The sequence below is a fragment of the Dermacentor variabilis genome, chromosome 10, assembly GCF_050947875.1.
Source record: "Dermacentor variabilis isolate Ectoservices chromosome 10, ASM5094787v1, whole genome shotgun sequence".
Taxonomy (NCBI): Eukaryota; Metazoa; Arthropoda; class Arachnida; order Ixodida; family Ixodidae; genus Dermacentor; species Dermacentor variabilis.
The window spans coordinates 54,217,555-54,361,733 of NC_134577.1; the positions used below are offsets into that span (position 1 = coordinate 54,217,555).

The 144,179-nt window shown below is 45.7% G+C and overlaps 1 protein-coding gene across 1 annotated transcript; it reads left to right on the forward strand.

The window, feature by feature from the left end:
• The first annotated feature begins 67,503 nt into the window (after positions 1 to 67,503).
• On the forward strand, positions 67,504 to 117,297 carry LOC142559249 (uncharacterized). The gene is made up of 4 exons (XM_075670877.1): positions 67,504 to 67,566; positions 103,286 to 103,409; positions 112,991 to 113,086; positions 117,078 to 117,297. Exons 1-4 carry the CDS (start codon positions 67,504 to 67,506, stop codon positions 117,266 to 117,268), a joined length of 474 nt encoding a protein of 157 aa, XP_075526992.1. The 3' UTR covers positions 117,269 to 117,297.
• Positions 117,298 to 144,179: the final 26,882 nt, after the last annotated feature.

A 144,179-nucleotide genomic window follows, 5' to 3' on the forward strand; every position in this document is an offset into this window, starting at 1 on the left:
TCTCAATTGGCAACAACAGCCTTCTATCGCGACAACGATTTTGACGTCGCAACAGCAACATTCTATCGGGATGACTAAGAGTGCGGAAGTCGCAACACAAACGTTCTGTCGTGACAATTGAAATTCAGAATTCGCAACAAACGCCTTCTATCTCGACAGCTATTCGGACGGCGCAACAGCAACATTCTATCGGGATGACCAAGGGTGCGGAAGTCGCAACAGAAAGTGCTGTCGCGACAAGAGTTCTCAATTGGCAATAACAGCTTTCTATCGCGACAAAGATGCTGACGTCACAACAGCAACATTCTATCGGGATGACCAAGAGGACTGAAGTCGCAAAAGAAACGTTCTGTCGCGACAACAAGAGTTCTGAATTGGCAACAACAGCTTTATATCGCGACAATGGTTCTGACGTCGCAACAGCAACATTCTATCGGGACGACCAAGAATGCGGAAGTCGCAACAGAAACGTTCTGTCGCGACAACAGGAATTCTGAATTCGCAACAAACGCCTTCTATCTCGATCTATTCGGACGTCGCAACAGCAAAATTCTATCGGGATGACCAAGAGTGCGGAACTCGCAACAGAAAGTGCTGTCGCGGCAAGAGTTCTCAATTGGCAATAACAGCTTTCTATCGCAACAAAGATGCTGACGTCGCAACAAACGCCATCTATCTCGATAGCTATTCGGAGGGCGCATCAGAAACATTCTATCGGGATGACGAAGATAGCTATTCGGATGTCGCAACAGGAACTCTTCATCGCGACGACAGACACTTTCTTTCGAGGCGTTAAAAATGTCGCGACAGAAGCGTTTCCCGTTGCGACGCTTTAAAATTGTATGTCAATTTCCCATCGGGGGTGTAAACTGTACTTTTCTCTTATGCGGTATTCAACGGTGCGTCCTTGGAATCTGGTAATGCTGATAGCATAGACACCGGTATTAAATGTCGACGAAGCCCATTGTCGTAATTTTGTTGTGACGACGAGGCATCCGATGTCCCCCTATTGGCTTCCTCAAAATCGGCCGCTGATCGAAATCATTGCATCTGCGGCAACGGTTGCGTATCCATTTTGTTTTATTTTTCTAAGATGGGACACAGAGGCTTGTGGACTTGCACGTACTGTTACACTGACACATTAATTAATTTCCCAGAAATATTAAATAAGCTTTTGCCAAGAGGAAAAGAAATTTTGCGTTGTTGCATGACGGATTTGACGTGAGGAGATTGGAATAAAACATATTAGAATAGCTTTGCGTTATACGGCCCAAGGCTTGAGGCCGCTGACATGCACTGTCTCGCGACCTCGACAACGAAAGTCCAACGACGGTATGACGGGCTCAACGATATAGTTCACAGGGGAGGGGGTGCCGATGATCCGGTACGGATTGTGGTACCGTGCAAGTAGTTTAGAAGAAAGGCCAGGCATGTGAGACGGTATCCATAGCCAAACAAGGGAACCGGCAGGGAAGGTGGACGTTACCTGATAACTGTCGCGTCTCGTCTTCTGACGCCCCTGACCCTCGGTGGTCAACGAACGAGCCAGCTGGCGGCAATCTTCAGCGTATCGGGCGACTTCTGAAAAAGTTGTGCAGTCGGAAACGTCAGGTCTGTAGGACAGGATGATATCCAGAGGACACGAAGGCCCACGCCCATAAAAGAGAAAAGAAAGTGAAAAACCAGTGGTCGCTTCTGTCGCGGCGTTATAAGCGAAAGTAAAGAACGCGAGTACGGTAGTACCAATCGGTGTGGTCGGACGAGACGTACATCCTCAACATGTCGCCCAGTGCTCGGTTGAAGTGCTCCGTGAGACCGTTCGTTTAGGGGTGATACGCGGTCGACTTCCGGTGAATGATCCAGCACTCGCCAAGGAGGAATTGTATCGCTTCTGAAAAGAACACACGACCCCTATCGCTGACTAGTTCTCGAGTAGCACCGTAGCGAAGGACGAAGTTGCGAAGAATGAACATCGCAACGTCGCGCGCGATCTCGGCGTAGCGCGTCAGGTGATCGAGGCCAGCAATATTCCAGTGGTTTCCACATCCACTGTATAGGAGCGGGCCATATAGGTCGATGCCTACGCGGTCGAACGGTCGAGCAGGGCAAGACAGCGGCTGTAGTGGGCCAGTAGGGCGCAATGGGGGAGTTTTCCTTTGTCGGCAGGGGGTGCATGATCGAACGTACTGCTGCACAAACCGATACATTCCACGCTAGTAATATCGTTGACGCAGCCTTGTGAAAGTTTTCAGGACCCCGACGTGGGCGCTTTAAGGCTCAGAATGGGAACACGCGCACATGTCGCAGCTCATGTGACGAGGGATAGCCAGAAGTCATTTGCGACCGTCGGCAGATAGTTGCGGTGGTAGAGGGTGTTGTCTCGCATGGCGAAATGAGCTACTTGACGGCGTGGCGTCAGCGTTGAAGGAATGACCGATGGAGCGGCAAGGTAGTCGAGCAGCAAGGCAAGCGATGGGTCCTTGCGTTGCTCGGCGGGCTTGTCAACAGCGGCTAGTGGTGACGGGTCTGATGTCGGAGAAGAAACGGAAAGCGAAGCCACATCCGGTATCATCGGCGAGGGGATAGCGCGTCAGCGTCGGAATGCTTTCGACCAGAGCTGTATACGACACGTATGTCATATTCCTGCAGGCGAAGCGACCAACAAAGGGTGTGATGATAAGTGATGATGCTGAAAGGACGGCCATGGACATAAGGACTAAACTTGCCCACTGCCCAAATGATGGCTAAGCATCCTCCTCTGTAACGGCGTAATTCATCTCATCTTTTTAAGGGTAAGACCGGCATAACACGACGTATTCTTGATTCGTAGCTTTCCGTTTGGCCAAGACCGCACCCAGCCCAACACCACTGGTGTCGGTGTGAATCTCCGCTAGCGCAGTTGGGTCGTAATGCCGAAGAATCGGTGGTAAAGTCAGTAACTCGCGTACGTTGTCAAAGGATTCATCACATGCTGATGACCACGCGGAAATGCCTTTGCTTGCGGTAAGCAGCTTCGTCAAAGGTGCTATAATAAAGGGGAAGTTCTGGACGAAGCATCGAAAATAAGAACACAGGCCTATGAAACTTCGAAAGGCCATGAAAGATGTTGGCTTCGGAAACTCGGCGGCTGCGCGAAGCTTGTCGGGATCGGGAAGGATGCCGTCTTTCGAGACACCGTGACCCAATACAGTCAAATTTCGGGCAGCGAAACGGCACTTCTTGAGACTGAGCTCTAGGCCAGCGGAAATAAGACAGGTCAGGACGTCATGCAGACGCGCAAGATGTGCCGGAAAATTCTGTGAGAAAACAACTATGTGATCCGGGTAACATAAACAAGTCTTCCACTTGTGTCCGCGAAGGATTGCATCAATCATGCGCTCTAAGGCAGCGGGAGCATTGCAGAGCACGAAAGGCGTAACGTTAAACTCGTACAGGACATCGGGAGTGATGAAAGCTGTCTTGACCGGTCAGTCGCAGCCATGGGAACCTGCCAATAGCCCGAGCGGATATCTAACGACGAGAAGTATTCGGCACCTTGCAGACAGTCAAAAGCATCGTCGATGCAAGGCAGGGGGTAGACTTCTTTTCTTGTAATCCTGTTTAGGTAGCGATAATCGATGCAAACCCGAATGGTGCCATCTTTTTTCGCACTAGAATGACAGGTGACGACAAAGGGCTTTGAGAACGCTGAATGACGCCGCGCTGCAGCATGTCGTCCACTTGTTCCGTGATAACTCGGCGCTCTTCTGCGCAAACACGATACGCACGCTGTCGCAAGGGGGCATGGGAATCGGTGCCGATAGTATGAGAGACACTTGCAATCAAACGAAGAAATTAACTGGTTCAGTAGAGTAAGAAGTTGAGCGCGATGAGACGGCGAAAGCACTGCGGCGATGGCGTTGTCGAAAACTGCTGAAGGCGGTGTTGATGAGACGAAAGTTATGGCATCCAAATGTAAACGGGTGGCGCAATCGTGAATGTCAAGGTCTTCAATACACGTGACAGCCTGCACAAATCCTAAGGTTTCACCGCGCAGCATGGTTGCTGGATACCGGTGCGGAATACAGATAGGAATCAAAGCAGATTCAGACTTAACAGTGAAAATGACGAACGGGAGAACTAAGTCCTTGCGGTGAGCAAGCATGTCAGATGGCGTAAACGCCACAGTTGAGTCTGGCACGGCCGTACACGACAAGGCCACAAGCACCAACGTCGCTGGAGCAAGATCAGTCTCATCGTCAGCGTAGAGTTTGTAGACACTGAGGTCGGCGCCGACCGATGGCGAGTCACATAGCGGCGAAAGGGCCACTTGCGCGAGAGAACAATCGATCATTGCTCTATGACGTGACCGGAACTCCCAAATGTAATGATGTTTATTAAAGGTGAGGAGCAGCAGAAAAACAGCAGCCTAGCAGCAGCGAACAGCCCGAGCTCTCTTGCAAATCAGAGCAAGGGTCGTCGTCGTCGTCCCCGAGCTGTTATCGAAAAGACGAGGCGCGTCTGCTTTATTACAGTTTGACATTTATCAAATCTTGCTCTTTCTGGCCTTCCAGCCTCACTCCGCTGTAGCCTTCGCAGTAATCTAAAAAGGAACGGGAGCACAGCGGATACCGTGTTTGACTGCCAATACCTCCGCTTCTGCGGAACGCACTGAAGAACATTTTGCGGCAAAGTGTTTCTGAAATAGACTATTTTCTCTTCAAATGCCTTTCTCCACTTCGATAAAAAGTGGTTGATGGCCCCTTTATACAATGTTTTGAGGTTGTTATAACATCCGTGATTTGGCATTGTCATGGCGGCTTGACACTGGTTTCGCATTCCGGCTCGTCTCACAAGTACTGATCGTTCACTTGGCCTTGTTTTTTCCCAAAAGCTCCCAGTAGAACGTCAAAACGTTGAAATGTCTGCAATGCTATCGTGCACTTGTGTAGTTAACGACCTGGCGTCTGACACTGCCACTTTAGGAGTTTTAGGGGGCGTAAACCTATCATTCTTTAGTTTTTTTAAACACAAGTTCCCCTAGAGGTGCTGCGCTCTCACCAAAGTTCTAAAAAGCATTCGGACACTGGCTTCCCTTCTCTGGGCGCAACGGATCTGAATTTTCCTTTGTACTTCTCGGTTGGAGGAGTGCACCGCACACCTACTGCAGCATCGAAGCAGCAGCCCTCCAGAGCTCCGTGCGCCGAGATGTGCTGGTTGGACTCACAGCAGGCATAAGGCAGCCGGCGTGCATAAGCTATCAGCTGTAATTTATTCATGACAGGAGCGCTCCTTGACGTCTTCGTAGTTGTCCCATGCCTCGGCGGCAAAGGAAAGTCGTTTTGCTGTAACCAGCCAAACCTTCTGGTATCGCCAAGGATGACGATAACCTAAGGCCTTAATATCGCTAAACCAAAGCAAGTCGTCGTCTTGAATGCCGCGAAACGCCTGTATTTTCACGAAATCCGGCTGCTGTTATTCCCAGCGCCTGATCACTGTCAGGCTGTCCATCCAGCTTCCCCAGGAACCATGAGCGGTGTGTACGGACAATACACTCGTTATGGTATCCACAGCAGCCAGTTCTACTGCGAAGGAAGCATGGATGTTATCCTTTGTCGCGCTGGACCTCGAAGTAGCGCCTGGGAGGATATCCTCGCCAAGGAAAGTGAAGATTGCGTTCCTAGGCAAGATGGGTCCAAGACAGAGGTGCCGAAGCTCTGCCTCATGTGTTGTCGAAGTGCGGCGCAACCGCTGACGCATGCGAAGGTGCCAGTCATAACCTGAAGCTGTTGTGTCAGCTTAGCGATGGCTCGTAAGCGATCACCGGTACTGCCCTGTCCTAGAGCCGCCGAGGACGCTTTGACATTGTCTGGGGACGGTGTGGTAGGCAGTGAGGACGGTGGTAGGGTAGCAGACTGCATAACCGACGAACTCTGTAATGCGTTGAAAATGCATTTTACTGTTTCATGTCTAAAAAAACATCTCGGTTTGTGTATTCAAATAGGTCAAAGAGGTTGCTAGGAGATTAACATTTCAATGAGTAACATAGCTGAGCAAGGGAAGGCTCAACCTGGAGCCAATGTTACAATAAGGAAACATATTTGTGAGGGCCACGATGAAGATAAGCTCCGACGCTGAGAATTCTCTTGCTCGTCCACTGTTGACTGGCTGAATATTAACGCGAACTTATTATGCGAGTATATTAAAGAAGCTTTTCGGAACACGCTGCTCAGGTTTGTCATCTGCTGTTTTTAATAGAATTATGAAGTTGTTTTTTGTGATTTGTCAGGGTAGAGAAGTGTGGAGTACGCCGGCTGTGCGCATTTCCCTTTTATAGGGAAATATTACTATTACGGTGCAGGGCTAGGCTAGTCATTGATTTCGTGGAAACTGTGCATTCGGCTTTTGTAATAATAATAATATTTGGGGTTTTACGTGCCAAAACCACTTTCTGATTATGAGGCACGCCGTAGTGGAGGACTCCGGAAATTTTGACCACCTGGGGTTCTTTAACGTGCACCTAAATCTAAGCACACGGGTGTTTTCGCACTTCGCCCCCATCGAAATGCGGCCGCCGTGGCCGGGATCCGAACCCGCGACCTCGTGCTCAGCAGCCCAACACCATAGCCACTGAGCAACCACGGCGGGTTCGGCTTTTGTAGTTAGCGCATGCAAAATAATGCGCGTATCCAGATCCAATTCTAATCCTAGCACTTACCCTCTTAACGACGTTCTCTTAGATCTCATCATGTCATATAGATATAGTGGTGTACGCATTACAGATAACTTAAATTGGACCATTATAATGAAGGACGTCATTAACAACGCTAATCACATGCTGTGGTAATTACGGTGCAACTTTTCCAAAGCACCGTCTACTTTAAAACAACAGCTTTACAAGAATTTATTACGCTCGAATGATGAATATATATGTACAATATGCGATCCCAGTAGCCTTAATCTTATTACATCACTTGAACTAGTACAAAAGAAGTCTACTCGTTTCATTCTTTCTCATTGTAACCGTACCCCGACTATAACCACAACGAAAAGTAATGTAGCACTTATTCCACTAGCTAACCGCCGCAATGTCGCCGGTGCTTTCGGTATTTCATAAAAGTTTCCATCAATCTACACTTCACCATGACTTCATACTGCGGCCTCAGTACGCTTCAAGCCACGTCGATAATCGCTGTAATGTTGGAATTGATTCATGCTGCACGAAGACCCCGTGAGTGTTTCTTTCCCAAAGACTAAGATAATTATCATTGGCAGCAGCAGCGTTGCTCTGCTATCTGATTCTCTCTGTTTCTATGGTGCAATTTACAATGAATTAGACTGCCTGATAACGACCAAAGATGCGTGCCAAAGGCCGCTGACGCGCCGAGAAAGAGGACGATCATTCGTTCGCGGTTTCGAGAAGCTAAACTCGTATCTCGCGACGTCTACTTTTGAGATCGCTGTAATCCAAAAGGAATTACCACATTTTTAATTGACAGTTAAAAGATACATGTTGCTTGTTTGTTTTCTCGGAAACCAAACCCCTTATGGCCATGGTTCTAGCGAATGGAATTATCGATTTCTGCATGACAACCTCCACAGTATCTTTATTGATGCCTTATAGAAAAAGCACGGTAACTAAATATTAGCGGAATAAATCTAATCAGATACCTACTTGTACAGTATCGTTCAAATGCACATTACAACAACTATCGTGTCCAGTATTTGCTGTTAGTGTAAAACAAACTCCTCCTTTTTATTTCTTGCAGACATTTCTGTGTGACCGCCGTTATACGTCCTCAAACGTTTCACAAGTTGGCACTGAAGGAGAAAAAACCCGCAGTAGATCGGCGAGAAAGGTCTTCGCCCTAGTGTTTGAGCTTATTTGCCATTAAGGCAACGGAATTATAAATCCCTGAGCTTTCGAGACAGAATATTTTAAGCAATTTGCTAGCGTCATTTGCGACCTATCACCCTAGAATTCCGTACTAATCTGTGTTGAGTGTGTATAATTTTTTTCTTCTACCTTTTACTTATTTCAAATGTCCTCCTCCACACAGCTCTACGTCTTTGCAAACGTATTCTCCTTACACTTTCCGCGCGACGGGCTCAAATGCCAACACGCCGGTTCAACTCATGCACGGGTGAAAGAGAGGATGTGAAATACACGCCGTCAGTTCGCACAGTCTTCAAACACGCGGAGAGTGAATTCGCTCGATTAGTTTTTTTTCTTTAAATTAAACGTCTCCAAAATGATCGGGACAGGGTTGCTTGACTTGAGCGCATCTAATAAATAAATTGCATAGGATTATCGCTACAATATATTCAACCGTACTACCCACGCACCTTGTTTTGATATCGAGTCCTGAAGGATTATCGCTACAATATATTCAACCGTACTACCCACGCACCTTGTTTTGATATCGAGTCCTGGAACAATTGCTCGAATATGCGTGAGTTGCGCGCACACGTGGTTTCTTTGTCGCTCCACGAATGCCGCAATAGAAGCTAAGTTACTAAGCATGCAGACAGGTGTACCTTCGCAGTACATTCGTCAATCCAAGCGGGAGCGGCCGCTTTTGCTAGCGCCCACGCAACCACGGTAGATCAGGACTATTAATCCTGAAGCTGTTGTTATCAGGCGTTATCAAGCCTTCAAATTTGCAAAGCGTTCGACATGCACAATCCTGAAGTGGCAAGAAGAGACTCGTCCAACACAGAGGGAGACCAATTCGCGCCGAAAATATTTGACCGTAGCTGGTCCATTACAAATATGAAAGCGATCCCAATTCAAAATATCGCCGTAAGTGGTTCCCTAGCTTTCTATAGTGTGCTTTCTAATGCGGGAATTGATGTCATGCTCTTTATGCTGGTGCTGTTGCGTGGAGAAGAGAAACAAATAAGCGATCATGCAAGTGTGACACGCGCAGTTGGCACTGCCGTCATACGACTCAATTGGAGCTAAATTTACCCTCATACGCGGCCTTCAGAGAGGCGTAGCTCGGCAGTTTCTTTCTCCATCTGAGTAGCAATGTTAGCGTTTGAGACACCTTACTATGCCACGATAAGTATATTTTTTCCAACACATATAGGTGCTCATCAGGAATTATGTGGCGCAGAAGCATGCACTGTGTTGCATAAATTTCAATGTTGCGGCCCTATTACCACTCTGTGCCACGCGTATGACTTTCGATGATACCTTGCTTGTATAGGCAGAATTAGAGCACAAATTCAGCTTGCGGCACATACACAATATTCAAAAGCAACAAAATCAAAATGGCTAACCAAAAAAAAGAATTATTTAGCAACCTAACCAGTCTTTGTTTTTAAAGTCCTGTACGCTCTTATCGACGAACACAACGTAAAGTAACCTCTTAAAGGATAGACCTGCGGGTATCACTACATGACACTTACGGTATCGATGTATCGGACAGAAATGTAGTCACCAGCACGGTCTGCAGTTCTGCGTCAACGATGTCCAATGGAAGCGTCGCACTTGCTGACGGGTCGAAAACGACGTCGCATGGTGCTCAATCCACTGTGACAGATCAGCAGTCATGCCGGCCGGTACACCTGCCACGCAGCCGAACAGCTTTGACCTCCCGGATAGGAGTGCCACAAGCTGGGGCCAACAGCAGCAAGTCCATGCCCATCGTTACAAGCGAAAGCTGGTCTAAAGTCCACGGGGAGCTCTGGACCAGGAGCGCAGCTCTGGACAAGAAGACCAGACCCTCCCCGAGCCTGGTTTTCGGGCGGGACGTCCCTCCTTCAATCTGGTAATAGGGCGGAATCCAACCTCGCTCCACGGCCGTCGTGTTCGCCAAAAACTTTGTATCGTGGCCACCTCGTTCCCTTCTGCCCATCTTCCAAGATGAGTTTTCCTCCGCGTTTTTTTTTATTCATATGATATAAGGAGATGTTGGCGCGCAATTTAAGGCGCCGGCTACTCCTTATCTCTTGGGTGGTTCCGTCATACATCATTCAGGGTGCACGGTTACATATCAAATAGTCTTTTCACACAAGCACACCTATGGCTCCACACCTACGTAGTCGAAAGTCTCAAAAGTACAAACGATACTGTCGCCTAATAACACTGTCGCCTAATAACACTTAGCACACTATGTCTCCACACCTATGTAGTCGAAAGTCTCAATAGTACAAACGATACTGTCGCCTAATAGCACATTTTCTAGTCAGCGGGTCAGCGGGTACATACAATATACATGGCAAATGTCTTCACACTTATGTAGTCGAAAGTTTCAAAAGTACAATCGATACTGTCGCCTAATAACACGTTGTCTAGTGAGCGGGTGGTATATACATCGTGTTAAAATATTAGCACATACAGTCACAACAAAGCAGTCAACATAACATAATTCCCAAACAGATGGATATATGGAGTGACATTCAAATGAACAGAACAATGAAAGCACTAATAACGTCCAACGATGCCACTGTCTTTAAAAAAAGTCTTTAGTGCTTTTAAAGCGCTCTTCTGCAAGGCCGTTGTTGGCCAAGGGCCCAAAAGTTTCCTTAAACTGAAAGGTCTGCGGTCTAATTTACTTAGCGCTGATTTAAGTCGGCATCTTGGTGTGTCGTGATGTGGGCAATCTAGAAGGAGGTGATATATATCTTCATCTACAAATCCACAATCACATTCGGGGGTTTCCGCTCGGCCAATTCTGTGTAAGAAATGCTTTGTGTAGGCAGTGCCAAGCCGTAATCGATGAATAAGCGTTTCCATAGTTCTATCTAATGACAATGAAAATTTGAATTCAATAAATGGATCAATATGATATAAGTCAGAGCTCTTAGAATTCTGGTCAAACCAAGTGTTTCTAGACATGTTGACAGACGTTGTCCTTATAATGCAGCGTAATTCATTTTTTGATATTGGGAGCGGAGCCGTATCATCTTTCAGGTGCGCTTGTCGTGCCGCTTCATCGGCTGCTGTGTTGCCAGGAATGTTGCAATGCCCTGGTATCCACTGGAGTGCTATTGCATGTTTCGCTTCGCTTGCCTTTGTGAGGTTTTTAAGTGTTTCATAAATTATACTGTCGCTGAATGCTTTCCCCTTTGTGCTGCAGAGTGATGTTAGAGCCGCCTGTGAATCGCTGAAAATTACCCATTTTTGCGCTTCTGTTACTGACAATATAAATTTTACCGCACATAGGATTGCGAACAGTTCAGCCGTTGTGGACGAAGTCGCACGAGATAACTTAAATGATTCTTGTTTGTTGAGGTGCGGTATAATGAATGATGAAGTTGAAGAGGTTGCTGTACTGGAGCCGTCTGTATAGACGTGTGTGTATCCTGAATACCGCATATATATCTGGTATAGTGCGAGTTGTTGAGCAGCTTGAATGAACATGTCTCTTTTGCTGAATATTCCTTCTACTGACAATTCGATTTTTGGAACTGTAAGCAGCCATGGAGGATATTCGATGTCTGAGTTCCAAAATTCATTTCCTGGCAATATGTGAAGATTTTTTTGAATTTCTATATGAACATAACTTCTATCTCGTTTCATTATGTCTAGAGCCAATGGGTGGTTTTTATGCTGGGTTTGAAGACGGAAATAATGCCGGCATGTTTCTGTAGTTCGCATAACTGGAAATGGTGATTGGCGAGCCTCAGCTATTACAAGAGAACTCGAAGTCGCTCGTGGAACTCCTAGACATAGGCGTAGTCCTCTAGCTAAAAGTCTTTGAAGTCTCTCTTCTGACGTGTGGGAAAGTCCGTGTAAGATGGGCGCGGAATATGCAATTTTTTGTCGTATTAATGCATTGTAAACAGTCAGCATGGACGATACTGATCCGCCCCATGATGTGCCTGCAAGTCTGCGAAGTACAGTCACTGTGGCATTGACCTCGTTTTCGAGTTTTTTTAAGTGGGGTGCCCAGGATAGCTGCCTATCAAGTATTACGCCAAGAAATCGATGCTGTGTGACAATCATTAGAGGGTGTCCTTCCAGATTAAGAGTGAAATTTTTTAACTGCCTCCCCCTTCATTGCTCTACCTGGTGATCATCCCCCTGTTTTCCTCCCTGTCTTCTTTTATCTGTTTCCTACTATTGACTCTTGCTGTTATTGAGGCGAAAGCCTTAGAGGGCTATTGGGACGAAAATTTGACTATCCGGCGTTATCGCTCCAATATTCAATGAGAGAAGAACTTGGCATCGAACCCTTGACCTTTGATCTTAATTACGACAAAGTGAGTGAAGGCACAGTTCATTAAGATTGAGTGAAATAGGGAACTCCAACCCACGACCTTTGGTGGGAGAGAAACCCATGACCTGTGATGTTAATTAAGGCACACTGAATTAAGATAGAGTTAACTAGGACACTCGTACCCACGACCTATGGTGGTACTCGAACCCTCGACCTTTGATGGAAGACAAACCCACATGGAGAAAAGGGCGAACCGGCCATATCACCAAGCTGGATTCCAATTGACAACGTGAAAGTCGAGAGTTGGACCGACTACCTTCGTGTCAATTAGGGCAAACCAAATTACGATATAGTTAATAAGCCACTCGAACATACTACCTCTCAACGGAGTTGAAGCCACGATATTTGGTGTTGATTAGGGCGAAGTTAATTAAGGTACAGTAATTAAAGAAGGATTCATTAAGGCACTCGAACCCATTTCCATGCATGGAAGTAATGGAAGTAAATGTCAAGTAATGCAATGAATGTCTCGTGAGCGCGCAGGCTTTCGCCTTCATCGTCCTTAGTGCATGCTAAAGTGACTGTCAACGTTTTCTTACACCTGTCTTCAGATAAGGCTACTTACACTGACCAGACACGTATGGTCATCAAGTATTGTTAAGGGGGTATGCCAACCCTTTGACCAAGGTGGAACGTATCCGTCTCTATGGGCGCACAAGTGCAGGATAATGACCCAATTAAGCGCAGTAGCCTCAACCATAAACGAGAGCGGTGGGCTCAAGTGACGTATAGCACTCACGTGAGCCGCTAGCAGGGGGTCATTTCTTCGACCTGTTGCTCAAGCACCCTCTGCAAAACAAAGGGAGAGCAGTAAAAATATGGAGCAAGCCGGACAGTAACATTAAGGTGTATGACACCCACCAGCTGCCACATAACTTAGACATGCTTGGAAGCTTTCTAAAGCGTGCACAAATACAATTTCCGCATATTTTAGGTCATCTCTGTACTTTAGTGTCCACACAACGACTGCAACACCCACAAGACGTTTCATGCGCTCTATCTAGAATGCCACTCTCATACAACCGGCCAAACCTTTAATGCCATTCGCATGCTTAGGATACTGCGCGCACTTTCCAGAAGCAGACTCACTGTTTATGTGTCTAAATGTTATCCCGCCAATTTTTGGCACATGTAGTGAGCAGTCGAATGTGCAGCGCATCGGGCTGCGAAACTGAGGAAACAGGGTTCGAAAGGTGCATTGTCCAAAACAATGACGCTACCAGCAGGCAACTTCTGCAGAACGTTATTAAACCATCCCTCGAAGCGATTGCCGTCCATTTCTTCGTGGTAGTCGCCCGTTTTTTGGCCTCGTAATATATTTAAGCACCCGTCGACGAAGCCATCCTCGCTGCCAATGTGTGTCACAATCAGGCGCTGGCCTTTCCCAGAAGATTGTTTCAAACCCGTCGACAGACCATTTGCTCGTGCATATAGGCGTCCGCGCTTCTGCACCACGGTGCCTGTCCACACGATCGACCGAGTGTGTCCCGCCGTCACCCATGTCTCGTCCAGGAAAAAGATATTTCGGCCTTCCGCCCGGTAGCGTTCCACGTCACGAAGGTAGCGATTCCGCCATTCAGCTATGTCATCTCGGTCGATAAGCAGCGAATTGCGGCTCCTCTTCTCGTGCTTGAATCCGATCTCGACAAGCAGACAACGCACAGTACACCACTTCAGTGATGAGAGATCCATACGCTTCGAGAACTCGTCAGTTATCGTCTCGACCATCGGTATCTCGTTGCGGCGAAAGAAATCGTGCACACATGACCTCAGCGCGCACAACGTGAAGCTGTCATACTTCGTGCTGCGTCTTCTTTTCTCCGCATTTCGTGGACGCTTTCGCGAGGGCGTCGACAGTTTGCCACCCGAAATATGCGATGCTTTGTCCTCCCTCCTCACCTTGAACACTGTGCTTTCGCTGACACCGAGCATCTCGGCGACAAACTTGGTCGTGGCCTCCACGCGGTGTTCAGGCTCCCTGTTACGCCAATACGTGTAGCAGTGGAGGATCATATTGCGTGAATCGCTGTTCAGGATGTGGCCACTCTTGTTCTTGTCGAGGATCCTTGGTGGTGTGGACATCGAGGCTACACAAGGCTTGTTTGGCAACAAAGAATCGCATTCCGATGTCACCTCGTTGGGCTCCATGTAGGAAAACTCGCACGGAATGCCTTGCGCGAACTGGCGAGATTTCAGGCTCGCAAAAAAGAAAGAAAGGAAAAATTTGTGAAACACAAAACCAAAAAATATAAATTTTATGCTATTTAACACCATGAGTGTTTATTTAATAAGATGAATGAAGCATTCTTTTACCTTTCCTGCTTCGAGTATTCACGCCCCAGGTTTGTAGTGGTTGCGATAAATGCATTGTTTTATATAAATACTTGTCCAATAGCAACTGATTCATATTAAGCTAGGAAAAAGAGTAGTAAATGTGCCGTGTACATGTAAACAAGCGCAATAGCCATGCAGAGCTGCTCTTTCTACTTTTGTCACTTGCAATGCAGCGAAAGAGCAGACGACAGGAAGCATTGTGGAAGGCACGGGGTTATTTTTTTGTCGTGATCCGGCATGTGCTGTAGCACATGAGAGCTCTACTAAACCAGTCATCAAAATACAAAAGTCGTTGTTTATACCGAGAATTGCGCGTTTCAGAAGCAAGATTTCTTTAGCGGGATTATTTTAGTCGCGGAGGCAATCGGCTGTCGCGCTTCGGTCGTCTGGGCGGGGCCAGCTTTTTTCTAAAGTTGTATCCGACTATAGTTCATGACAGCATTAGAAGTTCTTTTCACCTCGTTGCCAACTGTTATGTCGTCGACGGCGGCCAGCGGCGGCGGAGGGGCCGCCGTAGAGCAATGGGGATCGCGACTCAGGCCTTAGGCCGACGACATGGAAGGAAGGAGAGGGGAACAATCGAACAACACCCCGTACAATCCCCGATTAAACATGGTGACACCTGTATAAATAGGCATAGCACCAGGTGACGCAAACAGCGCTTGTTCACTACAACTTGGGGCGTCCCAGTTTCCGCAGCTCGACAAAGTGGACAACCTGTCGACAGGTCCAGAAGGTCAACCGCTTCGATTACTCGGATCGTCGCCCAGCTCATCTGGCAAGGGAAAACAAGTGACCAGCGACTGTGTTTGCTGCAGTGTCTTTCTACTCAACTACTAAGTCACCCAGCACTACAAGCACTCGAGGTCGTCAGATTCAATGGAGGTGTAACGACCGCTCTACCTCATCACCAAGCGGAATTGTTCAAAGGCCTCGGCATGCTGAAAGATTAAGAGGAAAATCTAGCGCGGCTGCTTCTATCTAAATAAATCTAAATACATGTAAACCCAGAATTCGTTTTTCTGCGCAACCACTACACCAAACTTGACGAGGTCTGTTGCATTTAAAAGAAAACAATTAGAATGTAGTGGCTGTTGGTTTTAAATTTATATTTATGTCGTCAATTTTTTACAAAAAATTTGCAAAAATTGGAAATCTCCAGAAAACAAATTACCAAGTTCGCAACTCCGTAACTCGGCAATGAAAAATGATATCAGAATTACGGGAATTGCATCTAAAAGTACATCTAAAGTGGACAAAGTTAATGTTACACATGAACGTCAAGAAACTTAGTAATGTGTATATACAGCTATTGTAGAAGTGCTTGTACACAACGTAACATATACACGTAATATATAAATTGACATATCGAATTTGTCCGCTTTGAATGATGTAATCGATGCCGTTCACAAAACCGCGATATCTGTTTTTGACGGAGAGCTATGAGTTTGTAGACTTCTTGCTTTTATTATTCTTGAAGTTTCGAATTTTAGAAAATTCTTTCAACAATATTCAGGCAATAACTCGAAATTCCACTTCAACTGTGACTAGAATTTAGCTGTCTCTCTCAAATGCAACAAATTTCATAAAAATCGGTCCAGGGGTTATCTCTGAAAGGCGTTTTTGCCTTTTACGTGTATTTGAATAGGCCGCGTCGGAGTTGGGCCCGTGCTAAAGCTTCCGCTTAAGCCTGGCGCCGTACCATTCTCACTCAGCACTCCTAGACCAATCCTCATCCCATTGCAAGACTATTCGACAGGAACTGCATAGGATAGAAGCTGAGGGAGTCACTTGTCGGACTGATAAACCGACTTCTCCGTGTGCGGCACTCGTAGTAGCTCCAAAGTCCTCACGTGGTTAGCGACTTTGCGTCGACTTGGCTCGTTTGGATGAAGCTCCGGAAGCACTACATATTGCTAACCGTTGAGCAAGTTCATGGTCTTCTAAGCGAATCAAATGTTTTGTCGCAGCTAAATGCTACGGCCGGCTTTCACCAGATCAAGCTCGCTACAGAGACCCAGGAGCTCACGACTTTCGCCACGCCTTTCTGCCCATACTGGTTCTATCGCCTGCCATTTTGTATCACATCATCTCCAGAATAGTTTCAAAAACAGATGGCACGGTTTCTTGATGGTCAAGAAGGTGTATGTCCGAAGCGTCTTTCTTGGGTGTGATCGTCTCCGCTGACGGCACTACACCAAATTTAGCCAAACTGGTTGCTACCAAGACTTTTGAGACTCCCAAGGACATTGCCGAACTTTGCCGACTTCTCGGTATAGTCAACCTCTAGCCAGGTTCCTTCCCAACATCTCTGAGATTACAGCTCCCCTGCAGGCGCTCCTGAGCAAGAAAACGGCCTGGTCGTGACTACCTGACCAGTAGTCATCCTTCTGCAAAATCAAATAACTGTTACTATCAGACAAGTGCCTCGCGAAGTACCGCCCTTCTTACGTCACAAGAATTTCGCTGGACGCCATTTCTTTTGGACGGAATGTTGGTTTCTCATTTGGCCTCGTCTCACAAGTACTGAGCGTTCAATTTGCCTTTTCTCCCAAAAGCCTCCAATACAACGTCATTACGTTGAAATGATTGCAATGCTGGCAAGCTTCTTTTTGTAAATGGTACGCGACTATGCAGTTTACGACATGGCTCCTGCATCAACCACTTTAGGAGCTTTTGTTCACGTGTTCCTGTTTTTGTTTTTATTTTTTTCTAAGCAGAAGTCTCCCAGGTGGTGGTGCCATTTGACGGAAGTTACAAATAGTGTTGGGATGTGGGTTTCGCTTTTAGGCACGCGCCAGATTTGAATTTTCCTTTGTACTTGGTTGGAGGCCCACAGCACACTTGCTTCCTGCCGCACCATCGAAGCATTGGCCCTCAGAAGCTCCGTGTGTCGAATTGCGTTGGTCGGGTTCAGAGCAGGCATAAGGCAGGCGGCTGGCAGAAGATATCACCTGCAATCCGTTCATGACAGGAGCGCTGCTTGACGTGTTCGTACTTGTCGCATGCCTCGTCGGCAAAGCAAGTGTGGAGAAAAGTGTGGAGGAAATGACGTAGTAGGTTCTCCTTCGTTTTGCTGTTTTTTTTTTATTTCTTTGCTGTAGTGGCCCCGCCTTTCGGGCCACAATGGCGGCTTTGTTATTGTTCCGTGCGCTCACACGTGTTGCTCCGTAGGTTTCGTACCGTGGCAAAAGCGCCGTGTGGGCAGGTTTGCGTTGGTCTTAGTGTTTTGTTGTGCTGCGTTATCTGGGCCGTGCTCTACCTGATGTTGCTGTGGCCAGGTGGGACAGGAGGAACTAAAGTTCGTGAAATGAACGCGCATGCCACGCTGTACGCAATGTACCGCGCCCCGGCAATGGCAACGGACGAAGGAATATCCGCGGAAAATTTTGCCCTCTTTGGCGGAATCATGCTAATGTGCTAACGATTGTTTAGTATTGCTGCGGAGCGCGCGGGTCCGAACAGCACAGTTGCGCGCAGCGCGGCGTGGTTTCGCCAGAAATGTAAACAAGAGAGGAGAGCTGGGCCCGATAGGCGGAGCAATGTCATGAGCAACGCCAACTTCCGGCTTCACTTTCGCTTCACAAAGAGTGACGTCAGGGCCTCTCCTGAGTTTCCTTTCTCCATGGAGCAGACGCTATTTCGACGCTAGCGCCAATGTCCCCTTCAGTTACGGCCCTAATCAATGGGCGACGCAGAAGCAAAATGGCGGTGCACACGATTGTTTACGTTGTCATGGCAACAGAAATAGCACGCGCGCGGCGCCTCCTCTCCCAAACGTGTTTCTTTTTTTGTTTTTATTATCACGATCCGCTCCGCTCCCTTTCACCCTTTCCCCCATGCCGCGTGCGCCGCTTGGTTCTTTCTTTTTTTGTTTTTACCTGTATCGCGCGTGTGCTACGGCTGGCTACGGCACACTACGCGCCAGCCCGCAAGGAATGCGCGCGCTACGCAGCGCATTGGCATTGCTTGCGAGTTGGCGCGTGGTGCGCCGTGGGCTATGCGTTGGCGGGCACGCAGTCTTGCCCATACTTATACCAGCATGTGCCGGGACATCAAAAAATTCCACTTCCAAAACAACAGATCTTTAGTCTCGCTTCACTGACTTCGTTTCCGAAAGCCAATTTTTCTTATAACGTGGTGTGATACACGCACAAAAAGTGAGCAAAAGTGAAAGGTGCATGACATATACAAGAGTACTAAACACAAAAGTTCACAGAAGGTGAAATAACAAAAGAAAACGCTAGAAAACGCAAAGGCCGTTTCATGTACGCACACATAAAAAAAACAAGATTTTTATATAACGCCCTCAAGACCGAAATGTAGACGAGCTTCTAATATATGCACTAAGATATTGCACAAAATTGGACGACATGTATGACATAGTCATGACGACTATAGAAAGGGAGAACTCACTGGTAATGGCAAAAATAATGACGCGCAAAATACCTAAAAAATAAAATAAAATGCTAACCTTGTTTGATTGGGAGCCATACAAAAAAAAGCTTTTTTATAAATCTGCACGAAAGTATATGGCATGCGTGACATGTTCATTACTGCTGAACAAATTGAAGAAGACATAGCAGAAGAAAAATAACATTGTACTAAAAACTGAAATACACATTATCACATTATTTTGCACTTGGCCACAACTTGAGTAACGGTGGCAAGGGGAACAGAAGGTAGTCGGCTTTTGCAGTAGCCCATAGAAACCATTCGCAGAAAGGCTTATTCCTCAATCAAAGACCAGGTAAAATAAGCCAACAACGTGACTTTTATTTCGACCCGAATGAAATGCTTAGCAATAAAATTAGGTCACTTAAGGCACCAAGTCGCACCTACTGGGCACTCCTTTGTATAAGCACGAACTGCAAAAATTTGCATGTGGGCCACTTGCAATGCTCATGCTTTCCAGAAGAAAAAAAAGCGTATCATGCCTACACATGAAGGTTGTTCGCGCGGTTTTCCCGTCAGCGGTTACTGAGATAGTACACAATCACGAGCAGTAATTTTTCAGCTGTTAGTACGTTTGTATAACGTGACACACAGAAAAAGCACTGAGGGCGCTATGGAAAGCTGGGCAAGTTACTGAAGTTGCAGAATGAGACTTGGCACAGAAAAACAGAAGTCATAGACCAGGTGACAATGAGGAGCTACATCTATTTGTCAGCTTTCTCTACCGGGAAGAGGCAAGTGTGGCATAATCAAGGCGCAACAACGTCCGGAGCCTCATAGAGCACACACATGGACAGGGCTGTGTTCGTGTACATGCGCCTTCTGATGTCCTTGGGTCTGAGCACTCACCTGTTGTCTTTAGGCACCCGGAACAAGCTTGTAGGGCTTGATTTCGAGGTATTTGTGCACCACTGCACGATGCACGAGTGGTACGAGTCGTGAAACGGGTGAAACATCGTGGAGCACAAGCACGCAGCTACCGAGGACAACTAAACTGACGAAACGACCCACGCCGGTCAACGCACAGCAGCGCACGCTTCGCGATAAGAGCAGATAACGAAACATGAAACGTCATGCAGCGGGCTGAGCTGGCGCCGGGCCGGCGCGGCCGCACGGCGTGCGCGCGGAGACAGCCGAAAGTGAGGGAGTTGAGAGGGTAAGGAAGGAGGGCGATTGAAGAGGTGTTGGGGGGGGGGGGGGGGGGAACGGTTCAGCCACCTGGATCGGCGCGCGTGCGCGCGACGATCTACGAGGCCATGCAAGGGAAACGGATTTTCGTTTGCCCACGGAGGAAGGAAACTCAGGAGAGGCCCCGACGTCATTTTTTGTGAAGCGAAAGTGAAGCCGGAAGTTGGCGTTGCTCATGGCATTGCTCCGCCTATCGGGCCAGCTCTCCTCTCTTGTTTACATTTCTCGCGAAACCACGCCGCGCTGCGCTCAACCGTGGTGTTAGGACCCGCGCGCTCCGCAGCAATACTAAAGAATCGTTAGCACGTTAGCATGATTCCGCCAAAGAGGGCAAAATTTCCCGCGGATATTCCTTCGTCCGTTGCCATTGCCGTGGCGCTGTACATTGCGTACAGTGTTGCATGCGCGTTCATTTCACGAACTTTAGTTCCTCCTGTCACACCTGGCCACAGAAACATCAGGTAGAGCACGGCCCAGATAAAGCAGCGCAACAAAACACGGAGACCAACGCAAACCTGCCCACACGGCGCCTTTGCCATGCTACGAAACCTACGGAGCAACACGTGTGAGCGCCCAGAACAATAAGAAAGCCGCCATAGTGGCCCGAAAGGCGTGGCCACTACAGCAAAGAAATAAAAAACAGCAAAAAAAGGAGAACCTATACGTCATTTTCTCCACACTTTTCTCCTAGCGCGCGGAGGGGGTAGGGCGTCCCCTTAGTTTCCTTCCTCCATGGGTTCGCCCAATACAGAGATGGCGCTAATTACCTCGGCCCCCGAAACCGGGGAGTTTCCCCCCACTGTTGCAGACCTTAAACTACAGTACAAGTGAAAATTCGTATCTGCCGCAAGGCAAAAAGCGATACGCGCGTCCGAACGCTACTTGTAACTTCCATCAGATGGCACTACCTATTATAAAACTTCTCCTTGCAAAAAAAAAAAAAGAAACAACAGACAGGGAGACACGAATTAAAGCTTCTAAAGTGGCTCATGTAGGAGCCAGGTCGTAAGCTGCATAGTCGCATACGATTTACACAACGGAGCTTGCCAGCATTGCAATCATTTAAACATAACGACGTTCTACTGGAAGCTTTTGGGAGAAACGGCAAATTGACCGATCAGTACTTGTGAGAAAAGCCCAAAAGCGAAAGCAACCTAGTGACTACCAAGCAATGCTAAATCGCGGAGGCTATACCAACGCCACAAAAATGTTTTCTATGACCTACGTTAGGTGGCAGCACGTGCTTGACGGCTTTTGTCTACAAGATTCGCGTAAACGCAGATTACAGCTGGTTCAGCAAATTCTCCTGATTTCTCAATATTGTGCCGGCTATTCTCGCTTATTTTGCACGATATATTGGGCTTTACATTTACTAAAACAAAAATAACTAGCGGGAACATTGGGAGTCGAGGAGCGCTTGCTGCTTGAAAGCTTAATTTAAAGCCGGTGAGAAAACGAGGCCTTCGAAGCCACCAAGCGCTTCATCCTTAGGAATGAGAAACAAGACAGCAGTTCCATTCTCTGAGTCAAAACAGCCGAGTCATGAACGAATGCTGTAATTCATGCCATGAACACAAAGAAGCGCACTTGGGCACTGGCGCTCGTAATTTGGGCGAGTGAACAGAACTAAAAAACGCGTTCGGGGGGCCACATTCTTTAATTTTCTCGCTTAATACACATGTAAAATTTGCACGACTCATTGCTAATCCCCACGAGTGTGTCTAAACACTGAGCTTTTCATCATCGGCTGGGGCGTATTGTCGGCCTCTCTCTCTGTTACATTGGCGCAACATGGTATGAATTAACCTGCCTTAATGCATTCCAGCCTTCAGTTCATCCTCGTGGTTCTTTTAGTGATGGGTCCCGCACCACGTCGTCCCGAGACGACGTTCAAGCCTCATCACCGGCTCTATGGAGAGCGGCACCGGAGATCCATTTCTTTGCCAACGCTAAGGTGGCGCAACAGTTCTAGGTTATGACTAGCGCCATGATATACATTAGCGGTTGCGACGTACGTCGACAACACACGGATGCAGAGCTTCTGCCCCTCGGTCTCGGACCCCCTAGGAAGGCCATCACCGCTTTCCTCGGAGAGGATATCCTCCCGGGCGCTACTTCGACTTCCAGGGCACCAAAAGATACCATCCATGCTTCCTACGCGGTTGAAATGGCTCCCGTGAGTGCCATAAAGAACGCGCTCTCTATGCACACCATGCCTTGTCCCTCGGGCAGCAGGATCGACAGCCTGGCAGTGACGAGGCGCTGCGAATTACAGCAGCCGGCTTTCGTGAAAATACAGGCGTTTCGCGGCTTTCAAGACGACGCTATGCTTTGGTTTCGCGAGATGAAGGCCTTAGGTTATCTTCCTCCTTGGCGATACCGCATAGGTTGTTTGGTTACAGCAAATGACCTTGCTTTGCCGCGGAGGCATGCGACAACTACGAACACGTCAAGCAGCGCTCCTGTCATTAATGGATTGCAGCTGATAGCTTCTGCAAGCCGGCTGCCTTATGCCTTCACTGAGTCCTACCAGCGCAATTCGACGCACGGAGGTGAGGAGGGCCACTGCTTCGATGCTGCGGCAGGAAGCAGGTGCGCTGCAGGCCTCCAGACGAGAACAAGTGAAGGTTCAAATCTGGCGCGTGCGAAAAGCGAAACCCGCGTCCGAACACTATTTATGACTGCCGTCAGATGGCACCACCTCCTGGGAAACTTCTGCTTTCAATATATAAAAACAGACAGGAAGACGCGAACTAATGCTCCTAAAGTGGTTGATGCGGGAGCCAAGTAGTAAACTGCATAGGCGCATACCAATTATACAACGAAGCTTGCCAGCGTTGGAATCATTTCAACGTAATGACGTTCTACTGGAAGCTTTTCAGAGAAAAGGCAAATTGAATGATCAGTACTTCGGATACGAGCTCAAAAGCGATTCGAAGTTCATGCCAACCTAGAAATGCTAAATCACGGAGGCTACACAACGTCAAAGCAAATTTTTTTTTTACATAGGTCAGGTGGCAGCACGTCCTTTACCGCTTCTTTTTTACGAAAGGCGCGTAAACTCAAACGTGCAGCTGGTTCGGCAAATTATCCGACTTTCTCAATATTGGGGGGAAGAAAAGGCCGAGGAGCGCGGGCGCGTTCATGTCGGCTCCGGCTTTGTCAAATGTTTTCGCGGGTTTTTTATGTGATTAGCTACGTATAGTTTTTACCAAACGATTCGTGAAGTCCTCCGGACTGTGTGGGTACCTCATTGTCAGGTGGGACTTTTTATATCCTGGGAACCGCAACTTTTGTCCTCCCGCCACGTCGCCGCCGCGCTAAGCCGATCGCCGGTTGTAAGGCTTCCGAGTGCGTCGGCTTCGCCTCGGCGATGTGTCGCGCCTCGGCGCGCGCCGTTTATATCTCCCACCAGTGTGTGCCCGCACCTCCGTCTTCACTATGAATATGCAGGTCGCCGGCCAGGATATTTTGCCGGAAGTAGTGACCGCCCAATCTGGCTGGCTCACTGCCCGATCCCGCCGCTGAAAACGCGGAACGTCCAATTCGATCCCGACCGATGAATCATCTTAAGCCCCAAGTAACCGGCCCTGCTCTCGGGCGAGGCAGCATGTTAAACCAAGCTTCGAAGGCGGGTCATATGCCCGCGCTTCCGACGGAGGATATCAAGATTGTCATCCACCCCAAGGGCGCCCTTCATATAGCGAAGGTCGGCAGTACCGTGTTGGCCGCAGGCATTCTCCAAGCAGCCAAACTCACAGAAGAAGAAAGCTTAGAAGACACTGTCTGCCCGAATACGCAACAAAACATCGTTGTCGTCAGCACACCTCACCCGGACCATGTAGACCGGTACGCTCGCATCCTATCTATCCAAGTGAACGGCGTCACCCAAGAGGTGATTGCCAACGAAACCGCAGCTGAGCACACGACGAAGGGGGTCATCCGTGAAATCCCACTCTCGGAGACCCCCCAGCCGATCCACAACAAAATTGTCACTGCCCGAAACCCGACAGCCTTCGCCGCCAAGCGCATCGCCTTTACTAAAATAGTGATCATCGCTTTTAACGGACTGGATGTGCCTTATCAGGTGCGCTACGGCTCCACGTTACTCCCATGTTCGCTATAGCGGAAGCAAATTGATATTTGTTACCAGTGTGGCCGCCTCGGAGACTCTATGGACGTTTATCCCTACCCAAATAACAAGATATGCCGGGGCTGCCTTTACTAAAACAGTGATCATCGCTTTTAACTGACTGGATGTGCCTTATCAGGTGCGCTACGGCTCCACGTAACTCCCATTTTCGCTATGGCGGAAGCAAATTGACATTCGTTACCACTGTGGCCGCCTCGGACACCCTATGGACGTTTGTCCCTACCCGAATAACAAGATATGCCGGGGCTCCAATGCCCGCCAACCCCCGCTCCTCGCCGACCACCACTGTAACCCTAAGTGCTCCCTCTGTGGTGGTCCCCATCTCACCACCGACAAAATCTGTGCCGCTCGTTATAAAACCCCGTACGTCATCTGCAAGCGCATCGGGGAATCACGGGAAACCAGCCAAGCCCCCTATCAACAAGGCTCAACACCAGAACCAGGCCACACTCCCGCACACCGTCAAGGGGAGCCGTTCCCGCTGTAGAACTCCATCTCGTCCAGACAACAACGCTTAAGATCCCGGTCTGCATCAGCATCACGCATCACATCTACCAACAATACGGTAAGCTTCGCAGAGGTTCTCAAGGGCACTTCGCGAGAGGTTCGTAACAACACTAACACACAAGCCACCTCCCCTCCTTTTTCGCCAGGTAACCCAGAAATAGCTCAGCTTAAGCGCGAGCACGCCATCCCACGCGATCTCCTAACTCAGACAGGAGGTTAGAGAACTCAAACAATCCCAAACACTAGTGTTGTGGTCGCACCGCTGGTGCGATTTGTTGGGAACTCGGCGCTGACGCCCGTGGTTGCACCTGGGTCGCAAGCCCCAAGGGTAGCGTTGGCCTGGCGGCCTGGGGTACAACTGGAAGCATCCGAAGGTCCCGGCAAAGCATGAGTCGACTGGTAACAACAAAACAACTTGTTTATTCTAACATCGCAAAGAGTTGGCGGTCCGGTTGACCGAAGTAGAGAGACGGGAGTCCACTTTACTCAACAGAAGAAATCGGAGCCCTCTTTTTGTGTCCGGGGGCAGCTGCTTTTATACTCTCGCAGTTGAGGGCAAGAAGGAACCCCTGAATAGACGAGCACGTGACTGTACCGCTCGGGCACAATGGGATAAGGTGACGTATACTGTCGTGTCGCCGCCGGTCGGGCACAATGGGGAGGAGCAGGTGGCTCACACTGTCGTGTCGCCTCTGGTCGGGCACAATGGGGAGGAGAAGGTGACGCATACTGTCGTGTCGCCGCCGGTCGGGCACAATGGGGAGGAGAAGGTGACTCCTACTGTCGTGTCGCCGCCGGTCAGGCACAATGGGGAGGAGAAGGTGACTCCTGTCGTGTCGCCGCCGGTCGGGCACCATATGCACATACACTCACACACGCACATGAAGACACGTGGCATCGGAACATGCCTGGACGCGCTTGGCGGGGAGGCGTAGCGGCGACGCCGAACGGGCCAAAATGTCTGCCGCTTTGTTGCAGTCGCGCCGGCTAAACCGCGCGTCGTAGGCGAAACGTAACACTAGCCACTACACCTATCGCTCAGAACGCCCCTGCCCCTAGTTAGGAGGCCCCCACGACTCCCGGGCCGAAGAAGAGAGCCCTGCAAGATGGAACCACGGGCCAGGTCCGCTCTGAAGTTAAAGACATGCTCATCTCACTTCAAACAACTATGAGGGCTTTCCAACATGCACTGGACTCCATCCAGCACGCCTTCATTGCTATTGTACAACGACTGACCGACCTGGAACATCAATTTCTCACGCCTCCCAGCCGTGCAGTCCCTGTCTGCGACCCCCTTCCGGGAGGCCTGACGGTGACATCCACCATCTCATGTTATGACTCACACTAATCAAGGCATCCTCATTTCGCGGTGGAACTGCCGAGACTTTCACCAGAAACAACCGGTACTCAATGACTACCTACGTCAAGATACCCGCCGCCCGGATGCTATCCTACTTCAATAATACTAATAATAATAATGATCTTCATTTTTTTCCATCAACGTGATGGGGGCGGTAAGAGGAAAATGTTGAAGCAGACAGCTTGGCTGGTGCCCCCCCCCAAAAAAAAAAGAAAGAAAGAAACCAATAACGCCCCCACCACGCTCCCCGGTTATCTGACCTTCCATACTACCCACTCTCTCCGCCGGGTCTCCACCCTAGTACGGCGTCGTATCCCTGTTATTCAACATGATCTCCACAGTCCTCACATCGAACATCTATTCCACGAATTAATTCCCAATTGTAAACGGAAAGGATGCGTCTTGCTTCTGAACATTTACAAGAGCCCCAAGGACAAAGCAAAGTGTCGCTTCCTCACCGTCTTTAAGAAGGCTCTTCGCGTAGCTGCAACGCACCCCCTCCTCATCGGCGGCGATTTCAATCTCGCCCATACAGGCTGGGGCTACGTTCGCACGGAAGCTGTGGCTCGCAACCTCTGGAAAGATTACCACGACTTAGGCCTCACCCTTATCACGGATCCCTCCTTTCCCACACGTCTCGGTGCTTCCACTACCAGGCACTCTACCCCCGACCTCACCTTCATCAAACATATCAACAGTGCACACTGGACCAATACCCAGCAAGACCTGGGCAGCGACCATTATATCCTTGCTCTCTCTTTACCCCAACTCGCTGCCACACCTGCCCCCACTAAAGAATTCACCATTACCGACTGGGATGTTTTTCGTAAGATACGCATAGGTACTATCTCAGCAGAAGGTATTGCCGACATTAACACCTGGATCCAAGCGCTACGCACTGATGTTCAAACGGCCACTCGGGTGGTAACTACAGATGCCTCAGTTGAACGCATGGATAGCCGCCTCGCCCATCTTCTGGAAGCTAAGGCCTCCATCCTAGCTCGATGGAAGGGGAAGCGCCTAAACCGTCGCCTCAGAAGTAAGATCTCCAAACTCAACACAGCCATCGAGGAGCATTGTAAAATCATCAGCCCTCAACAATGGACCGAGCTGTGTAACACGGTGGATGGACAACTTCATCGCCCCTACTCGTGCCAACTCCTCAAACATATGCTTGATAATACCACCACCCGCACCTCCCAACAGGATCGGCTGCAGCAGCTCCTTTATACGGAGACCCTTAAGCAAGGTCCACAACAGGTGCTTGACTACCTCTGCACCAGATATATCTCCATCGGACAAGTCAGTCCACACAGCAATTACATCGGTAATCGCAACCCTACACTAGACGCCGATTTGAGCCTATCTGAAATACATGCTGCTCTTCGCAAGCTTAACGGTCGTTCTGCTCCAGGCCCATACGGGGTCACTAACAAAACCCTTCGCAATCTCGATAACTGACAAGTCCGTGTCCCATCTGACTTACTACATCAACGATTGCTGACGCAATGGCACTCTCCCACTTGCCTGGAGGACTGCCAACGTTATCCTTACCCCAAAGCCTCAACCAACATAAGGCCCATCTCCCTTACTTGATGCGTATGGAAGATGATGGAACATGCCTTCTTAGCATGCATCAACACTCGACTCGAAGACAGCTCTATCTATCCCCACACCATCATTGGATTTCGCCCTCACCTTTCTACTCAAGACGCTATGTTGCAGCTCCAACACCAATTACTAAACTACCGTTCCCCTAACACGACAACAATTCTCGGACTCGACCTCACTCAAGCATTTGACAGCATTTCCCATGCAGCTATCCTTGACCAGGTCTCCCACCTCCACCTGGGAGAGCGAGCCTACAATTACATCCGTGACTTCCTCTGCAATCGCACAGCCACCCATTCTGCCGGGGATTTACGATCAGACCAGCTTCCCCTTGGCAGAAAAGACAAAGACACCCCGCGAGGTTCAGCTATCTCTCCCATGCTCTTTACCTTAGTAATGATTGGTCTTGCTCAGCAACTACAATGAGTCGACAATATCAACCATACCATCTACGCCGACGACATCACCATCTGGGCTTACCCAGGCAGGGATGGACAAGTGGAGTCAGCCCTCCAAACGGCAATTGACACCGTTGAAGCCCATCTCCAAGGAACCGGACTGCGCAGTTCGCCGGCTAAATCGGAGGTTCTTTTCTACAAGCCCTTTCAGCGGGGATGCCCTCCCAAATACCAATCTGATCACCGATCCTGTGACGCCATCACCCTACGCCTTCACAATGGCAGTCCTATCCCACACTTCCCTAGTATCCGGGTCCTCGGTCTCACTATTTCTACCAACGGCTCCAACGCCTTGGCTCTCAACAAGATCTGTGCCCAATCTCAAAACACCCTACGCCTTTTGAAACGTATATCCAACCGGCGAGGGAGACTCAAAGGCGAAAGCTTTTTGCGCCTCGTGCAGTCCTTTGTCATACATCGGATTACTTACGTTGCTGCGTACCTCAACTGGTACCGGGCTGAGCAATACAAGCTCAATACTCTCATACGAACGATCTACAAGCAAGCATTTGGCTTCCCGCCTTACACCAGCACTGAACTCTTCAACAAACTCGGAGTTCACAACACCCTTGCCGCACTCACTGCAGCCCAACAACGCTCTCAGCTTGAACGGCTCACCCTTACTGAAACAGGACGCTTTATTCTATCCACGCTTGGTTTCACGTACCAGCAGCAACAGGGCCCCAAACAATCGATGCTGACTGACATCCGTAACTGGATCTACACAGACCCTATCCCTAGAAACATGCACCCTGAAGATAACAGGGCCCAGAGCCATCATAAAAGCCCTTGCTAACGTACTTGGTGTCACATTTGTTGATGCAGCCCAACATTCCCATGGCACACGATTTGTGGTCATCGCCACACGCGACACCGTCCTACACGACGCCGCCAGCGTCACTACCCCCACTGCCGAGGCGACTGAAGAAGTGGCCATCGCCCTGGCCACTCTAGGCCCCACCTGTTACACCATCGTGTGTGACTCTCGCTCAGCCGTCACTAACTTCAACAAAGGCCGTATTTATCCTCATTCTCTTCGCGTCCTTTGCCAGGCTCCACACTCTAAAGACAGCATGATCTCCCTGGCATGGATACCAGCTCATGCGGACCCTGTCCACCCACACCTCCCCAACCTCAACGAGGTCACCCACTGCATTGCTCGAAGCCTAGTCAACCGCACCGGAGTCACTGGAGACGAGTTGGACAACAGGGACAATCTGACCACTTATAACGATCTCGTTAACGCCTTTTACCTCAATCGCGGAACCCTCCCCACCTCACCCGAAGTTCAGCCGGGCGCAGGCTACCACCCTTCGCCTGCTACAAACAAACACGTACCCTTCACCCGCCCGCCTCCCCCTTATGTTCCCAGGCGTTTACAATTACCTCAACTGCCGGTGCTGTGGCACTCAGCCGGCTACGCTTCTGCATATGCTGTGGGAGTGCCCAGCACAGTACACACACATTGCTACCACGACCCTCTCGTCGGGGTCGCGTGAGGCTCTGCGGAGCTCCGCCCTCGACAACCAAACCTGGGCGACTCTGCACGCCCGTGAGGAGGCGGCCAGGCAAGCCCTCGACGTCCCTCAATTTCTTTTGAGTTATTGGTCCCGCACCACACCATCTCGACATGACGTCCAAGCCTGCTCAGCGGCTCTAAGGCAAGTGTGCACCGGTGACCCCTTCTATACCATCGCTAAGCTGACACAATTCCAGCTTATGACTATAGGGCTTTGACAAGCGTCAGCGGTTGCGACGTACTTCGACAACACACACAGGCAGAGCTTCGGCCCCTCTTTCTTGGACCCTTCCTGCCTAGGAACGTCATCTCCGCTTTCCTTGACGATGGTATTCTCCCGAGCGTTACTTCGACATCCAGCGCACCAAAAGATAACGTTCATGCTTCCTTCTCGGTAGAACCGACTGCCGTAACTTCCATAATGAACGCACTGTCCATGCCCACGATTCCTTGTTCCTCGGGCAGCTGGATCGACAGCCTGGCAGTGACGAGACTCTGCGAATTGCCACAGCCGGTTTTCGTGAAAATACAGAAGTTTCACGGCTTTCAAGACGACACGATACTTCGGTTTCGCAATATCAAGGCCTTAGGTTATCGTCATCCTCGGCCATCCCACATAGGTTGGCTGGTTGCAGCAAAAGGACCTTGCTTTGCCGCCGAAGCATGCGACAACTGTACGAACACGTCAAGCAGCACTCCTGTCACGAATCGATTGCAGCTGATAGCTTCTGGAAACCGGCTGCCTTATGCCTGCACTGAGTCCGCCCAGCGCAATTCGACGCACGGAGGTTCTCAGGGCCACTGCTTAGATGCTGCGGCACGAAGCAGGTGCGCTGCAGGCGTCCAACCGGGTACAAGTGAAAATTCATAACTGGCGCGCGTCTAAAAGCGAAACCCGAATCTGAACACTATTTCTAGCTTCCGTTAGATGGCTCCACGTCCTGGGAAGCTTCTGCTTCCACAAAATAAAAGACAGACAAGAAGACGCGAATCAAAGCTCCTGTAATGGCTGATGCAGGAGCCAGGTCGACAACTGCATAGTCGCATACCATTTACGCAACGAAGCTTGCCGGCACTGCAATAATTTCAACCTAATGACGTTCTACTGAAGGCTTTGGGGAGAAAAGGCAAAGTGAACGATCACTATCCGTGAGACGAGCTCGAAAACAAAACGAACTTCATGCCCACCTAGAAATGCCAATCACGAAGGCTATAATACGGCGAGAACGCTGTTTTTTTTAAGCTACGTCAGGCGGCAGCACGTCCTTGACGGCTTCTTTTTACAGCAGTTGCGCAGAACGATCACTATCCGTGAGACGAGCTCGAAAGCGAAACCAACTTCATGCCAGCCTAGCAATGCTAATCACGGAGGCTATAATAACGTCGGAACAACGTTTTCTTTAAACTACGTCAGGCGGCAGCACGTCCTTGACAGCAGCTTTTTACAAAAGGCGCGCAAACTTAAACGTGCAGCTGTTTCAGCAAATTCTTCTTGTTTCTCAATATTGTGACGCCTATTCTCGCTTATTTTGCGCGATATATCGGGCCGTACATTTACGAACACATATAAAGAACTAGCGGCCACATCCAGACTCGACGAGCGCATGCTAGTTAACAGCATAATTTAAACCCGGTGACGAAACGAGGCCTTCGACACCACTAAGCGCAACATCTTAAGAATTAGAAACAAGACAGGAATCCTATTCTCTGAGTCAAAAAAGTCAAGTGATAAAATAATGCTGTGATTCAGACCATGAACACAAAGAAGCGCACTTGGGCACTGCCGCTCGGAATTTGGGGGCGTGAACAGAAGAACTAAAGAACGCGTTTCCCAGGGCCGGATTTTTATATTTTCTCGCTAGGCACATTTGTGTTATGTGCCCGACTCTTGGCTAATCCCCGTAAGTGGGTCTTTGCCAAAGAGGAAGATTATCATCATCGGCAGCAGCAGCGTGGGTGTATTGTCTGCTTCTCTCTGTTACAATGGCGCAATCTAGAATGAATTAAGCTGCCTTAATGCATTCCGGCATTCAGTGCGTCCTCGTTCTTCTTTGGCGTGATGAGTCCCTCACGCCAAGCAACGGATTACCCACTCCATCGCTTATGCAGTCCGCTACCGATTTACTACCGCTGCACCAAACCGTGCCGAAAGGACATCCAAGCCTTCTCGGCGGCTTTAAGGCAGGGGTGTGCCGGTGATCTCTTCCAAGCCATCACCCAGTTGATGCGATAGTTCCAGGTTATGACTAGCGCCTTCGCACGCATCATCGGTGTCGCCGTATTTCGACCTCACACAGAGGTTGAGCTTCGGCCCCCCTGCCTTGGACCCGCCCTGCGTAGGAACGCCATCTCCGCTTTCCTTGGCGAGAATATCCTCGCCGGCGCTACTTGGACCTCGAGCACACCAAACTATACCGTCCATGCTTCCTTCGCGGTAGAACCGGCTGCCGTGACTACCCTAATGAGCGCACTCTCCATGCGCACCAGTCCTGGTTCCTTGGGCAGTTGTATCGACAGCCTGACATGCAGTGATGAGGCACTGCGAACTACAGCAGCCGGCTTTCCTAATATACAGGCGTTTCGCGTCTTTAAAGATGACGTTATGCTTTGGTTGGCGATATCAGGGACTCAGGTTATCGTCATCCTTGTCCATACCGCGAAAGGTGGCTGGTTACAGCAAAAAGACTTTGCTTTGCCGCCAGAGGCATGCGACAGCTACGAAGACGTGAAGGAGCGCTGCTGTCATGAAAGTATTGCAGCTGATAGCTTCTGCGTGCCGGATGCCTTCATACCCAGGAATTAGGCAAATTTCGTTCAGTTTTCTTTCTTTTTTCACTCGCCCCCCCCCCCCCCCGCCCGTGGCATATCTACCTTAAAGATTCTGGAAATCGCGCCATGAAGTATGGCATGACGCAGAACATAGAGTTTCTCACTACATTACCTAGAGGGAAATCTGGCGCTGCTGCGCTGTGGTATGCATGGGAATGCCGGTATATTGTGGATTCGGATTGGCATCGTTCTCGTAGAGACAGGACACCTTGAAGACGCGCTTGGCAAGTACCGTTCCGTCTGTCACAATGATTCATTTTCTGCTAGAACAGCACCTGAAAAGCTGTTTTAGCTTTATTATTACGCGAAAACATGTTTTGTTTAACTATGAGAACTTCTTATTGTGTGTACTACATGTTACGCAAAAAGTATCAGCGGGCCGCTAAAGTTGGAGGACAGACGACAACGTTCGCGCTCGCTTTGAAACAGTTGGTCGTCTGTTCTTGCTTTTCTTCGCTTGGTCATGCATCGTGGGTGAGTAAAGATGTAATATGCGTGAATGGAAACATTTTATGAAGATTTTACTTTGAGAACGCGTTATTTGCGTAGCCATATACACGTTTTAGACGAAGCCTCTTACAACACCAGCCAACACGAGCCTCGCAGACACATATACCGTCATTCCCATGACGGCACGGTGCCCCCTTAAGAAACTCTCATAGACGGTGGCGCCAGATTACCCTCTAGGTGTTATAGTGAGAAACTCTATGACGCACAACTAAAGAAAACACAATAACAAAGGAGCACACCCTTAACCGCCGCTTCCCCTCTTCAGATGGAAACGAGTGCGCTTATGTATCAGCATTATCTCGAAGATGGCCGACTACTGGCTCTACTGGCAATGAATCAACGATTTTTCTAGGCACCTGACAAGACAGCTGGTCGTTATTCTGGAAAGATGTCTGGCCTAGATAACGGCTGCAGCTAAGCTTCCGTTGAACATTCTTTTTCTTTCTTGAGCGGTATTCTTTCCGTATCTGCACCACGCTGCCCAAGGGCTTGCGGATACATAAAGCTTTTGTTTCAAGGCCTTCCTATAGAACTGGCGAGACGTGTTGTTTAAGAAGCAGCTTTATTTTGGGCCTATCCCCTATGCCGCCTACTCATATACTTATAAACGGAGATAGATAGATAGATAGATAGATAGTACTTTTATTCGTATCAATTCTCATACACAAAAATCAGGCCTACCAAAGCCTCACCAAGGGCTTGAGTGGCAGCGCCTGGCAGACAGCGAAATTAGCAAAACAAAGAATAGAGATATTGCAACAAACTCGACAAGCAAACAAAAAAAGAAAATTTTAACAACTCAGAGAGACAGATATGGAGACATAACTATTACAACATCAAAAGGGATGACAACAATATGGAATTAAGATAGTAACACTCGATTAAATAATTACGGGGTAGGAAGCAACGCAGAGACGTACCGCAAAATTTTTTTCAGGGTGTATTTTGTTCTCATGCGGAATACACTAGGTGGCATAATATTGAAACAGGCAGGTACATAGTATTGACGTGTGCGCTTTCCGTACCGGGTTGAGGAGCGAGGAATGCAGTAACGGTATTTTGGTCTTAAATCACGTGCAGGAACATATGGAATGGTGAACTGACTGCACCAAAAATGTTTAAGCACAATAGTTTCTGTTAATAAAGCGTTAAAATTTGGAAACTTTAATCTTCCGAAAATATCAATGTTATTACCTATGGGCAGGTCGTAGGCAATATTTTTTAAAAGTAAACGCAGAAGCGAATTCACCCTGCGCTGCCAGCGAACAGTGCAGTGACCTTAAACAGTGATTCCGTATCTTAGTACACTATAGGCTAGAGCGTGTGTAACACATTTACGGACAGAAAAAGGCATAAAATATCTAATATTATACAGGACACAAGATACAGCACGAAGTCTTTGACAAACGAAAGAAAGGTGCGAGTTCCAAGAGAGATCACTGTCGAAGATCAGGCCAAGATATTTGACCGAATGCGCATATTTTACTGGAACACAGTTACAATGAGAACAGGAGGAAGTATGCAAATAAACAGGATGACTCAACTCAAATTTTTTAAAGGGTTATGAAAACATATAAGTTGTGTTTTAGAAGTATTAACATTGATAAGGTTAGACTTAAACCAGTCCATAGCTTTAACAGCTGCCGTCTGTAACACTGTTACAGCATCAGTGTATTTCTTTGCGCGCGCAAAAATGACAGTGTCGTCAGCATACTGGAACAATGAAACAGGCACATTGTTAGCAAGATCATTAACGTACAGATTCAATAACAAAGGACTCAATATAGAACCTTGCGGGACTCCAGAATTAATTGCCGTGAAATCGCTATGGAATCTTGAAATCGACACATATTGGCGCCTATTTTGTAAAAAGTTAGTAAGTAAATGTAAAAACGAACCTCGAAATCCCAATGTAGAAAGTTTATCAAGCAGAAGAACGTGGCAGATGCTATCAAAGGCCTTGCTTACGTCAAGAAAAAGAGAGCATACGACTTCATTCTTATCAAAAGCTGAATTTAGTATGTCAGAGAACTCTTCAAGAAGATCTGTTGTTCCTTTTCCTGGTATGAAGCCATACTGACTAGGTGATAGAACATTGTGCGTATTCAAAAAATTCGTCATGGTAAGTAGTAGATGCTTTTCAAAAATTTGGCCAATGCATGGCGAAATAGAGATAGGTCGGTAATTACTCATCATGTTTCTGGAGCCACCCTTATACAAAGGTATAACTTTAGCAGTTTTCATTGAAGTCGGTATTATACCCCTGGAAATGATACTATTAAGGATAACTAGTAGGACACCCTTAAGCGCTTCAAAATTTCTGCACAATTCAGAAACAGTGAGGCCATCATGACCAGGAGATTTGCTGCGTTTAAGACTGAAAAGTATACACCTTAAATCACTTTCGGTAATGTCAGGAAGGAAAGCAGATTCCATCACACTGGGAGGCATAGGACAGTCGTTAGGCGGGGTACCAGATGCACCAGAAACCAGAGAAAATAGTTTGTTAAAGTCATTCGCAATGCTCTGTCCATCTTTCTGGAAATGAGATATGAAATATGTATCATTATAAATAGTAGCGCTCGCTCCTTTCAGGTTATTTACCAATAACCATGTTTTCTTGCTGTTAAAACGTGCGTCTTTAAACTGAGACCTAAAGTGGTTGCGCTTGGCCAGACGGATCATGGCATTAACTCGGTTTCGTTCATGTTTAAACTGCAGTCGTAGTTGAGAACAGTTTGGAGCACGTCTCGTTCGAGCCCAGAGCAGATCTTTTTCTTTAATAGCTTCCAGTATTACGGGCGACATCCACTTATTGTCTAAATTTCGTTGCTTAACGATCACCATGCGTGAAGATTCGGCTTTGTGTGAACGAAAAACCCCGACGAAACTGTCATATAAGTCTGCAGGGGACACATTGTAAATAAAAGAATCCCAATCATACTTTGCTATTCTTTCATCGAAACGCTTATAATCAAGTACTGATACGCTTTGCTGGCTGCGCAAAGGTGCAGGGTGGCTGGAGCCATCCGTTAACAAGCAGCAGACGAAATAGTGGTCTGCAAGCTTGACTTCAACCACAGCAGACCGCACCAACCGGTTTTGAGAACGCACATTTATGTGGTCGATGCAAGAAGAGACCAGCTGCCCAGATAAGTATTCCTCACGTGTAGGGCTGTGGATTTTAGTCTCTAGTCCCCACTTTGATAAAGTGTCAAGATAATCTGCGACTGTTGGCACAGTTGGGCGTAGAATATCGATATTCATATCCCCGATAATGCACACGTGTTCTTCACTGGAAAATGATGATATTGCAGAATCAAGCTCAGCTAAAAAGATTCGACCGTTACAACACGGAGGGCGATAAATTGCGAGTAGAATCAACGACAACCAAGGTGTACTTAGGCGGAGTGCGACTACTTCTGCTTGAGTAAAAGGAATACTAATTTCAGAAACGGACCAAGAATCTTTAACAAAAACTGCGATTCCTCCTCCTGTTCGTTGTTGACGAGTATGAGAATGTAACTGGCATCCTGGCAGCGAGAAATGTGATAACACGTCTGACGAAACGTTCACTTCCGTGAGAGCAACAACGTCATAAGTTGAATAAAAAGGATTAATCAGCGCACGAAGATGGTCCCAATGCTTCCGTATACTGCGAATATTAACGTGAGTAAACTGAAATGAATTGCCTATGTGATGCTGAAAGAACTTCTGGGCTTCAGAAAAATCGGAACACTTCACGAAACCAATGTCAGACATGGTTATGTTAGTTTTTCAAGATCCGAAATCTTGTTGATACGAATGAGAGGAGCGCCTTCGGACTGTTTTGCAAGGACCTTCCCATTTTTGGTCCAGACAAACTGAAAACCCTTTTCTTTGCCACGAGACCTCGCTAGACGGAACAACTCGCGATTAGCCCGAGATAGGTTATCGTTGAAAAACAGCCGAGGAGACTCATCGTCATGCACCAAATCACGAAGGCCCTTCCGGGCCCCGAGCCATTTCTGCTTAACAGAAACTGAGCGAGTTTGCACTAGAATCGGTGGAATGTAGTCGCCTCTGGATGGCAGCCGATGCACTGCCGAGATATCTGCTTGTTCAAAATCGGTTATGTTTAGCTTGCCTGCCAAAGTACTTAAGAAAGAGTGTAAGTTTTCATCAGATTTGACAGGAAGGCCGTGAATCTCGAAGTTACATCTTCTGCTGTATTGTTCGAGGTGATTAATTTCCCCACTCATCCTGTCAATCACCTGTGTCTGGGAAACTGCTGTTGAAGCAAGCGATTGAACTTGTGATCGAAGGTCTGCAAGCTCATTGTGATTAGCGGCCACTGTAGCAAGCACCGAGTCGTACTTTGACGAAAGGAAATCGATAGCGGAGCGTATGTCATCGACTGCCGAAGCAACCTTTTCACTGGCTTCCCTGACCAACAACAGTTCCTCAATTTTCACCATCAATGTTGAAACAGTTGTAGTCAAAGAATCTAGTTTCATATTCAGAGCAGACAGTTGCTGTGAGAATGAACCTTCACCTGGGTTGGATACTTCGTCTGGTTGCTTAACCGAATCAACCTTGCATGAAGGACACTTCCACGTTTCGCGTGTTACTGTACTCATCTTTTTGTAGGCGTTATCAGAAACTGACGAGCAGTTTTTCCCCAGGTGGAATTCGCCCTCACAGGTAGAACAACTCATAAATCTACCATCTTTCGGTATGGCTTTTGAGCAAGAAGTACACAAAGAAGACATGATGCAGTCAGCGGCAGAACCCAAAAAGTGATGAATTACAACAGGTGTAATCAACACTCACCTGCCAAAATGAAGCAAACGTTCAGTCTAGGACAAAGGTTTGCCGCTGACTGCAACGATCCACGAAGTTGACGGCCTTTAAATAATCGGTGATCGACGCCAGGGGGACATTATTGGCAGGTCCAGAGCCAATCAGTCAAGGATGGCTTGCTACGTCGAAACTGCAGCTTCCCCGAGATCCGCATGCGTAGATCAGTCGCCAGGAACAGTTGCGAAGATGACAGCCGTTGAAGATACGAGCGGTTTTCCAGCTGATACTGTCCCACAGCTTGCAGAGCCTGCCAAAATGAAGCAAACGTTCAGTCTAGGACAAAGGTTTGCCGCTGACTGCCTGGTCTTATGCTGACTGCCTGGTCTATAATGGTCTTATGCGAAAATCGCCCAACCGACTTGAATGAAATTAGTTGCATCTTAGAGAGAAAAGTAAATATCAGTGACTGCAATAAAGGGAATCTTCATTCAGAAAATAAATTATTTCATAAGAATTGCAGGAAATTGGCATAGTTGAAAAAAAAACTATTGAAAGATGAAATTTACAAATTCGCAGCTCAGCCACGTGAAACGAATACGCATTTCTGTCAATTGCGTCCGTTGGAGAATGAGAAGCGAACAAATTTTACGCATGAATTTATAAGTTATATGAATTTGTTGCAGTGTTTGCATCGGTTTTGCAAATGCAACATTATGAAATTAGTGGCGCATATCAGCGCGGCGGTTGATATATAATTGCTGTCTGCTTTAGATGTATAATTAAGTGCTCTTTACTGAATTGTGATATCGCTTTTGTTTGCTGAGGTAGAGTTCTGCACGTCAAGTTTTCTTTTTTTCAAATTTCGCGCTTCTGAAGAAAATTACATTCAAGAAAGAAAACAGTATAAATAAAATATCGCACTGTGAAATCACTATATTATTCGAATCATGCCTTCGAACAGTTTAATGATGTTGATCTAGTTATTTATTATTCAGTACATAGTTAAAAATGAAGAGTTTACACAGCCGTTTGTAGCCAGAAGGACGAAGTTCAGGCAAATCCATATACATCCCATAATTGCCCATGCCGGTACAACCGCTCCCATTGCATCTCCCGTAGACACTAGCGCCAGAGCTCCCTCTAGTAACTATTGTATGAAACTCTATGCTACGGACCTCGTATTGCGCTTGAAAAAAATAAATAAACAGCATTCACTAGTGTTTGTCCTGCCGGGAGGCAGCTGCTAATTTCTTTCGCTATGCTGGTGTCATGAGCATCCACCAATTGTGTGGCTATCTATTCAGCGGCTAACATAAACATAAAACTACACATTATTTGAAGTATCTGTCGACAGTTTCTTGGTATAAGAACAATCGAACATGGCTAAAAGACGAGGAAAGGGGAAACAAGGTAAGTGCTAACCGCAAGTATAAAATCTTAAGTCTTTTGAATTTTTACGAATCCGTCTAGTTTGATTCGTTTACCCACGACTCAAGCAACTTAGACTTGAATTTTGTTAGCACGATACCATAGGGCGATAAGGTAATATTCGTCAGCGTTAGTCTGTTTACTGATCATTGATTTATCTTTAGAGAAATAAAAGAATGGGGAAGTTATCAATAGAGCCTTCCCTGGATTTGACGTCGTAACTAAGTAGTGGAAGAAATGGCTCACTAAAAAAATTCGCAGTTCCGCCGGAAAGACGAAGCAGTGTTTGCAATAGCAAATTAGTAAATAGCTGTACGAAGTAAGGATAGTAGTTTTATCTGCCGTATAAACTTGTAAACATTCGCTTACTTACTAAATCAACAATGATAGAATGCGTAGGCGTGACTCAACGAGGACGTAGAAAGGAAAAGACACACGGAGACAGCGCTATCTTTGTATGTGTGCTTCTTTCTACGTCTGACACGTTGACCAACTAGCTCGTCAAAGTGTTTTAACTAAATTAACCCACACGGTGTCACGCGCGCGCACAGGTAAACTTGAACATGCATGGGTCGATGACAGTGGAAACTGTTTGCAAAAAAGCTGGAATTAGGAATCGTGGCAGCATCCGCCAGTCAATTGACCTCCATGCATATGTCGCTTCAACGTGTAAGCAGCGATTGTCCGTGTGTGTCAGTGTTCCTTTCTTTCGTGTGTGTTTTATGGCGCTGCTGGTATGCCTCCAAAAAAGAAACGCTGAAAGCACAGCGCATAAGAAGGCACCAGCACTACGCGCCCTCTGCCAACAACGCAGATTGCTTCGAAGATGAGGCCCGCGCGGGCGCACTTATTTGTCGACGTCGCAGACCGTTTCAAGACATACGAGTGCCGGCAACGCGTCCCTACGGCATCCACCAAAGGCGTCTACTGCGGCTTCCGCGATTCGCGTGGCCAACGCCGTAGGAGACGCCGCGGTTGTGTCCACACTACACGGAGCGACGGGCGAGGAGGACATCGAGGCACAGCAGCAGCCGCCGGAGGAGAACGCCCTCCTCCCTCCCCAGAACCCCTGCGTCGCGCACTACAGGAGAGGGCTCGCATCCGGGCCGCGTTCCTGGCTCGCGCACGTAAGATTGAACCGCATTCGCCGGCACACCCTCATACGCTTTCACTCATACGGAGCCTCACGGCGACAGCTGAAATCCGCCTTGACTGTCCATATAATAGCTATCGTCATGATAAACGCTAACCAATGTAAATTTAATGTGGGTGTCTTTGATTGCTCCAACTTTATTCTTTAGTCTGAACTCATACGTTATCTGCAGCTCCATTAAGGAGTTTTTGCAGGGGGCAGTAAAGGACGTCAGGATAACCAAATGAATACTGGTAAGCGCAGTTTCAAGACGGATCCTGTGCGTCGGTTTCTCTCTTTCCCATCTTGAAACTGCGGTTACCAATATTCATTATTTACATGAATGAACTAGCCCTGCAAGAAATTTTGTTGACATGAAGCTACACCACATCCGCAGGTAGTGAACTTCAAGCTAAAATGATTTTTGGAAAACAGAATATTTAAGAACATTTTGACACAACTTCTAATGACTGTCGATAGTAATGCGATTAGCATTAGAGCACGTAGCCACGCACCATATTTCGCAAGTTTAACATATGTAGTCAACATTGTAAAACTTCCTTTGCTTTGGTTATATGTGGCCTAATCCGGCATCATTTCGTGTTGGTATGGCATTCACTTGCCTTGGTAATACTTGAACATGGCGGTATGACGACCACTTTATGATGACGTCGCACTAACGACTATGGAATCGGAGAGGGAATGACGTAGGTGGAATGACAAAGGTGGTATGACGACAACGGGGTGATACAATCATACCACCACTCTTAAATGATGGCATTAGTATAACGACGACTGCGTGATCTATCTATCTATCTATCTATCTAATCTTACGTAATGTGACCCAGCTCTCTTCTACTGCCTTGAGACATTACGCATGTCCTCGGCGCCATGGTAGTTGTATCGTCGTCATACATTCATGATGATGCCGTTTTAGTCAACTAGTTAACGGAGTCGTACCATCTTCGTAATGGAGTCGTACCATCTTCATCATTTCAGAAACGTCATCAAAGTGCCGTCATACCCTCATCGTCATACCACCTTCAAAGTTTCATCGACTCATTCCATGGTACTCACGCTGTCGTCATTCTATCGTGATTATGTCGCGGCTGTCATGGCACCGTCGTCATTGCACTTGACAGGCGGTCATCGTCATGCATTTATTGTAATACCGTAGTCATGATACCGTCGTGGTAGTTCCATCGTCGTCATTCCAGCTTCGTCATCTGATTCTCGTCATACTGTCGCCGTCCCGCCATTTTCATCGTACAGTCGTCTTCACACAGTCATCGCTGTACACTTGTCATTGCATTGTTACCAAACCAACGTCGTCGTGCTTTTGTCGCACGGTCACCATCGTTCCAGAAATGTCATACAATTGTTTTCATGCCGTCGTCGTCGTCATACCGCTTTCGTCTTTTCATCAGCACGATTTCTCCTTCATACAGTTACAATGGAGCGATCGTCAATCAATCGTAATTGTTCCACCGTTGTCATGGCAATCTAATTGCGTCGAGGTTATTTATCAGCATCACTTCAGGATCGTCTCATCGTCGTCATGCCGTCGTCCTCATAATTCCTTCGTGGTTCTATCGACGTCATTCCTTCTTCGTAATTCCATTGTCGTGACTGCATGCGCCGTCAGCGTGCGGTCCTCGTCATACCGTCGTGACATTACGTTGGCAAGCGATGGTTATAACAAAGCGGGCCAATGACGGATACAGCGTATATAGCATATAGCCGAACCACTTGCAATCTTAGGAGGATGAATACAGATTCTAAATAGAGGTATCTTAGTCAATACGGTGAGTCGCTATGGCGTCGCTACATTCCGTGAATGCTGATCGCATTAACTTCGACAACCATATTAAGGTGGGTTTTGCCGGAATTCTTTTGTCTTCACCACACCAAAAAGCTCTGGCCAACATTGTTCCCAGGTTATTAAGACCTCTAATTCCTAGAGGTGGTCATGCACTGGCGTGAGACAGACAACCCGACGTTCGATAGAGGTAGCGCTGGGAATTTTCAGCGGCCCCGCCGATTAACAAGGGCAAGCACAATGTCGGGGATGGGGGTAGCGGCGAAAGGCAAACTTCAAGAGCTGCTAGATATCACAGAGTCGGATCAAAACGTCGAACAGTTAGATATTTGCATTGCAATCGCGCTCAAAAGAGGGGAAACTATTTTATTGGTGAGGGACTCGCTGCAAGAAAATTCACTTGACTGTCTTCAGTTATGCCAGCTATCATATAGCAAACACAAGCGGAATCAATGAGAGGAGTTTCCGTACAGCTGGTTATATTCTTCAAAAGCGCAAGATGTGCCTAGAGGCAGAGTGGTCTGCAATGTTTTATTGTTGCAAAAAAAAATAATAATAACATCGGCAGCTTGTTACACTTCTGTAACACGTGAAGGTGAAAGCCTGCTGCACACTTGACAAAGTGCGGCATCGCATCGTCGAATTGCTGCTTGCACAGTTCGGCTTCTTCAGGTCCTTTCTGACGCTTAGCTGCGACTTCGCGCGCTTGTGTAGCGGGATAAGACTCGTGCCAACGACGTTTCTCTTCTACTTTTCGTTGTATCCTCTTAGCAGGGGATTGAAATTTGTGCTCCTCTGTGTGTTGTATGGGTGATGTCAATTAATGTATGCGCTGTTCGCTTCACTTTGCTGACCGCTTGTAGCCTTAGCCTCCTAGGGGTATCATCCGTTAAGAACGTCACGTGGATTTTTTCACCATTTGAGTATCCGCCGCGTTTCTTTACGTTGTATGCGTGATTCCAATGAATGTGTGCACTGTACGCTTCACTTTGATGACTGCTTGTAGCCCGTACATTACGAGAGAGATGAGCCATTAAATTTTTTGCTTGCTTGGAGGGGTATCAGCCATTGCTGATGATGATAGTTTTTGTATCATTGGAGCGGACGAAGCGCTTTTTTTTTCAAGGCTATCGGAAGTATGAGACACTTATGGCTTTCGCCTCAATATGTAGATTTTCGATATCAGTCACTGATGTGCCGCTCTGAGCTGCCTGTACGTCATCATTTTAAGGGAGAATCAAAAATCAAGAAACTTTTCAACAAGTTTTTAGGGTACCTAAATGAAGTGGTCGCAAATATATTCTGGAACGCTTATTTACAACTTTTCTTTGTGTCTTAGCCAAAGAGCAACTCACTACTGGTTTTCAAGCGAGTTGAATAATCTAGCGTAGTTTAGCGCACAATTAGTCCAAATATTTAAATATAGACTTTATAGTACCCATTGTTCTTAGATAAATACTTCAAGCCTACGCGGATGGATGGATGGGAAAACTTTATTGAGGTCCGTCGAAACGTGCACTAGCACGTAAGGGGCCGCTCCCACATTGGGAGAGAGAGAACTCGCCTCTCCGCAAAATTTCCAAACATTGGTCAGGCGATATGAAAAAGAAAACATAACTCAGAAAATTTTATTGTCTCACTCCGGGCCCGGAGGGCGATCCAAGCCAGAGGGTTCCTGGAATAAGGGACCCTCCCACCTCGACTGACAAGTCACTACTTCAAATAAAGGTTTCGTTCTCTCTCTGTCTCAGTGAATTTTCTTTTGACTGCTATTTGCACGCGTTATGTGCCTCTACTTTCGTTTTCACAGCCTTTATTTGTTTTTCTAGCACTGGGTCGCTCCCCTGCGATTTTACCAGAACAAATAAGCCGATCATATCATGCCTGTGAAGGCGCTAGTCACAACCTGGATGTGTTGTGTCAGCTTAGCGATGGCATAGAAGGGATCACTGGTGCAACCCGGCCCTAGATCCACTGAGGAGGCTCGGACGTCGTCTCGGGACGGTGTGGTGAGGAACCCATCACGCGAAAGAACCACGAGGGCGCAGTGAAGGCTGGAATGCATTAAGACAGGTTAATTCATTCTAGATTGCGCCATTGTAACAGAGAGAAGTAGACAGTACACCCACGCTGCTGCTGCCGGTGATGAAAACCTTAGTCTTTATACCCACTCGTGGGGATTAGCCTAGAGTTGGGCACATATTACGTGTGTACTAAGCGAGAAAATATAAAAATACTGCCCTCCGAACGCGTTTTTTAGTTCTGTTCACGCGCCCAAATTCCGAGCGCCAGGGTCCAACTGCGCTTCTTTGTGTTTATGGTATAAATTTCAGCATTATTTTATGACTTGTCTCTTTTGAATCACAGAATGGGATTCCTGTCTTGTTTATAATTCCTAAAGATGTAGCGCTTGGCGGTTTCGAAGGCCTCGTTTCCTCACTGGGTTTAAAGCCTGTTTCACATGATGCGATTTTCGTCGCACCGGAAGTGCGATTTCCGTCGTTTGCGAGGAAAATCGCAGTCGCAGTGCCGACCCCCCGATTTTCGGCTGCGACCAACCGGTTGGTCGCACAGTCGCACCGTCGCACCGATCGCTGCGATTTTCCGTCGAAATTGCGCGGAGAGCTGTCAACGGAGCTATTTCGCCGGTTTGTTTTGGAAAATGGCGTCTCGCACGACAAGTGCAATGCGCGGAGACGTGGATCGTCGAATTCGGTACGTACGCGAAGGGAGAATGAAAAACTTGTACCGCAGATTGCATTCTCCGATTTCTGTGCGTTTGTTGACACGCTACACAGCAAATGAAGTGCATTTTCACGTTTGCTTCGAACGCCTTTGCGAGTTGTCAGTGCTAGCAGGTGTTCGATCCCCAGCAGACGACGAGGTCGTCACAATTTTCTTTTGCTGAGTAGCATGCAGAAATCGTGCTTACAAAGCAGCTTGAATTACTTCAAACTTGGCAAGGGCAAATGACAAGACAGCAAAGTACCCGAAGTTTCAACGTTGCGCTGAACGCGGTTCCGTTCAGTTGCATTTTCTTGTCGGTTTTCAAGCATGAATTTCCCGATGCACCTTGAAAGCTTATCTGGCCTCTTATTAAATTTGACAGAGCGAAAGTGTAGGCTATCGTAATGAATTTGCTACGATAGCATTAAATCCGTGGCTTGAATAAAACATTACATGCACGTTAAGTTGCACCTCTTCTCTGGATATTTTTTTTTCTTGCACAGAAACTAATAAACATTGACTATGTTGCGGACTTCGTATCCTTACTGCATCTGTATGAACACTTGCTCTGCAAGGTACTTAACTGTACAGCTAATAGATTAAGTAAATCGCTTGCCATAATGGCACAGTGACAACGTACCCTCCTGCACAATTATGTAGAACTCGTGCAACAATGCGAAAAGCAGGCAAATGGCCTGTTCTTGTGGGGATAAAACAGTATAAAACGACACGCTGAAGAAAAGTAAATCAAAACTGTGCAGTGAAGTCAGCCAGTACAAGCAGTTCTTGCACGTTCACGGCTGATCAAGTGTGCAGAAACATTCATGCCTTACATGTTTCTAGTAAGTTTCTAATAAGTTTGTGATCACATATATTAGTGTGTAAAACCATATAACGATATCCGCTGCGATTACTATCTTTATAAATAATGAAATACCATGCTACTTGCAAGAACATATATCACCCGAGGATTTTAGAACAAATTTCCGCATTTCAACTACACACAATATGTGGTTTATTCAATAAAATAACACAAACTGGGCTTTTTTGCAACGACAAACTTATTGCAAACTTTACTTACATACAGGCAAGAAGAAAAATTATATAGACAGAAATATTGTTCTTCAATTCGTTCACCTGCCACTGTGGCTATAGCATTCTGCTGCTAACACAAGGCGAGGGGTTGTTTTGCCAGCCATGGAAGTCGCATTTCAATGGGAGTCATAGGTGAAAAAAAAAAGCTCTTGCACTTAGATTTAGTTCATCACCTTTTATTGAACCCTTACACTTCAATATACTATTGCACAGGGGGGCATGCGTATGCAAAATCTAACACCAATAGAAAGCAAAGGGCAGAATTGTAAAACAACCATGTTTCGTGATAATTCGAGTGTGTAAATATTCATTGCATCAATATGTATTGTTCAACAGCACTGCACAAATAAGCATGATCAGGTATAGCAAGTACTCTGTCAGGAAGCTGGTTCTACAGATGTATAATATCAAGGCATGAATGCTCATACCACATATACGTCGCACACATAGCACAAAGAAAACCTTTTTCAAGAGTTGTCCCTTCTGGCAGATATGAGTGGGCCATAAGCAGCAGGAACTTTATTGCAGGACATTGTGTAATACCGCTTATGAAAGAATGAAGAGAGTGAAGAGGCTTTTAACAGGAGTACCTCATGCTGCTCTAATAAGAGGAACGATGAGCAAAAACATTTTTGATAGAGCACTTAAACAGTAACTTTCTGAAAGGCAGAAAATTCCAGGTGAGAGTTGGAGGTACATTGGGCCCACACACACCAACAACGCGGGCATACTACAAGAAACACTACAGCCTATGGTGTATTACAGTCTATGGGAAAGCTATCTTATGCAGAAATCAAGAATGATGCAACAAGCCCTCAACAACACTTCAGACCTTCTTGGCCAGTCTGGCCTCTCGCTTTCTGATAAGTCAGCTCATATCAACGTCGGAAAAAAAAGAAAGACTAGAATCAAGAACTACCCCAGATTGCACATTGTGATCCACATAGCTGGACAAGTATGCCCACAAGACAACATCCACAAATCCTCAGCCAGTGTAAGCCCATGACGGCAGAGCCAGCACGTGGGTGAAACAATTATGCAATGCCTGGACGCAACTTCCACACCTGGTGAAAAGAATAATCTCGAAATAATAGGGTGGACAAGTGGATACTATAGAAAATCGCAGATGCTGTGCTTGTGTGCAAGGTATGGTACGGTATGAATTACCAGCAGCACACAAAAAAGACAACTCGTCGAATACAGGCATCGGGTAGTAATAACAGGTCTTTCCAACTTTACCATGCTTGAAGACCTCTATGAGAAAGAGCTAACGAACAAGCACCTAGACAGTAGAGTTGCAGCCTGCAGCACCAATTCTTTGTCTCAAGAGCTCAGAACCTCGTGCCAAGATACTATGCCAGCTAGCATATGAGATGCAAAGACGACTACCCCTCCCTTCAGTAACACAACCTCGGGAGTGCCTGAACTTGAAACACAACAGGCCCATACCGTGGAATATGGGGGCAAACAATTAGGCCAGGAGACTATATGCAACTGCCAAACACACAGAGGAGGTTGCTAATCATGAAGATGCAAGCAAACATAAGGCACATATGGCATGGCAATAGCAGTGTAACAGTAGTATGACACTACATAAAGCTAAACCCTATATAAGTGAGTACCATTCCAGGTCATCCTACACCTAGAAAAGCTGAACTGAAAGCAATGAAAGCAGCACTTGTAGTGCAGATTACACCCTGCACAACACCCTGCATGGATTCACTGGAAACTACTTGGGCCTGCACATCACACAAGATTGTCAGGAAAATCAGGAGATTGACACGCGACGTGCAAGCACATGGCCAGAAATTAAATTACAGGATACATAGCCGTGCAGATATTCCAGGACACAAGCAGGCTTATAAGCCCGACATAATAACTGAAAACTAAATGAGTTTGTGTGTAATCATTATTAACTAAAGTGCAACAGAGTGACAACAGACAAGAACGAAGTGCTCTGTGTGTTCACTTCGTTCCTGTCCATCGTATTTCTGTTGCAATATAGTTAATTACTATAGATTGTAACACCATAACTTGATACAAACATGCACACTATAGGATGCAGACAAATGCTCAGGACAAACTCCAGAATGTTTGCATCCTGATACTTATGAAAGTGAACGGTTTCATTCCATGGCTGTCAATGAGACGGAGAGAGAAAACTTGATTGTGTTCGTGGAACAAAAACGCATTGATAAGCTTAGACATATAGTCATTGCTTAACACTTTCGAAATGAATAATTATAGCTTGCTATCGACATTGAAGCAGCCTTTCGACAGCAAGAAAAGGAATCAGTTTTTCCAGCTCTGAACATCGAATTGCAGGAAATGCAAGCAGACACAAAATTCTGCCAATATAATCTGTTTAGGAATACCAAATTGGAATAAACATTGAGGCTTGCATTTGTACTTTCTCTGGCTGAGCAATCTAGTTTGAAATGACTCCCATAAGCATGTCGTAACAATGTTGATCTAATACAGGTTAAATGCATGACTAGCTTAAGAAATCTGGAAGATTGCTATAAATTACAGTGAAGAAACTATAATATCTAATAACATTGATAATAATATTTATTTCCACAGAACAGGCTAACCGTGAGAGGCGTGCGAGGCTGAGCAGAAAGCTGAAAAACTCTACGGCAAGTGCGCCTGCCGTGGGCCCACGATCTTGCATAATGGATAGCGCGTATTGATATGGTCTTCTTGTTAGAAGTTCCGAGTATACTACCAGCGCGAGACACGGGACAACAAAGTGGACGAGAAGTGTGTCTTTTAGAATGCTATGTTACAACGTACAGGTTTCTACAAAAGTGACGGTAACTGCTCGAAACATTTGATTCGTCGGCTTTTGCGCCTTTAGAAATATTTATAGAGGGCTCCCATATATATATTCGCAGCGCAAGCACGGCGATGGACGAACCAGGCTAGTGCTAAGGTTGAATTTCACAACACAACTTTCATTCCACGTCGTAATCACACAGATCGTTTGAGGCTTCGTTCAGGGGCACACGCGGGCGTTCGGGTTGGTGCTTCTTGATGCGTTTGGCGTAAGAATATGGCTAGGAGCAGGCACCACATATGCGCAATGACGGGCAATGTACACGCATCATTTCTCCAGAAGCTGACGCCGAGCATGGGTAGCGCGAGGATCTTGTTGGGCTGACACGACAACTTCGTGCAGCCGAATTCCGAATACTGCATATACGGTGAGGGCAGCTATATGAACTTGTCGATAGGCCATCTTGTAGATTGTTGTAGCGCAGGCAAAACGAAACGGTCATAGAAGGTAGATAAGACAACACACAGTGCTGAACCATAGAATAAAGAATCGCTGAACCACCTGCGAACAGCTGTTTACGTGCGCGATGTCGCACTGAACTACAGAAACCGCCGTCGCGCACTCCAAGACAAATCCTAACTAACGGTTTTAAATTAGTAAACGTACATATTATTTGCTTCTAATCAAGATAAGTGAATAATATTATAGTGCAAACGTTTTATTCACTACAATAAAGTAATTATGCAGCGTGTGCCGCGAAACCTGGCTGTAAGCAACCCTGGGCGTCACACCAGTCGCATTGTTGAAATCGCAATCATGTGAAATGAGCCCTCTAAAAATCGCATTGCGACGCGTGCGACAGCACCGATTTTCGTCGTTGCAGTCGCAGCATGTGAAACAGCCTTAAGTTGTGCTGTAAACGGTCAAGCGCTTCCTACTCTGCATGTTGGTGCTAGTTCTTATTATCTTTTAGGAAATGTAAACCCCAAGATAACGTGCAAGATAAACGAGCATAGCCGGCACAATATTGAGAAACTAGGAGAATTTGCCCAATCAGCTGCGCGTTTGAGTTTACGCGCCTTTTCTAAAGAGAAGTGGTCAAGGGCGTGCTGCCACCTGACAAAGCGTAAAGGAAGCATTGTTTTGACGTTGTTATAGCCTCCATCATTGGCATTGCTAGTTGGCAAGAAGTTGGTTTCGCTTTCGGGTTCAATTCACAAGTACTGATCGTTCAATTTGCCTTTTCTTCCAAAAGCTTACATCATTACTTTTAAATGATTGATACGGTGGGAAGCTTCGTGGTGCAAATGGTAAGCGGCTATGCAGTTTACGACTTGGTTCCTGCATCAGCCACTTTAGTAGCTTTAGTTCGCGTCTTCTGGTCGCTGTTTTATTTTTTGTAAGCAGAAGTTTCCCAGGAGGTGGGGCTATCTGACGGAAGTTACAAATAGTGTTCGGACGCGGGTTTCGCTTTAGGGTATGCGCCAGATTTGAATTTTCACTACAAGTGAAAATTTTCGCTACAAGGGAAATGCCTGCAGCGCGTCTGCTACTTGCCTCAGCCTCGAAGGAGTGGCCCTCAGGAGCTCCGTGCGTCGAATTGCGCTGGTCCATAGAGTTTCCAAATAAATACCCTAGAGAGTAATTTGGCGCTTGTGTCTACGGGGGCTCTCCTGAGCGTTACCTCAACCTACATTCCAATTAAAGTGTACTAGAATACGGTTGAGTGGGACGAGCGGCTGAGGCGGCGCGTGCTTTGCGGTGAGGCGCGCGACGACGAAAAATACTGTCGCGGCGCTGCGAACGAACTGGATAGGGCCGCATCAAGGTCGCGCCGTTGGATACTGCTGGCGATTCTGCTCGCCGGGGTCTTTCGTATTGCTTTGCGCGCGGCTGTTTCCGATCAGACCGCCCAAGTGGTGTTTATAATTGGATATGGCATGTATTTATGACTTAGAAATAGGCGGTTTTCTCAAAAAAAGAATGAGGGGATTTTACGTGCCAAAACCACTTTCCGATTATGAGGCACGCCGTAGTGGAGGACTCCGGAAATTTCGACCACCCGGGGTTCTTTAACGTGCACCTAAATCTAAGTACACGGGTGTTTTCGCATTTGGCCCCCATCGATATGCATCCGCCGTGGGCGAGATTTGATCCCGCGACCTCGTGCTCAGCAGCCCAACACCATAGCCACTGAGCAACCACGGCTTTTTTTTTCTTTATTGCCGGAGTAACCACGGCGGGTGTGCCTTTCTCTCTTCTTATTTCATTTTATTGATCTTTAATGCTGCTCGGTGACTGCGCCTGCATTATGGCCGCACGGTCGGATTTCATTCTACTATGTTATTGTACGGTTCCCTTTGGAGAACAAATATTTTTCTTGTTCTTCAAACAGCATGTAAACCTTGTGTGTGTTTTTTCGCGTATAGTTTTTTTCCTGAGTAGGTCTTGCGAAGCGTAGCCGTAAAAGACATATGTAAACGTCTTGCTTGTCGCTTCAAACAACTATAATATATCGGCCCCTTCCGCCGCCCTGTACTCAGGTTTACGGGAACTACTCTCACAGAAAAAGAAAAACAAACTGCAGTGCAACATACCATTCATGTTTCCGTCTTCCTCGCGTAACAGATAGCGGAGTAATTGGCACTGATTTTTTCCTTATTGCTGATGGCACTCGGGAGCCGAGAACTGTTTGAGGCAGCGATTATATATGCAAAACTTTGGCCCGTAAGCCATGTGAAATTTTATGTCCAATCCCTGCGTAACAACAACAAAACTCAGTGCCCTTCCACTCTGAAGGATGAGCAGCGAAACTGTGTACGTGGGCCCCTTAATGACGAACTGCACCTCCGCCTGGGGTCGGCCCGGTATTGTCCTATCTTCGGCATCGGCCCACGCATGGGAAGCACTTAACGCCTGCCTCACCTCCGCCGCGGGTTGGTCTGGCATTGTACTATCTTCAGGAATGTTTCTGCACGCGGACGCGATAGTGGGAAAAGTAGCCCTTAACATCTTCGCTGTCAAGTGGATATGAAATTGCGCTGCTGAACTCGAGCTCAGGGGTCATAACCAGGTCACGGAATTCTATTCGTAATTCGTAATCCTGCTTAGGTGCATGTTAAAGGACCCCAGGGGTTGAGAAGTGAACTTGGTGCCTCATAAGCATATCGCCAGACGTAAAACCCTAGAATTTGTTCAATTAAAAAAGAACAAGAAAAAAAAAGAAGGCAGCTGCGTCCTTCAACTTTTTTCTGGGGGTGTAAACGAAAGAAATTATTCTCGAGTCTGATTACTGAGAAAAACATGTTAAGCCACTTCTTATAATTCATACCTTCAATGTAATGACGTTCCTGACTGTACGTGCGCTCAACTAAGCAGCTTCTGCAATATAATGTGCTGCTTTCAGTTACCCGGCGCACTATCATAAAAGCAATGCTGAAGCATTTAAAGGAATGGCATGCCTCACATACACGCAAACATGTTTGTAGATCTGCATGTTCGTTGAAGGTAAGTGTGGTACTACACTGGGCACCCAGTTTTAATGGGTTAGAGCCTTGCAGACATGGTGCGACTCAAAAAAATGTTTTCCTTGCCAGAATCAAGTTCGCAGATTTACAGGCTGTTCCAAAACGGGGCGTTTATATTGAATGAGAGCTAGGAACTTGTTCACCAGAACCGATTAGCAGCCGTGCGTGAATTCTCTAAGGTGCTGGTGCGCCTCGGTGCAACAGCCTCGACTGTCAAGTGGCACAATCATTTGGAATAATAGTCCAGATTTGCATCGGCCCCTCACCTTCGAGGGTTAAAAGTGTTATTCCTTACATTCGAGCGCAAACGGCTATTCAATAATTTTAAAAGTAAATTCTGAAGTCGAATGCGATCCGAATAGCAAGTACCATTCTATTAGAGTATATGTTTCCACTTCATTTCGGCTGCTGGCACGTTGAAGGAGATCACCAGAGAAGCCACGGAGATTACTTTGGCAAACACTTCCCGGTCTCGCCGATTGAGTCTGAGTACATAGGCAATATCTTGTCCTTAACACTGTTGTTCATATTAACGTCCAATAATTGCCTTGATTCCTGTTATTGGAAAATATATTGGTTCACCTGGCGGCTGGTGCAGCTTTTAAAAGAAAGACGCTTATTCCGGAGGGGAGTTCTCACTTTATCAATCGGTGCATTTTGAATATTTTATAATTTTTCTCTTGCATATATGTCGTGGGGACATTTGTCTATGTACCCTTAGATTTACCTAGAAGTACATTGGTCATTGGCAGCTCTTCGCGGTGTGCATTTAACGAACCTAGTTTATCTCTGTATAATATTGCTTTCTTTGGTCATTGTCCAAGACCAATATTCCACCAAAAAGAAACGCATGTCGACACGATATCAATAGCGTTTTATTACGTAGATTCATGCTGCAGACAGGCGACCTCTGTGGCAAAAAATAAGTGTTACGTTTAGAAAACAATGCTAAATATAGCAGTTCACCTGGCTAAAACTACAATTGGCACCGGCCGACAATAGTCGCGGGCGCACAAACGCAAGTAAAACCATAAAACATTTTACTGCACACACTTTTTACAAGAGGAATTGGGCGTCCGCCAGCGTCCGCGCAACGAACGCGCGCTCGCTAGCAGACGATGCACTAGACAACGACAACAAAATTGAATACGTCGTGTTGTATAACACATGCCTGAAATATATATACATGGCAGAAATGTGTTAATGAAAATTTGAAGGGGAAATAAAGCACTATTATAAGAGCGTACGCGCGCAACCGGTCCTAGGGACCGCAGCGAAATAAGGTTGAATATGCCGGGAAGCGGGCCTCCGCGTCTATCCAATTCGCTCGCAGCGCCTTCGCAAAATTTTTCCACACGCGGCGCTTCAGCGAGAGAGCGCTGTTTGGAGCACTCATCCATAGTCTCGTACTCTCTAAGGGGCTGATAGGAAGTACATGCTTCGGAATGACTTCAATCTTTGGACTTGTGACGTTTGCTTCCAGCATAGTAAACAAAACTATATTTAATTATTATCGCGTAAAATCTAATTTTGTAACTGCACTGTTTTATATTAAGCACAACAGATTACAAAAAGTTAGCATGACTTTGAGATTGGATCACGGTTTACCAAGAGGGCAAATCAGGGTAGTGTCAGTGATTGAACAACTGGATTTATTTGCGATGGTTGCAGATTGGACTATCAGCTCTCGGCAAGCGTGTCGTCCTGCTCCGAACACTCGTCCTCACGTGACGCGTGACGTCTTCTCCCGCTTGCCGACAGGTGCCGCTAGTCCCTCAGCTAACAGTAAGCGTTCTTCTGAAATTCTGTTCCCGATTTAGCATCAGAGAATAATTATTTATTTATTTTTACAACACCAGTAAAACCCGTGCATGTAGTTATCTAAAAATACTCAACAAGTATTTGTGGAAATGAAAATTTTGTAGTAGCAGAAAGTTTTACGCCTTTGAGAGGAACGCTACAAGTGTCGTCTGCTAGACTCCTGCTCGCTGTGCACGGGAGACTTGTCTCGCAGGCGACAGGCACTTGCGAACTCTCTCGCTCTTTCCAAAGGCTGCGTCGGCTGTCATGATTGCTGAACGTCTTTACATGCTTATAAGCACATCTACTGCAGTGCTAGCTAGGACGCTTGTGGCCTCCTACGAGTGTGCTTCGTTATATATTATATTGACGTACCGCTTCCGAAGCGGGGGCCCAAGCAGCAGGTATAGCGTGGCTTTGCACTTACCCATTTTGCGACAGCAGACTACAGCCAGGAAGCAGGAAGCGTTTCCTACCACAAGTAAGTTTGTGTTCTCAAATGTCCTGAAAACACATTTCGATGTGCACATAAATGAGCATTGCGTAATGAAGCCCTCAATAAAATTTGATTATCAAACCAGTAGAAATATAACTGTCCGTCTTGTATCAGGAGGGCCTTATTTTTACTCTTTTGAAGGTTCATAAAGCACGTGACGCTAGAGCACCAACCTAACACCTAACAGACCAAGGTCAAAGCGGCTAAAACACGTTCTTTCAATGTTTACGATGCCGCCGCTTTCTTGTCAGGGCTTCGTCACCACACTGGGACACAAACAGTGGCCCAGCCGCCGGCCCAACGTGCTATCGCCACTTCGACCAACGGAACAAAGGCAGGCAGCTTTGTGTCCCACTGACCCTCTGCAGGTTGTAGCATTTGCGCTGGGAGCGGAACCAAAAACAGGCAAAAAATACCTGTAGATTAGTTCGCCAGTCAACAAAATACCAATCCGTAGCATGTAATTCCCTTCATTCCCATGATGGTTGAACGATGATGAAAACCTTAGTATTTCGACCCACTCGTGGGGATTAGCGAAGAGTCGGGCACATTTTACATACGTGCTAAGCGAGAAAATATAAAGATATGCGGCCCTCCGAACGCGTTTTTTTTTTTTGTTGTTCTTCTGTTGACGCGCTCAAATTCCGAGCTACAGTGCCCAAGTGCACGTCTTTGTGTTCATGGTATTATTTAAAGCATTATTTTATGACTTGGGTCTTTTGACCCAGAGAATGGGATTCCTGTTTTGTTCTAATTCCTACAGCTGTTTCGCTTGATGATGTCGAAGGCCTCGTTTCTTCAACGGGTTCAAATTATACTGCTAACGAGTAAGTGCGCTCCACTTCCGGATGTGGCCGCTAGTTCTTTTTATGTTTCAGTAAATGCAACCCTAATATATCGCGCAAAATAAACGAGAATAGCGGGCACAGTATTCAGAAGCTAGGAGTATTTGCCATACCAGCTGCACGTTTGAGTTTACGCGCCTTTTGTAAAAAGAAATGGTCAAGGACGTGCTGCCACCTGACGTAGTTTAAGAAAAACATTGTTTCGTTGTTGTTATAGCCTCCGTGATTAGGATTGCAAGGATGGCATGAACTTTGTTTTGCTTTTGCGTTCGTCTCACAAATACTGATCGTTCCATTTGCCTTTTCTTCCAAAAGCATCCACCAGAACGTCATTACGTTAAAATGATTGTAACGCAGGCAAGCTTCGCTGTGTAAATGGTATGCGACTATGCAAATACGACCTGATAACTGCATCAGTCACTTTAGGAGCATTCGTTCGCGTCTTCGTGTATTTGTTCCATTTTTTGTAAGAAGTTTTCTAGGAAGTGGTGCCATCTGACGGTAGCTACAAATAGTGTTAGGAAGCGGGTTTCGCTTTTAGTCCCGCGCCAGATTTGCATTTCCATTTGTACTCGGTCGGAGGCCTGCAACGCATCTCCTTCTTGCCGAAGCATCGAAGCAGTTGCCCTCAGAAGCTCCGTGCGACGAATTGCGCTGGTCGGACTCAGAGCAAGTATAAGGCAGCCGTCTTGCAGAAGCTATCAGCTGCAATCCCTCAATGGCAGGAGCGCTGCTTGACGCACGTGATCGTAATTGCCGCATGCCTCAGTGGCAAAGCAAGGTCCTTTTGCTGTAACCAGCCAACCTATGCGGTATCGCCAAGGATGACGATAACAAGAGGCCTTCATATCGCGAAACCAAATCAAGGCGTCGTCTTCAAAGCCGCGAAACGCCTGTATTTTCACGAATGCCGGCCGATGTAGTTCGCAGCTCATCACTGCCAAGCTATCGATCCAGCTGCCCAAGGAACAAGGGATGGTGTGCATGGACATTGCGTTCATTATGGTAGTCACGACAGCCGATTATGGCGCGAAGAAATCATGGATGGTATCATTTGGTGCGCTGGACGTCGATCTAGCGCCTGGGAGGATATCCTCGCCAGGGGAAGTGGAGATGGCGTTCCTACGCAGGACGCGTCCAAGACAGAGTGCCGGAAGCTTTGCCACTGTGTGTTGTAGAAGTACGGCGGAATCGCTGATGCATATGCGAACGCCCTAGTCATAATCTGGAATTGTTGCGTTAGCGATGGCGTAAAATGGATCACCGGCGCAGCCCTGCCCTAGAGACGCTGAGCAGGCTTGGAAGTCGTCTCGGGAAGGTGTGGTGATTGACCCAACACGCGAGAGAACCACGAGGGCGCACGTAAGGCTGGAATGCATTAAGACAGGTTAATTCATTCTTGATTGCTCCGTTGTAACAGAGAGATGCCGACATTACATCAACTTTGTTGCTGCCGATGACGAAAACCTTAGTCTTTAGACCCACTCGTGGGGATTAGCCAAGAGTCGGGCACATTTTACATAAGTGCTAAGCGAGAAAATAGAAAAATCCATCCTCTGAAGGCGTTTCTTATTTCTTCTGTTCACGCGGCCACGTTCCGAGCGCCAATGCCCAAGTGCGCTTCTTTGTTCGTAATATGAATTAAAGAATTATATTATGACTTGGCGCTTTTGACTCGGAGAATGGGATTCCTGTCTTGTTTCTAATTCCTAAATATGTTGCGCTCGCTGGTTTCGAAGGCATCGTTTCCTCACCGGGTTTGAATTTTGCTGTTAACGAGCAAGCGCTCTCTAACTCTGAATGTTGTCACAAGTTCTCCTTATGTTTTTGTAAATGCAAAGCACAATATATCGCGCAAAATAAGCGAGACTAGCCGTCATAATATTGAGAAACTGTGAGAATAAGCCGAGGCAGCTGCACGTTTGAATTTACGCGCCTTTCCTAAAAAGGAGTTGTCAAGGACGCGCTGCCACCTGAAGTAGCTTAAAAGAAACATTGTATTAAAGTTCTAATGGCCTCCGTGATCCGTATTGCTAAGCTGTCATAAAGCTGGTTTCGCTTTTGAGCTCGTCTCACAAGTACCTATGGTTCTATTGGCCTTTTCTACCAAAATCTTCAAGTATAACGTCATTGCATTGAAATTATTGCCATGCTGGCACGCTGCGTTGTGTTAAGAGTACGCAACTTTGCACGTTACTGTTTCTGTTCCTGTCTGTTTCGTTGCTGTCTTTGTTTTTATTTTTGTAAGCAGGAGTTCCCCAGGAGGTAGTGCCATCTGACGGAAGCTACAGATAGTGTTCGGACGTGGGTTTCGCGTTTAGCACGCGCCAGATTTGAATTTTCACTTGAACTCGGTTGGAGGCCTGCAGCGCACCTGCTTCCTACCGCAGCATTGAAGCAGTGGCCCTCAGAAGCTCCTTGCGTGGAATTGCGCAGGTCCGTGGAGTTTCTAAATATATACGCTAGAGGGGCGTCTGTGTCTACGGTTGCTCTCCTGAGCGTTACCTCAACCTACATAGGAATTAGAGTGTACTAGAATACGGTTGAGTTGAGCATGCTGTTGATGCGGCGCATAACTTTCGGTGAGACGCGCGACGACGAAAAAAACTATGGCGGTGCTGCGATCGAAGTGAAAGGGGCTCATCAAGGTCGCGCCGTTCGAAACTGCTGGCGTTTCTGCCCGGCGGGGTCGTTCCTCCTGCTTCGCGCTCTCCTTTTTGCGATCAGACCGCCCAAGGAGTGTTTATAAGTGGATATGAGATGGGTATTTATGCCTTAGGAATAGACGGCTTTCTTTCTCTACCTTATGTCATTTTATTGATCTTTAATGCTGCTCATTGATTGCGTGTGCATCGCGGCCGCAGTGTCGGCTTTCATTCTAGTATGTCATTGTACGGTTCCCTTTGGTGAACAAATATTTTTCTTGTTCTTCAAGCAGCATGCATCCCTCGTGCGTATTTTTGCGCGTATAGTTTTTTCCTGAATAGGTCTTGCGAAGCGCAGCCGGAAAAACGTTCCGACCCCCTCCCCCCCCCCCCCGTCTTTGCGGCTTCAAACAAATAAAACGCATCGGCCCCTTCTGCTGCCCTGTATTCAGATTTATGGGAAGTACTCTGAAAGAAAAAGAAAAACAAACTGCAGTGCAACATACCATTCATGTTCCCGTGTTCCTCGAGTAACAGAACGTGGAGTAATTGGCACGGATTTTTTTTTCTTATTGCGGATGGCACTCGGGAGCCGATAACAGCTTTAGGTAGCGATTATAAGTGCTCAACTTTGGCCCGCAAGCCGTGTGAAATTTTATGTCCAGTCCATGTTTAACAGCAACAACAAAACTCACTACCCTCCCACTCTTTGAAGGATGAGCAGCGAAGCTGTGCACGGGGGCCCCTTAATGGCGAACTGCACCTCCGCCGGAGGTCGGCCCGGTATCGTGATCGGTCCACGTATAGGGAGTGCTTCACGCCTCCGTCACCTCCGCCGCGGGTTGCCCTGGCATTGTATCATCTTCGGGATTTTTTCTGCACGCCGACGCGATAGTGGGAAAAGTAGCCCGTAACGCCTTCCCTGTTAATAATAAAATAATTATGGGGTTTTACGTGCCAAAACCACTTTGTGATTATGAGTCATGCCGTAGTGAAGGACTCCGGAAATTTCGACCACCTGGGGTTCTTTAACGTGCACCTAAATCTAAGTACACGGGTGTTTTCCCCCCATCGAAATGCGGCCGCCGTGGCCGGGATTCGATCCCGCGACCTCGTGCTCAGCAGCCTAACACCATAGCCACTGAGCAACCACGGCGGGTACCTTCCCTCTTAAGTGGATATGGCATTGCGCTGCTAAACTCGAGTTCACGGGCCATAACCAGGTTGCGGAATTCGATTCGTAATTCCTAAATCTGTTTAGGTGCATGTTAAAGGACCCCAGGTAGTCAGAAGTGAACCGGGTGCCTCACAAGCATATAGCCAGACGTAAAACTCTAGAATTTGTCCCATTAAAAAGAACAAGAAAAAAAAAGAAGGTAGCTGCGTCCTTCGGCTTTTTTCCAGGGGTGTAAACGAAAGAAATTATTCTTGAGTCTGATTACTGATAAAAACGTGTTACGCTTATCTTATATTTCACACTTTTAATGTAATGCCGTTCATGACTGTACGTGCGCTCATCTAAGCAGCTTCTGCAATATAATCTGCTGCTTTCAGTTACCCGGTGCACTATATATCATAAAAGCAATCCCGAATCATTTAAAGGAACGGCATGCCTCACATACACGCAAACATGTTTGTAGATCTGCCGTGTTCGTTGAAGAAGATAAGTGTTGTACTACACTGGGCACTCAGTTTTAAAGGGTTAGAGTCTTGCAGACATGGTCAGACCGAAAAAAGGATGTTTTCCTTGCCAGAATCAAGTTTGCAGATTTACAGGCTATCCCAAAATGGGGCGTTTATATTGAATGACAGCTGGGAACCTGTTCCCCAGAACCGATCAGCACTTGTGCGTTCTCTCAGGAACTGGTACGCCTCGGCGCAACAGCCACGACTGTCAAAAAGCACAAGCATTTGGAATGAGACTCCTCATTTGCATCGGCCTCTCACCTTCGAGGCTATTATTTGGATATTATTCCTTACATTCAAACGCAAAGGCTATTCAATAATTTTTAACAGTGAATTAATTATGAAGTAGAGTACGATCCGAATAGCAAATACCATTCGATTAGACTATGTGTTTCTAATTCATTTCGCCTGCTAGCACGTTGAAGAAGATCGCCATGGAAGCCACGCAGATCACTTTGATAATGACTTCCCGGTCTCCTCGAATGAGTGTGAGTACATAGGCGATATCTTGTACCTAACACTGTTGTTCATATTAACCTCCAATAATTGCCTTGATTCCTTTTCTTGGAAAATCTGTTGATTCACCTATAGGGCTGGTGCAGCTTTTAAAGGAAACACGCTTATGCCGAACGGGAATTCCCCACTTTTCAATCGGCGTATCTAGAATATTTTATAATTTTTCTCTTGCATATATGCCGTGGGGATGTATGTCTATGTGCTCTTAGATTTACCTAGAAGTACATTGGTCATTTGAATCTCTTCGCGCCGCGCAGCTAATGAACTTAGTTTAGCTCACTATAATATTGCTTTCTTTGATCATTGTCTCTGATCAATATTCCACGAACAAGAAACGCATGTCAAATGACAAGATATCATTAACGTTTTCTTACGTAGGTTCATGTTTCAGACAGGCGACCTCTGTGGCAAAAATTAAGGGTTGCATTTAGAAAATAATGTTAAAAACAACAGTTCACCTGGCTAAAGCTACAATTGGCACCGGCCGACAATATTCGTGGGCGCACGAACGCAAGTAAAACCATAAAAAATTTTACTGCACATACTTTTTACAAGAGGAATTGGGCGCCCGCTGCAGCGTCCGCGCAACGAACGCGCGCTCGCTAGCAGACAATGCACTAGACAACGATAACAAAATTGAACACGTCGTGTTGTATAACGCATACCTGAAATATATATGCGTGGAAAAAATGTGTTAATAAAAATTTCCAGTGGAAATAAAGCACTATTATAAGAGCGTACCCGCGTAACCGGTCTTAGGGACCGCAGCGAAATTACGTTGAATATGCCGCGAAGCGCGTCTCTGCCATACTACCCTGATGTCCCCTCGTGGTAAACCGTGCTTCACTCTGAAAGTCATACAAACTTTTTGTTCGCTCGGAGCGTCCTCGCAAAATTTTTCCACACGCGGCGCCTCAGCGAGAGAGCGCTGTTTCGCTCACTCATGAATAGTCTATTACTCCACTAGTACTCTCTAAGGGGAAGGGTAGGAAATACAAACTTCGGATTGGCTTTAATCTTTGTACTGGTGCCGTTTGCTAGCGGCACAGTAAAGAAAAGTATACTCAATTATTATCGCGTGAAATCTAATTTTGTTACTGCACTGTTTTATATTATGCACAACAGATTACAAAAAGTTTGTATGTCTTTCAGATTGAAGCACGGTTTACCACGAGGGGACATCAGGGTAGTGTCAGTGATTCACGCAGACGATGGCACGAGCGATGATATATATAAAAAAACAACTGGATTAATTTGCCATGGTTGCAGATTGCACGATCAGCTCTCGGCTGCGCGTCCTTCCTCTCCGAACGCTCGTCCTCACGTGACGCGTGACATCTTTTCCCGCCTCGCTCGCCAGTCGCTTGCCGTCCTTCTCCCGCTTGCCGACAGGTGCCGCTAGTCCCTCAGCTAAGAGTAGGCATTCTTCTGCAATTCTGTTCCCGATTTGGCATCAGAGAATAATTATTTATTTATTTTTACAAGAGCAATAGGTACCGTGCATGTACTCATATCAAAATACTCATCAAGTATTTATGGAAATGAAAATTGTGTAGTAGAAGAAAGTCTTACGCCTTTGAGAGGAGCGCTACAACCGTCGTCTGCTACGACTCCTGCTCGCTGTGAACGCGAGACTTCTCGCAGACGAGAGGCAGTGGCTAACTCTCTCGCTCTTTCGAAAGGCTGCGTCGGCTGCCATGATTGCTGAACGTTTTCACATCCTCCCTTTCTTTTGAGCACTACCATGATGCTTATAAGCACATCTGCTGCTGTGCTAGCTAGGACGCTTGTGGCCTCCTACGAGTGTGCTTCATTATATCTTATATTCACGTACCGCTTCTGAAGCGTGCCCAAGCAGCTGTTATGGCGTGGTTTTGCAATCGCCGATTTTGCGCCAGCAGACGGCAACCACGAAGGAGCAACCTTTCCTACCACAAGTAAGTTTGTGTTCTCAAATGTCCTGAAAACACATTTCAATGAGCACACAAATGACCAATGCGTAATGAAGCCTTCAATCAAATTTGATTATCAGACCACTAGAAATACATCTGTCCGTCTTGTATCAGGAGAGCCTTTATTTTACTCTTCTGAAGTTTGATAACGCACGCAACGCTAGAGCACCAACCTAAGACACTTAACAGAGCAAGGTCAAAGCGGCTAAAACACGTTCTTTCAATGTTTACGATGCCGTCACTTTCTCCTCAGGGCTTCGACACCACACCGCGACACAAACAGTGGCATAGCCGCTGGCCCAGCGCGCTATCGCCAATTCGAGCAACATAACAAAGACAGGAAGGAGGAGGAGTGGATTTTATTGAATAGAAAGGAGGAGAGGTCGGCCTTGAGAGCGTGTCTCTAGGCTGCTGCTCCTCACTGGGGAAAGGGGAAGTGGGAAACACAGGGAAAGGTAGGTGGCGGGTGATTATGTTATGCTACAATGAGATGATATATACACGTGCAATATGCGGATGCGCACTGAAGACGCAATACACGTAGGAGTAATCTTGTCCATATAAAAAGTAATCACGAAAAGTTATTGCGCAAACACATTTGGCACTGACTGCACGTCTCACAGCTTCTAGAGGCGATCGTCTAATCCAGTCCCACTTAAAAAGTTCAAAAGTGATTTTATGGCACGTTGGGCACAGTCAACACTCCTCCACGCGCCCAAAAGCTTTTCTTCTGAAAATGGGCGGGAGTCCAAGCAGTCAACATTAGATTTGAGTGTGCTTTGCGTCACACTGTCCCACTGTAGGTTATAGCATTTGCGCTTGGAGCGAAACCAAAAACTGCCAGAAAATGACTAGTATAGTTCGCCAGTCAACAAAATACAAATCCGCAGCCTGTACTTCCCTTCATTCACTTGATAGTTGAACAATTGCAACCCCAGATTTCCCTCAAGGTATAGTAATATGAAACTCTATGCGCTGGTCGGACTAAGAGCAGGCATAAGAAAGCCGGCTTGCAGAAGCTGTCAGCTGCAATCCATTCATGACAGCAGCGCTGCTTGACGTGTTCCTAGTTGTCGCATGCGTCAGCGGCAAAGCAAGGTCGTTTTGCTGTAACCGGCCAACCTATGCGTTATCGCCAAGGATGACGATACCCTAAATCCTTCATATCGCGAAACCAAAGCATGGCGTCGTTTTGAAAGCCGCGAAACGCCGGTATGTTCGCGAAAGCCGGCTGCTGTAAATAGCAGCGATTCGGCACTGCCAGGCTGCCGATCCAGCTTCCCAACGAATCAGGAATGCTGTGTACGGACATTGCGCTCATTATGGCAGTCATGGTCACCGGTACTACCGCGGAGGAAGTATGGACGGTATCTTTTGGTGCGCTGGACATTGAAGTAGCGCCGGAAGGATATCTAGACCAAGGAAAGCGGAGATGGCGTTTCTAGGCAGGACGGGTCAAAGACAGAGGGGCCGAAGCTCTGCCTCTGTGTGTTGTCGAAGTGCGTCGCAGCCGCTGATGCATGCCAAGATGCTAGTCATAACCTAGAACTGTTGTGTCAAATTAGCGATGTCATAAGAAGCATCACCGGCGCAACACTGCCCTACAGCCGCCGAGGAGGCTTGGACGTCGTCTCGGTATGGTGTGGTGAGGGACCCATCACGCCAAAGAACCACGAGGACGCACTCAAGGCTCGAATGCATTAAGGCAGGTTAATTAATTCTAGATTACGCCATTGTAACAGAGAGAAGCAGACAATACAACCACGCTGCTCACGCCGATCATGAAAACCTCAATATTTAGACCCACTCGTGGGTATTAGCGATGAGTCGGGCACATTTTACATATGTGATAAGCGAGAAAATATCCCTCTGAACGCGTTTTTTGGTTCTTCTGTTCACGCGCCCAAATTCTGAGCTCCAGTGCCCAAGTGCACGTCTTTGTGATCATTGTATTATTTGAAGCATTATTTTATGACTCGGCTCTTTTGACTCAGAGAAAGGGATTCCTGTTATGTTCTAATTCCTAAAGATGTTGCGCTTGGTGGTGTCGAGGGCCTCCTTTCCACACCAGGTTCAAATTATGCTGCTAACGAGTAAGCACTCTCCACCGCTGGATGTTGCCGCTAGTTCTTTTTATGTTTTAGTAAATGTAACACCAATATATCGCGCAAAATAAGCGAAAATAGCGGGCACAATGTTGAGAAACTAGGAGAATATGCCGAAACAGCCGCTCGTTTGAGTTTACGCGCCTTTTAGTAGAAAGAAGTGGTCAAGGACGTGCTGCCGCCTGACGTAGCTTTAGAAAAACGATGTTTCGTCGTTGTTACAGCCTCCGTGATTAGCATTGCTAGGTTGGCATGAACTTGGTTTTGCTTTTGCGTTCGCCTCACGAATACTGATCGTTCCATTTGCCTTTTCTCCCAAAAGTTTCCATTAGAACGTCATTACGTTAACATGATTGCAATGCAGGCAAGCTTCGTTGTATAAATGCTAATCAATTTACGACCTGGCTCCTGCATTAGTCCTGCACTTAAGGATCGTTAATTCGCGTCTTCGTGTCTCTGTCCCATTTTTTGTAAGAAGTGTTCCGGGAAGTGGTGCCATCTGATGGAAGTTACAAATAGTGTTCTGATGTGGGTATCGCTTTTAGGCACGCGCTAGATTTGAATTTTCCCTTGTACTCGGTTGGACGGATGGACGGAAAAATCTTTATTGGGGAAAGCACCTGCGAGGTCGCCAGCCCGGGCTCAGGGCACCCGGGCATTATGTGCGGTGAGGCATAGCCTTTCCACAGCTGCCCGGGCCCGCTGGATAGCCCATAATTGGTAGTGTAGTTCGGAGCTACTCAGAGCGCTTAGCCATCGCTCCCCGAGAAGGTCCGGTTCTGTCTTGTCAGCCTGCAACGCAACTCCTTCTTGCCGAAGCATCGAAGCAGTGGCCCTCAGAAGCTCCTTGCGACGAATTGCGCTGGTCGGACTCAGAGCAAGTATAAGGAAGCCTTCTTGCAGAAGCTATCAGCTGCAATCCATTCATGACAGGAGCGCTGCTTGACGCACGTGATCGTAGTTGTCGCATGCCTCGGTGGCAAAGCAAGGTGCTTTTGCTGTAACCAGCCAACCTATGCGGTATCCCGAAAGATGACGATAACCTGAGGCCTTCATATCAGGAAACCAAACCTAGGCATCGTCTTCAAAGCCGCGAAACGCCTGTATTTTTATGAATTCCGGCTGATGTAATTCGCAGCACCTCGTCACTGCCACGCTATCGATCCAGCTGCCCAAGGAACAAGGGATGGTGTGCATGGACAGTGCGTTCATTATGGTAGTCACGACAGCCGGTTGGAAGCATGGACGGTATCATTTGGTGCGCTGGACGTCGATGTAGCGCCCAGGAGGATATCCTCGCCACGGAAGGGGAAATGGCGTTCCTAGACAGGACGGGTCCTAGGCAGATGGGGCGAAGCTCTGCCTCTGTGTTGTTCGAAGTACGGCGGAACCGCTGATGCATGCGTAGGCCCTAGCCATAATTTGGAAATGTTGCGTCGGCTTAGCGACGGAATAAAGGGATCACCGGTGCAGCTCTGCCCTAGAGGCGCTGAGCAGGCTTGCACTTCGTCTCGGGAAGGTGTCGTGAGGGACCCATCACGCGAGAGAACCACGAGGGCGCACTGAAGGCTGGAATGCATTACGGCAGGTTAATTCATTCTAGATTGCCCCGTTATAACAGAGAAAAGCAGACATTACACCAACACTGCTGCTGCCGATGATGGAAACCTTAGTCTTTAGACCCACTCGTGGCGATTAGCCAAGATTCGGGCTCAATATACATGAGCGCTAAGCGAGAAAATAGAAAAATCCATCCTCCGAAGCCGTTTCTTGTTTCTTGTGTTCACGCGCCCAAGTTGCGTGCGCCAATGCCCAAGTGCACTTCTTTGTGTTCATGGTATTATTTAAAGCATTATTTTATGAATTGGCTATTTTGACTCCGAGAATGAGATTCCTGCTTTGTTTCTAATTCCTAAATATGTTGCTCTTGGTGGTTTCGAAGGCCTCGTGTCCTCACCAGGTTGATATTATGCTGTAACGACTAAGCGCTCTCGAACTCTGCTGTTAAGGACTAAGCGCTCTCCAACTATGCAAGTTGCCGCTAGTTCTTTTTATGTTTTTGTAAATGTAAACCCCAATATATCGCGCAAAATGAGCGAGAATAGCCGGCACTATATTGAGAAGTTAGGAGAACTTGCCAAATCGGCTGGACGTTTGAGTTTACACGCCTTTTGTTGAAAGAAGCTGTCAAGGGCTTCACATAGAATAAAGAACCAACATCACAGAAGTAAAACTGCACCTTCCACAGTGGTACTAAAATACGAAGCGACAGCGCATGGAACTTACCATGGGGCCCGACAGATGGCACTACTTAAACAATAAGCGGAAATTCAATATTTCTTTTGAGCAATATCCAATATGGCCACTTTTTACCGGTGGCGTACGCTGGGTACGCCGAGGATAGCGATATGGGCTTGTTGGTCGGTAATCATTTAAAGGTATCTGTATAGCGCAACAAAACAAGGACACACGAAGAAATGAAGATGAAGACAAGCGCTAACTAGCAACAACGAAAATTTTACTTCCGGGATCGGTCATACTTATCATCTTCATCATCATCAGCCTATTTTATGTCCACTGCAGGACGAAGGCCTTCCCCCGCTATCTGCAATTACCCCTGTCCTGCGCCAACGGATTCTGACTAGCAGCCGCAAATTTCCTAATTTCGTCGCACCACCTAGTCTTCTGTCGTCCTGTACTGTGCTTCCCCTTCTCTTGGTACCCGTTCTGTCACCCTAATGGTCCAACGGTTATCTACTCTACGCATTACATGACCATCCCAGCGCCATTTTTCTTATCTTAATGTCAATTAGAATATCGGCTATCCCTGTTTACTCTCTGATCTACACCGCTCTCTTTCTGTGTCCTAAAGTTATGCCTAGCATTCTTCGTTCCATGGCTCTTTGCGCAGCCCTTGTTCTCACGCTTCTTTGTCAGTCTCCTAGTCGCTGCCCCATATGTCAGCACCGGTAAAATGCATTGATTGTATACCTTCCTATTCAATGATGGCCGTAAGCTTCCGGTCAGGAGCTCGCGATGTCTGCCATATCGGATCCAACCCACTTTGATTCTTCTGTGAACTTCTTTCTCATGGTGAGGGTTAGTTGACCTAGGTAAATGTACTCCTTCACAGACTCTACAGGCTGACTGGCGATCCTGAATTCTTGTTCCCTTGCCAAGTTATTCATCATTATCTTTGTCTTCTGCATATTAATCTTCAGCCCCACTCTTACACTCTCTCTGTTGATGTCCTCAGTCTTTTGTTGTAACTCGTCTGCAGTGCTGCTGAATAGAACAAGAAGGTTGCTGAGGCAACCTTCGGTTTGCCGATAACATTGTTCATTGGATTGGCATTGGATCGCCGTCGATCCTTACTTCTAAACCTTCCCAGTTGTATAGCTTGAATATATCAGTGCTTGGAAGCATACTTATACTCCCAAACAACCACGTGCACACTATGATAGCAGCCATGAGGATGCATTTACGTACATCACGGCATCAAAAAAATCTAAAACCAATACAACAGAAAAAAACAAGGAAATGTAAATGATATATCAAAAACACGGTTCAGCATTTATGCCATGCGTAAATAATCCAACTCTCTCGCGGACAATGATACTGACGGTTTGCTGATGCATTGGTCAGCAGTTGAGAAGATCTGCTCCGTTTCTATTATTAGTCTTACACATTCGCGCTTATCCCTATCTATAACAGGGGCATCTTTTAGAAGTGGGAGACATGGCCGACATGGACACGTTTTACAATGGAAAGCAAGAAAACCGTCGCCTGGTACACTCTGACACTTATTACTGTGCTCTCTGAAGCGCTCATTAACGCATCATCCGGTTTGGCCTATGTAGCATTTACCACATGGCAGCGGAATGCAATAGACCACCCCCACCGCGCTTCCTACGAACGGATCTTTGTGATTCTTGTCACACACCAGCCTTTTCGTCCTCATTGGGTTCGTGGTTTTGTGCAAGGTACCCAGCTTATTTGGAGCTGAAAAAACAACCCGCACGTTGGCGCGACTTTCAATTTTTGTTCAGGCTATGTGACACCTGGTGTATCTACGGACTCGCAGCGGTTTTGACATGCCCACCGGGGGAATTTTCACCGGGGGAATCCCTCGAGGGTTCCTCTTTTAGCAACCACTCCGCCACCGACACCAATGTATTCTCTTCACCACCGATGTAAGCCCCAACCCTCTGAGCTGCCTGTAAAACGCGTACAGCCTTACCTGAGAAATAATTCATTGTGTGTCATACTGGCCAACAAATAGGGTGGTTCTGCAGTTTTTTTTCTAGAATTGTTTCTTAGAAAAAAGCCGGTCAAGCTATCTCTACAGTGTTCAATGAATGCAAGAATGTGTCCTCTAAGAAATTAGCAGCAAGAGTGAGTGAAATGTACAAGAAATTGAACCTTGATAGACTATGAAAAACTATACTGAAATCAGATAAGAAAGTCCTTAATGTATTTTTTAGTGCTAAGACGCACAAGGCACATGTCCCTTTTGGAGTTATAATTTCCGAAAGGGGCACCTGGAAGAAACAAGCTGCCATGTACCTGTTTTCAAAGCTGGATGCTCCCGAGATTGATGACCCGTTTCTCGTGAAAGGTTCTGACGAAATCCTTGATTTTTTTAGGTGTCACGCGGGAAAAGGCTTCAAGGCCTCCTCTGCTGACGTTAAAGAATTATATTACTCTATAATGCACAATGACCTTCTTAAAGGTGTCGAGGATTGTGTTGACAAATATGGCGCCACAAGAGTTTCATAGGGAGCAGGTGTTCCAGTAGAAGGGTTTTTAGAATTTTTACGTCTTTACCTGTCGTCCACTTTTGTACAGTTGAACAATAGGCCGCATCTGCAGAAGGAAGGCATCTGTATAGGGTCGTGTCTAGCTCCCGTCCTTAGCAATCTCTACTTAGCACATTTAGATAGGCACATGTATGTACGCCTCACAGGTCTTCCAGGATTTCATGGAGCGTTTAGATTTATCGACGATTTTTTAGTGCTCTTAGATTGCCCTCGTAAGTGTTTCGAAGAAAAATGTGCAAATGCCTTTGCAATTTTTCGAGAGTGTTTGAGACTTCTTGACGTCACTTTTCAAGTGCCTGTCGACAGCAAGCCTCAGTTTCTTGACGTTGAGTTCATCTTTACTGATGGTAAGACCTGCTGGGCTTATAGCCCACGAGCTAACAAACCTCTTCTCCAATTTCATTCAGCCCATTCGAAGTTGGTGAAGAGGGGCATAACTAACATGTGTTTCAAAAATTCCCTTAGAAACCCATGCCCACACCTAATGAAAACCTGTCTCCAGCGACAGTCTCCGCGTCTTAAAGAGGCTGGTTATCCTAACCATGTGTTGGTGTAGGTCGCGGAGAGGTTACTAAAACAGGAACGCTAGCAGGAAACTACTAAACAGGAAGCTAGCAGTCGTGGGCAGGTGTGAGTCCGCTGTGAGTCCGTACATACACCAGGTATCACATAGCCTGAAAAAATTGGAAGTCGCGTCAACGTACGGGTTGTTTTTTCAGCTCCAAGTGAGCTAGGTACCCTGTGCAAAACCACAAACCCAATGAGGACGAAAAGGCTGGTGTGTGATCGGAATTCCAAAGATCCGTTCGTAGGATGCCCGGTGGGGGTGATCTATCGCATTCCGCTGCCATGTGGTAAAATGCTACATAGGCCAAACCGGAAGATGCATTAATAAGCCCTTAAGAGAGCGCAGAAATGAGTGTCACTGTGTATCAGGTGACGGTTTTCTTGCTTTCCATTGTAAAACGTGTCCATGTCGGCCATGTCGCCCACTTCTGGAAGATACCACTGTTATAGATAGGGATAAGCGCGAATGTGTAAGACTAATAGAAACGGAGCCGATCCTCTTGACGCTGTATCACATAACGTGGGCATGTCAGAAGATAGACGTTGTACCCGTTATACCAAACCCGAGTGCGGAGCAATGGGAGGGAGTGCTCTCCAGCGATCGTCAGGTCGACCAAGAAGGTCTGATTCGGCGAGCACAACTGGCAGCAGCATCCAGCGGAGCCCTGGACTAAGGGCAACCGTCCTTTGTGCTAGAAGATGGACGAAGCCATCTGAAGACCGCAGAACACCAGCGAATCTAGAGCTAATAAAGTTTTTCACTCACTCACTCACTCACTCACTCACTCACTCACTCACTCACTCACTCACTCACTCACTCACTCACTCACTCACTCACTCACTCACTCACTCACTCACTCACTCACTCACTCACTCACTCACTCACTCACTCACTCACTCACTCACTCTCGGCCGCTGACCAAGGCATCAGCAAACCGTCACTGTCATTGTGCGGGAGAGAGTTGGATTATTTGCGCATGGCATAAAAGGTTGAATTGCATTTTCCATGCGTCATTTAGATTTTCTTGTGTTTTGCTGTTGTATCGCTTTTAGATTCTCTTGATGCCGTCATATACGTAAGTGCATCCTCATCATTGCTATCGTAGTGTGCACGTGGTTGTTTGGAGGTATAAGTATGACGGATTGCGGAAGTAAAATTTTCGTTGTTGATAGTTTGCGCTTGTCTTCGTTTCTTCTTGTGTCCTTGTTTTGTGGCGCTATACGGATGCCTTTCAATGCTGGGTAAGCACCGCTCTCGCCTTGCTGGCTTTGCGGCGTGCCTCAGCTGCCGCGTTTCTACATTGAGCTGCGGCGTATACCATTTACACAACGAAGTTTGCCAGCTCCCGCTGGCAAACTTTGCTGTCTAAATGGTACGCGGCTATACAGTTTACGACCTGGCTCCTGCATCAGCCACTTTACGAGCTTTAGTTCGCGTCGTCCAATCTTTGTTTTAATTTTTTGAAAGCAGCTTCCCAGGAGCCATCTCACGAAGTTATAGATAGTGTTTAGACGTGGGTTTCGCTTTTAGACACGCGCCTGCAACAAACCCGCTTCCGGCCGCTGGATCAAGCAGTGGCCTTCAGAAGCTCTGTTCGTCGAATTGCGCTGGTCGGGCTCAGCGCAGGCATAATGCAGCCGGCTTCCAGAAGGTATCGGCTGCAATACATAAAAAAAAAGGAGCGGTGCTTGACATGTTCGTAGTTGCCGCGTGCCTCGGCGGCAAAGCAAGGTCATTTTGCTGTAACCAGCCAACCTATGCGGCATCGCCAAAGGTGACGATAATCTGAGGCCTTCATATTGCGAAACCAAAGCAAGGCGTCGTATTGAAAGCCGCGGAACGCCTGCATTTTCACGAATGCCAGCTGATGTAGTTAGCAGAGCCTCGTCACTGCCAGGCTGTCGATCCAGCGGCCCGAGGAACAAGGAATGGTGTGCATGGACAGTGCGTTCATTACATTAGCCACGGCAGCCGCTTCTACCGCGAAGGAAGCATGGGCGGTATCTTTTGCTGCGCTGGATGTAGAAGTAGCGCACGCGATGATATCCTCGCCAAGGAAATGGAAGATGGGGTTCCTAGGCAGGACGGGTCCAAGACAGAGGGGCCGATGCTCTGCCTCTGTGTGTTGCTGAAGTACGGTAGAAGCGCTAATGCATGCGAAGGCCCTAGTCATAAGTTGTAATTGTTGTGTCAGCTTAGCCATGGCATAGAAGGAGTCACCGGTGCAGCACTGGCCTAGAGCCGCCATGGAGGCTTGCAGGTTGTCTCGGGACCGTGTGATGAGGGACCCGTCACGTGTAAGAATCACGAGGACACACTGAAGGCTGGAATGCATTAAGGCAGGTTAATTCATTCTAGATTGCGCCATTGTAACAGACAGAAGCAGACAATACACCAACGCTGCTGCTGCTGATGATGAAAACGTTTGCCTTTAGACCAACTCGCGGGGATTAGCCAAGAGTCGGGTACATTTTGAATATGTGCTGAGGTAGAACGTATAAAAATCCGGCCCTCATAACGCGTTTTTAGTTCTTCTGTTCACGCCACAAAATTCCGAGCGCCAGTGCCCACGCGCACTTCGTTGTCTTCATGGTTTGAATTACAGCATTATTTTATGACTTCGCTCTTCTGACTCAGAGAATGGAATTCCTGTCTTGTTTCTAATTTCTAAAGATGTAGCGCTTGATGGTTTCAAAGGTCTCGTTTCCATGCCGGGTTTAAATTACGCTGTTAACGAGTAAGCGCTCTCCAACTCTGGATGTTGCCGCTAGTTCTTTTTATGTTTTAACAAATGTAAACCCCATTGCATAGCGCTACATAATCGAGAATATCCGGCACAATAGTGAGAAACAAGGAGAATTTGCCCAACCAGCTGGACGTTTGAGTTTACATGCCTTTTGTAGAAAGAAGGGATCAAGGACGTACTGCCAACTGGCGTAGCTTAAGGAAAACAGTTTTTCCCTTCTCTCTTCTCTCCATTCCCTTTCTCCCTTCCCCCAACGTAGGGTAGCCAACCAGACTCTTGACTGGTTAACATCCCTGCCTTCCTATCTCTCTCTTTCTCTCTCTCTCTCCGTCTCTCTTGTTTTAACGTTGTTATATCCTGTGTGATTTAGCATTGCAAGGTCGGCACGAAGTTGGTTTCGCTTTTGGGGTTGTCTCACAAGTACTGATCGTTTAATTTTCCCTTTGTCCCAAAAGCTTCCAGTAAAACGTCATTATGTTGAAATGATTGCAACGCTGGCAAGGTACGTTGTTTAAATGGTAGACGACTATGCAGATTACGAACTGGCTCCTGCGTCAGCCACTATAGAGCCTTATTTCGCGTCTTCCTGCCTGTGTTTTTTTCTTGTAAGCAGGAGTTTCTCAGGAGGTCTTGCCAACTGACGGAACCTACAGACAGTGTTCGGAAGCGGGTTTTGCTTTTAGAGAAGCGCCACGTTTCAATTTCAACTTGTACTCGGAGGCGTGCAGCGCGTCTGCTTCCTGCAGCAGCATCGAAACAGTGCCCCCTCAAAAGCTATGTGCGTAGAATCCGCCTTTAGCGATGCATTTTAGCGGCATCGTGCGATGGCCGCCAGTAAAAATTTGGCAGGCGCCGCTGTGCGCCGCGACAGCTGCCCCACGTGAGACTCGCGACCAAACAAGCAGCAAGCAGCGTGTGAGACAAGACGGAAACAACGTGTACGCGCCGTCATATTTTGTCATCGTCATGTAGCCATCGAGCCCGCTGGTGAACGGCTTGTACCCGGAGGTTTCTTCAGCGTGAGGAACGGCTGGAAGAAGACTTTCGGCAACGCTTTACAAGCTCCTTCTTGCCCTGAAACGGCTGCATCTGTGGCGTAAAGTGAATGAGTAATAAAGAGGTATGAGTATGCACAAAAACGCATGGCTGGAATAGGGCATGAGGTTTAGTTCTTAGGGCGTATATCATGTTTCACCACTGCGTGTCTTGCTTTATGGTGGGCCATAGGGCTAGTCGTACATACACACACAGGCAGTAGGGATGCCAACAGAATGCCAAGTTGCATACGCTATGTACCAACATGTAGTGTGTGCACATCTACGAAAATGCCAAAAAAATGGTCAGAATGACCAGTGGCGTAGCAACAGGGGGGGGGGGCCGGGGGGCCGTGGGCCCCGGGTGCAAGGGGCCAGTGGGGGGGGGGTGTCATATACGTCTGAAGACACCCTTACCGCCGGCTACACCCGAGGGGAGGGGTGACAGAAGACCTACGGGCCCCGGCTGCCAGACGACCTAGCTACGCCACTGAGAATGACAAGAATCGGTGATACCCCCTGTTTGTGGAACGCCTGTCTTCCTCAACGCGCCGCAGTGCGCACATAGCGGTCGACCGCGTCCTGTTTTTGAGCTGGCGCGTGTACACAAGCAGCGTCGCTTTTGTCACGTAGTAGTGACGGCAAAGAACACAGTACCAATACTGTGAATGACGAAACTAACATTTATTGGCAAAACCTGTGGCCACAAAAGGCAGGCTACACTTAAAGCACAACGAGAGCGGCGAACACACTCGGCGATCGTCGAAATCTGATCAGCGGGTTAAGCGCGTCAGCTTTTCTACATGACCCATCGAACGTTCGAGAGTAATCGCTGGTGCCCGCTTGTCTTTCACAAAGTTCTACACCATTCGCGTCGCGCATACATGCAATCAGATTTCATAATTTCGGCGACAACAGACAGCGGATAGAACGATCGATAACATTTGAGAAACTTCCAATACATGCGGGCGCGTCGCGCACTGATCGATAACATTTGATGGTGAAATGCGGTCACCCGAAAATGATAAACAAGTACACGTCTCTGGGTGACAGCGAAGACACCCCTGAAATGTATCAGTTACACAGTAAGACGTGCCACATGACTCCAGAAGATGCCGCACAGGAAAATGAGCCTTGGTACATACCGTACTACATCCCGATTCGCTAAACGAAGAGAAAAGCCTTCTGCAAGTAAATATCATTTGGTGCAGAGAAGAACGACGAAACGACAACGAGCAACGATTCCTAGCTAGCGTTATCAGCTACTTCCACAGAGCACGCTGTTTCCCACGTCACCCCGGCAGTGCAAGTAAATTTGGCTCCGACAGATAACTACGCCGACATGACGAGCATTCGCTGAACGTTTTTTATAGCTGCAAGTGTGCACGGTGTGAAGTTGCGAAATGACGGCGTTCTAGCTACGGACGCACAGAGACGATAGAAAAAAAAAAAAAAAAGAACGCTTCGCGTTTCACTCAACCAGGTCGCGCGAGCTCAGAGATCGTTTGTTCCGCTAGCTCAAACATACATTTGCGTCTTCGTCAAGATTATTCGTATGAGTCAATAATGACAAAATAGAGAGGTAAACTGCATATGCCGATACGTACCTGTTAAAAAGTGCAGCCCTATTCAGGCTTCACGGCGCTGTCGATCGCGTTTTACCGACGGAAATCGGAAAATCCGCATTGCGCTGCTGGTAGGGTCAGGTGAGATGCAGCCGTAAACGAGATACGAGATTGGCATCGCGCCAAATTTCGATGGCAATAATATGCGAAACGCGTTCCACGCGCGCGGCAGCGAGAATGACAAGGTTGACAAGTGAGTGAAAGAACTTTATTGGAGTTCCGGCGAGGGGGCGAACTCGTCGCATACCGGGCTAGTCCTACGTCGGGACTGGCAGGTCTAGCTCACCGGCCCAGGTCACGGGCGCGCCAGACAGCCAGGATTTCCTTATCTAGAGCGGGGCCAGGCATACGCGACTCCCACTCCTCCTTGCTGAACTTGGGGTATCGTGACCCGCACTCCCGGAGGATGTGTGCTAGAGTAGAGGTCTGCCCGCTGGACTGGCAGGCGTCGTCGCGTTATACGTCGGGGTAAACCGTGTAGAACGGCAACAGACGGATGTGCGCCGGTCTGTAAGAGTCTAAAGCGAAACGGCTGGCGCCCTATTCCATTGACAAGTGCCGCACTTCCCATGGTCGTACGCCACTCACACGGAGGCGAGAGTGAGTCCGGCCGTGCGCCTGCCAAATTGCTTCGGTCATCAGCCGCTAGGGCACTGCGCATGCGCAGTTCAACGCCGTTAATGGCAGATTGCGCTAGTCGGACTCAGAGCGGGCATAAGATAGCCGGCTTCCAGAAGCGGACGCTGCAATCCAATCTTTACAGTAGCGCTGCTTGACGTGTTCGTAGTTACCGGGTTTAAATTATGCTGTTAACAAGTAAGCGCTCCCCAGCTCTGGATGTTGCCGCTAGTTCTTTTTATGCTTTAGTAAATGTAACTCCCAATACACCGTGCCAAATAAGCTAGAATATCCGCAACAATTTGAGAAACAAGGAGAATCTCCGAAGCAGCTGCACGATTGAGTTTACGCGCCTTTTGTAAAAGGAAGATGTCTAGGATGTGCTGCCGCCTGACGTACTTTAAGCGAAACATTCTATTGACGTTTTAGGATCTTTGATTGGCATTGTTAACTTGGCATGAAGCAGGTTTCGGCTTTGGTTCGTCTCAGAAGTACTGATCGTTCAACTTGCCCTTTCTCCCAGAACCTTCCATTACAGCGCCATTACGTTCAAATGGTTGCAATTCTGGCAAGCTTCGTTGTGCAAATGGTATGCGACTAGGAAATTTATGACCCGGCTCCTGCGTCAGCCACTTTAGGAGCTCATTTCGCGTCTTCCTGTCTTTGTTTTTGTTTTTAGAGCGCAGCTCTTTGGCGTCCGTTCCTGGGTTTCGCGTCGTCGTCGGCGTTGTCGTCGGCCTCGTAACCAGGTCCGCCCCCCTTTCATCCCCCCAGCGCTAGCAGCGACCGACTGATACCGCTGGATGCCGCTGACGCCGCTAGAGAGTCAAGATAACGTGACTGCATAGAACACCGTCGCCGCCATGCAGAAAGAGGAGGAAAGGGTCCCCCCCCCCTGTTCTTGTGTGGCGGATAGGGTGCTCTTCAGTTGCCGACGCGCCGGTTATTTCACGTAGGCCCCGGCACGTCGACGAATACGTGACCACCTTCCCACGGCTAGACCTGGTTCTTAGCGCTGCGGAAGCGAGGGTATCATATTGTTTGTGTCGGCATCGGCGGCGTTGTCCCTGAAACCAACTCCGCAGCTGGGGTTGACTCACTATCGGCGTCAGCGGCATCAGTCAGTCGCTGCTATCTCTTCCCTCCTCCCTTTATCGTGTTGTCCGCTTGCTGCGCGCGCTTCTGCCCCCATCGTTTGCCGCTGGGTGTACACGCCGCCCCCCTCCCCCTCTTCCTGCGAGTCTCCGGTTGTCAAAGCGCCGGCTCGAACTTAATTCCTTTCTTCGCTCCTCCTCCAATGCAACCCCTGTGCGGTGGCAATCAGAGAGCCAGATCGGTGGCGGCGGATCTGTATATGTGCACCGCCCGAGCCGAAATTGCCGCTGCCGTTCGCCCTGTGCGGTGGCAATCAGAGAGCCAGATCGGTGGCGGCGGATCTGTATATGTGCACCGCCCGAGCCGAAATTGCCGCTGCCGTTCGCCACTGCGAAATTATCTGCCAGTTCTTTCTGAGCCATGAGCGAGACGACCGATGGAAGTCCTCCGTCTGCTGCTGCTGCTGCTGCTGCTAAACGAGCTGCCAGAGCAGAGGCCCAGCGCCGTCGCCGTCAGAATCCAGAGGTGCGTGCCGCCGAAGCAGAAGCTTACCGTCGCCGCCGTCGAGATGATCCAGGAGTACAGGAAATATAAAAAAAAAATTCTGTGATAGCGCATACATGTGTTGCTCGATTTCTTTGCCTCAATCTATCGAAAAGGTGAAACAGCTTATTTGCTGCGCTCAAATTTCGCATTAGGAAGTAACGTAATCGTCGGTAATTTTTTTATTTATAAGGAGAAGCTTCTCAGGAGGTGGTGCCATCTGTCGGAACCTACAAATAGTGTGCGGAAGTGGGTTTTGCTCTTAGCACGCGCCAGATTTGAATTTCCAGTTGTCCTTGGTTGGAGGCATGCACGACGCACTTTTCCTGCCGCAGCATCGAAACAGTGCCCCTCAAAAGCTCCGTGCGTTGAATTGCGCTGGTCGGACTCAGAGCGGGCATAACGCAGCCGGCTTGAAGAAGCAGTCAGCTGCAATTCATTCATGACAGGAGGATTCATGAGGACAGGATTCATGACATTCATGACATGACGTGTTCGTAGTTGTCGCATGCTTCGGCGGCAAAGCAAGGTCTTTTCTTGTAACCAGCCAACCTATCCGGTATCGCCAAGGATGATGATAACCTAATGCCTTCATATTGCGAAACCAAAGCGAGGCGTCGTCTTGAAACTCGCGAAACGCCTGCATTTTTACGGAAGCCGGCTGCTGTAATTTGTAGCGCCTCGTCACTGCCAGGCTGTCGATCCAGCTGCCCGAGGAATAAAGGAATGGTCTGCATGGACAGTGCGTTCATCACGGTAGCCACGGCAGCCGGTTCTACCGCGAAGGAAGCATGGACGATATCTTTTTGTGCATTGGACGTCGAGGTAGCGCCGCGATGGTATCGTCCCCAAGGAAATCGGAGATGGCGGTCCTTGGCGGGACGGGTCCAAGACAGAGGGGCCGAAGCTATGCCTGTGTGTGTTGTCGAAGTACGGCGGAACCGCTGATGCATGCGAAAGCCCGATAGCCATATGCTGGAATTGTTGTGTCAGCTTAGCGATGATATTCAAGGGGTCACCGCTGCAGCACTGCCCTAGAACCGCCAAGGAGGCTTGGAGATAGTCTCGGCACGGTGGGATGAGGGACCCATCACGCGAAAGAACCACGAGGACGCACTGAAGGCTGGAATGCGTTAAGTCAGGTCTCGGGACGCTGTGGTGATTGAGCCATCACGCGAAAGAACTACGAGGGCACACTGAAGGCTGGAATGCATTAAGGCCGGTTAATTCATTCTAGATTGCGCCATTGTAACACAGAGAAGCAAAAATACACCCACGCTGCTGCTGCCGATGATGAAAACCTTAGCTTTTAGACCTACTCATGGGGATTAGTCAAGAGTCTTGTACATTTTACATACGTGCTAAGCGAGAAAATATAAAAATCCGGCCCTGCGAACGCGTTTTTTAGTTCTTCTGTTCACGCGACAAAATTCCGAGTGCCAGTGCCCAAGTCCTTTTCTTTGTGTACACGGTATCAATTACAGCATTATTTTATGACACGGCTCTTATGACTCAGTAAATGGGAGTCCCCGCTTCCTTCTAGTTCCCAAAGATGTAGCGCTTGGCTGTTTCGAAGGCCTAGTTTCCTCACCGGGTTTGTTATGCTGTTAGCGAATAAGCGCTCTCCAACAGTAGATGTTGCCGCAAGTTCTTTTTATGTTTTAGGAAATGTAAACCCCAATATATCACCCAACCCCTCCCACACGGGCACAGAAAATGACATTAACTGGCTAATGCCTTAAGCTTTAATGTCATTCGCGGGGTGACACACGGACATTATTTATGGCATTAAAGCTTAATGCCATTCGCTACGTTGTGCGTTCTCGAAACTCACTTGGCCATCAAATGCGTACTCTCGTTCCCGATGACTCCAGATTCTGAGAACTAAGGGATTCTTAGTGAATAACAATTATTATATTCTTTACTTTCTTTAAAATTATGCTCTTTCTCGCGGCGTAGTGCGTTCTTAAATTATTACAACTCACTTGGCCGTCGAATGGGTACTCTCGTTTCCAATGTCCCCGCCGTGGCCCTGGTGACCACATTCTGATGATAATAAGCTAACTTGTAAATTAAATCAACTAATATATTCTGCAATTTCTTAAAAGGAGCTCTTTATTTTCGTCGAGAGCAGCAGTCGATGTTGCCGCTAGGCACGGCTAGAGCACTAATCGTGAACGCGTTAGCCAGGAGAAGCTGTTCGATTGCACATCGGCGGCTCCATGCCTTGATGGCCTCATACTGAAGCTTTCGAATTTCTCGACGACGTTTTGCTCGAAGAAGCACATACGCCAGAACAAACTGGAGTACATGGTCAAATTCTCCAGGATCGCTGCTTGAGGGATTTAAAGCTGTGAGCGCCATTTTTTCAATTTCAATGTTTTGGCTACGCTACGGAGTGGCCGTTGAGCTAGCTTTCGCTTCAAACAGTTTAAGGCGGGGTGCAACAACGAAATTCCTGAAGTAAACTACATTCAATACCCCTATTAATGTTTCTCACGCCATTTCTTAAACATCTGCTCCATAGAGAACTATTTTTTTATTGTATTACGATCGGCAAGCAGACTTAACCGTTTCACTGCAGCTATCGCCATAGCAACGTTAAATGTCATTAAGTATGCGCATCTAGTAAGGATCGAAATATAATGACATTAAGAAATTTAAAGTCTTAAACTTATTGAGGATATTCAGAATATTGACAAATTAGGCGAATTTGCCGAACCGGCCGCACGTTTGACTTTACGCGCCTTATGTAAAAAGAAGCGGTCAAGGACGTGCTGCCGCCTGGTGTGCGCTAAAGAAAACATTGTCTTGACGTTGTTTATTGCCTCTGTGATTTAGCATTGCCAGGTTGGGATTAAGTTAGTTTCGCTTTCGGGCTCGACTGAGAAGAACTGATCGTTCAACTTGCCTTTTCTCCGAAAAGCTTCCAGTAGAACGCCGTTATGTTGAAATGATTGGCAGGTCTCAATGCCGGCAATGGCAATGCTGGCAAACTTCGTTGTGCAAATGGTACGCGGCTATGCAGATTACGACCTGGCTCCTGCGGGACTGTAGGAGCTATTTCGCGTCTTCCTGTCTTTGTTTCTTTTTTCTTGTAAGCAGAAATTTCTCATGAGGCGATGCCATCTGATGGAAGGGAGGAAGGAAGGAAAAACTTTAGTGCTCTATTTACAGTTTTCAGTGGCTAACAGAGGTCTCCATGTTTTACTGAAGTCTGCGTCGTCTTGAGTGGTCGGCACCCCTATTCCAGAGCACCGCTGAGCCTGGCCACTTTAAGAGCGTGTTGCACCAATCCTTTTTGGACTGTGAGCACGCCGCTGGTGAGAAAGCCCTCCCACTGTTCCGCACTAGGTTTTTTTTCTGAACCTAAAAAATGTGTTCAGAAGCGGGTTTTACTTTTAGGCACGCGCCAGATTTGAATTTTCAATTTTACTCGGTTATAGGCCTGCTGCGCACCTGCTTCCTGCCGGAGCATCGAAGCAGCGGTACCTCAGAAGCTCCGTGTGGCGAATTGCGATGGTTGGACTCAGAGCGGACATAAGGCAGCCGGCTTGTAGAAGCTGTGAGCTGCAATCCATTCATGACAGTAGCGCTGCTTGACGTGTTCGTCGTTGTCGCATACCTCGACGGCAAAGCAAGGTCATTTTGCTGTAACCAGCCAGCCTATGCGGTATCGCCGAGGATGACGGTAACCTAAGGTCTTCATATCGCGAAACCAATGCATGGCGTCGTTTTGGAAGCTGCGAAACGCCGGCATTTTCACGAAAGCCGGCCGCTGTAATTCGCAGCGCCTTGTCACTGCCAGGCTCTCGATTCAGCTGCCCCAGTAACAAGGCATGGTGTGCATGAACAGTGCGTTCATTATGGTAGTCACGGCAGCCGGTTCTACCGCGAAGGAAACATGGACGGTATCTTTTGGCGCGCTGGATGTCGAAGAAGCGCCCAAGGATGATATCCTCGCTAAGGAAAGCGAGGATGGCTTCCTTGGCAGGATGGTTCGAAAACAGATGGGCCGAAGCTCTGCCTCTGTGTTGTTCGAAGTACGGCGGAACCGCTGATGCATGCGAAGGCCCTAGTCATAACCTGGAATTGATTGTGTCAGCTTAGCGATGGCTTAGAAGGGATCACCGATATAGCCCTGCGCTAGGGTCGCCGAGGAGGCTTGGACGTCCTCTCGGGATGGTGTGGTGCGATGGTGGTAGGGTGGCAAACTGCATAACCGATGCAGTGCGTAATGTGTTCCTTGGTGTGAGGGACCCATCACGCCAAATAACTCCTAGGACGCACTGAAGGCTGGAATGCCTTAAGGCACTTGAATTTTTCTTTGTTGCGCCATTGTAACGATTGTAACGGAGAGAAGCCGACATTAGACCGATGCTGCTGCTACCGATGATGTTAACCTTAGTCTTTTGCAAAGACCTACTCACGAGTATTAGCCAAGAGTCGGGCACATGCTACGTATGTGCTCAGCAAGTAAATAATGATGTGCGACGCTCCAAACGCGTTTTCTTTAGTTCTTGATGCGAACAAATACCGTGCGCTGGTACCCAAGGGCGCTTCTTTTTGTTCACGGTATGAATTACAGCATTATTTTGGGACTTGGCTCTTTTGACTCACAGAATGTGGTTCCTGTCTTGTTTCTTATTCCTGAAGATGTTGGGCTTGGTGCTTTCGAAGGCCTCGTTTCCTGAGAGGTTTTAAGTTATGCTGCTAACGACGAAGCGCTCTCCAACTCTAGATGCTGCTGCTAGTTCTCTTCACGTATTGGTAAACGTGAAGCCCAATATAGCGCGCAAAATGAGCGACAATAGCCGGCATAAGATTGAGAAACATAGGCGAACCTGCCGAACCAGCTGCAAGTCGCAGTTTGCAAGCGTTTTGTAAATAAAAGCGGTCAAGGACTTGCTGCCGCCTGACCTAAGTTTAAGAAAACAATATTTTGGCTTTGTTACAGCGTCCGTTGGGGACGTGGGAGGTTGTCGCGGCGCGCTGTTGCAACGAACTTTTCCAGCGTGCGTCAACTGCTCGCTTGTTCCGTTTGTGACGGGGCTCCCCTTGTAGGGAGCCGACCGAGGAGGGATGATCGTCCGATCAAGATTTCTACCACTCGACCAACTGGATGATGCTAATCACATCCAGACAGCAGACCTTCAGGAACTGCCAGTGTAAAATGCCAGTGTAATCCTGATCGTACCAAATGCTAAGGCTACAGTAAAGATTCGTCAAATGAGGACAGTCGCGACAAATTTCGTTTCAATGTTGAGCAGCTGACCCGGCGAAAATTGCTGGCGTCGCACAATGAACCGCAAAACGCGCACGTGTAGCACGATTTAAAAAACAAACCCTTCTCACAAATATTATGAAAGAAGGTGGCGTACCTTACTCCAAATCTTGCGCCGTTCTAGTTCGTAAGGCATGCCAGGAAACCTGTGCAAATTTATTGAGGGCTTTGTGGTTGGGACAATGTCTTACGGAGCAGTATCGCCGGTTCCTCTTGTTCTTTGTCACACCACCATCAATTTCGACGATTCCCCACGAAGCGCATGCCATTGCACACTGGCACGACGTATACTTAAATGAAAGAAGGGGGGGGGGGGCTACTGATCAAAGCAAAACGGACTTCTCGCGGGCGAGCAAGTGTGTTGAGACTAAGTAGTTGAGACGCGTGACCAACGCCTTCTAGATAGCACAATACCGGCGCACTTCGATCCATGACGTTATGTTACGTTAACCATCTTCCATAAAATCTAATGGGGATGCTCCAGAGTTATCCGCGGTGATTTTGGCCGGTTTCGTCATGCCGAGGTTGCAATGAAAAATTTCAGGCCTGCTTTCAAGGAGGCGCTCGTTTAGCCCAGTAGGTAAGACGCTCGGGTTTCTGAGAGTTTCTATACATTGATTTCTTCATAGCAATTACCGAGGCGAAGTTACACTGCAGGCAACAGCTTGCGCGGACAAGGAATGCGTGGATAACGCAGGCTTCCAAGAGCGAGGGTTACGTGGCGTCGTGGCGATGCCCTGTACCCTCACTAAACACTTGACACCTCGTCCGCTCTGCTCCGTCGAGGCACGAAATTAAGTGTGCTTCGCAGCCAATGGAAATTTAGGTGGCGTTTCGGTGCTACAGTCGTCGGCTTTTTCGCTCAATGGGCAGTTTGATGTTTTCTTATCGAAACATGTCAGTGGCCCACAAGAATTTCAACATCTGTCAGCTAGATTGTCGAGAGGACACGCCTTCTATTGCCGTGCCTATTTACGGCACTAGGTCACATTGTCGCCTTACAGCGGAATTTTCGTCACGAATTAACCACTGCTATAACGACGCAGGAAAGTTACAAATAAGTGCCCCAAATAAGGGCTTGTAGAAGAGCGTATCCTCTCGACGTTGCTAACTAAACGTTGTTGAAATTCATGCCGTCTTTTGAAATATCATTCTTAAAAATGCTGCCCATTATTTGCGCTGGTGCATTTCGGCGAAATTGACAGACGGCCGCAGGGACAGTGCCCCCAAAATTACTGGGTATGAAAACAAGCACATAAAGCGTTTTATGTGCACTGTCTGTGCTCATTGTCCTAGCCCTTGCCGCCTTACGACACGGCAGCAGAAGGAAAGATGTCAAAGAGGACGACGCTCACTGTGATTACCACGAATATTGCCCTGTCAGAATTCATTAGCTCTCACCGAGTACACCAGTGCGCACGATCGGAATGTACATTATAAGTATGAAAAATGTTGCTAGCAATCTAGGAGCAACATGGGGCATAAGAAACAGCTGCCTTTGAAACGCCTGTACTTTGTTGTATATGTTTAGTTCGTGAACAAGGCTACAATACGTCTTTTTGCGCCGGCCCTTTCCGCACTTTGCCGCGGCTGATTTGATGCTATGCGACTTGAAATGGTTCTTGTTATGCAAGAGATACCAGTGTTGACTGCATAGGGGTGAAAATGACTGCTATTTTGCGCACGAATGGGCCCGAGAATAAAAATTCTGTGAGCTATTTTTTAATCGAAGCTCGGTGAACACGTTTGTGTGATATACTATATAGGCATGACATATTTACATGAGGTATAAAAGTTATAAACAAGGATAAGTTGCCTCAGAAAGGCTGGCCAACGTTTCAATAGGAGGATCTACCTTCGTCAAAGGCGGTCTCTTCATCCTCGGCATGTTAGTTTTAAAGCATTACGCGAGAACTCAGCACCCTCTCTATACATCAAAGCAGCGTAAACCGCTTTGTCAGTGATTTTTTTATTCTTAAAGACTGAGAAGGAACGAGGAAGGAAACGTAGACGAGACAAGTATAAGCAGCACTCTTTACTTATCTCGTCCTTTTTTCTTGTGTTAATGTTTTTTAATCCTTTCTATGAACTAATTCAGCCAAGAAGATGCTTCCTAACGGAGGTAGATCAAGAGTTATAAATGCCTGCTGTCATATGAATTTGAGTAAGTGCCCGTGAAACAACAGGTGAATTTAGAGTCCACCTTCATTCCTTTTTTATTATTCAGGACACAAAAAGTTCTATTACTGTCGTGCTTTCTATGTAGTTCCTGAAATGCACGAGGCAGCAAATATAATGCGTGGCATCGTGGCATCGTGGCATCGTGGCTTATCGAAGCGAACATAAAAACCATCGCAATTCCCATGGTGATGAGCAGATTGGGAAACGAATGTGGAGGCACTATGGGTGGAGGGGTTATTTTGGTCTAGCTGCACGTTCAGTTCCTTTACAGTTTACATACACTAACTGCACGTGGTCTCCAAAGGGACCAATGTACGTTAAACAACCCCATGCAGTCAAAATTAATCCGGAGTCCCTACTACGGCGTGCCTCATAATTAGATAGTGGTTTTCGCACATAAAAAAGACATTCAAATTTTTTTCAGGTAGACAAAAAAGAAGCTAGAAAATGAAGGTAACTTTGACAAAACGGCCCCTTGCTTCAGTTACAATTGCAAAAGTTACCCGTGCAAGTGCTCCTCGCATATTCGTTAAACCAGACAGTCACCACCTCTTTGCATGTGAAAGCAGTCTTTGCCCGTTGGAGACAGTGCGTTGAAATAAAACACAGCTGTTCTTGCTTGCTTTCTCGTGCCATTAGCCTTCTATTCTTTTTTGGGTCATCAATGAAATGCCGCGCGCATACGTAGCACGTGTACGTTATCACTCCGGGTGTAAAGGGTATGCCTCAAGACGTAGTTCAACTTTAGAAGCGGCAAAAAAAATGAAATATGGCAATAAGCGCCAAGTACATTTGACGGTGCCGAGCAAAGTTCTTCCCAGAAACACCAGCCAAAGAACTTAAATAGCATGCGGCCGGACGTCACAATTTTCATGGCGGAAAGTCAGGAACGTATTCGGCGCCGAGCCCACACGAGTGGAAAACATGCGAAAGCAACCGACGAAATTCAGTAACGTCATTCGACTAGCTTAGCAGTTTGCCTGTGTTTAAAGATATCTAGGCGCCTCTTGACGTATACAGCTACTACTCTTCTATGACATTATAAAAAAAGCACTAAACACTTCACAAAGAAATAATAAGAAAAAAATTTAATACGGCGAGATCACTTCTAATGGGCACCAAAAAAAGAAACCAGACTACATCAGGGCCTATGGCTCTTAGCTCATTCACTGTGACAGCAGCATTGTTCACCTCTGAAGACCGCCATCCCATTTTGGGTCGCCTGCCTCTTTCCTCAAATAATTGCACCTAAATACTGTGGACTATTGTACAAGAAGACTGGTTATAAGGCCTTTGAAAGGGGGGGGGGGGCAGTGTGGTGGCATAGTTATGTAATCATTTAAAGTAATGATGTAAAACAATGTAAAGTATACTCAGAACTTCAGAGAAAGCTATATATTACGTCGTATCACATCAAAATTTTGAGGAAGATAAAGAAGTTTCTATATCTGCTCTGCGGTTTACGCAACTTCCCCTATATGACATAATAGTGCATGTTGTGTAGTTCTAAATACGTGCATGAACAAAGTTTAGCACTCTCTGGCTCTCTTTATCTTAGTAAGCAATGTTTATATAGTTGGAACAAATAGGTCTATAGAAATTTTTTTCGGAGCTCCTTGGATGAAAGTTGATGCATTCTGTTTCTGTTTAGGGCAGTTGAAGTTTTTACAATTTCAATATAATTAATTAAGACAATGTAGCTACATGATGTTTATTTTTGCATCTTTTCTGTGTTATGATGAGGTTGCTTTGCAGTAAGTGTAACAAGTTCCGGTAACTTGATAAACGGGTCATATTCTCTATCTCAAACTTTAGGCAGGACAGTATCTGTGCACGTCTATCGCCGACGTTGTGGCGTTTGAGATTACCCCCATTTAAATATAATTTTCAGTTCCCAATATTTTAAATTGTTTCTGTAAATCGATGCTTAGGCCACAGGGATTAAGGAAGTTCTTGTGTTAAGTGCTTTGTGCTTTTCAGGCTCCAACGTTTGTTCTGAAGGCTCCGCCTGGGGATCAACCAACTATGAGGCCCCAATGTCTGCAAATTCTGTAACAAGAGAAATCATACAGTGCCACCTTCATTGTCTGAGCAATACTTTTATGGATATTTGCAGGCTTGCCTAAATAGGGCCACCTGGTCACTGTGAATTCTGTGAGCTACTGTCCGCGACGTCGTTGTTGGCAGTGACGCGTTCGCGGCTTGCTTCATTGTTGTCGCAAACTACCTGATCCTTGGCGCACACCCTATTTTGGGCGCGAGACTGACGGTTGATGATTATCATTAACATTTCCGGATCGTCTCCTTTTTCTCACCGAAGCAGGTTTTGCGAGCATCAGAAAGCAGAATTTCACATCCAATACACCACCATCTTGCCAGTAACGATTTCTATGCAACCCACACGTCAACCTTGTCCACTGCAGTATTCCTTGTTCAGCCGCTGAAATGCATGAAATGGTATCACTGCTCGGTCTGTGTGGACCATAAGACCTTGCAATAACTGCCCAGCGGTGTTTTGCAATAGCGGGGTGGTTAACGCGTCCGACTCCCGTATGCACACTGCTGCAGTAATATGGGTTGTGATCCCAGAGGTGGTGGTATCGTATGAGCTTTATTAAGCATGAACTGCTTTTAGCTCCCTTTGTCAGGGACTTTCGAGTGACCTTGAGTCAAAAGCCAGAGTTTTTATCCGGGCAGTCAAAAGTCAAACGAGAATATCCGCGAAAGTTGCAAGAAGGATACGAGATCATCAGGGCAACCAGTCAAGACCGCATTACATGCGCTAGATACTTTCCAAACAAGTTACAAAAAATATTGCTTGCGAGTTCCTCCAAATGTTTGTTCGCAATGCTGCTCAAGCTATAACATCTGTTACGCCGAAATTTTATTTGTCATTTCAAATAATGGACGTTCAAAAGGCAGATGCAGGGCATCACATTTGATTGCCATCTTTTTGCGCTGAGATAGAGTTGCCTGGGCTCTTTTCAACGCCGTGGTCCGCGGCGCGTCCGGCGGGCCAGCAGCGCCAGCATGAATTATGATGTAATGTTTCTTCTGAGGTGGGATGAGGAAACGGGTTGAAAACAGGGGTATTGAGTAGAGGTCATACACTCATTAACTCACAGAGAGGCCTCAATGTGGGCGCACAAGGTTGTGACGGGAAGTAGAAGTAAGGGGACGAAACGCTATCACTGTCTTTCGAGTCACCGCAACGGCACTGCGCCAGGTAAGGGGAGGTATAGGGCAAGATTGGAGTCGGGAGAAGGACAGCCAGGCGCAAGCACTGCCAGAGGGGACAAATTCCACTGAGGCACGCGCCCCGCAAACTGTCAAGCGAGAGACACGGCTGAGAGCTGTACAGCAGCGCGACGCGGAGACGGAGGAGCGGAGAGCCGTGGATGATGTGCGAGGCGGCAAGGTGTGCCCGCCGCCGGCACCGCGGCTGTGCCGCAACAGCGATAGAAGGGACGGTTAGGGCGGAGTGGATGGTAGCGGCGAGAGTCCCCGCAATGGCGCTGCATGGAGAAAGAGGGTGAGAGGATAGGCCAGAATAGTTGATCCTGCTTTGTGAGAGCAAGGTGAGAGCAAGGCTAGCGCCGTGCGCGAGAGATGGCGCCAGGAGCGCGCGCAGCTAGAGCAGCGCGCTGGCCCCTGCTGTGGAGCTGGTTACGGCGAGGCACACCGGCGAGGCCGAAGACGACGCGAAACACGGGAACGGGCGCCAAAGAGCTGCGCTCTAAAAATGCGTCGTCCGGTCCAACGGTACTAAAGCTGAGCAATGAGCATGAGCAATTGCTCATACTCCCCTAAGCGAGCAAACAATCCGATGGCTCATCCCACTCGTAATGCAGAGGCTACAAGCGCTCAGCAAAGTGAAGCGTGCAGTGCATACGTTCATTGGAATCACGCATACAACGTACCAAAACGCGGCTTCTGTTCGAGTGGTACAAAAAAATTGGAGGACACTTAAGCTTCGCCTTCAAGAGTGGAACGCGATAGCGTTTTTGCACCCCGTTCGCAGCGCCCACTCATTCGCTCGGCATGCTCTTGAGTCACACAATGACGAAACGTGCGCCTGAGCAAGCGGAATGAACCAAAGAACTCGGTGCCTCGGAGGGAGAAACGATCTACGCGAGCCAAACGTTGTAACGCGCCATGAAGGCGGACGTGATCATGGGACTGACCCATGGTGAAGCCATTAGGCCACAAATGCCAGCACATTTATCTGGTGCCAAGTTGAACCATAACTGCTTGGCACAAGCGAGGTATGCGTGACGTCACACAGCACGCGAGCTAATCACATGCTGCCGCGTTCGAGTTGGCGTTTTGCAACTGACTTACCTACTTATCTGGCGTGTGTCACATTCTACATCAAGGGAAGCCTTTGAGACGCTGTTAGCACCACTTTCAGGGTGGGCCCACACTCATAGTTTTCCTCATTATATGATGCGTAGATGCTGTGCGACACGGTACCGCCTCGCTAAAGGTCTAATTCGTATGTGAAAAAGTTGTAGCGTTTGTTCACTGGGGCGGAAGAATTCGGCAGAACCTATCTCACGATCACTGTTGACGTCAATTCGTTTAGCATTGAATCAACATTGCGACACAACGGATCGCCACAGTCGAAATAACTTATGTATAAGGCGTATAGTGCAGAGGGACTCCCCTTTCTCGCTTCCCTAAGAATACTCAGCGCCACCTAGCCCCTCCACCGCGAATGCTGCGCGTGACCTCCGAAATGCATGGCGCACCGGCGCGTAGAAACGCCGAGACATGCGTCATGCGGCAACCGGGCTCCTCTATCACGCTTCTCTACCTGGACACACTGCGCCATATTGTGGCGCTGCTGAGAGACCTTCGTTTGGCCTCAGATATAAAAAACGTGGCGCACCGGTACATGCTAACTCTGGCAATTCTGCAGAACCCATGAAATGGAGATTATCGACGTTAATGCAGTTAGCATTGAATCAATACAGTGACACAACGCATTACCACTGTGGAAGCGAGTTACGTATAAGGTGCGTACTGCAACGTTACCGACTCAGTCCCTACAGTGACTTATGTCTGCGCGAAAAGGGTTGATTGAAGAGTGGCACACATGTACAGATTGCCACTTACTCAGTGACCTATGTTGGTCTGACGATTGGTTTTGAACCCTGTTTCCTCAGTACAGCAGCCAATGAGCTGCCAATTCGAACATGAATTAGCCGGTGACCCAAGTAGGCGGAAAAAACTATTAGGGACAAACCAACATGCATACATATATATAGTTAGCGCTAAGAAAGTGCGTCAATCACCGTAACAATGCTAACGCATAGAAAAAAAAACTTCAGCAGTCATGTGGTGGCCATATTAATATCGTCTTCGCTGCCGTTGTCACTGACATGTTGCTTCATTTGTTGAGGCTCTGCTAGATCACGAGCAATGCTGGATAGCCAGCTACATGTATATGCACCGCATAATTTCGGCTCCCACAATGCGTGCTATATGCACAAATTTTTTGCTGCTTTGTTCACCAAGGAAGAAAATGAATATTTTAGTTGTCGGTTCTGTTTTCACATTTGCCTGGTAGCTGGCTATCTAGACTTGTTTGCAAATCTGCAGTGCTACGAGATGGTGCAGCCGGGCTGCGTGCGGCGGACTGTTGCATTACGGGAGTATTTATGTAACCTGAACGATAAGAGGACGCCTCACCGAAAATAAGCAACGACGTTAACGAATGTGATGAAACATAACGATGGCTACGACGACATAGAGATGGAGACAACTAGGAAATTTACGGCTACAATGGTATTATGACTACGATATCAAGAAGACTGGGATAGCTGTTTAACAGTGGCGAGTACACGACAGCGACGATAACGCAAGCGATGTAACCTGACGCCACCGTGACAACGTCGCCGATAACATGGCGATTACATCGGCGCGAAGAAAATGGCTGTACGGGTACGATTGCGTGAAAAAGACAATCTGCTTACGATGGCGATTACCTGATGATGACGGCATCGCGCTACTGCGATCATTTACATGCCTCTACCATGTCGCCTGCGATGGCATCACACATGGCATCGCATGACTGTTGGTTCCTAGCACGCCTGCGGCGTGCATAATTTTCATATTTTCGTATAAAAATTAGGTCGTTGACATTACTATCTCTGGGCCAACAATATTCGGCTAAATAATAACCGCACTGCCTGGTCCTGGCAACATTGCGTACTGCAGCTTGAAAAATTCCCTCTCCCCCCCTCCTACAGGCATTTCCACTCAACTACAAGTGCTGGAAAATTTCCAACGTGGTCTCGTTGTTAAAACCTCGGTAATACAGCCCTACCAATAAAATTCTTTCATGATGTTACACAATCAGATGCTTTTCTAAAGTGATGCAAAAATAAATGTTGTTCATTGCGGTTGTAAATGGAATGTAGCATTTGTATACCAGGTCAAGTAGCTGGCTTTAGATTGTACAGGTGCAAAATAAACAAACTGTTTGACTCGGTACCATTTGCTGACCCCCCGACAAAAGCTGTGTGGACTTCGAAGACGTCAACCGTCAGGCAACAGATGCAGTTGCTGAAAACAGCACCTTGAATAAAGAAAATGAAACTCTTCGGCAAAGAATCAACCTGTTTGAACAGGAACTGCTTAAATGTCAAACCAGCCTTGTAAAAGCGGAACAATACTCGCGAAACAAGTTCCTGGAAATCAAAGGGGTTCTGAAACAACCAAATTAAAGCCTTTCTGGCATACTGAGAAATATAGACGATGCTGTCGGTGGGCCCATATCACATGCTGACATTGATGTGTGCCACGGAGTACCCACAAAATACAGCGAACAAATTTATTCGTACAGCTTCAAAGATGGGATAAGCGTGAAAGAGTGACCAATGAAACTCTGGGAATGGTTTCATCGTCCCAAGAAGCGCAAGAAGGTGTGCGAGAGGACTCGCATATCTACATAAATGAGCATCTCTGTCCATTTATAGAAGAGCTGCTCAGAGCGAGCATCGCACGAAAGTGAACAAGCGCAAGAAAGTACGTGTGGACAAAACATGGGTCCATTTTCACGCACCGCACCGACACTCCTCCTGTACTGTCGATTCAGCGTGAGAGCGACATTGATAAGATTGTTAGCGCAGACACTTGAGTCAGGCTTTTTAAAGCCTAGGTATGCGAACGTCCGCCTGTAGTGGGTTATGGATAAAAACAGCTTTCCCACAGAAGAACCTGCGCATATCATAAGCATCAACAAGGCAAGAAAATTGTTGAAACTTTTCCACTTAAATGCAAAGTCTGTCTTGCGAAAACGGGACGATGTACTGATTCTCTTAGATTCCTGTGATACCCATTTTGATGTGCTGATGTTTACCGAGAGATGGTACAGTAAGGATTCTGAGCATCTTGTGCTACCGGGTTATAGCCATTTCTACATGAGAGCTACTTCTAAATACAAGGCAGTGGTTTGTTACTGCAGAGAAATCTTTCAGGTTTTCAATTATTGCACGACTTCACTTCGAGTACTTTAGACTATGAAAAGGTAAAAAAAATGTTTAGCCGTGTCTATAGACCACCAAATGGCAGTATCCCAGCGTTTCTTATTTTCCTTGGCAATTCGTTTTCGCATCTAAATGAATATAGATATAGGCTAATACCAGGTTCTCATTTCAATATTGATATCCTAAGTGACTCCGGACCTGCTTTAGACTTACTACTGATTTTACAAATGCAATGGTTTTCGGAATGAAATAGCATCTCCAACACGAATTACGACTTCATGCACACCTCTACTAGACATATTTATTGCCAACTCTCATGCCGAAAAGCTATCTCCGAAGTCCTGAGCTCCCACTTAAGCGATGATATGCCCATTGTATTAATGATGGAGAGGCAGCAGCCAAACGAGAAACAACAAGCTGCAGAAATAGAAAATCCCGCGATATTTCAACGCTGACGTTAGGAAATTTCCTAGAGAACGTCAGGCATGTTGACTGGAGCAAAGTAATGGCGATTCGAAATGCAAATGCGCCCTATAATAAGCTCCTAGATCTTTTAAACTGTGCCATCATGCCTCTATTCAAATAAATAGTTTTCATAAGAGTAAAGAATCAAGAAAACCTTGGGTTATTCGACACCTGCTTAATATTATTAGGATCACAGACAAAATGTTGCACGCATTTCTTTATTCTTGAGACCACAGTAAGTTCAAAGAAGTTAAGACATTTAGAAATCAGATTAACAAAGTACTTAGCAAGCAGAAAGAAGAATATTACAGATGCATTTTTTGTATGATTGCATGCATAACAGTGATGTTATCTGCAAGAAATTAAATACAATCTTAAACCAAACGCCTATGTGAAACTGTATTTATCGCCTTGTCCCCGATAATACCACATTTAAAGGGGGAACTTGCGAACCGCTTTAATGACTTTTTTGGACATATCGGTAACACAGGGAACACTTCTGCATTTACGGCGTGCATACCTAGATCTCTGAATTCTTTCTTCCGTCAGCCTCCTTCTATCGCAGAAGTTATACAGGTTTTCAAAGGCCTTACTAACAGCCATAGTCGAGATGCCGATGTCTTACAAATTAAGCCTGTTAGGTATGTGGTAAATCAGATCGCACCTGTCATTTCGTATATATTTATTATAGCGATTTCTACTGCCATCTTTACAAATAAGATGTAGGTAGCTAAGGTGATCGGAACCAATAAAGGTCGGGATAAAAAAACAGTTTTAAGGCAAAAGCCTTTTAAGGCGAAATACTTGCTAGGCTCATGGTGAAGTTTCTGTCAGCAGACCTGAACACCGGAGTGGCCACCGAAGCGTCATAACGCCATATGAAGACATCATCATCATCATCAGCCTAGTTACGCCCACTGCAGGGCAAAGGCCTCTCCCATACTTCTCCAACTACCCCGGTCATGTACTAATTGTGGCCATGTTGTCCCTGCAAACGTCTTAATGTCATCCGCCCACCTAACTTTCTGCCGCCCCCTGCTACGCATCCCTTCCCTTGGAATCCAGTCCGTAACCCTTAGTGACCATCGGTTATCTTCCCTCCTCATTACATGTCCGGCCCATGCCCATTTCTTTTTCTTGATTTCAACTAAGATGTCGTTTACCCGCGTTTGTTGCCTCACCCAATCTGCTCTTTTCTTATCCCTTAACGTCACACCCATCATTCTTCTTTCCATAGCTCGTTGCGTCGTCCTCAATTTCAGCAGAACCCTTTTCGTAAGTCTCCAGGTTTCTGCCCCATATGTGAGTACTGGTAACACACAGCTGTTATACACTTTCCTTTTGAGGGATAGTGGCAACCTGCTGTTCATGATTTGAGAATGCCTGCCAAACGCACCCCAGCCCATTCTTATTCTTCTGGTTATTTCAGTCTCATGATCCGGATCCGTGGTCACTACCTGCCCTAAGTAGATGTAGTCCCTTACCCCTTCCAGTGCTTCGCTACCTATCGTAAACTGCTGTTCTCTTCCGAGCCTGTTAAACATTACTTTAGTTTTCTGCAGATTAATTTTCAGACCCACCCTTCTGCTTTGCCTCTCCAGGTCAGTGAGCATGCATTGCAATTGGTCTCCTGAGTTACTAAGCAAGGCAATATCATCAGCGAATCGCAAGTTGCTAAGGTATTCTCCATCAACTTTTATCCCCAATTCTTCCCACTCCAGGCCTCTGAATACCTCCTGTAAACATGCTGTGAATAGCATTGGAGATATCGTATGTCCCTGTCTGACGCCTTTCTTTATAGGGATTTTGTTGCTTTCTTTGTGGAGGACTACGGTGGCTGTGGAGCCGCTATAGATATCTTCCAGTATCTTTACATATGGCTCATCTACACCCTGATTTCGTAATGCCTCCATGACTGCTGAGGTTTCGACTGAATCAAACGCTTTCTCGTAATCAATGAAAGCTATATATAACGGTTGGTTATATTCTGCACATTTCTCTATCACTTGATTGATAGTGTGAATATGGTCTATTGTTGAGTAGCCTTTACGGAATCCTGCCTGGTCCTTTGGTTGACAGAAGTCTAAGGTGTTCCTGATTCTATTTGCGATTACCTTAGTAAATACTTTGTAGGCAACGGACAGTAAGCTGATCGGTCTATAATTTTTCAAGTCTTTGGCGTCCCCTTTCTTATGGATTAGGATTATGTTAGCGTTCTTCCAAGATTCCGGTACGCTCGAGGTTATGAGGCATTGCGTATACAGGGTGGCCAGTTTCTCTAGAACAATCTGACCACCATCCTTCAACAAATCTGCTGTTACCTGATCCTCCCCGGCTGCCTTCCCCCTTTGCATAGCTCCTAAGGCTTTCTTTACTTCTTCTGGCGTTACCTGTGGGATTTCGAATTCCTCTAGGCTATTCTCTCTTCCACTATCGTCGTGGGTGCCACTGGTACTGTATAAATCTCTATAGAACTCCTCAGCCACTTGAACTATCTCATCCATATTAGTAACGATATTGCCGGCTTTGTCTCTTAACGCACACATCTGATTCTTGCCTATTCCTAGTTTCTTCTTCACTGTTTTTAGGCTTCCTCCGTTCCTGAGAGCCTGTTCAATTCTATCCATATTATAGTTCCTGATGTCCGCTGTCTTACGCTTGTTGATTAACTTAGAAAGTTCTGCCAGTTCTATTCTAGCTGTAGGGTTAGAGGCTTTCATACATTGGCGTTTCTTGATCAGATCTTTCGTCTCCTGCGATAGCTTACTGGTTTCCTGTCTAACGGAGTTACCACCGACTTCTATTGCGCACTCCTTAATGGTTCCCATGAGATAGTCCTTCATTGCTTCAACACTAAGGTCCTCTTCCTGAGTTAAAGCCGAATACCTGTTCTGTAGCTTGATCCGGAATTCCTCTAGTTTCCCTCTTACCGCTAATTCATTGATTGGCTTCTTGTGTACCAGTTTCTTCCGTTCCCTCCTCAAGTCTAGGCTAATTCGAGTTCTTACCATCCTATGGTCACTGCAGCGTACCTTGCCGAGTACGTCTACATCTTGTATGATGCCAGGGTTCGCGCAGAGTATGAAGTCGATTTCATTTCTAGTCTCACCATTCGGGCTCCTCCACGTCCACTTTCGACTAACCCGCTTGCGGAAAAAGGTGTTCATTATCCGCATATTATTCTGTTCTGCAAACTCTACTAATAATTCTCCTCTGCTATTCCTAGAGCCTATGCCATATTCCCCCCACTGACTTGTCTCCAGCCTGCTTCTTGCCTACCCTGGCATTGAAGTCGCCCATCAGTATAGTGTATTTTGTTTTGACTTTACCCATCGCCGATTCCACGTCTTCATAAAAGCTTTCGACTTCCTGGTCATCATGACTGCATGTAGGGGCATAGACTTGTACCACCTTCAATTTGTACCTCTTATTAAGTTTCACAACAAGACCTGCCACCCTCTCGTTAATGCTATAGAATTCCTGTATGTTACCAGCTATTTCCTTATTAATCAGGAATCCGACTCCTAGTTCTCGCCTCTCCGCTAAGCCCCGGTAACACAGTACATGCCCGGTTTTTAGCACTGTATATGCTTCTTTTGTCCTCCTAACCTCACTGAGCCCTATTATATCCCATTTACTACCCTCTAATTCCTCCAATAATACTGCTAGACTCGCCTCACTACTAGACGCTATGAAGACATATTAAGGACAGATTAAAGAATGAAAAAAGATTGACAGTGAAAGTTAGTGAATGATAACGTTATATTAAGGATCGGTAGAAGTTAATAATGACTGGTAGTGCCTAAGAATGACTATTAAAGATTTGTAATGACTACTAATGACTCCGTAATGACCAATATGTCTAATGAGGGCTTGTATTGACCATAATAGATTAGAAATGACTAGAAATGTCTAGTAATGAGTCATCAGCATCATCATCATCATAAGCCTGGCTACGCCTACTGCAGGGAAAAAGCCTCTACCAACTTCTCAAACATCAACCGTGATTGGGCAAAAGTCGTGTCGAAGCGCTGCGTTGCTTACGGTATTTGCCGACCTGTTTGTGTTAAGAAATCTCGACACGAGCCGAGTTTTACTGTTAACGGGTAGCAAGCCTGTTATACTTAGTGGTACAGGCCGGAGCACTTTTCTTTTATATTTCTCTTTTAGCTCCCAAATAATATATATATATATATATATATATATATATATATATATATATATATATATATATATATATGTTAACGGGTAGCGATGAGTTCAATCGGAATGGGCTATGATCTCTCGTGTCTCAATTCTCGCCGGATGGGCGCGTCTTCCAAGAGTAATGAATAGTAATCACTAAAATGACTTCTAATCACTAATGATTGCAAATGACTAAAAATGCCTATTAGTGAGCAGTAATGACTAATGATGAGTGAAACGACTTGTAGTGACTAATAATGTCTATGAAATGACCAGTATGTCTAACGACAACTTGTAACGACTACAATTGATTTGAAATTACTATAAATGCTTAGTAATGATAAGTAATGACTAATAATGAATCAAATGACTTGTAATGACTACTAATAACTACGAAACGACCAATATGTGTAACGACGAATTGTAACAACTACAATTGATTGGAAATGACAAAAAATGGTTAGTAATGACCAGTAACGACTAGTAATGACTGAAAAGACTTGCATTGACTACTGATGACTATGATACGACCAACATGTGTAACGACAGCTTGTAATGACCAAAATTGATTACAAATGGCTAAAAATGCTTAGTAGTCAGCAGTGATGACTAAAAGAAAGAAGAGAAAGAGAAGAGGCAAAGAGAAAGAGGCGAATGATAAGAGGATGAAGAGTAGGCTTTCGCCGTTCACTGCTTAAGAGAGATCTTAAGAAGCCCTGTAATTTTTTTCTAACTATCGTCCAGTGTAAATTTTACCTGTTTTCTAGAAAGGGTTCGAAAATGTGATGTATGCGCAAATTGACAGTTTTTATAGCAGACATGACCATATAACAAGCCATCGATTTGGGTTTAGGAAGCGTCGTTCCGCAGAGTGCTCTTTTACTGCAGAATGAAATTATATTAGAAAACATGAAAAACAAATTCATCATACTAGAGCTATATTTGGATTTTAGTAAAGCATTTCACCCTGTGAATCACACCATTTTGTTGGATAAAATGGAACGACTAGGAATTAGAGGAGTTGCGCTGGAATTATTACGCCCATACATTATGGGTCGATCCAAATATGTTGAAATAGGCAGATACAAATAGCTCATGATAGAGATGGTGTCAGGGGGGCCACAGGTAATTATTCTGGGGCCTAATCCTTCCTCGTTTATATGAATAATACAGTATCAATAAACAAAACTGGCAAATTTGCCGTGTCCGCAGGGGATTGCTCCGTGATTTCTGCGGGGAAAGATCGAGTGCACGTTACTATCGAGGCCGATGCGTTCTCTTCTAGAGTAAACGAATGGTGCAAGACAAATTTTTTCACAATGAACGAAGCGAAATCAAAGTGTGTGTTGTTTCGTACTTTAGGGACATTGGCTAAGGTACCTGTATCCATTATGCTTGGCCCATGCAATCTTTTCACTGGAAAACGTGTGAAAACACTTTGCTTTACATTTCATGAGAATATAGCCTGGAACCAGCACATTCAGTCACCATTGTTTAATTAAGCAAAACAATGGGCCTAATGAATAGGCAGCGACAACATCTCCCAGTGGCAATTAAAAGCTTGCTTTATTATGCCCTGCTCAGCTCATATTTGTGTTATTGTGTGCTACATAGGGGTAACCCTATAGCTGAGAACCTAGACAAACTCATATTAGTACAAAAAAAAGGCCAGTCCGCGCGGTATCAAGTGCTTCCTTAAGAACATACCCCGCCTCTTTTTTTGAAAAACGTAAAATCCTTAAAATTCTAGATTTGTACTCTTATGCTGCACTGTGTTGCTGTAAGAAAGAAGTTCAGATTAGATTAGATGCTTTTCTCGATATTGCACAACTTGAGTAGACACCCGATAACACATCTTTCTTGGTGCCCACCTCTACGGCGCGTTCGTTTTTCGCGCACACGTTATGGCCGACAGAGATTTTAGCATGTAATGCCAACGACATGAAATCATTATGACACACTGAAGATTGACATCACAACGTGAACAAAGGAAGGCATAATGAGTTTATTCATGCAATAAAAACGAAAAAAAATGTTTCTGGGGTTTCTAGGGATTGCATTATATATGTATATTATGAGTACTTAGCCTTTCTCTTTGATTCTACCTTCCTACATGTCCTTAGAGTGGCATGTTTGATTTGTAATGTAATCTTGGTTATATTGTATGTTTGGTACAGTGCTTTTTATTATTGTTTAGTAATGCCGAATGTGTTTCGTCTCCATTACTGATGGGTACCCGGCCGGAGGCCAGTCAAGCTGCAGTGTAGCAGCTTTTTCTCCGGCCATCTTTTTCGCCTTGTGAAATTCCGAAATAAAGTTGCGTTGATTGATTGCTACTACGGGGCTTATTTAGTATAACAAGGCCTCTGACTCGGTTAGTGAATTTCATGTGCTTCATGGGCTCTCAACATCCGGAGTGCATGGCCGGCTTCTGTATGAAAATGAGCTTCGTAAAGCCGTTGCTGAGCATTTCAATCAACCAGGCCATAACTTTGTTTAACTTATACTCTACATTTTACAGTCATTTGCGTCCTGAACGACAAAGAAAATACAGAGAATCACACTTTATCCATACGTTCAACACATTGCAACCAGTAGGCATAAACGTTTCAAAGGGAGCTTTAGAATCTATTCGCTGTGCTAAATTTCAAACTATAGCCAACAACACTTAGTTTGGTTGCTTAGTGGCTTGTTTTCTCTCACTTTATTTCGTTTGTTTAGTTATATATTTATTTCATTTCAGTATGTTTAATTTTTTTTTCAGGAGCACCATTTTCTGCCGCTCCTTTGGGAGATACGATAGCCCACGACCTCCAGCGAAGCAGTTAATAGTGATGTGCTGTGCACATGGCCGTTGACACGTCGGCTGACACACGGCCGTGTCACCAGCCTCGTGCACAGCACTCCTTCGTCCTCCATTGTACACCCTCGCCGTTAACACACTTTCGGTTGTTGCCGCGCGCAATCGCCTTACCACCTCTCCCCATTAGAAGAACCCTACCTACATATATAGTGTGCCGAGGGAAGCATGTGCCGCTTTGAAAAAGACAAGTCTGCTCGTCGAAACGTTGGCTGATGATTTAACCTTGTTCTCGTTTCCTTGATCGTCTTGAATTTCCATCTCCCACCTTCCCCGAATTTTCCCTCGCTATGAGCTTGAAATACACGAAACTATATATGAATGCAAATGACGAACAAAGTGATACATGCACAATAAACAAATGACGTCCACAAGAAAGCTTATTAGAGGAACATCTCTTTTATGCAACTGTAGCAGAGTTACAAGGAGTACATGCGCGAGACAAACATTTCTGTGTATGCTTATGGCCTCTGTGCACGGACGTCACAGAACTCCTAAGAGGCCGCGAAACATGGGCTGCAAAAGCGTTAAGGTTTGAAGCCAAGTGGAAAACTCAAATGTTTTTCCCGTAATTTCGATTTCTCCTTTTATACGTAGCTAAGTGTCTGATGTATGCCTCTTGCAGAAAAACAAGTTGTTCCGACGTTGTTTCTTTCAAGAGATATAGCAGAAAATTTAACTCAACCCGGCGTCTGCGAAACCGAAATTGAGAGTGCCTGTTTCGTGCGAAACGTAAACGTGCACAAATCCAGAAGTTTCTTTATTTCGCCTTAATATTACATGTAAACGAGTAATACTGCCCTGAGATCACTCTCACCATTTCTTCATCTAACAAACGTGAACTCTCACATGCGGGATGCGCCACATTTGAAACGCGCTGTTTACGTTCCGGAGACTCTGTGCGTGCGCAGGACGAGCAGGGGACCTGGATCTGAACAAATTGTACTCCGCTTTCTGTATGACACATTTATACCGTTCCAAATTTTTAACATTTCAGAACACTTAACTGCGTCGCCAATGTACTATAGTAGCGTGGGCTAACCTTGGTTTAACAATTATGGTTACTGTGCTTTCAATGGTACGCTAAGAAACAGAGGCCACGAATGAAGCGTGAGGCCAATTCCTTTGACTTTCGGGTACAGTTCACGGAATATCTCCTCCTCCACCAGCTTCGTCGTGTTAACGCGTACTTTACACATCCGAAAGAGACCTTATTTGATCACGGATCACATAACATTTATTAATTACAGTGTGCCTTCAAGGAAGGTGAACACTCAGTATTTCGGTACATTGCGGCACGAAATATGAAGCGGAGGTTCCTTGTGGCACTTTTATTCATAGCATAACTGCATTATAAGCGAAAGTGACGTGTGACCACTAACTTCTCAGAATAATTTAACTCAGCTTTGAAGAAAGTAGGCGTGGGATACGGCTGCTGTGTGACATATGAAAAAGGCGCTGTCTGACGGAAATGGAGCGATATGACATTTCTCACCCGGTGCTTCACCGGTTATCTACGGCTCATTTTCAGTGGGGTCAGCACAAGCACCCAGTTTCTTTTTGCTCGCTTGTCATGAATGTTTGACGTATGTAGTGGGCTTTTGTTTAAAAACGTTTTTCCCTTAGCGCCTCATTTCCATGGTCTTTTAAGAAGGGCAGTAAAATAGACGAAGTCTTGCGGAAGACATACCACACGCTTCGGGACAGCAATGTTGCGCTTCTTGTGGAAGCAATCTTTGGACGTCAAGTGTTACGTCCAGTTAAGATGCTTAGAGTAACAAGACCTGACACTTCGTCTATTAAAAAATAGTTATTTGTTCTTTTAATAGTAAACTTTTAAAAAAAGTATGTACATGTTTAAATTATCACAATATTTTAATCTCACCTTAACACTCTCTTCGCACTCTCAGTGTCGCATGATGTGCATCAAGTAAAACAATTCTCTTTGTAAGGATCGTGGAGTTGTGGGGAGAGATGGAGAGAAGCATTTGGCGAAATTGGAATATCTCGTGATCGTGATTAAATGATAATGATGGTAATGATAATACAAATTCTGTTTATTCTACCTACTGCTTCAGGTCGACGGATTCATCGCCTCGGCATTCAACCTGTTGGCGAACGACCTTTGTGGTGAGAAGCAAAACGATGGCTTGGATATGTCAGTGCGATCGGATATAATACTATTTTGCACGATGTCAGCGTCAAGCATGACGTAGGCAGTGCGTTCAGTACCCCTTTCATGCGCACTTTTATTATATCAATGAAGAAAGATTAAAGTATGCCGAGAAATGCCTACAAAAACGGCTGACTCTTTCAAAATGAGATAAATTACTGTAGCCGCCTAAGGAGACCTCGAGAAAGGCTGCCATTGGAACATATATCTGGAATAAAGTAAGCAATAAGTTAACCAATTTTAGTTAATTAGTGCCCTGCCGCATGAACTCTCTTATATATTTGCTCAATAGCCACCCTGTTGGAATGCACGTTTAAAACGGGTTTTAAATTGTGTGCTCTGCTAAAAAAATTGCCTTACAAATTGTGTTTCAAATGTAGGAGCCCAATTCTGCTAATACGATTAGTTTGAAAGCTTTCTCTGTTTAAATGAAAAGTGGTGAAGGTCATTTCAACTTTGTTGCATAGAGCAAAAATAAAAATTGTCCTGTGAAGTGTTGCTAAACAAAATTGGCTTACGCTCGCTACTGCCACCGTTGTGATTTCAGGTAACAGACTTTATGATGACGCGGATTGCTTCTTGTTTGCCATTCGTACTTATCTTCGCCTTCACCTCACGATCTTCGAGTACCCAGGAGGGCCTCTCTTCATCGGGCCTGTATGAGGAAGAAGTAGAAAACTTTTGCTATCAGAATGCTAGTGAAGTAAGATAACTCTTCTTTCTTTTGACTACCTCGAACTTGAAAAACTTGACGAGCAACTATGAAACGATAATATTAAATATATTCAGCATATCGTTGCATGTACATTGCTTACTGCGTTCAGCATGGTGATAACTAGTGTTCTATTACAGGTTGTGATCAATCAGTGAATATGGCACTGCACTACAATTGGTACCATATTAGTCTGTGTATACAGTTTTACCAGTTACATATTCTTACCCAATACGTATTGTCTCTCTGCAGGATAGGAAATATATACATTGAAAAACAAATTTACCTTGCCTAATCTTTCTATTGTCTCTCTGCAGGATAGGAAATATATACATTGAAAAACAAATTTACCTTGCCTAATCTTTCTAGAGTGGTAACCACCATCTCTATTTCATATTTCCGCTGTATTCTTACAGGTAGTAGATATTGCCGGTAAAATTTACGTCATAAAACAGAACTTCAATTCTTCCTTGCCGCCCAAATGCGATTTTGCAGAACGTGCGGTAAAAATAAACGAGACATTTTTCAACTATACATTGGGTGCGGTATTACCCTATCTGAAAGGACACCTGTGAGTATATTCAGCCACATTTTTCTCAAGCATGAACGAATGTACGTTGCGGCATATTGAGGGATCTGTATACCCTAGTAGTCTTTCCGCTGTAGAAGGGCGTATATGATGTATTGGTGCTGTTTTACTATATACTCCAAAATTTTATATTGGTAAGTACGGGCGATTTCACCCACTGCATTCCTATATATACGCCACCCCCTTGTGCGGAGAGCAAACCAGTAGAGATAAAGCCGAGACACGTTTTACAAACGGCATTAAAAATGTTCACTTGTTTCTCTCTCTCTGCAATCGTTACGGTTAATTTAGCGTTGAGTTCATAACTGTGCAGTAGCTGATGTTGGCGAGCAATGGTTCGAAGAAATTGCCCTGTAATCCAGGTCGCAAAGTACACGCAAATCACCTGGAGGCTACGGCTGCTGGCTTTCGACTGGAGCCGAGTGCAGATGATTTATTCATACAAGCCCTTTAACTCCTACGTCACCGCACTGGATAAACGTTCGCGGCCACACTCACCAAACCGGAGTCGCCAATCCTTCATGGTTCCTGTGAACAACTATCTTAATTTTTAAAGCTTAACTGTTACACATAGCTGATCGAGTCACAATAGAAGATAGAGTCAGCTTTATTCTTTTACATAGGGAGCCATTGGTGGGAGGCACTTCCTACGTACTCTCTAGTGCTGCGAGCTCGCTGGCGACACCAACACTATGCACTGTCGCATAGGGACACGGATGTATCTGCAATTTATAAGTTCCCTTTCAACAGACACCGCCAAGAGAATAAATATTTAGAGGAGTCATTGTGCAGTGCAAAGAGTAAGGTCAGTAAAGAGATAAGCGGTATCTTTTGTCTTACTTATTGGACATTTCCAATACGCCCGAATAAAAAATGAAGTTGTCACTGTGCGCTGGTGATTGCTACTAGTTTTCGTTTGGTTGTTACATAAATTAAACAGGCCCAGTTATATGGAAGTGTTCCGCGAAAAGTTAGCGTTCAAACAGCGTACAAGGAAGTTGTAGATGCTGAAGTATACGTTGCACGCGTGTGCCCAAGTTCGACACACACTATATATAGTCCTTGGTGCTGTGCAGTCAATACTAATGAAGTATGCAGCTAGTTAGAAAAAAAATTCATGTGCGCTCCCTTATTTCTGATGTGCTAATTTTGGTGTCCATGCACCCGCACCTCAGCATGTTGAAAAGGTCGATGTATTTCAAGTACCCTGATTTCTTCTTCAAGGCACTGTGTATGAGTAGCATGATTGAGAAAGTCGAGGACTACGTGGCGTGTGCTCTTGTCGGTCGTGCTGAATGAACATATTCGAAAGGAAACAAGCATAAAATATATATTATTGTATACGTATTTCTATATGTTCTATATATGTATCGAATAGTAATTTCATGTGTGGCTGCTAAACCCCTACGGGTTTCATTTGTAACTTGTTGCTACAGTCGGATAGATGGAAATCTTGTCTTTAATGATTTATTTACCGGTTGTAAGCACTTGTGATGTGCAGACGATGGAAGTTGGTGTCGGTGTGTTGTGGAATCAGACTAGAAATAATGTTCGAGATGGAATGAATGGCTCTACAAGTCATCTCGACAAACGCAAATCTCTTTTGAGCGGTCGCGAGACGGGTCGTATATCATAGAGGGAATTAGAAAAGGGGGACTCCAATATGTCAAGCGGCATGGGATTGGCAACATCCAAATCCCCGGGCATAATTGCCCGCTTCGGTATTCCCCGTCAGCCTTTTCTATCTACCATTGCAAATACCAGGTTAAACTCCCAGATTGAGATTCTATATGCCGAAACTATTGCCGCTTAGATAATTTTACAAGAATTCTATTAAGACGAGTATTACTGTCTTACTTTGAAGGAACAATATGTTACAAAATAGGTAATTGGGAACAGCAAAGGCGTTTGTTGTTAATTCGAGTACGCTGTTTTAGCAATTTGCTAAGGAGTGACAGCAAGGGATACAGACAGGCGATACAGGCAAGCGCTAACTTAGGAAACCTATTCATTTGCAAGAAGACAGGGAATATAAATGCATGAAGTCGCCGGAAGTGCCCTCGTGGCAAGGTCTTGACTTTTAAGGGACACTAAAGGCAAATACTAAGGCGACTTTGAGTGTTTAAATGCCATTCCAGAAACCTCTGAATGCTCGTTTCGTGCCAGGAAAAGACTTAGTTTACGAGAAAATTGCATCTTAAGGGTTCGAATACCTTTATAGCAGTTGACACCTCCCATCAACAAAGCCGGCAGTGGTGCCGTTGCATGCGCCATCACCGCCATTTGCTGCCGTCAGTGAGTAAAACGGCGCCCGACAGACGGCGGTACGGTTTTGTCTTGCGCAAAACGCAAGCGTGTGGCCTTGGAGCAACCGGGTGGATTCGCCGATGCTGCTGGTTTTGGTTTGAGTGTACCAGATAAGGTTGAGTGGCCGGACAGCGTTCCTCCGCTCAGACGCCACGTGTCGAAAAATTGTGCGAGGGCGGTACGAGCGAATTGGATTGGGACGGAGACGCTCTCCGCGGCACATTCAACGTGCGTTTGTTGCAGGCGTCGAGGCAGATTGCGTATAGCGCACTCTTAAGATGTGCTTTATTTGCACTGCAAATTTATGCTTAGACCATTTTACCGAACATATGTATTTGAAACATGATTTATACAACTCGACGTTTTCAATGTTGCAGTCATTACGAAGTGCGTCGTCTGCTAGCGAGCGAGCGTTCCTCACGCGGATGCCCTGTTTTTGTTGTTAATAGCTTGTACAGTATATTTCTTTAAATGTCTTTATTTGTTTGGAGCGCCCATGGATCTCATCGCCTGTTACCAATTGTAATTTAGCTAGTGAACTGCTGCTGTCTACAGCAGAGATTTATAAATGTAGCAGTAAATTTTGTGAGAGCAGCCATCGATCTGCAATTTGACCTTACGTAAGAAAATATCAAGGCGTCGTTTCACGCCCGCTTCTTGTTGGCGGAAGATTAAACAGCACGGATAATAATGGAAGAAAACAATATTATAGAGAAAAAAAACCAGGCTCATTAGGTGCATGGCGCTAATACATATATATATATATATATATATATATATATATATATATATATATATATATATATATATATATATATATATAGTAGGTAAAGAGGAATTTTTCAGGCTACCTGGCCAACGGAAAGAGCTTCGGCGGTGCTACAAGGTAAACCGAACAAGTATTTGATTTAAACAGTTTCGACCGGTGGACCGATCTTCATCAGGGTATACAAGAGAATGGTGGTTCGGCGCTGATAATATATATATATATATATATATATATATATATATATATATATATATATATATATATATATATATATATATGTATACATACATATTGCACACTAATTCAACTGTTTTTCACTTAGTGACACTGAAGAGCTGAAGAGCGTCACATAGCCAAGAAAGAGTTACATTATTTCCATGCAAATTTGTGCCACTCACACCCGCATGCCGGTGTCGAGTGATGGTTGTCTGATGTTTATCATTCCGCGCTGGTCCTGTGTGTTTCCTTCTTCGTACGTTGTCGTTTCTGCGGTTACATAATGCACTGCAATATCGACGACCAACTAGCCCACCTCTCCCTTTTAAATATGTTAGTCATCAAGCAAGTACTTGAATGTCCGACAGAGTCTCTAATCGTGTCCTGCATTTATATCAATTTCTCGACTACTAAGGCTCTGTTCGTGACAATATCGATGCCTCAGAGACTATCAAGCACTAATCTATCACTTTATCTTAATTTACTATTTGATTTTAGTGTCCCTTTAAAACCTACGTCATATCGGCCCTGCGGAAGATCAGTTCTTTACAATAACCTATCAAATGGTAACTTGACGCATCATGTGCCTGGCCTATCTACCATTTCGGCCAATAGAATTTTTTATTAACCTGCCTTCATTCTCGGAAATTACATCTGCATCTTGAAATTCCAGAGGATATCCACACTGTCTGCATTGAGTATAAAAAGAGTACTGCCCTTCGGTTTGCGCATGTTATTGATGGTGTCTTCTCAAGCAATTATTTAGGCATCTAGTGTACGGGCCGATGTGGTATTTGCAGAAACTCAAAGAGATCCGATGAACAACGTGTTCAAAACGTAGCTTTTAAATGAAGTTAAAAAGAGTAGTGTTACCTAGACTTGATGAAATACTGCGCTGGAATGCCGCCTAGATTTGATGGATAAAGCAGTCCAATGCCAATGACCTTCTTTAACGAATGCAAAGTACGCCATTAATGAACACATTTCTGTTGCTGAAAGTTTGCTTCAAAAACAAACTCTCCACATTGAAGCGCGTACTGACGGGATACATAAAGTAGGCGTAGTTCCAAACATTCACAAGATACTGCATAAATTTCGAAAGATAAGTCGCACTCAGTTAGCCATTGTGTTTCTGCCACTGACAAGCATGTCGCTTGGAAAAACAGAAGCATACCGAGAAAACATTGTAAAGTGTTCTCCTAAGAATCTAGGTATGTCGATTGTGTCGTGCCATCAGTATATAACATGCCTATAAGCTGCATCAAATAGTGCATCGGGCAGTCCGCTACATGCCTCAATGATCGTTTTAGGGAGTGAATAGCAGCGTGCAAAAATCCAAGGTCGGGTTCTCGCTACACTGTTTGCAGCATATGCGGGTCACAGCCGAAATTGCTCGTAGCTGATGTAATTTCAATGAAAGAAGAGAGGCCAGTAGGAAACAATATTTAGGCCAGGAATAATTCATGGGCTGTGAAGATAACACGACGCCTCATAATCCGTTGGTTAAACTTATGGGGAAAAATTTAAGTATCGTAGGCGCAAGTTTAGATACGCTAGAAAGCCATGGTTGCCTGAAATGAGCACTGCCAGTGAAATCACGCGCATATATTTGTCAGTCCTGTTTCCGATGAACATGTGGTAAAAGTTGGTGCTTCCGTCTCTCTGCTCCTCTTAATTCGCTGCCTCTGAACTAATCTTCATTTTGCAGTATTACTCTTTCACCACTACGAAGCCACATTCTTACCTTTTGTCACTTCTGTAATATTTCCATGAGAAGTTTTCTCACTGTGATTTCTCTTATTCAGCGTGAAGTTCAATACTTCGTTCGTTCTTTCGAAAACGGGAAACCACACGGAGTACAACGGCATGACATACAAATATACAACGTGTAAGTAAGCTTCCAGGATCCCTTTATCGTCCTCTCAGCTTATATTCTGTGAAGGAAGTAAAATGCCATCCATTGGTTTGTGTCACACGTAACTTCATTAGCATCCCTAACAAGGAGAGTAGTTCTTGCATGAATGCTTTCATTTACGCCTTCATGGCGGCATACTATTGAGGCCACAATGACTGTTTTGCATATGTGCTCTATAATTCGGGAGTGTTTTTCGTAATGTAGAAAAAAAGCTAATTTACTCATCAATTACCAAACAAATACCAAGTAAAGTGCCAGTATTTAAGCAACACTTGTTTCGCCTCCTCGTGGAATACAACAAAATATCGCAACCTCTGGTAATCTTCAACTAAATCATCTTTGGCACGCGCACCGGACGCGTGCATTTCGAATTTCATATGTAACCTTCTGCGTCAAAGCAATAACAATGAATGCCATAAAGAGCGGGCATTGTTTACATTCAAGCATGAAAAAAAGGCGCAGATTCGCCCGAAAGGTGAAGAATCGATTGCGACAGCAAATTAATAGACAGCTGTACGAAGTAACGATAATAGTTTTATCGGCCAAATAAAATTGGAGAGAGATAGAATGACATTTCATAATTGAAAAAAAAAAGCAAAGTCTACATGTATTAAAAAGTAACCTCAGTGGTTTTTCAGGCGAGGAGCCTAGATTAGGTGAATTGTTTCGCTCCTTAATAGATAGAGCAGCACATTCGCTTACTAACTCAATTAACAAGCTTGGTGTTGGCCCGCACAAACAAACATGAACACATCACTCTCGATGAGCGCGGACACTCGCGGTCAAAACGTTGGTATGAGCAAGTGCCGCAGCAGCAACGAGAGAAGTTACCTTCGCGTTGTCTATCGATTTAATTCGATTCAATTCAATTCAGCTTTATTCAACATCTGTCAGATGTTTGGAGCACGGACAAAAAGCCTGAAAAGGCTTGGCTGGGCCCGTGCACCATATTGCAAGGGCGGCGAGAAGACAGCGCGTACGAAGGCATGTGCCGTCTGCAGAACCCCTTAAAGATACGGCGCGCGCGGCCGGGCGCGGCCGTGAACATTATGCACTTGTTGGCGGAGTCTAAGCCGCCCCCCTCCATCCCTCGCTCGCTGCGTCCCCGCTTTCATCCCTATCGCGCACGAGGTTGAGCCGCGATCGTCGCGCCCCATTGCGTGTAGTCGCGGAGTACGCAGTTGCTCCTGGAGCACAACGACGTCCTTGCACCCTCGCTCCTTCTCATCCCTTCATGGCCGTTCGCGCTACGGAAGCCGGTGCGTTTGCGCTCCGCTTTCCTCCTCGCGCGTGCCGGTTTGAACCACGATCGTCGCTTCCCTCGCGCGCATTTATTTATTTATTTATTTATTTATGATACCCTCAGGGTCAACAGACATTACAGAGGGGAGTTGTAGAAAACACATAAAAACAACAATATCTTAAATACAAGAAGCAGCACACAGTTTCTAATTATGCGGTAGTAGTTATGAAGAGGCGAAATACATGTTACAAAAATGCTATATGTATACAAAGGAGCAGTCCAGTTTTTCTAATTATACAATAATAGCTATAAAGAGGCAGGCAAAAACAAGATGTTACAGAGCATTGGTTAATGAGGTCACAAATTTTTCATGATCTGAAATTGTTACTACCAATTCGGGAAGGCAATTCCAATCATTTGATGTGCGTGGAATGTAGGAATGTAGGAATTATTATTTTACACAGCGGAATGCCAACTTTATCCAAGCATGATCCAAACGGTGGGAAACGTAATGAGGAGGAAGTATTAGTAAATCACGCAGGTAGGGATGATTATACAGTTTGTGAAAAAGGCTTAAGCGAAGCATCGCACGTCGAGAACCGAGCGTAGGTAGATTAAGGTTAGCTTTCATTACCGTGATGCTCGCGATTCGACTGTAATTAGAGAGTATAAAACGGACCGAATTATTTTGCATCATTTCAAGCGTATGTACCAAAGTATTATAATGCGGATCCCAAAACGAAGCGGCATATTCTAACTTAGGGCGAATGAGTGTTTTATATAGCAGTAGTTTGAGAGACGAAGGTGATTTTGGAAATCTACGACGAAGCTATCCGAGCATGCGATTAGCGTTGCAGACAACATGAGAGATGTGAGTATCCCATGTTAGATTGCTACTGATGTGAACTCCGAGGTACTTATATGAAGATACGCTGTCGAGTAGGGAATTATTTAAGTGATAAGTGGGTAAACTAACAATCTTTCTAGACACTCGCATAAATTTGCATTTTTTAATGTTTAGTTCCATAAGCCATGTAAAGCCACTCAAAGACTGCGTTAATGTCAGCTTGAAGAAGAGCGGCGTCATTTGAACTTGTTATTTCTCGGAAAATTACGCAATCATCGGCAAACAAATGAACGGATGAGGAAACGCAGGATGGTAAATCGTTAATATAGATGAGGAAAAGAAGAGGACCGAGGACTCAGCCCTACAGTACACCAGAATGAACTTTGCATTCTTCAGAATTCGCACCGTTTGCTGAAACAAACTGAGAACGGTTAGCAAGAAAACTTTCAATCCAGATTAAATTACAGGGATGGAGCTTAAGTAGTCGTAATTTATAGATCAGCAGTTTGTGACACACCTTGTCAAAGGCTTTAGCAAAGTCAAGGAAAATGCAGTCAGCCAAGGTCCTATTGTCAAGAATGGTGTTTAGTTTGTGTACAAAAAGTGTTAGTTGGGTTTCACACGAGTATGATTTGCGAAATCCATGCTGTGATGGTGCGAAAAATGAATTCGACTCCAAAAAAGTAGCAAGATGGGAAGCCAAGATATTCTCTAGTATCTTACAAGGTATACTTGTGAGCGAAATCGGTCTGTAGTTTAGAGGGGAATGCTTATTTCCTGATTTATGAATTGGAATTACCTTCCCTACTTTCCACTCGGATGGAAGAAAACCATCGTGCAATGATTGCTGGAAAATTTTAGTTAAGATGATTGATGCGTAAAAAACTGTGCTTTGAAGGAATTTCACATTAATGTGATCACTACCAGGCGCAGAGGATGGTTTTAGTGACCTAATGATGCTCGCGACACCATCATACCATCATAGCTGATAATGAGAGGGAACATTACATCATGGTCATATGGTCGTAGGTGGGGCGGAGTGGAATTGCTAGGTAACGAGAAGTGTTTTGCGAAAACTTCATTTAGTACTCCGGGACAATGGTTGGCTGGTATAGCGTCACCATTAACGTCACTGAGCGCTATTATATTATTGTCTTTAAGATTAACCGTGTGCCAAAATTGTTTAGGGTTAGTTTTAAGCATACAAGGTAATGTGCTGCTTAGGAAGTTATCTTTATTGTCTTTTAAGGCTTGCGCGTACTCATCGGCAATCTGTTTGTAGGCTGACCAACGAGCATTGGTACGGCTTAGTTTAGCCGATTTAAACAGGCGCTTTTTTTATTAGACACGCCTTTTAGCTGATGATTATACCATGGTTATTTTTAGATTAGAGATGATCGTGTAAATAGGAATGATCCTATCTGTTTATTCAATCACTTTATTAACAAAGATACTCCAGTTTGACTGAACGTTACGGCATTCAAATTCACGCAAGTATTCATCAAGGAACACTGCGAGTTCATTATTATTGAAAGAAAGTCAGCCTTGTTATAATTTCTTAATGTCTTGATCTTTTTAGGCGGTTTAGGTCACTCGAGGCAAACTTTAAATGAAAGTAGGCAATGATCGCTGATACCTGGCAAGCATGTTAGGTCGGAACTAAGTTCGGGTCGGGTAGTAAAAACAAGGTCAACTGTATTGGAAACAGGCGTAGTTATTCTTGTTGGTTCCTTAACGATTTGGGTCAGCGAAAAGATATTGCACAATTCTAAGAAGTCTTGCGCCATAGAGGAGTTAGGATACACGGTGGGGGGATCATTGTACCACGTAATATTTGGCATATTAAAATCAACAAGCAAGACAATTGGCACTGTGGTGTGACGAAAGCAAACACTATGAATGGCATCGTGCAAATCGCTCACAAATGTTGCAGTGAAATTCGGGGGGCGATAGAAGACACCTAGATAGAAGAGTTGGGACACTCTGTGTATAACTAATGCAGGAAAGAGCTATACATTGTGCCCACACTACAAAGCTGTTTTTCTGTTGTAGATACATAAAAATATACGATGAAAAAAAACCTACCTACACATTCGTACTGCTATCCAGGTAAAACGTAGCGTCTGAGACGCAAATACGTTCTAAGAAGGCATTTCCCATAGAGCTCTGCATTTTGATTTGGTTAGCAGCAATGTCCATCTATACATGCTAATGGTGTGCTTTAAATATTTTCAGTTGAAGATCCAAAGCTCAGAAAGCTTATGTACTTGTCTGCTACGAATAGTTGTATGATATTTGTCGACGACAGAAACTCTACAGAAGAAACAGCACGTAAGTCAACCGATTCTTCTAGAGTAACTTTTGGTGAAGAAATAACCCGCAAGTGTACGCATTCAGTAAATATAAACGAGCACAACCCCGAACAAGGACGAAGAAAGAGGACGGCACAAGCGTTCGTCCCGTCCCGTTTCTTATTCTGTGTTCCAATTTACGCACCATTATATTTATTCAAAATGCACCAACAAGTCTTTCACCAATAAAGGAAATGAGAATGATTATATGTAAGGTAAGGCGAGACAAATTCTGACAGAGATTTTCAATTTTAGGCTGACTTTTGGTTTTAATGATCATGTCAAAAAACAAAATGGGACCTTTTCATTGGCCCTTGCTCTTTTGGTGTAAGGATATTACTACAACATAATTTTACAACGCATAAAAATGTCGCAGTTTCTCCCCCGTGGCAAAGGAAGCATCGATTGTAATAAAACATTATTAGACAGCTATACAAAATAAAGATAGTAGCTTTATCAGTCGTATAAACTTCTGAAACGTTCGGTAACCAACGAAAAGAACAAGCATGGGGCCACCTTCATACAGGCATAGATGAACACGTCTCACCCGATGGCCACAGACACTCGCTGTCAGAACGCAGGCGTGAGGAAAACAGCAGCAGGAGCAGCAGCAGCTAGCGAATTGCCCTTCATGCTTCCTCTCACTACAATGCAAAGTACCCGCCATGGTTGCTTAGTGGCTGTGGTGTTGGGCTGCTAAGCACGAGTTCGCGCGATTGAAGACTGGCCATGGCGGACGCATTTAGATTGGGGGGGGGGGGAGGAGGGGAACACCCATGTGCTTAGATTTATGTTCACATTAAAGAACTCCAAGTGGTCCGAATTTCCGGAATCCACCACTTTGCGGCGTGCCTCATAATGAGAACGTGTTGTTAGCACGTAAAACACCATAATTAATTTTTTATGAAAAACTCAGCAACAATAAGACAGAACACACGAACCTATCAGCCATCAGTGTGCCTAGACCGCTTACCCGACTGTGTACCTTTACGCAGCGTTGCCGCTGCTGACAGCTGCCAATCGCTGGAAACCAATAACTAAGCCTGGCTAGTACACTCTAACTAGGCTAGCTGGCTCTCGCTTCCAAGGGCAACACTTTTTGCGATTCCGCCGTCGTTTGTAAGAAAGTTCCTATATTCGCCCGCATTATTCAAAACGGCGCAGTGACATTACTCCTAAATTTAAAAAAAAATTCCCGACGCTGTTGGTAGCGATAAGCAAACGCGCTAGACAGGCGAGCTGTTCCGCACAGACGACTGCAGCTCCAGATGCGCTGTCTGCCTACTAGTCGAATTCGGGTTAAGGATTTACTTTTATTATTCACTGCATGCTTGGAAGAAGTATTCAAGCTATTAAACTGGGAAGGCTTAGGAGTAAGGATCGACGGCGAATATCTCAGCAACCTTCAGTTTGCCGATGACATTGTTCTATTCAGCAACACTCCAGACGAGTTGCAACAAATTCTAGAGGACATTAACAGAGAGAGCGCAATAGTGGGATTAAAGATTAATATGCAGAGGACAAAGATAATGATGAATAGCTGGACAAGAGAAGAATTCAGGATCGCCAGTCAGCCTCAAGAGTCAGTGAAGGAGTACGTTTACCTAGGTCAGTTAGTTACAGGAAACCCTGATCATGAGAAGGAAATTCATAGAAGAATAAAAATGGGTTAGGATGGCATACGGCTGTCATTGTCAGCTCCTGAGTGGAAGCTTGCCATTATCATTGAATAGGAAGGTATAATCGGTGCATTTAACCGATGCTGAGATATGGGGCAGAGACTTGGTGACTGACAAAGAAGCTTGAGAACAAGTTAAGGACCGCGCTAAGAGGCGATGGAACGAAGAATGCTAGGTGTAGCGTTAAGAGACAGAAAAAGAGCAGTTTGGATCAGAGAGCAAGCGGGTATAGCCGATATTCTAATTGACGTCAAAAGGAAAAAAAATGGAGCTGGGCAGGCCACATAATGCGCACGTTAGACAACTGTTGGACCATTAAGGTTACAGAATAGATACCAAGAGAAGGGAAACGCAGTCGAAGACGGAAGAAGACTAGGTGGAGCGATGAAATTAGGAAATTCGTGGGCGCTTGTTGGAAGCGGTTGGCGCAAGACCCGGCTAATTGGAAATCGCCGGGAGAGACCTTCGTCCTGCAGTGGACATAAAATAGGCTGATGATGATGATGATTTACTACTGTGTGCCGCCTTTCATGCCAGGCATTTTCCATTGTCAGCCTATCAAACATTTCTTGTCTGAAGCAAATTGCAGGAAGTTTTTATACCACCCGTAAATGGCGAAAGTTGCGAGCTCCTCGATTGGTAGGATCGGACTGGCGGCGAACCAGCTCACCGGTTTTGCACCACCGTGTGTGCAAATCTCATTATGAGGCACACCGCAGTAGGGAGTCCGGAAAGCCCCCTGAGGTTCTTTAACGTTCAGCTAAATATAAGTACACGGGTGTTTTCGCATTTCGCCTCCATCGAAATGCGACCGCCGTGGCCGGTATTCGACCCAGCGACCTCGTGCTCAGCAGCCCAATGCCATCGCGACTGAGCAACCACGGCGGGTGTCACCTTGCGTGCAATAGCCATTGCCAAGCGCCATGGAGCGATATCGACGCTGTAAATGGCGGCGATTATCCGATTGACGCCGCATGCTTTCCAAACCTCTTAGGAGACTGCAAGGTACGGATGCTGGTGCATACAGCGGTACGACTGATCGCATACGAAATCGCATACAATCAGTCATCTGCGATTGCGTATCGCTCGTGCGCTCGTGTCCGTGTGCTTCGTGACTAGCTGGTTGTTTTCGTGTCTTATTGCGCTAACTGCCATTACCGCACCGTGTGTCTCGCGCTTCAGCCGCAGTCAAGTACGTCGCATGACGGCGATCTACGCAATCGCACGGTAGCGTGAGCGCTTGGGCGGATGGCGCGGATAAATTCAAGAATTCGAAGACCCGCACTATGCGAACGTGCGGCAGTTGCATCTTTGTCAGGGAATCGATGCACGCTCTCTAATCGGTGAAGAAGCGCCTTGCCCCACTGGCACACAATTATCACGCTGGAAGGCATGCTGCGCAACACTAACAGATGCATTCGTGTTACTGCGAAGCGAAACGACACCGCATAGGGAGAAGAAAGTGAACAGTTTCTTGTGCGGCCGTTAAAAATGCAGGGGGATGACTTTTCATTTTTATAGAAGTTGTAAACGTAGCCTGTGGCAGTAAGCATTACTGCTGTCCGTGAGCCGGATTATTCGAGGCGGCGGACATTACTAGCATGCGAAATCGAAACACATATTCAACTAGTGAACAAAAAGTCACTATTTTACTTTATAATTATTTGCATTACGACCGATAAGGCAATTTACCAATTGTAGCCGGTGAGCTTGCAGGGCCTATGCACTTGAAATGCATATTCAGGAGGACACGCGATTCATATTTCCCAAAGTGTGCAACCGAATACATTGTTGTTCCAGTTACTTTTGTGCTTCAATGTATAAAAAATTGTTTTGTTAAAAAAAGGCAACTGGAAGAATGGTACGTTTTTACGGCAAGTTGATGGCACATATTTCAAAATTGGCGTCGTTGTGGAATTTCGTTCCAAGTTGATACACCTTGCAAACGAGCCGGCTACAATTCGTAAATTACAGTACGTGCTGTAAAGCAAATAATCCGAAAGCTAATTAGTCGATTCTTGTTAATTAGTTGAATATGTGTTTCGATTTATTATGCAAGTAGTGTCCAACTCTCTGAATAATCGACCTCAAGGACCAGCTCAAGGGTATTTGAGAACTCTAGCGAGGCATCTGGCAATTAGTGCATAAGCAAAATCATTTGTGTTTTCTGCTGAAGTATGTATTCAAGCTCAGGGGAACGGCGACATTCGGGAAAGACAAATAATTTTTTTAGCTTTTACAGATAAAAAGTTTGTTCCCTTTTGGAGTTGTTTTCATGGTTCACAATTTCAGGGTGCCAGCTCCTGTTGCCAGCAGCGTTTGCAAACTGGACAATTCCTGAAGATTGCGAGCAAGTCTATCGAGAAAATTGTCTTGGAAACGTGAATCTGACAGTGTACCAGCCGTCCTGTCAAGGCCTCCCCGAAATAACGGTGCCGGAGTTCTTACAAATGTTGCCTAAGCCGCCTGCTCCAAAGCAATGATTTATGAGAAAAAGAAAGACTCAGTTGAGTGATGCCCTGAATACATTGACTCTGTGACGAGAATAAATACTCTACAATAGTCATTCCTTTCTTGCTCATAACGCTTAGCAGTTTAGTCCCCATCGGACGATAAAAGTCTATAACGCGAACCATTACCAAGATTCAGTTCTTCAGTCACCATCACTCTAAACTAGTTTAGTGCTTCTTTTTAGTCTCTCTTTACGGCAACACGTGAAGACGCCAACTTCGGTAGCTCTCTCTCTCTCTGCACACACACAAACACACACACACACACACACACACACACACACACACACACACACACACACACACACACACATATATATATATATATATATATATATATATATAACCCACAACCTTCGCATTTCGCGTGCGATGCTCTACCAACTGAGCTACAGCGGCACCGCTTCCCCATCCACTTTCTTGGGTATTTATGTGTCCTAGTAGAACCCTGGGAGAGTTATGCAGGGTTCCATTTCGCACGCGAAATGCCAAGATTGTGGGTTCGGTTCCTACCTGCGGCAAGTTGTTTTTTCATCCACTTTAATTTCCATCAATTTATCGTTTCTTTATGTCGTTTATTGAGCACAAGTAATCTTCCCTATGTTGTCCTTGGTGTCAGTGTTTGTTGGCTTCTTTATGACTAATAAAAATCGAGCTCCTCGGTTAACCCCCTTTCGTCTCGTATATATATATATATATATATATATATATATATATATATATATATATATATATATATATATATATATATATATATATGTCGCTTCGGCCGTGCGCGTGATAAGCGTTCGTGTACTGCCGGTGCAACTAGACTGTGCCTAGTGTCGTATAATAAATCCCCATATTACATTTGGTGGAGGTGCTGGGATATATATATGTGCTATATATGTGCCACTGGGAATATGCCACTCGAGCATGAGGAAAATTATCATTTATATTTCTGCGATGGTGGGTGGAATCACACATTCCTACCAAGGGTTCCTCAAAAAACAGCAGCCCGACGCTTTAAATGGCTCCGCCACAAATGCACTGGGCATGTGCCGGTATTCAATGGACCTTTGGCCAACTTGGGTCACTAAGTATGCGCCACTGAGGGTGCACCATGCGAAGGAACAATTCTCAGCATTCGCAAGCACCGGCGCGCCAGGCTTCTCGTCTCAGAGGCCACACGCAGGCTTGACGGAAGCAACGCTAGATGGCGCCAAGTGCTATTGTACACGCCTCATAAATATGGCGATCCACACCGCCAACGTGATAACGAAAAAGCAGAAAACAGTAAGGTGAGGAAGAAGAAAAATGTGTTTTGCCTGCAGTGCCCCCGTGAGATATTCTCATTGGTGCAGTCGAAAAGGGGTACCTGTGGAGAAGGTGAAAGAACGTCACATCCAACGAGGGCTACAAAGCAAGTGACGGTGAACCGTTTGAGCTGTCAGAGAGGCGCCAGCAATCCCAGAGAACAAAGGCATGGGCCACCACCGGCACGCCGTCTCGCAGGGTATTCGAGCGTCACGTAACCGCGCACGCAACACGCCATAAACACAGACGAACAGACTATCCCCCCCTACACCCCTCCCCACCCCCTTACCAGGTGTCCCCGTATAATGTAGACATCTGCTTCACGATTGTTGATTGCCTCGGAACTGCGGCATGCGGTAGCGCCGCTATTATCTCAGCGGCGTTTTCCTTTAAGTCGAGGTCGATTTTCCGCGCCATGCCCTACGATGCTTATTGTCCGCCTGTAGATCGCCTCAGTACTTCTTTAACTGATTCAGGTGTAGTCTACAAGTGGTTGTGCCCCACTACACGAGCCATGATCGGTGTCCCGAAGGCTTCAAGAGAGTATCCTGGCGCCACTCAGGTACCTTTTCGAATTGCTTTACCAATACCCGTACATCTGCCTAAAATCTTCTCCTTTTGGGCAGCTGTTCTTTTTTGGCGCCTGTTTCATCTTTCGTCACGAAGAGATCAGTGAGCGTCGATCACTGACGGCCAAAGGTAGCTCTACCTGGTGTAACTGCAATTGTTTAAAACACAATAGTATGCTGCAGAAATATGAATTTTGAAACTTGAAGTTTAAGGGATCCTGATTTGTCTCGGGCGAGTATTTTCTTCAGTATGCAGCACGTCTTTTAGCTTCACAGTTGGTTGCGGGATTGGAAGGTGCAGAGATGATGACTTGGATTCCATTGTTCCTGTAGAAGCCTTGGATTTCCGCAGGAGTAAATGCACTATCATTATCTCGCACTACCTTGCGAGGTATTCCAAATTCCGCAAAAAGTGGTCGCAGCTCACAAATGGCTGCTGCTGAGATCGGTTTGTTTACTTTCGTCACCGCCATCCACTTAAAGCCATCCACACCTACCAAAAAGTTGCTTCCGTTTGCGTCTGCCGCAAAATCGACGTGCACAGTGTGCCACGACATTGATGGTTTTGTCCAGTGAGGTGGCGGAGCCGTAGCTGGATCTCCCTGTGTTCGCTGGTAGGTCCGGCAGCATCTCACAGCCTTCTCTACGTCCGCCTAAAGACCCAGTCACAACACGTAACTACGCCCACAGGCTTTTAACGCGGCTACTCCGTCATGGCCTGCATGAACAAGAACCATTGTTGCTCTCGTGATGCTGTTGGTACAACAACCTTAGGCCCCAACTAATACACCCGCGGTGAACGGCGAGCCGACGGGCTCTTCTTCTATACGGGACAATGTCTTTTTCTTCAACTTGGTTCAGAGTGCCTTGCTGAACAGCAGTTTACTCTCAAGAAAACTTTGTCATTTTCAATAAAGCTGGGTAACTGCTCCGTAAGTAGGAGGTGGTGTTGTAAGAGCCTCGATTAAGAATATGTCACCAGGAGGATGCAGTTCATCAATGCACGCTGGCAATGGTACCCTGCTGAGTATATCCACATATTGACGTCGTTTCCGTTACGGATATTATTGCTGCTCATTATCATACGCTGCAAGTTTGAGACGCTACCGCGTCATGCACGGAGACAGCACTTGAGGCACTGGTTTCTGAGAGCCAAGTATTCTTAGCGAGGGCTGGTGGTCAGTAAGGAATGTAACTTTCTGACCTGCGATACACGTGTAAAAATGAGCAGCAGCAAGCAATAGTGCCAGTCCATCACGATCAAGCTGGGCGTAATTGCGTTTGGCCGCACCAAGCTTTCTGAGGAGAAAGCAATTGGTGCCTCCGTACGGAAACATTCAGCCTGAGCTAGCATTGCTCTAACACCGCATCACCAAAACTGTGCGGGAGCCTGTACTTAGCATAGTGAGAAAGAACAGATAGCTTCAATAAGAGTTACTTTACTTCACCAAAAGCTTCTTGGTCTCTTGGGTCCCACGCCGTGGAATGTCCTTCTCAACCAACTAGTACAGCGGAAATGCCACCGTTGCCCTTCCTTCTAAAAAACGATTGTACATGGCGAGTATCCCCAAAAATGACTGGTCTGTCTGTTTACTTGTAGGAGTGGGTGCCTCCACGATGGCCTGCACCTTGTTTGCATATATCGCGTACAGACATGGCGAGCTGGTTCTGCCAGCCATGACGTAATCGGGGCTAAATTTATCCTCTCACTCGGCATTCAAATAGACATAGCTCGGCGGTACATCTGCCGATTCGAGCGAGTGTGGTCCCGTTTGAGAGAGCTCGCTCAGCCATAGTAGTGGTAACCTATCAACCGCAAAGCTGGGCTCATCAAGAATAAAGATTCCTACAAGTGCGAAACATCCCGCAAAAAGTTCGCGCTAAAAGCAGTCTGCTTCTTTGTTCTTGGACATCATGCACAGGTCACTAAGATAAACATTATTCCCTCAAATTATGCCATATATATATATATATATAACACTCACTCGGACACTGACTCATCAAACTTCCTTTCATGTGGGAACGATCCGACGCAGACTCACCATTATTTTACTCAGATTCACCGAACGTCTACTCCGCTGGGCTCACCTGGAGTCAGACTAGCCAAAATTCTACACTGACGGAATCCTCCTGTCTCAGACTAACGCACGTAGAGACTGGTCGAGCACACTGAGACTGAGCCATGGGGCTCGCTCTGATTCTGACTCGATCGACTAATGCGTGAATTTTCTGACCCATGCTTCACATGAAATTTATTATGTGCTCTGTATCTGCAGAATATTTACGCACCCACCGCAGTTGCTCAGCGACTATGGCGGTGCGTTGCCAAGCACGAGGTAGCTGGTTAATATTCCGGACACGGTGGCTAGATTTTGATATGGGCGAAATGAAAAAAAAAATAATAAAAACGCTCATGTACTTAGATCTAGGTGCGCGGTAAAGAGTCGTATGTGGCGTGCCTCTCAATGCTATCGTGTTTTCCGCACGTAAAACCGCCGAATTTACCAAATATTTTCGTTCTTGACAGTCTCGGCTTCATGGTTTAGCATGGGAAAGATCCACGACTTGTCTGCTACAGAAATACAGGAAATGAAGGCCTTCCACCGTAGGGAAATTGGAGGCAGTTGTGCGTCGCACGAATTATGCTGGTAGAAAACAAACCATAGAATATGTGGACCCGATATACAGGCTGAATTGATACTTACCCGTTGTATACTGATATATCATAGCATGTATTCACTGTGATTTCCAGTCGCCATCGCTTAAGACAAGCGCTTCTGGTTTGGTCTTTGGCTTAGATGTTACTTGGCTTACAAAGCTCTCTAATGCATGACGTCGTGTGCTCCAAAGTGCTGTGAGTATGCTAACAAACTGCTCAGTTGCTTTTCATGTTCTCTTTGTGCCTTCACTAGCGCATTTTATATGATTTGGAGTGCACTGACAAACTTGCTAATGCTGTAAAGGGCAAGGTGGTCCAATTATTTGGTATTGTTAGTGATATGGCTATAGCGCATTCAGTAACACTTCAGAAATTATTCGATACTCAATTGGATCAATTCGATTTGCTTATGGTACTATTGAATTCATACACAATTTCGTCTCAACAGCTCTTATTTACACACCCCTAGTTAATGCAAAGTGCTCGTCCATGTGCGCACTATTTATACTGAATCAGGCTCAAGCAAGATTTCACAAACCTTCCATCCCGCCTCACTGCCGCTGCTCGGCTTCTGTCGGCTGGGGGATTGGCATATATGTGTATTCTGATTTTCAGTCTTTTTCAACATATTTATCATTACAATCGCATGTGTCTGGGGGGAATCGGTAACACTAAAGGTTGAAAGTTAGCGATGCCGTAAGCACATAACTAGCGATTTTTGTTGTAAAAAATGTTTGACATCACCCTCTCATCGAGGCATGGATGTCATTGCGGAGAAAAAAGTGTTCCCACACTTGGCGAAGAGGTCCAAATGCAGCGCGCCATAATTCTTGAGCGAAAGCTTAAAATAATAGGCTGATATGTAGGCAACAGGAGAAGCTTGCTTGCTTCCTTCAAGAGAAAAAATGAAGTAAAGATGGTCACCCAATGTGACACTGTCTTTGTTGCGTTCATTGCTGTAGTGAGTTGTCATGCAATGTAAGGAGTCGCGAATGTGGGTTGCCCTGACAGATTCTTTGGCGACTCACACTTGCCTTGGAAATGCCACACTGGGACGAAGAGGTGCATATCTAACCAATGCTCTCTTAAAATAAATTGCTCAAGCAGAAGTGTGAGAACAACAGGTTGAGTTCCAAGAAAAACACGGGGAAGGCTGGAGATAGAAATTGAAGACGATGAGACAAACTAGAACAAGGTAAAAGCGGGAGCCAACGTTTAGACAAGAGGACTTGCCTTTTTCAAAAAGACAACTCTGCTTGTCGAAACACTGGGTGCCCCTTTTACCTTGTTTTCGTTTTGATCAGGTTGAGTTGCAGTTGGTCCCAGGTAACTCCACTATAAAAAAAAAGAACTGACGGATACGTTAGATAAAGCGGCTCAACATGGTTCCGAATCATTCTGTGTCCTTTTCCAGTCAGACACAGGAGGCGTTATCATAGCCCTCGAAGGAGAATCGTGTGCGTTGAGGTGGTTCGCGAACCGCCAATAGCAGCTAATCTCATAACAGATGTAAACACACCTCAGCACAATTTAGATAACAAGTTTCCCAATGCGCCGACATATACTTGCATCGTTTGTGCCTAGGCAGTGAAGAACACGCGCATTTCATACTTCGCTCGCGCTACGCGTGTGTTATCTTTGGCACGTTCATGCAACCACGACGACGAGGATGTACGCGATTTATTCATCCAGTGTCCCAAGCACCCTGTACATCGAACCATGAACTCTTCGGTTTAAACGATCCACATCAACCTTTTTAGTGTTACCGGTGTTTTACGTTCGTTGTAACAAAAACAGTGAATCGTAAAGCAGGGAGCGCACGTGAATGCCGTTTTTTTTAACACTGAAATCAATGATAAATATTGAGTCCACAGCACCGTGCGTTGTTGTATGGGTTAAATTTGTTTGTAGCCGTGAAAAATGGCTTCGAACACCCGCGGTCTCAGTTTAAACAGCACCTTTCTTGTGAAGACTTGTATACTTTTGATTGTACTATAGCTTCCTTAGGAACGGTACGCTGTTATTTGGTGAAAAATGTATATGTTTTCTTGGAAAGAATTTTCACCTCATACCTACCTAACCACTGAGCAGGGTCGGTGGGTCGTAGGTGGATTTTTGTGTCATCTTTTATCGAGCCATTTCAATAAATAAAATTGCGTTGATCCAATGCAAATCTACAAATCTATGCGCAGCAAAGCATCAGTGAAGCAGTTAGTTATATGCTTTGAAACATCATGTACAAATCTTTTGCAGCATGGCAATTGAGCGCTTGGCTAGCAGATCAGCTAGACCCAGAAACCCACACAAGGTGACCCACATTGTTTACGCGATCACATACTACACAGACTCCGGGATCAGCTCACATTCCATCATGTCATCTCCAGGATCAGCCGGATCAGCTCAGCTGAGTATTTCACTATAATCAGCACTAACTCACCTTAAACAAGAAGCCCACCCCACCAACGCTCATACTCTCTGTAAACAAGCTACCGAACACATCAATTTATGAAAGGAAATATACGCTTGAGTGCTTGTATTTGTTGCACAGGTATATTTAGCTACCGTGTGCTGTGCTTCTTGTGATTCAGTAGAAAACAGAGCCCGCCGCCGGCACATCTGTAGAGGTAGCGCGAATACTGGTGGATACAAATTAATTCATTATGCATGCGTGCTATCCTGTGTGTGAGCCATCCGGCGTGACGGTAGTATCAACCATTATCAGCAATGTCCGTGCCGTTTTGCCTAGAACGCTTCAAGTTCAAAGATTACAAGCCCATGATAAGACTGTACCCTGGTAGACGAAGCAAGAATGCCCGATGTTCTACACTCATATTCTTTCGCGTGCCAACGTGAAGTAGTGCTTGAAGACTACTGACGTTTGTGTCACATCAGACCCACCATTTTTTTTAAAGACGCGAGTGCTCACGCATGCGCACCGACAAATCTAGGGGAATGAAACGCCAATATTTATTAGCCCGATGAGCCGCACAGTAGATTGCGCCGCGTCATTTCGCATACCACCAAGTTGTTTACATTAGCGATAACTTGACCGTTTTCGGTATATTTTACCGCTTTTTTAATAAATTTTAACAAGATCAGTCGTAACGTTCCTTTGTTGAAATTAAATATTAGTGGCCATACTGCAGCTATCGTCGTCAAACTATTCTCTTCACCCTACTGCTGCCTTCTCATATATTCATATATGACATATATATATATATATATATATATATATATATATATATATATATATATATATATATATATATATATATATATATATTCTCACATTTTTATTACTCTAGTATTCTATGTTAATATGTTCTATCAAATGAAGTTCCCTTTATTTCTACCCCCCTCCCCCCACTCCTCGTTTGACTGTCGGGGTTGCTACCTGCTACTGTCTGCACGATTGGCAGGAACAGGACATATTGCCAACTAGCAAGGGATGTACCGCAATCGTAGGCGACTCCAGGCAACAGGTTAAGATTGCACAAAGGCACGGACTTGAACAACACAACCATTCGGTCATCATCATTTGATCAGCTTCATTCTATTGTGATCGCTCCTTCGTCCCCCTACTCTCGTCATCCTTCCGTCGCGGTCACGCTGTCACAGTTTCAAACCATGGCAAAGGATGCCGCTGCTACTGTTGTGTTTGTGCTCCTCTGTACATGCGCCTAATATCCAATATGGGTGATTGACCAAGTCTGATTTGACTACGATAATTAAACTTTAGTTGTAAATTTCCTAGAAGTAATAACTTAAGTGGGACAGATCCAGGAAATTGAATGACGTAGCCTTAATTATAATATGCTAAAATAGTATTGATAAAAGAAGCAGATTTGCCTTGGCAATTGCTTGAAGAAAATATTTTCGTGAATGCTGGCGCAAACATGCCTCTGACATCCCGAAAGTTGCAGCTGAAAATAAAAATAATTTTCAGATCCAGGTGGATCTTACAAAAGGGAATTTGGGAGATGCCTTGCCTCAGTGACGTAAAGCGGCAGCACCACAAAAGAAAGAGATCTATCGTTCATTTTTCTTTGTTGAAAATTCAAAGGGAAGCTTGACTGAAACACAACCTGTATCAGTAAATTTAAGAGAGGGAATTCTATAGCACACAGGAAGCCTCGCTTTAAATGAATTGTGTTTTCCGGCTGTATTATCAATTGCAACAGATGGCTTTTCGAATGGGGAAGAAATATGCGGCATAGCACTGAGAACATTGTAAGAACGGCTACTACATGCGCAGGCACAGCTATCCTGAAAAACAAGCAAATAAAACAAAGATAGCCGTTTCATGATAGGTCCACGTTCGCGTAACAGAGAGCTGCTTTTTACAGTGAAACTGTTTACCTCTATCACCTGTATGCACCACCTGCATGCGTTCCCAGGAGGACACCCTGGCCGGTTTACGTTCATATGTGTGCGCCAACCCCGGTGATTGTGCAATAATGGGCCGACCCACGGCGGAGGCGAAGCAAGCTTCAAGCATGGTTCCAACATTTAAAAATAACCTTAATATGTTGGGTCCAAGCGCATAAATTCGGCATCGTAAGAGAAACACAGCATATATATGCATCAGAAAGTGCACTTAGTTGTGGCAAGTTCGCCTTCATGCGCTGTCTTTGTTTTGATTCATGTTTGACTAATAAGGACAGGGAAAAAAAGTGTGACGAAGGAGCCTGGGCATGTTGCCTGGGCATCTCTGGTTATGACGTCACGCGCTTCAGAGGTGCCGGCGCGGCTTCAGCAGCGGTTGTGGCATGTGCATGGGAGGCACGTTGAGCGTGGCGGCGCTTGTGTCGATGTAGTGTGGTGCCGTAATAAAAAAATGTATGATTTCATAATCTATGCAGCCCATGTATGCAGCCCATGTAGGCAGCCTAAACAGCTTCGCTGGTAATCCGTCCCCAAATGAATGTTACGGCCCCGCGAATTTTTGTATGTCGCGGTACGTAGCGCGCACACGCTGAAGCGCCATCAGTTAACATGTGTGCCAGTCACCTGTGTACATGCGCCAGCTAAAGAACTACAAATATTACGGTTATCAGTGTCATTACCTATGTGCATCCGCATATTCTGACTTCATATCGGCGCCCACTCTGTGAGCAATGTTCATGCGGTATTCAAGTTGGAACGCATGCTGAATCATGAGGGCCAATTTACGTTGACAGTGCCCTTTGAGAATATTCTCAATACAAACTGAAATTATTAAGAATAGCCGTTCAGCAACCTTCAGGATGTTCTTCGTAGCAGGGTTCTCTTGACGTCATCGTTTATTGAACTCATCCCCAGGCACCTATGTCATGCTGATTTTACGGAGTCGCTTGACGTCATGCATAAATTTCTTTGTGGTCCATAAATGGGTCGAGTTCCTCTGTGCGTCATAGCTTTCTCAGAAATATAGAAAAAGTACAAAACAACAACGGCAGACTGCGGTATTCTCCGTGGGCAAAGGGGCAGATAACGCGCGCCGCTATTTAATTATACTGAGACGCTGCAGCTGCAGAAAGAAAAAAAAGCGTCAGCTTAAGCTCGCTAAGCATTTAAAGACGTAGAACAGTCTGAGAAGATCAAGAATATTCTGTCAAAATAACCAATAACAAGGGAACTGCACGGCAAATGTGTTGGCTTAATATAACTGCAAACTCTTAGCCCTCGCTTCACTTCTTCAGCAGTTGATTACCGCACCTAAAAGGAAGCAATCAATCAATCAATCAATCAATCAATCAATCAATCAATCAATCAATCAATCAATCAATCAATCAATCAATCAATCAATCAATCAATCAATCAATCAATCAATCAATCCATAAATAAATAAATAAATAAATAAATAAATCAAACTATATATTTGTCACTTGCCCGCATTATTCAGATTGCCTACTTTTCCAAATCAATGACATAACATCACACGTATGTAAAATACGCGAGAATTTAGTCAGGAGGCATAAATGCTTTTTCAAAACCCATATTTAGCACACCATTGGGGTGCAAAGATTAAGTCTTCCCTCATCTCTCCAAACACAAACTTATAACCCTATAGATAAATCATAATATATCGACGCAAGGTTGTCATTCTTGTGTACCGCCTCATAAAAGTACACTCTATAGCCAGAGTATAAAAACTGGAAAGCCTATACACTTGGGAGAAGACAACGCAAATAAAATTGAAAAGAAAAGCAAAGGAGGATAATTGTAAGTACGCTTGCACGCAAAGGGGATGCGTCTAAGCAGGTGCTACGAAACGTTCCGAACAGCTCACTACAGGGCTAATAGCGATAAAGTACATCGAGGGAGATTAGGGGAATGGCAAAGGCAAGCGCCGTTTAAAAATTTACTCGCTCAGTGGTATATGACGCACGGATGGAGTTCAGTGACTCTACTGTGCGAAATAAGCCTTCGAGACGAGGAGCGAAGCCATAGCGAGAGGCCACCATATATGTGCATCAGATGCCGACGCTAGCATGCTTAAAGGTAAATTCGTTATAATTCCACAAGTTATAAATTATATTCCGAAGGCCGAAGTCGATTACTGAACTTTTGTAACAATAAAAGCACTGTTCTCCAGTAGTAAGGCATTAGCAAGAATTACTGAGAATGTTCTCAAACATAACAAAGTCCAACCATCTCGAGTAATTCCAGCTGTAACTAATGAAGAAGAGAAGCATTTAGTATGAACTTCTAATTCATGATCGAAAATAAAACAACCGTATGAGAGTGCACATATTTGGGATAAGGGGAACGAAATAGAACACTCTCATGGTAACGGCTACATTAAAGATAACGTGTGCAAGACAGCATTTGAGAAGGTGAATGACAGCTTTCTAACTCTTTTACTTCACACAGCTTCACGGACGTCATAAACGAACGTTTGACGCAGGAACAGGTGACCTCTGGAAAGGTTAAACTGCTTACTTATACATGGTTTAACACGTTAAAGTGTAGCAGCGTATGTCGCAGACGGGAACGCGAGGATGCCTTGAAAGCATAATAAAAAGTTAAAATACGGCCGCTAACCTTTGTTTTTATTAGTTCACCATGCTGAAACGAGGGTGTCAGGCAATTTGATGCTGTTGTGGAATACGAGCCGGGATTCTGCAGTATAGCCGGCAGATGTTTGTATGACCCACATTACATTCATGGGAGTGAAATTTTTTGTGGCCTCAGTTTACATCGCACCCGATTCACGTGAGAAGGACATAAAGGGGTTTCTCTCCATTTCTGCAGCTCCCTGCAGTCCTACAATCATGCAGAAGCATTCTTTGCCGAGCACCCATGCAAATTCTGTGCGTCCCGTGACGCCTTATATGTGCAATATCAATGCATACTTAGTCAAGTTAACGCATGTACTCGTTATCATAGTGTAATAAAATATTATTGGTAGCGTTTTGGCATGCATAAATCTAGCTAAATGAGTAAGCGCGAGCCAAAAAATGCTGAAGCATTAGTAGGCAATTCTAAGAATCTTTCTTGGCTTTCCTGGGTATTACATGTCTTACGCTGAAGACGGGGGCTGTGTAACTGGAGTTTCGCCGTTACCCAATGCCTTCCTAATGGCGCATAACGTTTCATAGATCATGTATATTTACCATATACACAAAATAAAGATCTCATATCCAAGCCCGCGTAAGAGCGACTATAGTACATTTGGGTTCGGTGTAATACGAATTTTAGTCAGTACTGTTTATAATTATGGTAACGCCTGTTTCGACCATAAACAAATATAACAAACGAACAAATTATTGCGTAATGTATCATGTCGCCCTTCGTCGTGCACTATTTCTCGCAGTACCCTGCCTTGAGGCTGCGGCGCTCACCAGGTAATGGCACGTAAATTAACGCAGCAGTTAGAACACACGCACTTTTTTTAATACGCTATGAAACCATCGTTAAAGCTTTCTACAGGTTAGCTGAAACATTCTTAGTGGGTATGTGCACATTTCCGTGAATCTTCAATTCGAATATTCAACTTCAGACTGGCATACTTAAATCTGCAAGTTCGGTTAGGTTAAGCCAGACAAGTAGTCAAGCATCCAATTTTCCTTTGAGCACACTTGTGTTATAATTTTGTATGTTTTCGCTTGTGAGCTGACGTGTGCATCATACACACGACATTGGCTCTGACATCCTAGTTGGTTACATAACGCGACAAATCCTTACTGTGGCGATTGCAGCAGAGAAGAATAAGAAAGAAAACGGAATTTTAGCGTGCCAAAAGCACGATATGATTATGAGGTACTCTGTCGTGTCAGACTCCGGAATAATTTTGAGCAATTGGAGTTATCTGACGTGCACCTAAATCGAAGTACACGAGCGGCTGCGGGAGGTTTCTTGGGGCGGATGCGACGTCTTCTTCCACGCCTTGTAACAACGGTGAAGCACGCAAACGAAAGGAAGTGCCTGCAGCAGCAGGCGGCTCGATCAAACGTTGAAATCGGCTCACAAAATAATAAATATACAGGTCGGCCCACTCTTAGAGGAAACACGCGACCGCATGGCTGATGCTCCGCGAAGCGGCGTGTACTGGAAGCGGAGAAAACTGAGCGCTTGCGCGAAAGGCCGCTGTTGCGATAAACGCGATGGGAAGGAGCAAAGTTGCCTTTGACTTGCAGGCGATTTGCATGCCAAGAGCACAGAAATGACCGAGCTTTCAGAACATTAAAGGCAAGAAGCACTTCTTTTTTTGTGGCGGAACCTTCGCGTTCGGACGTTATCGCCACGACAGATCAAAACACACTCTCTTCTGGGATGGATCGTGGCGACTGACTCAACGAAACGAGCACAAGTGACACCGCCGTCTGTTTTCGGCAGTGTTGTGCACGGGATGTTTCAGTGATGTCTGGCTGCGACCTGCTTAGGCTTTCGAATTGCTGGAAGATAGAAAACGCCGGGTAAAGCTACCGCTGGCGAACCCGGAAACGTTAACTTGTATATAATCATTCGAATGTATCTCTCCTCCAGAAAAATAACCCGCCGTGGTTGCTCAGTGGCTATGATGTTGGGCTGCTGAGCACGAGGTTGCGGGATCGAATCCCGGCCACGGCGGCCGCATTTCCATGGGGGCGAAATGCGAAAACACTCGTGTACTTAGATTTAGGTGCACGTCAAAGAACCCCAGGTGATCGAAATTTCCGGAGTCCTCCACTACGGCGTGCCTCATTAACAGAGAGTGGTTTTGGCACGTAAAGCCCCATAATTTTTTCCAGAATACTAGTTAAGGAGTGGCACTAACGTACATAAGCATATACAGACATAATAGTCTGCAGTTGCCGACGGTTATGTGAATGCGTTTCCGTCCGCGGAATGCTCGCGCTAGACGCAGGACAGCGACGTTTTTTGGCGTGTCCAAAAATATCGTTCTCCGAAATGCAGTTATGCCGTTGCTTATTCGCATTCTACGCCACTGCAGTAGAAGTGAGTGCAGTAGCAATGATCGGCTGAACTGCACATTGTGCACAGGGTCGGCGCGCTCTGCCAACAAAGAGCGCTGCCGACGCGTCGTCGTCGTGGATCATACTGGTTGTACTCATCTCACCTGTTGTGCTCAGACATAACAGCGTATTGGTTGTGTTGTCTGGTATGCGTGTTGCACTTTAGATGTACTTTACCTTCACTCACTGCTGTTGCTCCTGCAGCTCGATTGGGGTTTCGCGAAAATAATACTGGCAAATGAAGATGCATACGGCAACAAGTCAGTAAAGTAAGCGGGATCATGGACTTTGTTTCGCTGTACTCGGCTATTAGTCGGTGATATCTCAAATTTGTGTAATTGTAGGCTCTTTGTATAGTTGTTAGGCGGAATTCGTGTTTGTGTGTGAGGAAGTTTGAGCAAGGGTTCAGGAAAAAGCCAGCATAGGGCATGTATGGTTGTGGAATGCTAAGGAAGAGTTGTATTATTCTAAGATTTCACCTCATTCATGCTAAAAGAAATGGTACACGATCTGTGCCTTGCTCTGCTCACATTCTGCAGTGGGGGCCTTTTTTAATTGACACTGAGAACTTTAACTGATTTTGCCCATGTTATTGTTGAAGCTTTGCATTTATTGGATGACTGTGCTCCCCCATCAAATATTATGATGACACAGGAATTATTCTAAAGTTATGTTAGTTACGTCTGCTCGCTTTGGCGAAATGCTTTACGTGTTCTCTTAAAACTGGGAGCCTTTGTTCGTTGTTACAAAATTGAACACGGAATACACGGGAACTGAAGCATTAGATGAGGTGTATTACTTGAATTTCTGAAATATAATGTGAACAACGATTGCGAGCACGTTTAGCTGGTTACTGTCACACTGTTTGTGTCTTCCTTATTTTGCTCATTTATTTATCGTCCACTCCCCAACTACAGCAAGGTACCAGAAATCTCAAATGTGTAAGAAATAATTTATTGTTACAACTTTCTATGTGACCTCTTCAAAACTCGGGATAGATGGAGTGCGGGTGCCTGGAGTATGGACTGTTGACAAGGGCTTCTCTACACGTCACGAAAATCGCAGGTATTGGTCACGTGCCATCAGAATGCACTGAAGCATGCGTCAGTTATGTAGGTTGAGTGGCATATATCGCCATAATATATGCATCGCCGAAAGCTGGACGTTTGCTGCATAGGCCATTCCTTTTCATTTTACTCTGCGTTTTTATTCGACAGGGGATAATGAGCTTTGTTTTCTGAAGTGACGTCTCTCGGAATGCGCAGCAGCCTTGTCACCTTGCCTCCCCTATATACTGCCATCTAAAGCTTTCAATGCTGCTTTGACCATATACCAACCGGTGCGTCAGCGATACGACGGGACAAGCAGACACGGATTTTCGTGAGGTCTGTATTTCATGACGTCTGTATAGCTCGCAAGGAACGTATAGGCCACGAAGCCACGCTCCATTTTGCGGGTTTTTAATTTTCGTTATTAGTAGAACGTTCTACCAACCGAGGTCTCACAACAGGATTAAGGAGCTGGTCGTTAACAAAGCATAATAAAAAGAAACATTAAAAATACAAAAAAATGAGAAGAAAAGCGGCACAGGCATTTTGTGTCAATACTCCTTTGGAGAAACAACAAAGACAAACATTATTTAAGCTGCATTAGCAAAACACGCTTTACATTACAAAGAACAACCCACTATTACTCTAAGGAGGGACTTGGTAAGCTAGAGATCACTCAACAACGAAAAAGGGTTGGCGACGCCGCCTTGAAGTTCCCCGCACCAGATCACATTGACGTAATTTATATTTATGGCGCCTTCTTGTGCTTGTTCAATTTTGTTATCAATACAGATCGATTACAATGGATTCTGAAAGAGCCAAACACTGAATTCTGCAAGGTTCGAGATATTTTACTTAGGCACAACGTCCAAAATGCGCAAAAAATACTTTTCCATTGCATGACGTCACGGTGATGTGCCACTGCTGGAGCCACCACGCCAAAGTTTTTTTCGTGGAACTTTAACCTTCATTGTCTCTTTTTATTATTTCACTTCTTACCGCTAGCTTTACGAAAATAGAGTTTTCATAAAAATATTTTGGCAGTCTAATAAGATTTAGTGTTTCTAGAGTTACTAGAAGTGTATTTCAAAGCGTTCAGTGGAAGTGGAGTTAGCGTCGTTCAAAGACCACCTTTCAGTTCATTCGTTGTGCTCGCGCTTCTTGTTTAACAGCGTGCACTGCTGACGCTGCGTCGAGCGCAACGCTTTGCCCACTGAAGGGCGCGCAGTTTAAATTTGGATCTAGGCGTTCGCGTAAACGTCAATAGTTCCTGTTTTGGCCCCCTGTGTCTCGATAAATTGGAAACTGCACCTAACGAGGCTCGCTCGTGCTGCACGTCTGGCGGCGACCAGTGCAGTGCATTTTTACCACTCTCGCCACCTTTTAACCTAATCGAGAGTATTAGCGTGTCTGCTATTCCACTAAACGCAGGCAGATCCTGCTAAATAGCGGGTGAGCGTGGCCGCAAATGCGAACAGCCTGCCATGTTCCTCCCCCTGATCGCGCAGAGCTCAACCAGCCAAACAAGCAGGCAATATTGCACTAACTTCGCTGCGGGCGCAAATTTTCGGCAGGGGCGTAATCGTGTTCGCGGCTACACCTCTGCCTGAGCCGCAACCTTACTGACAGAGAGCTACCCTTGTGTAACGCTCCGTTCAACAAGGGTGACTAAGCATTACCCGTGTGATCAATTCCTGTTTAACAGAGCTTAAAAGCTCGCCATGATAGTGTAATATGTAAGATAGCGTTGTATGCATTTCCTGCATGAAGCCAGTAAACCGGCGTATATAAATTCATTGTCAATTCAAAGTTAATTGGCTCGAGTTCTGTCATTGTGCCTTGCAATGATAATTTGAGATTCAAAAACGTGAGGAAATGGCTAGCCGTGTGGATGGGAGTGTTGACCTAGGCCTTCGTTATAATATAGCCGCATAACTATTTGAAAAGCAATGTGCGGTGTTTCGTATCACACTTCAACACCCGATCATACTAAACAGAGAATGCGCCATTTTCCTGTCTTTTTTATTATTTAGCGAAAACTGTAGCGGCAAATATGAGGCAGTGAAATCCGCCTGACAAAAATATTCCATCAACAAATTCTTTTTTATAACCCCCTTCCTAAACAATAGGCTTGCGTTGTGACCCTCTGTACATGGCGGCCGTCACTACCGCGCCATCGTCATACGGTCATGCTCGACGCTGCATATGCGCATGGAGGGATGCGGCCTCCAGAGACGGCTGCCGTCACTACCGCGGCCATTGTCCTATCGTCGACTCGACGCTGCGTGTGCCACTCACGCATGGAACGACGAGGGCCTCGAGAGACGGCGGCCGTCACTAGCGCTGCCATTATAGCACCGTCGCGCTCGATGTTGCATGTGGGACTGACGCATAGATGGATGAGAGCCTCGAGAGACGGCGACCGTCCCTAGAGCGGCCATTATAATACCGTCGCACTCGACGTTGCATGTGGGCCTCACGCATGGTGGGATGAGGGCCTAGAGAGACCTTGGCCGTCACTACCGTCGCCATTATAGTACCGTCGCGCTCGACGTTGCATGTGGGGCTCACGCATGGAGGGATGAGGGCCTAGAGAGACGGTGGCCGTCACTACAGCCGCCATTATAGTATCGTCGCGCTCGACGTTGCATGTGGGGATCAGACATGGAGGGATGAGGCCCTCGAGAGAGGGCGACCGTCGCTAGAGCGGCCATTCTCGTGCCGTCGCGCTCGACGTTGCATGTGGGTCTCACGCAATGAGGGATGAGGGCCTAGAGAGACGATGGCCGTCCCTACCACCGCCATTATAGTACGGTCGCGCTCGACGTTGCATGTGGGGCTCACGCATATAGGAATGAGAGCCTCGAGAGAAGACGACCGTCCCTAGAGCGGCCATTCTGGTGCCGTCGCGCTCGACGTTGCATGCGCGGCTCATGCATGGAGGAATGAGGGCCTAGAGAGGCGGTGGCCGTCACTACTGCCGCCATTATTGTACCGTTGCGCTCGACGTTGCATGTGGGGCTCAGGTATGGAGGGATGAGGGCCTAGAGAGACGGTGGCCGTCACTACCGCCGCCATTGCCGGGCTGTCGCGCTCGAGGTTGCATTGTGGGCTCAGGCATGGAGGGATGAGGGCCTCGAGAGATGGTGGTCGTGACTACAGCCGCCATTATCATACCGTCAAGCTCGGCGTTGCATGCGCGGCTCACGCATGGACGGATGAGGGCCTAGGCAGACGATGGCCGTCACTACCGCCGCCATTATAGTACCGTCGCGCTCGACGTTGCATATGGGGCTCACGCATGGAAGGATGAGGGCCTCGAGAGACGGCGGCCGTCGCTAGAGTGGCCAGTCTCGTTCCGTCGCGCTCGACGTTGGATGTGCGGCTCACGTGTGGATGGACGAGAGCCTCGAGAGACCATTTTAAATTATTATCGTTTTATAAAAGATAAAAAAAATTAATTCTTGCTATACTATGGTGAAGCTTTTTATTTGTAGATTACTTGGCAACGCTTATGAAGCAACCTGTGCAAGTTGTACAAGCTGCTTATCGCAGTTCTTTTTTTTTGTATATTAGCAGCTAGCGCGGGCTATGAAACAACGTTCGCATGTATTTTTCGCAATAACACTATATAGATTTAGATACCCCTCCATATATATCGTTGCTATCTGCTTCTGAATCAAACCTTTGTGGATGGTTAACTGTAATTAGTGTGGAAAAGAACTAAGACTTCACTGGCTAGAAGCGAGGTGAATACAAAACTCTCCAATTTATTAAGCAACCAATTTAGGTGTTATTTCGCTTGTTATCATACACCATGCAGAATCACTGGTGACAAAGGCAAATACGGAATTGAGTGGCGAGTCTCTTTGTCAAAATAGTGGCTCCCAGCTGTGGCTTTCCTTGCTCACCCGTATGTGATGACTTCGTCACCATATTCCTGTGAACATCGTAGCTTGTTTGGATTTTAAATATCACGTGTCCATTAACTGGGGCAATGAACTGTGGTGGATATTGCTTCTTGCCTCTCACAGGGAAGTTTTTGCGACTTCTGCTTTCACATCTTTGCAATGCTATGATGTGGATTGATGCGCAGAAGGAATGACACGAATAAAACGGTGCACCCGCCTCGTTATCGTATAGACATAGGTTTTGCAGAACTCAGAAGCTGCACCGTCGATTGGCATCCTTTTTTATAATTCAGCATGCAGAAGGCCAAACCAACGCGTGAACTAAGGAAAACTGTGCAGGCGAAACAAGAACTGAAGCTGCTGGCCAACCGCAACAAAGAGGATGGGGTGAACACCGCAGCAACTGTGCCAGAAGGCATTTATGATGTCTTGCAGTTGAGGCTCCTGAGGTATACGAGACAGGGCACAACAGTGATCCGCAGCAGAACGATGAGTAGGCCTGCCTAAACTGCGTCAAGTTTAAACATGAAGTGGAGGAACTGCAAAAAATTGGGAGCTTCCATTGAGCCTTCTGGAGAAGTTGATTTTTTTTTTTTTACTGCTCAGTGCCTGTTATAGGCTTCTTCTAGTCCATAAGACGGGGGAATCACAGCGCAGTGCTTTCCGTGGCAGATGTCATTTTCTGAGTTACTGTCTTTTGACAAAAATTTGAAGGACCCAAAGAGTGGCCATACTGCAGTGTAATAAGCTTTGCTGTGTTGCTTAAATAATCGAACAGATGCCGGAAGCGAACTTTCACGGCATGTTGGGTATCTCTTAATGCTTTGTTGCTGCTATGCTTTAAGTTATCGTAGAAGGTTTTCTGAATTTTCACTTATGCCACAGCATAACTTCCACACAGCAATAAATAGTGTCCTGTCTTCATTGAAATGTTTTCTTTCCCTCAAGAGGACACTTTTTACTGAATAAAGAGAAAATGAGACACTCACTGAATCGTAGCAATTGCCACAAAAGAAACCCATACAACCTCGAAAGAAAAGCCTTGTAGTTGAAGGAAAATTGGTTGGATGTCTCTTTTTTGCCTTTAATAGTTACTTCTATCCATCTTGAGGTTTTCCACAGAATTATTACGTCAGATTTTGTAATTCCGCTCAGATCCATCAAATAACATGGAAATTTTGTATAACCTACAAAGCTGTTCTGCAGGAAATATTTTGTGGTGTAGAGTACATACGGCACGTAAGATAATGTGTTGTGGGATGAACTGGCACTGAATTCCTAGTTATTCAATGTCTACATGAGGATTTAAAGGTGGCCCAAAATTCGAGCCGTCAAATTCGTGAGCGTCTACTTGAGCAAAATGCACCCCAGCACAAATCGTCGACTTATATGTTCAATCGGGAAATTACCGACAACCCCTTCGGCTACGCTTGCACCTTGTGCGCCTGCCTGTGACATTAGTGGGACGTGCTGTTAATTTTCGAGGAATGCATTCAATTGTTGGAACGGGAATTCCCAGACTCCGACGTGAGTAACTTCGTGGTTTGCAACTCGTGCAACGGCCCTCTAGAAAACAAGAGGGTTCCACCCTATAGGAGAATAATTAGATCAATGATGATGGCAGAAACGAGTAAAAGTCCTCTCACCCGTAATACGGGTTCACTTCGTGGAACGAGGGTCGCTTTTTTATATAGCGTGGGAGCGAGATGAAACATTGCTGAACTTCAAAAACTATCTTTATCAATGTCGAAATGGTAAATATGAGGACTCAAGACCAAAATACATTAACTAAACGATGCTGACATATGTCTCTAGATACGGCAGTGTTCAATGGTGCTGCGAACACGCTGTCTTGCATTCTTTGTTAGGATGAGGGATGGAGCGCTGACACGATTTTCAACAGTTTTAGTTTTGTTAGTGGCCTTCCAATATCTTTCGAGCGACTTCGTTGCACGAAATATATGGGATTTCTGCTACATGTGACGTTTAGAAGAGACTGTGTTCGTAGTTCGGCAATGTGTCATCTTCTTTTCATGTGTTCGGAATTAGCGTCTGCTAAGATACTGGAAATGCATATATTAGGATAAATGCAACCATAAACACGTCTAAAACCTACAAAGAGCGTTCTCACTATTCTATGTCATCTCCATGTATAAAGTACCATAAGTCAGCTTCTTAGAGAGAGACAGAGAGAGAGAGAGAGAAGGGAAGAAGGAAAGGCAGAGAGGCTAACTAGGCTGAGTCCAGTTTGCTACACTACACGTGGGGAGACGAATGAGGAGTGAAAGAGCTTCTTAAAAGCACAAATAACTGTACGACATAATTCTAAACAAACCATAGATGACGCTCTAAATGTAACTTCTTTGCGGATTCAAGTGAAAGACGTTGTTCTTTCTTACCTGCGCGTATTTCTATTTGCTACGTGTTTCTTGGAACTTCAACCAGGCAGTTCTATTCTTTTTTTGTTCTCCCAGAAATTCTCTACGCCCTCTCCGTGTCTCCATCTTCTGACCATAGACTTCCACGGTAAGAATATCAAGGTGGCTGCAATCTCTGGGCTCCTTTTCTTTCTGTTTGTATGGTTGTCTATTTTCCACACAGTAGTGTAAGAAGCAATGTTTTTGGACAAATTCAATGTAGGTTGACTGGTACGCAATGGTTGTGGTACTTTCTTGGGTAAAGCTGTCTTGGTTAATAAGAATTACACGATTAACTGGGCATTTAGCAAAGCCGAATTCCCTGCATTTCATGACAGACTACGTAATTTTTAAGCAGCCTCTCGAATACGCTTTACAAGACGTCACTATGGATTTTCATTAACGCAGGGGAAGTTATGGAATCTCCATCAGCACGCTAGCGCTCGCTAAAGCATGAAAATGCGTGGGAATATTGAAGAAATGCATAAAAGCGAAAACAATTTTTTAGAAGCTTTTGAAACACTGAAAGTTTTAATACAACTTTATCGCAGCAAGATACCACCCACTAGGAAATAAACGTTATGCAAGAGGTTTCTACTATCGGCGACAGGCCTGTTGGTATTTGGTAACATCTATTAATGCGCCATCAATTATTTGGACGCTCCAGACGCGTCGCCACCGCTGGAGCCGCCGTGCTGTCAATCCCGCGAGTGGGTATTGGAATGTTTGATTTGATTTGATTTATTGATTTCCATTTACACACACACATGTGCAGAGGAGTGGTAAATGGAGGTGGATGAGGGAAAAAAGCCGCACAGACGCGGCTTGATGTAACCTCACCCCCTTAGGTACAATATGGCTGCATGGGGTAACACAGCAAGCGCCATATAAATTACATTAATCTAGTGGCCATAAAACATTGCAGTTATACAATATATGAAAGAACAGTGAAATATTTCCACAATAACAATGCAATGTCCAGAAACGCGGGATATAAGCAGTGCACTTGTCTGCCAAAATGAAGAAGCTATGTGGACTCACCATTGAGCTTCGCAAAATAAGTTACATTGACCGACCAAGTTTTCATCGAACTCTCGAAAATTGTACACAAAAATAGAGGCAGAAGGGTCCCCAGCGAGGTGAACATACGCCTTCATAGGTGGCCACAAGATTTCGTAGGGCAACTACATCGCACTGAATAAGCTGATAGTTCAATGGTGGATATTTTGCGGACGACAGGTCATGTCAATGTTCGCATCATAAAAAGGCACATTTTAGAATTTTTGTTTGTAATTGTGTATTCTACAGTACAAATGCAAGGTGTAATTTCTTTTAGAAGACATATCCAGGCTACCGTGATTGCGACTGCTTAGGTAGGCGTAAGTTTATTATTTATCATTTTCACTTCACAAAGCGCACTCATAAATGCTGTCTTGTAGAACGACTCGGCTATAATAGCCTTAAAATAGGTGTGCGATATATTTTCTAATTAGAGTGTCCTTGCCTAACCCAGGCAGTTTTCATTATACATGAGTAGCGTAAACAGATTTTAAAATATTTCGCGAAATAAATATATATCGAGGTGCTGAGCAAATGAAGTTATGGTTGTTTAATGGCAGAGACTCGTTGACTATGAGAGGTGCCTTATGCGGGGTATCATGATACATTCGAATACCAGTGATCCTTTATGATGTCCTAGATTTACGATGCACGCATACACAGGAATTAGGGCCAATTCGTTGTTTCCTTTTTTTTTTTTTGCTACCACGCGGCGTATCGGCCTTAAAGATTTCGAAAATCGCGTGACGACGTATGCCATGACGCACAACGAAACAAAACACAACAAAAAGAAGCACACGCTGAGACTGTCGCTTCCCCTCGGTATATGAAAACGAATGCACTTATGTATCAGCGTTATCTCGAAGACGGCCAAGTACCTGCTCTGCTAGCAATGAATTGACGCTTTGCTAGACGTCTGGCCAGGCAGCTGGTTGTCATTCCGGAGAGATGTCTGGCCGAGATAATGGCTCCCGTGAAGCTTCTGTTGAATATGTTTTTCGTGAGCGTATATTTTTTTATTTCTACACCGCGGTGGCCACGCGCATGCGTGTACGTCAGGCTTCTGTTTCATGGGTTTCTTATAGAAGCAGTGTGACCCATTGTTTAACAAGAATTTTCGCGCCTATCTGCGACGCCGCCTACTCAAATACATGTAAAACGCTGGAATGCTTCTATCAGAAAACAGCCAAACCGATTTGAATGGAATTTGTCGCATTTAAGAAAGAAAGTTACATTTCAGTCACTGCAGCAATTAGAATTTTGATTTAAACAATTGAATTTTTCACAGGAAGTGCAGGATAGAGGTAAATTTGAACAAAAAAGCATAGAAGCACGAAGTTTACGAATCCGCAACTCAGCCGTGAAAAAGAAATACGCATTTCTATAAGCTGCATCTGTTGGAGCGTCAAAAGTGAACAAATTTATGCATGAATTTAAACCTTATGCGAATAATTTGTTAAAATGCGTGGAAGGGTTTTGCAGATGCAACATTAACAAATTAGTGGTACATTTCAGGGCAGCGTATGCTATATGATTGGTGTCCGCTTTAGATGTATTATTGGGTGCAGTTTGCAGAATTGCGATATCGCTTTTAGTTACTGAGGTAGAGTTCTACACTACAAGTTTGTTTCTTGCAATATTGCGATGTTTTTATATGTATGTAAAGCAAATAGGCAGCTTAAATTAAATACTGATGTCTGAAATCACTGAAATTTGACGTTTTCTTTTAAATTGAACATAGCTCATCAGATTTGATGCAGTGGTTGCTATGAAAAACGATTGCCAAATTCACACGTAACTAGATAGGAGCCACCGAGGTAAAACTATTTTTAGCTCGGGTCAAACTCCAATGCCGCCTATCGAAATACATGTAAACCGCAGAAAGGCTTTTCCCAGATAACCACTGGGCTGATTTTAATGAAATTTGTTGTGTTTGAGAGGGAAAGTTAATTTACAGTGATTCTTGCAAGCGTAATGTTCATTTAGTGCCTGAATATTCTAAAAGAAACTTTCAAAAATTGGTAAGAATAAAAAAACATAAAACGGAAGCCCGAAGTTTACAAACTGGTAGCTGAACTCTAAGAAAATATATGGCAGTAGGTACTATAAACTGCATCCGTTAGAGCATTCAAAGCGGGCAAGGTTGGTATATCAGTATATATCTTATGTGAATCTGTTACATTGTTTACTAGGGTTTTGAAAAAGACCAACTAACATACTAGCGGTTAACTTGACAGCCCTGCACAATGCATCACTTTTGTCCGCTTTAAATGTACTATTAGATGCAATTTAAAGAATTCCGATATCGTGCTTTGTTGCTGAATTAAAGAGTTGTAAACTTCATAGTTTCGTTCTCTCTAGATTTGCGATTTCAGACAAGCTTTATTAAAATATTGACGGCTTAAATAAAAAACTCGCTGTTAACAATCACTAGACTTTAGCTGTTTATTTTAAAAGCAACAAACCACTTCAAATTTGGTGCAGTAGTTGCCGAGAAAAACGATTTCTCCATTCGCATGTATATGTAGTATATATAGGATGTGCCGAGCTAGACGTTCTCTTATGCTCGGGTGAGAATTTTATATTTGTTGGTAGGATGTGTTTATAAAGCTCCTTGGAACGGAAGAGGAAAAGTAAAAGGGCGGTGACAGGGTCGTTATTCAGAGGGACGTTTGGTTAGCTACAAATTATAAATACGTACTTGTGAATTATACATCTGCTTACTTAAATAATTTATAAGATGTTGCTTCAATGTGCACCGGAAAATTGCAAATTGGAACGCTGTAAGTGCGGACAGGCCACCAATGGAAACTGACCCTAGCAACCTTTAAGAGGAAGCTTTAGCTCGGGTGCTCCTATCTAAATACATGTAAAAAGAGAATTCGTTTTTCTCGGTAACCACTGCACCAATTTTGACGATGTTTGTTGCATTTAAAAGAAAAACTTAAAGTCTAGTGACTGTTGGTTTCGAATTTTTGAGTTAGGTCGTCAATCTTTTATTAAAGACTAGCGAAAATCAGATATTTTCAAAAAACCAAACCGTCAAGTTTACAACTCCGTAACTCCTAGAAGAAAAACAATAATACAATTCTGTGAAATGCATCTAATAGTACATCCAAAGCGGACAAAATTGATATATTACACATGAATCTAAAAAAATTTAGTAACATGGAAATACAGCTTTTGCAGAACCCTTGTAAACAACGTAACAAATTCACGTAAGATGTAAAATGACATATCGTATTTGTCCGCTTTCAATGATCTAATAGATGCCGTTCACAGAACCGCGATATCTGTTTTTGTTACAGAGATATCAATTTTTAAAAATTGTGCTTCTATTTATTTCAAACGGTCAAATATTTGAAAATCGTTTTAAGAAAATTCAAGCCCTAAATAGAAATTCCGCTTCCAACAGTCACTAGAATTCAACTTTCTCTTTCAAATGCAACAAATTTCATTAAAGTCGGTCCAGGGGTTACCTCATAAAAACGTTTTTGCGTTTTACATGTATTTGAATAGGCCGCGTCGGAGTTGGGCCCGAGCTAAAGCTTCCTCTTAACACTCGAACTCTGTCGAGTGAGGATAGCTTAGCAGGACTCTTTGTGGGACTATCAGACATTGTTTGGAATATCATTGGCTTTGGTGAGATTAGAACTTATGAAACTGACACAGTGCTGACTAACAGCCATGTCGTTTGTTATGGAGGTCTCCCAGATAAGAAGCAATAAGGGGTAGGATTCCTAATCCATAAGGACATAGAGGGCAACATTCACGAATTCTACAGCATTAATGAGAGGGTAGCAGTAGTCGTAATTAAACTTATTAAGAGGTATAGGTTAAAGGTAGTAAAATCCTACACTTCAACATCCAGTCACGATGAGGATGAAATAGAGCAGTATTATGAATATGTTGATTGAGCGATGAGAAAGTGCAACCTCACTATACTGTAGTAATGGGCAACTTCAATGCAAAAGTGGGGGAAAAGCAAGCTGGTGAACACGAAATTGGCAACTACCGCGTCTATTCTTGGAACGATAGAGGAGAGATGCTGGTAGAATTCGCAGAAAGAAATAAGCTGTAAATAATGAACACCTTTTTCAGGAAGCGTAGCAACATAAAATGGACCTGGAAAAGCCCTAATGGCGAAACAAGAAATGACATTTATTACATGCTTTCTGCGGACCCCAGCATAGTGCAGGACGTAGAAGTGATAGGTAGGGTAAAGTGCAGTGATTATAGGTTAATGAGATTCGCCACAATTTGAACAGAGAAAGAATAAAATTGGTCATTAAGAAACAGGTCAACCTAGAGGCAGTAAGGGTAAAAGAAGACAAATTCAGGCTGGTACTTGCAAACAAATGTGCAATCTTAGAACAGAGAGATAAAGATGACATATAGGTAATGGGTGAAACGGTAACGAGGCTGGCTTCAGAGGCAGCAATTGAAGTGGGAGGCAAGGCACCAAGGCCACCAGTAGGCAAGCT

What these genes read in the sequence shown, in the direction of transcription:
- LOC142559249 (XM_075670877.1), top strand. Translation starts at nt 67,504, where the DNA reads ATGTCTGCCATATCGGATCCAACCCACTTTGATTCTTCTGTGAACTTC. An exon ending in ACTTCTTTCTCATGGTGAGG is followed by an intron (nt 67,567 to 103,285) that starts GTTAGTTGACCT and finishes GTATTCTTACAG; the next exon opens with GTAGTAGATATTGCCGGTAA. An exon ending in CTCTACAGAAGAAACAGCAC is followed by an intron (nt 113,087 to 117,077) that starts GTAAGTCAACCG and finishes TCACAATTTCAG; the next exon opens with GGTGCCAGCTCCTGTTGCCA.